Source organism: Sebastes umbrosus, chromosome 21, assembly GCF_015220745.1.
Source record: "Sebastes umbrosus isolate fSebUmb1 chromosome 21, fSebUmb1.pri, whole genome shotgun sequence".
NCBI lineage: Eukaryota > Metazoa > Chordata > Actinopteri > Perciformes > Sebastidae > Sebastes > Sebastes umbrosus.
The window spans coordinates 19,439,097-19,582,517 of record NC_051289.1 but is presented as its reverse complement, the minus strand read 5'-3'; the positions used below and the strand labels follow the sequence as shown (position 1 = coordinate 19,582,517).

Below are 143,421 nucleotides of genomic sequence, written 5' to 3'. Positions count from 1 at the left end.
TTTGGGCGAGGGGGGAGGAAACGCGCCGTGAGCGGTCCAACGAGGGCAAATTGTGCGCCCGCCGACCCTTTCCACTGAGAAGTGTAAAATCATTGTCGGTTCATCATGAAACTGTGGGGCATAATTAATAGGAAACACTGATCCATGTCCCTCCAGCTGATTGATGAGAGACGACGTTAGGCTACCTCCAGAGGGTCGGACTCATACACGGATTCAGATGCCCCCAAATTATAAAAAAATAAAATATGATGTGTATGATAAAGTATGATTACAGTGAAGTCCTTGGAGAAATGCAATGTTTTCTTCAAAACATGACCGTTCCTTATACTATAAATAATTGTTTATTTATTTTACATTTTAATTATCATGTTATAAGAACTCATGCAGTTGCTACTTGAATGTGAATTTATATACACTATATATATACAGTATACAGACAATAAAAACAACCTGTACTTTTAAAGAAGGACTTCCGCAGAAAATTGATACACACATGTAAAATGAACTCCATGTGAACTGTCCATTCAGCAGTAAAATATGCTGAAAATAAATATGTTAAAAAAGGGCAGATGTTCAGGGTTGTCATGACTGATTGGTCATTGCCCCTGCTGAAGGACGTACTGTAATTGTTAACATTTTCATCCTTGGTCTGCTTTTCAGCTGTACTGTTTAATGAATCATGAAGTGAAACCAATTAGCATGTTAAGGTCATGTAAACTGTCATCTGTCAATGAATGTTGCAGGTATATTTTATTGTGCTATGAATTCAGTTATATGTTGAGTTTTACCACTAGTAGCACTATGGAGCAATGTTTTTATGAATGGGTCCCCATTTTGTTTGTATCATGCCAACCCTGTCACCTACAAAAATTACGTTCCCGTACAACTAAACTGCATTCTCAGTTATGTTTAGAGGATAACTTACTTCCTACCAGATTATGGATGCACTTTAAAGCAATTTTAAATAGGTGGTTAAATTGAAACAAAAAACAAAAATGCAACAAAACTACTTGGTTAGGTTTAGTAAAAAAAAAAAAAAGAAAAAAATCAGGATTAGAATAAGTGAACGTTGACTTTTGGTTTCACACGTACAACAAACAACAGCGGACTCCTGGGCGAAAGTCGGGTGATTGTCTGACACATCAATCACCCCGGCCTCCTCCCTATGCGGACTCCCGCAGACAATTATACAAATATATTTGTGTTATATCAAAAACAAACGTAGCGCAACGTTTTGGAGTATATCAGACTACCCTGCACGTTAAAAAAATGAGGCTCAATGGGTACAAAGTTTGTTAAAAAGTGACGCCAAGGGGTCCTGACTGAGCGTCTGAATGTGACGAGTTGGGAGTGAGAACATGACCACGTTTAGTGTAACTTTTTTGTTGAAATATATTTTTTTTTATTGTTTATTACTACACACTAAAACTGCTACAAAATAAAAAAAACAAACAAACAAGTGTTTTCAGTTTCAAGAGTTCGTTAATCGAACTTCCATAATTAAGACAATATAAATCATTTTGATGTACATATATAATGTTTGTTTTGCACCTGTCATTTCCTCAGACTGGACTTGTGTCGATCATCATGAAGCTCTGCTAGTTCTGAGTAACTGGAGCTACTTCCACCTGACAAAAGAGAGTCTACTGCTCTTTATTTACAACATTATCTCCATGCATGCACATATCCTGCTTCCCTACACAGTATGAATAAAGGGTAACTTTGATATTTTTCAACCTGGAACCTATTGTTTTCATGTTTCTTTCCTGGTGACTAAAGTCTCGCTCAAGGAGAAGTCTCATTCTGACACTATTCACAATGATGGAATAGTGGATTACATCTTCGAGTTGCAGCCAGGCAGAGTTTGTTGTGTTGGAGTACAGAAAGCATGGCTTATTGTTATCTAAAATACTTTCAATGTCATGGCTGAATATTTAAATGATTTCCACAATGTGAATGAGGTCTTTGTATTTGATGGCCATTCATATTTGTTTGAGCCAGAGAATACGAATATTCAGATTTCACAATAATAATTCTCCTTGAGCGTGACTTGGACACGATAACAAACAGACCGGATCAAGACAAAGGTAAGAAAAAAGGTTTTATTTCTCTGTATGGTTCTTTTCATAATATTGTCAGACACTTACAATAACAATCTGAGCCTGTCAGTGGCAAAAACAAGCACTTTTCGTGAACGTAATGCTGCACAATTGCCCTTCGCTGCTCGTTTCACGGCTGCCGGTTACTTCCTCAATACTGGACCAATTTCAAAAATTGTTGTCCCCCATTAGTCACTTAGACATGAAAACATGGGGAATTAGGGTCCCGGTTGAAAAATGCCAACTTTTAAGTATTGATGCCATTTATTATTTTTTTTTTAACATAGAATGAACTCAGGAAGGTCATGTTGTGATATGACGATGTGCCGAGGGCGGCCCTGTTGGCGTATCCTTTGCTGCACTTTCCTGCAGGGCTTTTTCTCCTTTTAATGTTCTCCCTTTGAGCTCCACCTTTTCTCTGACTCTTGTTCTCGCTTTTATCTGCTGTCCAGTTTCTCTCCACACTGCTCGGCCACACGCACTCCACTCGCTGATGTGTACGTTGCATGCAACCGATCCCTTGTGATGACAGGCAGACATCATACCGTCAGGTTAAAAGCAGGCGGGGTAGCAATACATTTTTACCACTGGGCCTGACACTCTGGGCCATTCAGCTGGCCAGGCCACTGGAAAATCTTTCGGTGCTCCCTATGGGTTTACATTATAGTTAATGGAACATCTGGTGCGTTTGATACCGAAGCTAAAGGGTGTCGTGTGATACGGCAAAGAACACAGACGCCGGTATTTAATTCACTGGGAATGAGACGAGCTGGACAGAATTGTAAACTCTTTACATTGAAATGGGTGGATTCAAATGTCTGGACGCCACTTTTAAAACCAGTATGTTGGCATGGCTAGCATCAGTGCCGATTTAAAATGTCGTTAATGATTGGTTAGGAAAAATTCTATCCCCCTAACACCAAAGAAATCAACACACTTCCAACTCGTCAAAATAAGCAGCTTGGCCATCAGTGTCTGATACCGACTCCTGGAGATACCCTTTAACGTCTGTATGCTACGCCACGGGCTTTCAACTAACTCCAATGCAAATCCATCCACGTCATTATTAGATGTCAGAGCAACTGACGTAGTATAAAGAGCAACAAAAAAAAAGTCAGCTTAAGGCGGGTGGGAGATGGAGGTTGGATGGGTCAAACAAACATAGGACTTTCAACTGCTATTCATCAACATTGACTTATTTTGTCACGTGAGTTGCTAGTCAGTGAAGTTAACATCAACCACGATCTTTTCGTAACCCTACCTATGTGGTTTTGTCGCCTAAACCTAACTTCCTGTAAAAACGTAATTTTATTTTGAAAAGACACTATGCATGTAACAAGTGTATAATGTTCTATTCCAGCACCATATTGGTCCGGATTTGAAAAAACTTTGGTTAAACGTTGCTTGTAAAATTATAATCAGGAGGGATATATGTCACACTTGCCTCCTCACAGTTATTTCCCCCACTGCTTCTGTGTGTTTGAATTTGACACTTCTCATATTGAAATCCCAGTCATGTATATATTTTCGGTGTTGATGTTTACCTACTGATCTCAGTGAAACGTTCATCCAAAGGAGAGAGGAAAATAAACTACTGATACACTGAAGAAAGATAACCCCCCAGGACCTTAAATCCATCAGCTGAACCCTCACAACCAACTCATTTTACCTCAGAACTGTCTGCATATGTTCTGATGATATTCACCGCACATTTTGACAGAAATAAATACATAAGCTGACATCAGTGGCAAAGTTTATACCAAAGCTACCAGTTATATAAGCATGTTCACTCTCTCTCTCTCTCTCCCTCCCTATATATATATAGGGAGAAATACTTTTCGTCAGCTGTATCTTGTTTCTGTTTTCATCTTTCTTTTCATCTCACCATGTTTTATGTCTGTCTGGTAATTATTTGAAATTGATTAAATTGTTTATTTTTCTTCCTCTTATCCTCATGAGGAATTTCCCCGGTCATCATTAAAAATAACAAGTAATTAAGTGTTCTGCCCGGGTAAATAAAGACAGTAAATAAAAATAAACTTAGATCACCTGTGAAATCAAACTGTTATCTTTCCCTGCACATACAGACTAACAGCAACACTTTTGATTATTTCACTGTTATTTTATTCATGATTTTATTATTTCTTATTTGCAATACGATGTCAAAGACAGCGTGACATTTATGCAGATATTCAATTTTCCCACTCTATGGCATTTCACACTGCACAAATTAGCCTTGCGGCTAGCAGCCTTTTCCATAGCTTTTCTACTCTTACTTGGTTTAAGTCAATGCATCTACTGACAGAACACCACGGTTGATTTCAGCCTGCATACACATTGTTTTGCAGCCTGACGGCGTTTACACATCGGGTGGCGTGACGAATAAACAACACTAAAATGCAAAATTGGGCTTTTATTGTGCAAGGTAAAAACAGAAGGAGTGGATCTGGTCTGCGCTGTTTGTCCTGTTCCACACACATGATGGGTTGGAAAAGTTTAAAAACAGGATGGAAATGTAAAACTAAATCCAGTAATTTCACAACATACAGGGTAGGATAAAATTTGCTTTAGGAGGAAAAGACTTAAGTCTTTTGTTGTTAATTCAACAGACTGCTAATACACAATATGCAACGTGGCCAACCCTAGAGAAACGGGGTTTCACTATTCACAATGCGAAAGCTCAGAAAAATCCACCTCGTTCCCAAAAAGCAAAGGCCTTTACATTAATAAAACGGAGTCTGATATAATATTTCTATGAACAAAAGCCTGAATTGTATCAATGTTTTATCTGAAAACTTCCACTTCAAACAAGCCAAGCAATATTAGTCATCGTCACCCACTCCCACTGACTGCTGCATGCGATGTGACTTTTACCTATCTTTACTTCTATCACATGCATTGTGTATCAACAACGTTGTTTCAGAACCATGGACAGCGCTGTTTGTTGTGTGTAGAGGGTGTGTGTGTAGGTGCAGCCCTGTCTGTTGGACTGAGTGGACGATCAATAGACAGAACACGGTTTCTTAGTTTGGTTTCTCAGCCTTCTTGCTTGTTGTGGTTGTAAAGAGAGAAGCTCTGTTTTTACACGCCTTCCCCTGCTAATTTGACAGAAATTCATTCGTACATTCAAAATATAGCGCTCTGATAGTGCTACGTTCTTATGTAATTGCCAATAAATGTATTATTTGATTTTGAAACAGTAGCCTTATGGCTACTGGCCTGGGTGTCAGACTAAAAAAGTCTTCTGTAACATCTCAATACTCATACATCAGTAACTTACTAACTTAGTTCCGTAACAAACATACTTGTTTTGGGTATGTTGTGCAACAAAATATGTAATAGAAAACCTGTGACCGTCGTCGTTACTCTTTCCAACAATCACCAAGTGTGCTTTGGTCAAACTCAACTGTAATTTCACCAAGTTTAATGTGAAGAAACACCAATTCTACAGTTGTCTCCCACCCCCATCCCCCGCTCTCTCTCTCTGTCTCCCTCTCTCTGAAGGAAAGAGGCAGGGTCATGCGTCAACAACGCGTCATCAGTTACACTGCGCATGTGGTATACACAGAGGTCTTAATGTTCTGGCTGATCATAATCCGGATCGCCACCAAAATCGAATGGCTTGTTCATTGTGCCACACCCCACCCCTTTAAAAAAATGTATTCAAATTCATCGCAGACTTTTGTAGTAATCCTGCTAACAGACAAACAAACAAACAAACAAACCAACAAACCAATGCCGGTGAAAACAAAGGCCTTGGAAGGAGGATATAAGCTGCAAAAGCAATTCTAAGATGCTGCTTGAGGAAAGACACAAGTGTCATTTTGTGGTTTAAACACAATATTACACTGGTACTCTAAAGTCTTCTTGTCCGTAGCTGGCTCTCAACCTTTGCAAGCTGTAGCACTGGATCAATGAATCATCAAGATCCTGCTAATACTGCAACAGGATGCCAAGGAAGTTATGGATCATTTCCCACAGCCTCTGTGTGTTTTGTGCCTTCAGACAGGACAGTGAAATGTAGTGAAATCACCAGTGCCCCAGATGACAAGAGGAAGAGTTAAATCAGCACCTCGGAGAAGAAAATGGTTTAATTAACATGGACTTAGCATTATCAGGCACCTATGCCTAAACCTATAAATGACATCTTTAATTTACAAATGGCAGATTTATGCAGGATTACAATCACCAATGTTCTTTGTAAGTTATTAAAACTCACCAGCTGTCTGAAGGTAATATCGCTCTGTGCGAACAAGCCTTTCACTTCTCGTAATAGCACTCATTTGGAACCCGTATCTCTCCCGAGAAGCACCACACACAAACAACCATGACACGTGCTGCAGTTCTTTTGATAAACTTTTGCCCGCTGGAATGCTGAGGCCCGGTTCCCGCTCTCTTTCGGGATTTTTTTTTTTATAAAAGAATGATGAAAAGCCCACTTCACAGCTTATCCCGGCTACAAAAAAAAGAAGACTTATCTTTTCAGCGAGATTCCAAATTGTGAAAGGCAGAACCTCGCTGGCAGATGTGCTTTGCTTTCATTAAGCTGACTCCTATTTGCTTGGGTTTATCTGCCAGCAGATATCCACGATGTGACAGAAATACATTTTACAACTGTAATGACAAGCAGACCAAATCCTATGGCGGAGTAACATTCAGCAGTCCTTTGTAGATGGTGTGCAGACTGCAAAGTTGCATATTAGTCAGAGTGAGATAACACTGAGCCCCACTTTATTATGAAGTCAGAACAAACACCGTGCTGCTGTTAATGCTTACAGAAGACATCGGGAATTTCAAAATCACGCTCTCCTCGGGGCGGCTGACCCATCAAGCTTTCAGTTGATCTGTTTGTACCTTTCTCTTGATGAGTATTCAAGATGAGAACGTGGCTCATCTTGCATCGGAGACCAGATGACACCCAAACTGTAACTAATGTCTCTAAGCTCGCTGTGCTAGAAACTCATTCTGCTTGCCAAGCCGTACAAAATCAATGTCGGTGCAATCAGACAACCATGGATACGGCTGCGCTATACCGCTTTCTATTGCATGTTTGACTCATGCATGTTAATGGAAAATATATTTGTCTAGACCTTAAAGACCCAAAGGTGTACATTGTGATCAGCCAGTCAATCCACACATTCTATATGCTGGGATTTTGCTTTCATGGGAGACGTAAGGACTTTGGTTTAGCATTATAGATTGTTATTTTTTCTGTAAGTGTGTATGTGTGTCCTTCGTATATCTCGAGAACCGTTCATCCGAGCTACTTCACACTTGGCAGGTGTATTGCCGGGTACCCACGGGTGTGCAGTTTCAAAGTTGGTGCAATTTGGACACGCAACACGTTCAGTATTAATAAACTTTGAATAACCAAGCAATAGCAGTCTGTGCAGCAGCGGGGGCGGGGCTTCAGGGCACTGCTGCAGACCAAGCCTATACAGATATAGCAGGAAACGATCCGTCTTGTGTAAATATGATATCACGTTCTTGTTGTAATCGGAAAACAACTTGGAAGGGATCGGATGCTCTTCACGGGGGAGAGATGACTGTTTTATTAACGTTGTAAACAGACAAAATCATGCAGATTCACTAAAAAGTCCTTCAGCTTGCGACAAGCCCATCGCAGACAGACCCAGATCCGGCTTCCCAGCAGTCATACTCTCGGTGGGAGGTGGAGAGCTCGGCACCAGAGCTTTACCTCGCTGCCATAACCCCATTCAGCCCAGTCGCACAGCAGTTTGTGAAATAGTCACAACATTTTATGTATTTATTCTTGTACATAGACATGAATTTCACCTTTTTTTTTCGCGATAGTCAGCACAAAATCAATTTGTTGATTCATTTGTCACGGAACTTCTGTACATAAGTTACAGCACTTCCAGTGTTATTTTAACCCAAACCACACTCTTTTGCTAGACCTAACAAAGTATCTTGATGCTTAAGCATAACCAAGTTTATATTTTCCTAAGCCTTACTAAGTAGTTTTATTTAGAAAAGACTGGAGCGGAAATTGACACGCGCTTCACGTGTTGCAAAAACATACATTGGTTAAAGTTGTGCTGAGCGTCACAAAAAACAAAACGGAAATTTGTATCTATATATCAAATCGATCAAATCGATTAAATTTAGTGACTTCACAAAGTGCCCTGAGACTGTGTTGCCCCATTACAGGCTGCAGCTCATTGACTGCAGTTCACTTTTGATGCTGGATATACTAACATTAAATTAGAAACGGATACAAAAATAAATAAAAACAGACACAATTTCTGTGTAACAGATGTTTGTATTCTTTCTTATCCTTGTAATCGACCCCCTGTGTGGTGCACATAACCCAGATAATAAGCATTGATGCAGTGCATTTTGGACCCTTTCATGGGTCAACACTAGTTACTTTATATTTTGATATTTCTTCATGAACAAGACTTCTATGATTTATACTTTTCTATGTGGAGCACTGTCACCATTTATTCCACCCCCTAGTTTCTTTTCAGCAAGTAACAACCTTAGCTTCTCTGGTCACTAAAGATCCAAGCTTACCTCTCTTGACATCACGTCCAATTCCAACCCCTCTTGCTGTCAGTATTGTGGACATGTTAAACCACACCTGCAGTGGCCTCCTCTTCCTCAGAGCAGCTTTGTGGTTGTGTAACAATTCACAGCACTGCCATGGCTGGAATGTAAAGTGGCAGGAATTACTTTAATGTGTGACAGTGTGATGGTGGATGGTTTATACATTACACAGCTTGGTCCACTGGCACTTGCATATCATCACCTTATGAAGCTGTCATAAGGAACAAGGAACAATGACATTGTTCCATAATAGTAACATTTGGGGCTGTAAAAGCAAAACAATGAATTGAAAGACACTAAAATGTTCAACAGAGCTGAGGGGAACAGTAGAGTGAATAATTTGCTGTGGGTGCATCGCTAATGCCAGGATCAGACTACATGATATTTTTGACGGTTACGATGGTCACTATTTCAGATTAGACGATTGAGAGTCATAAATTCTTGTCATGACTTGGCCGCGACACATGACAGACTACACGTCAATCCCCTGTTCCCCATTCTTCCTGGCTTACTGGCTCAAGCCCCCGGTCCCGACCATGTAAAGGGGCCCACGAGGCTCCAGGGGAAAACAATGAAAATATAATTCACAGGGAGAAGCTTAAGCGGACACACAAAGGGATGCTCCATGCGCAAAGACTCAACGGCGTTGGTGTTTTTTACTCCGACACAACCTAGATTGAATATCCTACTCTGAGGTCCGGCAGCAATTGCACTGGGAAGGTCCGATGACATCATTCTGCATAATAAGTAGCCATGTGTTTCTGTTTACAGCTGTGTGCATCTGTGCTCAGCCGGTCAAATTCACAGCCATGACAGAACACGTCGTGGAAAGCAAAAAAAAAATCAAATACGCTAGACTTTCTGTCGGGACGTCGTGAGGTGTCCCAGACGCGTTGTCAGTTGTCGTGTACTATGACACACTACACAAGATAAAACGATCCATTGTCGCACACGACGCTCATTTATCATTCCCGATCTGAGTCGACACCCTACGACGGACGTGTCGGGCTGATATCGGTCTGTTATCGTGTAGTCTGAACCGGGCATAAGAGTGATACCTTTCACATTACACATAGTCATTTGAATATTGATTAGTGCAAGCTGCACTGAATTCCTGTAAATGGATTTTTCATTGTTTCATTTTGAAAAGGACGGTTCTCTATACGATATCCAGAGCATTAATATAGCAACAAATAACTATTGTCTATACAGGAGTAATGTCTTTTTTATTCTCTCCTCGCCTTGTTGACATAGCCATGCCCACGCATGCTTTTAGTGCATGTTAGTGTACCCCACTGGCTAGCTCACAGCCGCCGCTCTGCACTGCTCTCATACGGCGGTTACAGCTGATAACGCCGTCCTGACCGAAGCGTTGCACGCACCATCCGGATCCTCCCCCCCCTCCAGGTTAACACTGTTAGATCTGCCAGCAGTGTTGCTGTTGTTTTCACTGTTAGCACTGTTAGCATCATTAGCTGAGAGCCGCTGGCTCAACTGTCACCATGTTGAGAGCCATGCAGAGGCAATATATATGCTCCAAATGTCACATTTAGTAGCTTTAAATATTTCAAGAATTACATGCAGATCAAATTTACAGTATAGATAAATATAAAATAATACATTTAACATACATTTATCAAGTTTGATCAGTGAGAAAACTACACCTAGATATACATACGCCCACCTAGGCTTAACAGCAGATTATTATTATTTTTTTTTTATCCCATTGTGCTTTTCTTCCTCATGGTTGACGGATGAATACTGTATGTGTGTGCACATACACATGCAAATCCATATGCACACACTGATACACACAATATTACTGAGGCACTTTACATATTAAAGGTGCGGTGTGTAGGATGTATTTATTATTATTTGTTCTAGCGGTGAGGTTACGCTTTGTATGTAGGTAGAAACGGCTCATTCTAAGGTAACAAAAACACAATGCTTGCTATTTTCAGATGATGATACACTAAAGAAAATATACTTATTCATATTTTATTCTGTTAATAAATCCCCCTTCATGCTACACACTGGCCCTTTAAGAGAATATCAGGCCATCAGAACTATTCGCTCTGCCTCTTCTCTCTCTGATCTTCTCTTCAGACCTCCTGTCTCTTGATGGTTCACAAGTTCTCTCATGCCTGTCTGCTCTCCTTGTGACCTTTTCAAAGTTATACATACAAAATGAGATTCTTTCCCCTTCAGGAATGTACCATTTGAGAGCGATCCCATGACTTAGAAGACACTCTCCAGCGCTGCGAGGATTTTTCGAAATGCCCACTGAGACGTACTGTGAATGATTTCTTACCTTTTCTTCTTTTTCCCCCCTCGCCATTCTTCTGCCTCGCTGTTTTCTCATAGTCATTCCACACTTCGGCTCTAACTCTACATCTAATATTGGGCCAAGATTTCAATTTGTTGTTTGACCTTTTCTCAGCTACATTCTTTGGCAAAGTGCAAATAGCATTGTGCTCCCAGGACTTTAATTCTGGGCGCTGAAGGGAAAAGTCCATCTCAATTCTTCAGTCTAATATATCCTATCAATAGTGTCATATGTTTTGATGCCTTGGAAATATCGCTATTATTTACAGGTATTAGATACTCGCCTGCACGTCATTGCATTTTGAGCGATACAATGCGTCTCCGCCGCCGCCTCGCCCCGGATCTGTTAATGGCATTCTGACTGTTTTACATGACCAATGGCATTTTCATTGTGCAAATGCAACTCGGATCATAAATAAGCTTGTTAATTTTTGCCCTGCTGTTTGTGATGACAAATCACCCGCCGTGTAAACATTGTCAACAGATGGCAAAATTACTCAAGCGAGGGGTGTGCCTGATACTTCTGGGAGGTTGTAATGGCGGGGCTGTGTCTGGCAATGGGATGCTAAGTGATGCAGGGCTCCATTCTTCTTAGCTCAGCCTCGGCAAACAGCGACATTCATCACGTCGACGCACCTCCCTCAGACAGATGTGCGCGGAGGAAAAGACGGAACACATGCTACTATTACCTCAGACGGATCTCACCAAAACAAAGCGCACAATGGATGTGCCACAGTCCCAGAGCTTGACAGGCCTCTGCAATAACAGTGCCCCCCCCCATGAGTACAATGTGAGTGAGAGGGAGTGTGCGCCTCCCGACTTTGCCTTATGTGCTCAGATTTATCAAATTCCATTCATTTCCTGTGAATAAACCGTTAGATACATAAAGTCATCATTTGCAATTACCCACTTTTGTTATGAAATGGCAGTTACACAACACAGTCCAAATTGTCGACAGGGTCATGGTTGTTTGCACCAATTTCTTCCCATCCACTCTGCACTCCCCTTCCTCCTCCGCCTGGTTGAAAGAAAGAGATAAAAAGAGACAAACGAGCTGATACTCAGACCTTGTGAATATGGCTTTCAATGTGAATGGGCTCATTGTTAGTCGCCGAGAAGCAATTACACTGCCTTTCTCTCGCGCTCATGCCTCACCTTGTTTCCCCACCAGCTGAGCAGGGATGTTGTGGTAGCTGGAGGTTAAAGGTGAGAAGGGGAAGGCTGGGGTGGCTGAATGGCAACAGTGGAATGAGTAACACTGTTGCGTCGACGATGATGAAATTTGGAAATCCTCATATGCGAATGCAGTGACAAAATCCCCAAGAGGAGCACGGCTTTGGTCATTTCTAAAGCAGTGCTCGAAGTGGGCCGGTACTCACTAGTACACAGTAACGGCAGTACTTGGCGTACCGTGACTTTTTCTTGCCCACCGGCACTTCTATCAAGCTGCTGGTACTCTTTTCTGCCTTCTCCATATCAGGTTCTCTGGGAGATTCATGACGGCGCAGCGCCATCGTATTTGTGCCGCACCTCAAAGCTGTGTGAAGAGCATCCGGATGAAGCGACGCAGGGGATGGGGGAGTGAGAACAAGGGTGCTGTAATTCATCAACACAATGTTCTTGTCCTTTTTGTAAAAATAATTAGTGAACTGTTCGTCATAACCTTTTTTTTTTATTTGTGAACAAATATGATTACTGAAAACTAAAAGTTTTCTGAATCTGCTCTTTAAGGGCAAACATTTCCAGAAGAATTAAATGTTCGGTCGAAGGCTGTGATATGCGTAAATAATAAAAATAATAATTTAATTGGTAATAATAATGGTCCAAAATTATGTACAACTGCATAGTTTTAAGTCAAAAACCTTCAGCCACAAACCCAATGCCTCCAAGTATCTTTTATTCTTCAAGATACTTGAAGAAAGCACTTCAACTGGTAACGCTAGACATACCACCTTAACCCTAGAATGTTCCAGTTGGTCTAATATTATAGGCCTACTATAGAAGAGGCATAGCCCAAGTATAATAATTAGGGCTTTCAATCGATTAAAATATTTAATCGTGATTAATCGGAAATTATTCAGACATTTTTTATCCGTTCAAAATGTTCCTCAAAGGGAGATTTGTAACGTTCAGAACATCCTTGTTATTAATGACACTAGTGGCTGTTAAGTGAACTTCAGTCAGCAACCTGTTGCTTGTGTACGTGCTCGCACTACGTAGGTGCGAGCAATCATCCTGGGCATTGCCTAAAACAATAACGTGACATTACATTACAATCATATATCACCGTTACTATCTGTAATGTCCAATCTCCATGATACTAACTAGCTTGCCATTTGCAACGTTATGAAGCAAAAGTGTCCCGAGTCCTTTACATAGAAATCAGTCCACAGGCTGTTATAGGCAACAGAGAAAGTCGGGGAAGATCTCAGTTTTTAACTTACATTACAATCTGTTCGCACATTGGCGATACAAAGCAATTAATACATGTAAATTGTTACATATAGTACCTTTAATACTCTTAATACCCATAGAACCCATTTTCATTCACATATCTTGAGGTCAGCGGTCAAGGGACCACTTTGAAAATGGTCATGCCAGTTTTTCCCCCTCAAAATTTAGCGTAAGTTTGGTCCCTTATTTAACCTCCTTCGCAACAAGCTATTATGACATGGTTGGTACCAATGGATTCTTTAGGTTTTATTGTTTAATTTGCCAGCATATGTACTCTAGTTTTAAAACTGAGCCCATTACAACCCCCAAAAGATTGATTGTGTTAATGTGTTAAACAAATTAGTGGCGTTAAAACAAATTTGCATTATTATCACGTGAATTTTGACAGCCCTAATATTAATATTGCAATACAATCACAGCTGAGTATGACTGACACAGTATAACATGCTTAAAGAAATAATAAAGAAATAGGAATAAGTCGCAAGAGGTTGCTGATACCCGGCGACACACACGGCAACATTTGAATAAGAGAGTACTGGCACTGATTTCTTTCAAATTCAAGCATTTGTTGCATGTATCCACTATTTATACTGTGTCAAAATTACATAATTTCAGTAACCAAATGTAAATTTTTTTTTTTTTTACCTCAACCCCTTGCCATCTTTTCACCAGCAAATCCCCAAACTATGTTCACTATTTCTTCACCCCATTTCATTGGCATTTCATTTATTTTAACATGCTAAAATTCATCTAAATATTCTGATTTCTGGTTCAGTGGAAATGAGAAACACCCCACTGCACAGCAAGTCATCCAAATGAAATGACAAATACATTTGTCCATGCCTGCCTGAGCAACACATATAAGCAATTTCTGATGTGGGCGCCACAATGAGGGGGGAGATACTTCATTCTCTGCTCAGGTAGACATTACTCCCCTATATCTTTACATAGGCAATAGTTGTTTAATGGTATATTAATGTTCAAAATCTTGTATATATAACCTTTATGGTTAGGGAAGCATAGTAGTTTTACTTAAAATGACTACTTCGTTAAGTTCAGGGGACCTTCGTTGTCATGGTTACAATGATAAACATGTGGTAATTGTTATGGAATGATCGTGGTTATACTTCAGAGTGTCGGTTGGAAACAGGAAACAAACCTCCTGTGTTAAAGTCTGATGTTTTGTTGACCCATTAATCCATCCCGACCTCGTCCCGATGTGGACTCTGTCACTCTATAACAACGTCACCTGACTTCCTCCTTTGCTCCAGTCATAATTAATTACTACAGCTGCTAGAGGGCTTAGCCACTTGAGAGTAAACATATGTTATTTTACTTCTTGTGGGGAAGTGCACTAGTGTAGCTCCTCAGCTCCAGACTGTGGTTAAAATCTCATTTTCATGGCTCGTTACGTTATTGACTGTCTTAATACAAACGTACAAATTACATTCATAAATTTACACTGCAGCATATTTCATTTGTGTTCTTGCTCTTGCAATACCACATTGGCTTCTAGCAACTAAAGCATTATTATAGTTTTTTTTTTTTATAGTTATGTTTAGGTACTCACAGCCAATGGCGTGAATATTAACAGTGCAACCGGTGCAGCTGCACATTGGCCCAGAAGCAGTCAGGGGCCCATGTAGAAAGATGCTTTTCTTTTTTTGGAGTTCTATTATTGTAGCTGGGCCCTCTTGTGCATGAGCCATCTCAGAGAGTCGTCTGGCTTATTGACACACTGTGTACCTGTGTATCTGTCTAACTTTGTGTTGGTTTGTTAGTGTGGGCTGGCTAAAGCTATTTTGGATTTTTGATGGATGGATAAAACAGGCTGTGGTTTGAGTCCAGGGCAGTCTGTTAGATTAGATATATTTGGCACTTTGGCTGCTGTCCGTGGTGATGTTGCCTAAACCTAAACGCAGCCATTACCAAAGTCTTGTTGCCGAAACATAAAAGCAAAAGTTTCATGGCAACGATGTGGCATTAAATGACACGCAAAAAACTTGTTACAGAACGTTCATCAGGTGCCATGAGATGACACGCAAAAATGTGTCATCATGACACACGGAATGTCATTAAAATGGCGTGCTATTTATACGTCTTCCCATGAGATCAGGTTGGTTTACCATTATCACATTAACATATACCCTACTGTAGCCTATGGGAATATATGATTATGGTAGGCTACATTGGTTCAGACTGATTGCTACTGTCCAAAGCTTTCTACCCACATGCAGTGCAGATATTTTTTGCTGTCTATTTCATGTCTACCCATTAGGGCTGTCAATGTTAACATGATAATAACGCGATAACACAAATATTTTTTTACTGGCACTAATTGCTTTAATGCATTAATACAACTAAGTTTTAAAGCTAGAGTGATGATACTGGCATCATATGAAACTACAAAAAAAATAATCTATTGGTACCAACCATGTCATACTAGCTTGTCAGGAAGGAGGCTAAATAACACTCCAAACGTACGCTATATTTTTGCAAGGAAAATCTGTCATGGCCATTTTCAAAGGGGTCCCTTGACCTCTGACCTCCAGATATGTGAATGAAAATGGGTTCTATGGGTACCCACGAGTCTCCCCTTTACAGACATGCCCACTTTATGATAATCACATGCAGTTTGGGGCAAGTTATAGTCAAGTCAGCACACTGACACACTGACAGCTGTTGTTGCCGGTTGGGCTGCAGTTTTTATGATCTGGAGATTGTTTTTATGCTAAATGCAGTACCTGTGAGGGTTTAAGGACAATATTTGTCATAGTTGTGTGTTGTTAATTGATTTCCAATAATAATAATATAATAAATATAAACATACATTTGCATAAAGCAGCATATTTGTCCACTCCCATGTTGATAAGAGTATTAAACAATTGACAGATATCCCTTTAAGGCATATTTTGAACATATAAAAAAAAAAATTATTAATTTCCTACAGAATAATCATGCGATTAATCGCGATTAAATATTTTAATCCATTGACAGCCCTACTACCCTTATAATCCCATCTGGTGATGAAGGTATAAGCAGCAAACATCCCTTACTACTCTTCATTGAGATCAATAATATTCACCGGGCACATAAAGTCGGTTTCAATGCAGAAGAAGAAGAAGCGTAGGCGATTTTATCATCTCAGCAGAAATGCTAAACAAAGCTTTGATTAGAAATGAAGTGAAGGCAGGAGGTGGAGCACCGACACACACACACAGCCAGTGACTGAGCATCATATTAACAAACTATGCTAATCCTTTCAGCAACGCAGCTGGAGTCCAAGTTAGAAAGAGAACGAAAGCTTAGTTCTCAGGTTCAGGTTATTTTAAGACATAGGAGACTTCATTTCAAAGGAGCTATAGGATGAGAGGGAAAAGGTCGGGTCCTGAGCAGAAAGATAATTAGGTAACAGTAATTATCCTTGTTGTTGTTGTTGACGGCAGTGGAAGTGAGGTCTCTCGCTTTGCTTCCATCTTCTCGCAGATCTCTTCTCATCTTGTTCATGCGAACATTTGATTTTTCTGTCTCTTTCCGGTGGAGCCTTGCCACATTTCATTATTTCATCATTCTGTGGAAAGTGGTAAACACCACTGCATGAATGATGATCAAATATCTGCAAGAGGAGCTGCTGCGTCCTCTCAGTCATTTGCACATCAGATTATTAGGAATCGTACACTCCGAGAGGAAAACAGTTAAAAAAAAACCCAAAGGGTAAATAAATCTCTTTAGAATGCTTTTTAGACACCGGGTATACTGAAGATCAGTAACAATCACACAAGTTCCTCCTATAATTTAGCTCATTCGTCTCTCTGATTCGTCTTCACAGGTAATGATAAAAAGGTCTAGATGAAGGATGTCAGAAGCAGAAAGCAATTTTGAAGTTAGCTCTCGAGAGAACTTCAAAATTCTAGTCTGAGCCTGCCAGAGCCACCTATCAAATCTACGAGGATGACTGTGAATTGAAGCCATGACTGAGGTGTCTGGCAGTCCCAGTTTGAATACGTAGCAGTAAATATGGACTGCGCTGACTGATGGAGCGCGTTATTCGCTGAAGAAAACAGTACAGCATATAGGAAAACAGAACATTACACAAGCAGTATATGCGGCACTTTGTGGCCTAACGTTAGCTAAGTGGTGTTCATTTGTGAAGATTATCTTGCTTACATGTTTTACCCTAAATTAGTGTTTTGTTTATAAATAGCTAAAAGAGCTGATTTTAGAATAATTATTTTAATGTGGCAGTAGGCAGTATATTTTTGGCATCATTGGGCAAAAATTCCATAATAACCTTTCAGCATATTGTAATTCAAGTGTTCTAAGAGATAACTAGACTTCTGCACCTCCTCATGGCTCTGTTTTTAGGCTTTAGAAAATCTAGCCAATGACAAGAAACTTTGACCAATCACAGGTAATTTCATTGAGAGTGCGTTCCTATTGTCCGTGCTCCGGTCATGTGACCGGAATTTGGCGTTCCTTCACCAGATTTCACCATGGCGGCGGCGTCACAAACTTTCTCCTTTTACAGCTAAACACAGATCGATCAATGCCAGGCTATCCTACATTGTAGGTACTCCACCAACACTCAACATAACGTCATCTAGGCATAAATACGGCAGCGACGTTGTTGTAAACGGATCAAAAGTGTCCCGAAATAACTACATAATGATGCTGATTGGTAAAAGGTCTGAATTCATGCCTTGCCGGGTCCGTCCGCAAGACAAGCAAACAACTTTTAAAATGCTTGTTTTCTGAATGGAGTTCGGATCGATCAGTGCCAGGATATGCTTACATTGTAGCTGCCCCATTAACACTCCATCTAGGAATAAATACGGCAGCAACAACGTCAGTGATGACAGCGGGAATATCTCAAAGCTGATAAACTTTCGCGAAGTATGTATATATTGTAACACACCACTTATATGATGAATACTTTTGATAGACATGCTTTAATAAAAAAACTGAAATACTTTGAACCTTGCACACTGAATGTCATGCTAATACCTTTCACCTTGTAAAATGTATAATATACTGACTAGTAAATGTTACCATTTATTATTACTGAATGTCATTTGATTTATTATAAGTTGTCTTTCAATCAAACATTAAGATATAAGTGAAAAACTGTTTACAAAACATTATAGACATGACCACTGACTACTTGTGTAACAATTTAGTCACAAATTATACCATATACCATACATGGTCCAGACATATACACAGCTGTGACACATAGCTTGCTTCAATCTCGCCTATAGCTTTAAGGATCATTTGTCCTTTTTTATTTGCTTTCTGTGAAATGTTAGATTGGGCTACCTGCAGTGTGTGTGCGTGTGCGTGTGCGTGTACGTGTGCGTGTGTGTGTGTGTGCGCAGAAATGAACACACACGGTGGGTTGGCAGTAGCCATGTTGATTCTTTGAGGCCTCGATATCTCTGAAATGGGAACAAACACAGCAGCTCTTAGGCAGCCATGCCTTTTTCTGTCGAGATGATATTTTGTGGTCTTGTCTGTTTGAACACCTACTACATATTCTAAGAGGAAATACAAAAAAAAAAAAAAAAAAAAATCCACAGAGTCTCCCCGACTCTGAGTGCTTTCTTCCTTTTTATAACCGGAGCAGAGTACAGGACGCTTCCCCAGCGGCGTGGCTGCCTCCACCCCCCTGGGATCCCTGCACAAACGGATGGAGGCCTGGCTGAGGATTTTTTAATGTGGTCCTGAGTTTGTTCATGAACCCTCTTCTTTATTTCCTCCGAGACCTCAGCCATCTTCTTTTATATAACAAAATCTATTTGGTGTAGAGAAATAAAACCAAACCAAACCATGCAGACAGAAAAAAAATTAAATGAATATAAAAAACATAACATGCAGCGCTACCTTTTGTTGATTAGAAATCAGCCCAATCCCTTTTTTGTCTTTTTGTCTATAAACTACAGAAAAGTGCTGAATTCTCCAACAACTCAAGAGAATATGAGCCGTTACAATATGTGTTGAATGTGTACCACATTTTGCACATAATAGTAGCGGCAAAGCGTCCCTGACGTCGGTGCCTCAGGCGAGCGGTATGGGGAAACAACACCGGCTTGTTTTCAGCAGTTCTCATCCCGGTTTAAGTATGTAGGACAAAATGATAGAGAGGCACATGAAGAAGAGACAATAGCCTGTTGTCTCACTCTGCCAGTGTAAACACATCTTTATTGGGCGGATTACATTGTTTTTCCTCGGCGCGGGGAGGTGATCCGTTAGTCAGGAGGCGGCTGGAGTTGGAGCTGGTTTAGGAGCCGTATCATCATCACTTCTCGCTGTGGCCCCTTATATCCGAGTATCTGAATGTGACATTGCAAATAGCTTGTAGAGTGGAGCAAAAACAAATGACAATCTCGCACACAACAGTCTGTTTTTGAAATAATTACCCCACCAGAAGGCTGTTGGTGATTTTAGGACACTTTTCTTTTTTTCCCACACCAAAACTGTGACTTCAAACTGTGCAGTCATTTGCTGCGCGTTGCTTTTCATCTCCGTTAAAGCTCTCTTTTAAAAGACCACAGGGTGGGCATGCAATTCATTTCGTTTTTCAAGTGGCAATGAAAAATGCTTTCTAATAAACTCTGGAAGGCTTTGCGAGAAACACAACTCATGAGTGGTCAACACGTTTTCACTCCCAACTCGTCAAATACCGCCTCGTGGTCAGTGCCCCTCGGCATCGGAGAACAACGCCAAGGGTATATCCCCACTTGGGTAAGTTTTGGATGGACCAGGGATGGTGTGTCAATATACGCTTTCAAAATAGACTTCCGCTTTCAAAGGAAGTTAGTTCTCCTGCTCGTAGTGGATTCTCACGCTCTTTTTTACTACGTCGCTTGCCCCGATTTAGCTGAAAGGCGGGTTCATCTAGTACGGTCACTAAAGTGTGCCTCTGTGCATCAGTATCCGATGCTGATGGGCACTGACCAAGAGTTTTTTTTTGACGAATCAAGAATTACACACAAGTACATTTAACAGTCAGATTCAAGTTAAAATTAATTTAGATTTTATTTCATTTCAAATATGTAACTTACGGAGCCCCTAAGGGGACAGGGAAGAAAAAAAAAACTTTTATAAGAAAGAAGAGTGAATATGCTCTATAACGGACCTTCAGTTAACAGCTGTAGCAACAGCAACATAGTTTGTGATCCCGGACTGCTCCGACTCCCTTCTAGACCAGCAAACTTTCTGTTGCTGCGGGTTAGACCTAGCGCTGCTGCTGGTCACCAGCCTCCTGTGACCCCCAGTGCTGGGGTTAGAACTGGCTGAATTTGAGTTGCTATGGCTGCTAACTGAAGGTCATAAACCTTTGCGAAATCTCGCAAAACTTTTCATTCCCTGGCCACACTGGATGCTTGAGCAGTGCATGACGGCTACCTCACTTAACTACTGCGTCTCTAACAGCTTGGCCAGACCGTCAACGCGAGGAGAGCGTGGCGGCTGCATTCCCTGTTCTTTTTTTTATTTTGGCGTCCATGTTAACAGGTTTGCGCAGCCAAACAGCCCACGTGAGACACCCATCTCTTTTGACAGTATATTGACATCATACCAGCTACATTAATACAGTTTCAATGTCTGTAAAATATGTTACAGACATGAAAAAAAGTAAAGATTTATTTTTAAATCAACACGTCCTGCTTTCATTTAAAAATAAAAGCCCTCAAGTGTTTTTTTTTTATTTGGACAGAATTCCTTCATTTGTTAACACAAGACTTTTATTCTGAAATATTTGCAGGACAGTGTTGTCGAACATGCAGTGACTTGCAGGGCTCCATGAATGAATAACGTACTGGCTTTTGATGGTGGATTATTATTATTACTTACAAATTACCACACATTTCTTAACCTTTCTCTGTCTAAAATAAATATAAATGTAATTTATAATTAAATGAAATGGCCATTAAAGGCAAACTCTATGTAGAAAGAAAGGGGTGGCAGCAGCGTTAGCAACAGAAACACAGCTGGTGTGAACACCCCACGCGCTCCTGACAAAGCGTGTGTGGACAAAGCGTTAGGCATGTGGTGTCCACACCAACAGCATTGCTGCTGCAGCGCTGCTGCTGCTGCCAGCCCTTTTTTTAACATAGAGTTTGTCTTTCATAATGACCATTTTATTTCATTATAAATGTCATTTATATATATTTTTGAAGCGTGCGCTCATTTCTAATAATCCACAATTAAAAGGCAGTAGTCTAGTAATGTATGGAGCCGTATAACTCACAGATTGTCCACAAGACTCCTGCAAATATTTCAGAACACAAAAAAATTATAAGTATTATTATTATTTATTTTGAAACGGAAACAGGAAGTGTTGAGTTTAAAATATGAAAACATGAAAAAAGTATTATTTTGTGTCTGACATATTCTACAGATACAGACTAATGTTGCTGGTATAATGTCAATACACCGTTGAAAGATTATTCTGACTTTGCTGTGCCATGCAGAAAATAATTGGTGCGACTGGGACAGCGCTGTCAGTGCTGCTGCTCCTGTGGATGCTGAGTCCATTTCTGTTTTTAAATCTAGACTTCAGACCCATCTTTTTAACCAAGCCTTTTTCATTAACTTACATTTGTGCTTTTTATCTGTAAGTAAAGGGTCCTTGGGTTATGTGAAAGCCGTGTAAGCCACTTAAAATTCATTCTTCTTAATATTATTGTTGTTGAAAACAGGGCTACTTTTCTTAGCTAATGTGTTTAAAAGGATGGCAAAGAAACATAATTAGTAATCCCATTACAGTAGATCAGAAAAACAAGGGTGTTGCTCTGCGTGTTCCGCGTTGGTCGCTACAGTATTTACCGCTCTGGAACTCCTGCACTGATCTTATTTACTCCCTGGAATTGTTCTCCAGGTCTCTGACTGTATTTCTATTCTTTGCTCCATGTTATCTACTGGTGCTCTCATTGCCATGAACCTGCTCTCGGCTGTGCAGCCCGGGCAAGATTGACTGACCGTCGTTTGAACCAAAGCCAAGATCAGGAATTATTCATCCTCCAGCCGCCCCCCCCCCATGCTCCCTCAGACCAGCACTGTGCTGCCTGACTGCCGCTGCTGGGACACACGAGGGCTAATCTTTTCGACTCAAGTGTCCGGACTGACCTGGATAAACAGTGCTGGTGATGGCTAGTGACAACGTTTCCAACCATGGCAGTGACATTTCTACCACATTCTATATTCGCAGAAATGACATTTTTTCCACCAGTGGTGATGATGTTTCCATACATGACAGGGCTGTATTTACCCATAGGTGACGTTTCTTCCCAGCAGTGATAACATTTCTACTCATCTTTTTATTGTACTTTTTCTGTGTTTGGACACTGGCTGCTTATATTTAGTTTTTGTTCATTTAGGATTTTGTTTTTTTTCCTGAGTGATGATATTTCTGAGCAGGTGTTATAAAGTAAAAGCCAAACGTTCTTGATGAGGTTGAGCTTGATAAGAATAAATTTGAAAATGCGCGACTAAGTGTCTCGACAACTTGAAATGTGATGACGTACTATTTCATTTTTTTTTCATTTAATTTCAAAATGTATTTCGAACATGTAGAATACAAAGAAATTAATAATGAAATAAAGAAAAAGAATGATCATACCAACAAGTGGACAGTCAGAAACAAGTAGTATTTACATACAATGAAAAGCATAAGAAAAATAAATTGTCAAACACTTGATGTCTTGATTTACATATTCGAAAAGGAGTGAAAAGAAGTATAAACGTATTGCTATCCACTATTGCTGTCCTTGCGCTGCTGCAACAACTGAATTCCCCCTCTGGTCTCCTCTATTCTTATGACCTTCATATGTCTGTGTGGGTTTCCTCCCTCAGTATAAAGACATGCTGCTCAGGTGTATTGGAAACTGCCCGTAGGCGTATATGTGAGGGTGAATGCTTGTCTGTCTAAATGTGTTAGCCCAGTGGTGGACCGCTGACCTGTCCAGGGTCGGCCACGGGTATAAGAAGGTGTAGATGGATGGATTACCCATCCTTAACGCCGCAATGAATGATTTATAAACCATTAATGATAAAGTCATTAGCGATTATCTGCCTGCCTTTTTTGTAAAACACTACCCTGTTCTTCTAATTTTTACACCAAATGTTCATGTCGTGATTTCAGTGTATCAGGCTGAGCTCATGTCTCAAAGCCTCTGTAATCCACAGCATCGCTGTCTAGAAGGACGGATGGAGAGAAAATTAGTTTTATTGTGTTTATGGGTGAACTGTGCCTTTAATGATAATTACAGCAAATGTTAAGGATTTAAGGATTAAGCACCATATATCAAACAGTGATACATATGCTGCACACACTCAGCTTCTCTGCTACACGCCGCATTCCTAAAGCACATTTCTCTGCTGCAATCTTAAAGCAAATACTGGAATCAGTGCTTTTTAATGGAGGATGGAACCTGCCAAAATAAAAAAAATATATTTTTGAATAAATAAATACCCAAATATGTCATTAAATGTAGCAAAATATTATTAAATAATAAATGTAGCTATTAATTTATTCATAAATTGTGACATTAATTGTTTTAATTTGCTTATTTAATTATTTATCTTTGTATTATTTACCCCATGATGACACACGTTGAGTGACAGCCCCCCTCATTTGCAAAATGAGGCAGAAATGTATATAGAAAATAATACAGAAATAAGGGAGAATCATGCATAAATAAATAAAGATCTTTGATTATGGCAGGTTTGGTCCACCATATGCTTCAGCTACTGAATGCATTTTTTTTTTTTTTCTGAGGACAGAATCATGTTAGCTGTCTGTGGAGCCTGACACCCTCCTGACCTGCTGTCATTTTACGTTAATCTACATGTCAGCACGCACACACACGTATATACACACACACTCACACCCACGCATCACTTTGTTCTCTCACCCTATGGCAGAAATGTGTTAACTTGCCTGTACGCACTGTTCTTGTCATCCTCTTGTTGTTCTGTTAATGTATTGTCTTTTGTCTTGCAATAAAAGAAAAAACAAATCTACATGTCAGCCTGCTAAACATATGAATCATATGAACGCTCATATTCTGGATGACTGCGCTTGACAGTGCCATGTAGTTTATGTGTTCACTGTACGTGACTTAAATATATATGAATATATATTTTTTAAATAAAAATCCAACCTGTTTGAATATGGAAAAAAAAAAACTCTCTTGACTGTAACTGCCCAATATATTTCAGTTTAAAGCAGCAACGAATTTAATCATCATCACAATCTGTTCGTTCTTCTGGAGGATGACATTTGCGCAGGTAGCACGTCGGAGGGGAGCGGCAGAGAGGCTAACGCCAAATGTAATGAGTCTGTCCCAGACATGGCTCTGAGGATGGCCTCAAGTTTACAATATTTTGTCTTAATTAAAATGTTAATTAGACCATCCTCGTGGCCATGTCGGAGTTTTTTTTCAGGTCACTCCGTCTAACCTCCTTTGGACACTACAAATGTCATGAAGTAGGCAGTTGAACAGAAACAGTAAATGTACCATCCCTCCACATAATATGATGGAGGGGTGGAGCTATGTTTTCATGAAAAGAAATGTACATTTTGTCCGTTGTATTGTAAAACTGCTGCACCCACATCTTTATTGAACAGCCTGTGGTAGGTCATGGTTGCACCAGAAGAGGGTCTTTGCAATATAACTGAGAATTACAAATGCATAGAGCAATGTTCTGACCGTGTGTCCTTGGAATCATGTTCATACAGTATGCAACAAATATGAATAAGCATGTAGCATCATTGCGGGAAGTGGAGTGACATTCATAGCACAGGGACATGTCAAGGTGTGCGACATTGAATACACGTCATGAATATAGGCCTTTTCAGACTTGACAACATAAACATTCTGGGCCACTTTGTATTTACCTATTGCAATGGTTGTTAATGCGGTAGCTGACAGGAAGTAAACTTGGACCAAAGCTGTTGCCCCAGCAACAGAAGTTTCCAGAACAGTGATCGCCATCCAATCGCAGAAAAAAATTAAATTCTTGCAGAAATCTCCAAATGTCAAACGTTTTTGATACCAAATCACAGCATGGCTTTTACTATGGCGTTTCTCAAGGTCTTGGTGTCTTAATGTGGAATTTTTGGAGGGATTATTGATACATTTTATCAATTCTCGAGTGGTAAAAGAAATTGTTAAATTTAGCACCAAATCTGTGTAACAAATGGTATCAATCCAAAGATTGCTGCAACAACTTATGAGACATAATATAGCATGGGAATGGCCGTCAAATACTTCTATCATAATGTTCTAAACCCCTTATACACTTTCACAGTTTATTTTAATTAATTAAAATCTGTTTTATTGTTCAAAAGGGCATCAGACTGTTGATTTAAGACAGGATTGAAAAATTGTGAACCTATCCTTTAAGACCATTTACAGATGCACTCGTCATTTCTAAAACTAAATGGTTGTGAAAAGAAGACACTCTACCATCACAATTTAACATATTTTGTACTGTTTATAGTAGAATTGGTTAGTGAATACATAAGAAGAAAAAAAAAAAACAGCCAAACATGGTGTGTTTAATTACGACACACGCGGGAAACTGAATGGATGTCAAATAATCATAAAAAAAAAACATTCAAAAACTCAAATCACGCTGGCATTATCCTCAATTATGTTCCCATGGTATCAAACCTTCTGTTTTGCTAAATTGCCAGCCTGCCTCATGTCCCAGGCAATATCAACACGCTACATCAACACAGTCAATCACAGTTAGACACACACCCACTCACACAGATATGAATGCAAATACTCCTTAATCTGCTGGATGTGATGAAACAGTTACTTTTATCATTGAAACCGCTCCGTCGCAGTCATGTGTTCGGAGTGCTAATACGTGTCGCAGATGATGTTACGTGCAGTATTTCAACGTCAGAGATAATGGCTTCGTAATACACACTGCGGCTCAGCCCTCTTGCCACAGCTACAGAAACATATTACCGTTCTTTTTCAGCCGGAGCCATTCAGCCCCGTTCTCCATCCTGCCACATGACATCTATTACAATACTAGTCAATGAGATTCACAGAATGGCAATGGAAGGTTCTCCCAATGTCAGCTCTCCTGTCTTTGAAATGAAGTCAACGATTAAAAGGAGTAAAGACGGGGGAGCAATAGGCCGCATTCGAGGTGATAGACAGCCAAAGAGAGAGGAGTTCTTCAAGTGGCCATTTGCTGCGTGGCCACAAAATGACGGCCCCAATTATTTCTTCGCAGCGTGCTCGTGTGTGTGTGTGCGTGTGTGTGTGTGTGTGTGTGTGTGTGTGTGTGCAGAGGCAGCTGAGGAGAAAAATGAGCCCTATTCGCACTGTTGTAATGAAGTATTACAAACAAAGTAAGAGATCTTGAATGGCTCTCACATGCATTACCAGATCCATCTGCAACGGCTGCTTCACATCTGTGATCACTTTATAATAATGACACAGCCCTCATTTCCACTTGAAAATCTTCCACTTTTTTTTGTCTTTTCGAATCCACTCTATTCACAGCGGAGTCATCTTGTAAATGCTTAAAGAGGCAGGATTGTAGTTTGGAAATGTGAAGTCATCAGTATGCTTCAAATGAAGCGTGTGTTGATGTTTTTTTTTTCCAACCATTTCTTAAAGGGTAATTTTGGTATTTTTCAACCCTATTTCCCATGTTTTTGTGTCTAACTGACTAATGGGGACAACAGTCTCTGAAATGGTCCAGGGTGGGGAGACGAGGGTTCTGTAATTCATCAATACAACGTTCACGTCTTTTTTGTAAAAAAAAGTAGTGAGCTGATCATCATTACTTTTTTTTTGTTGTTGTTGTGAACAAATATCATTCATGAAACATTATTTAAACAGTGTCTGAATCTGCTCTTTTAGGGCAAACATTTTCAGAATAATTAAATGTTCAGACGAAGGCTGTGATGTGTAAATAATAAAATAATTATTCAACTATTGTAGGATTTGTCTTTAAACTTTTTGGGAGTTATCTATAGTAATAGCCTAATAATAATGGTCCAAAATGATGTGGAATTGCATAAGTCAAAAACCTTAAGATTCCTTTTAGGACGATCCCCAAACCCAATATCACCTAGTATGTTTTATTCACTATGGAAATTGAATTGTGTCTCTTCATCCTGCTGCATAATATGTAGGAGCATCCTGACTGGGACACTGCTCTAAAACCTGAATGATACCCGACTAAAGGCTACAAATAACACAATCCCTATTAATACTAAACACACCATCGTAACCAGGTAGTGTTCCAGTTGGATTATTATTGGAGTATTATAGGCCTACTATAAAAGAGGCATAGCCCAAGTATAATAATAATGAACTAGAATGGCACTCGGAGAGCGCACACCTCCACCAAGCTGCCCGAGTACGACGAACAAAGTATACTCACCCAAACCATCATCTTTACTCTTTCCAACAATCAAGTGTGCTTTGGTCGAACTCAACTTTAAGTTCATCAAGTTTAATGTGAAAAAACGCAGAATCTACAGTTGTCCCCACACCCCGCTCTCTCTCTGTCCCTCTCTCTGAAGGAAAGAGGTCATGCGTCATCAATGCGTCATCAGTTAATATGTGTTATACCTAGAGGTCTTAATGTTCTGGCTGATCGTAAGCCTTAAAAAAAATTCTGCATCCGTATGGCCACCAAAATCAAACGGATTGTTCATTGTGCCACACCCCACCCCTCCAAAAAATTTCAATCAAATACATTACAGACTTTTGGAGTAATCCTACAAACGGACAAACAAACAAACCAACAAACCAACGCCGGTGAAAACACAACCTCCTTCCTAGTCCTTCGGCCTTGGCGGAGATAATAAATGAATAAATAAGAGCAAGACATTGCTGATACCACCGATACACATACCAACATGTGAGTAAGAGAGTACTGGCACTTATTTTTGTCTTCAAGCACTGGCAATTGGGACAAACTGGCACCGTCATCTACGTCCACTAACAGTGCTTGTTTTTGCCATGACAGGCTCTGTTTGATATTATAAGTGTCTGACATAATGTAAAGAGTTTCGCTCAAGGAGAAGTCTCATGAAATCTGGCGAGGTGACGTTTTGCCGGAAGACAACGGTGGAATAGTGGAATACATCCATCCATGGTGGAAATGCAGAGTTTATAGAGTATATAGATATTCAGATTTCACAACCAGACTTCTCCTTGAGCGGGACTTGGACACAATAACAAACAGACCGGATAGAGTGAAAGGTAAGAAAAAGGTTTTATTTCTCTGTAGGTCCTTTCCATAATGTTGTCAGACACTTAAAATAACAATCTGAGCCTGTCAGTGGCAAAAACAAGCACTTTTAATGGACGTAGCGTTACACTGACGCTGCTCACTTGCCCTCCTAGCTCGTTACAGCGTTATCCCTCAATACTGGAGCAATTTCCGAGGGTTGAAAAATATCGAAGTTACCCTTAAAGGCAAAAGTGTTTCTACCTGTTCTGACTGGCCGGGGTAAAAAGCCTGCCATCATATTCTCATTCTTTTTGCATCCTTTGTAGCCTTTCCAAGAATCCTGGGTCTGATTTACTATAAGAAATCAGCACTGTGGGAGTACTTAGCTCCTGATTTACCAGGCATCACACAGTCAAGCTCCTGGACTGCAACGTCAGTGAGTGGGCAGGTCCAGCAGCTCAGAGGGCAGCAGGTAGAGGTGGAGATGGAGATAGTACAGCTGATATTTCACTAGAACACTGGTGCACATGCATTCAAATGCATTAAAGACTGTAAATGCCTTATGCCTTTGCAATACAACCGTCAAGTTCAAATTCAAATGTTATAGCTACAACTCTCCACATCCTGTCTGTTTGGTACAAAAGGAAATATCTTTATTCATGAGTATTGCTCTATTTTTTCTTTCTATGTGATACTGATATGGTGCAGGCTTTTCTCACCACAACCTTCCTTGTGGTTCCTGTAAATCCCGTCTGTGCTACAGAATTATCTGACCTTCACAAATTGTTTTATTTACATCCGGCGGAGTATATAATTGACCTCTGTTAAAAAATGTCCACATGTATTAGTTGCAATGTCCTCCCTTAAATGCTATATGCAATGATGAGAGAGGCGCACCTTGCAATTGCAGCCTGCAGTGAGATAAAGATGCCGAAATGCACATTCTGGGGCAGAATGCATCAAACCAGTTGTGTCTTTGTAGTCTTAAGGCAATGAATCGTATACAAATGGGGGATTTAGGGTGGAGTTTATTAAATGATGAGCTGCCTGTGTAACCTACTGTATATTAGCTAATGATATTGTGAAGTATTTACCGACAGACAACCACCCCAACTCGTCAAATACCGCCGTTTGGTCAGTGTCCCTCGGAACCCGATGCACGGAGGCACCCTATAGCCACAGTATGTGACGAACCGGGCTTTCAACTAACTCCCATGTAAACCCACTCGCGGTGTTAATGGACCGTTGGAGCAAGTGACGTAGTATTAATAGCGTGAATGTCTGTTTAGGGTGGGAGGGGTGTGGGAGGGGTGGTGGATGGATCAAACAAACACAAGACTTTCAACCGGGAGACAGCTGTTCGTGTCCCATGTGAAACTAAAAGTAACGTTCACTTATTTTGTCACTTGACTCGTTGGTATCGCCAGCTCCGTCAACCACGACTCTTTCCTAACTCTAACTAAGCGGTTGTGTTGCCTAAACCTAACTCCCTGTGGAAACGGAAGTTTATTTTGAAAGAACACTATGCATGTAACGAGTGTTCATTGACGCACCGTCCCCGGTCTGTCCAAAAGTAACGCAAGAGGGGTACGTGCATCGGTCTCTGATGCCGACGGGCCCTGACCAAGCAGCGGTATTTGATGAGTCGGGAGTGAGAATGTGTTGCGACAGAAGGAAAGAGCCCACAACTTCAATTAGGCTCATTCTTTTTAAACTGTCTTATTAAAGATGTCCATTTCAGGTGACCGGAGGTGCCAACATTTCTTTAAGATTATACATTACGTACAAGTGCCCTACATAACCACCCTTAGCAACAACAACTGGTTTGCATATTTATAATAGCAGCAATATTGTTTTATGTATATTTGTTTATTTCGTTTTTGTTTGTTATGCTTTGTTTTGTCTCTCATTTCATCTATATTCCTATTTCTGTCTATTCTCATGGATTGTGTCCATTTTGTATATCATACAAAATACATAAGTATGGAAGTTATAACAGATTATTATATAACAGTATTATATATTTGGGTCAACCAACTATTGGTAACCTGTGACCTTAAATGCTGACTTCATTTATCAATCTTGCATTATCATTCCAGCATGCAAGATTTTTTTGTCCTTTTTATTTTTTACAGAATAAGAAACAGATTTGATATTTTAATGCCTTTTTTATTTCACATTTAGCAAGTTTGACTTCTAATAAGTATAACAACACGGTGGTTCAGTCAAATACCTGCCTGGATAGACAGACAACAGCACCAACTCAGGTGTAACCATTCCAATTTTTTTTTTACGATGTTATTTGTTGTATTCTTCAACTAATTAAAATTATTGTATCTGTGCTAAATGCAGCTCTGAGTTATGGAACCATAAAACCTCTTTTCACACTCTTCTAATGTTTCTTCAGTAAAAAGGCTTCTTTTCATTCTCTTATCTCTTATTTCCCCCCTTCATCATGCGTCTTGGCTCACAGTCAGGTGCAGGAGCGGAATCTGTGATAAATTACTTTTAGCCCTGGGCGGAAGTTTAATTTCTATTTTAGGCTATATCTGTTTTGGCTGTTTATCATAATAGAAGCTCACCTGTATAAAAAAAAAATAGCCTGCAGACTATATTTAGAATATTATCTGTTCTCGTTGTTCAGTCATGTCTAGCCCTTTAGCAATAACCACGTTTGATTTTCTCTGTCATTTATATAGTCAGATGTGAACCAATTCATCACAGTGTGTGCGGGGCTGTAACAGCTGGGATGTAGTCTATAATTGCCACTTTTTTTGAAAATGGTCATTAAATGTTTTCTGCACATCAGGGCATCATGCTTTTGATTGGAAATTATAGATTTACAAGCTAGAGAAATAAATGTAGACCAAATAACTGCAAGGGAGATTACTTATAACATGTAATTCTTTAAATATACAACCCATCTTTTATAGTTCCATATATTTCTAAGAGAGCAATGATTTCTTTGTTTTTTTTTCTTTTTCGACAACAAATCTATTAGGCCCTGTCATCTAAAAGGAAAAGTCAATAACAATTTAATGTGCTCAAATTGGAAGTATGGAGGTATGTTGATGAATGGCTGGCGTCTGAACTGACACATCATAGATTAAACGTGCTGAATTTGATATCCAGAGCATTAACAATATAGCAGCAATCAACTATTGTCTATGTAAAGATATAGAGGAGTAATGTCTACCTGAGCAGAGAATGAAGTCTGTATCTCTCTCTCTCTGTGTATTGCAATCAGAGCTTCTCTTTTGTTTTTTATGTATAACGAATATGTTCCTAATGACAGACTGCAGAAATCCACGTTTGGAGAAAATTCAAGTTGTTAGATGGGTCAAACAGACACAAATCAACATTCACTTATTTTAATTTACGTCCGTAGCATAATAACCAGGGCTGTCAATCGATTAAGATATTTAACCTTGATTAATTGCAGGATTTTCCATAGTTAATCATGATGAATCGCAGATTAATCACAGATTTTCTGTTCAAAATGTACCTTAAAGGAGATTTGTCAAGTATTTAATACTCTTATCAACATGGGAGTGGACAAATATGTTGCTTTAGGCAAATATATGTAACTACAGGTATGTATTATTGGAAATCAATGAACAACACAAAACAATGACAGCCCTAATAATAATATTACAAACATAGTAATTTTGAGCAAAACCATGATGTTTGTTCTACTAAACCCAACCAAGTAGTTTTGTTGTATGTTTTCTTTAATTTTGTTTCAATTTACAACGTTAACTATGTCTTTAAAACTGTTTAAAACTGCTACCGTAATCCGGGAGAAAACACAATCGCCATGTTGAGAGCCGTTTGGAGGCAATCCTGGCAAGTCATGGTTTAATTTTTTTTTAAATTGTCTAATGATATGTGTGTTCATGTGAACCTCTAGGAAACTGCTCATCAAACAGGAACAATATGCAGAGACTAAACTTTAACGTTCTGTCGCCCTAACCGTCTGGGGTGTATATCACGTTATCTGTGCCGATACAGACTGAGAGGCAATAAGCTGCTTCAGAGCATTAAGGCCCATTGGCAGGTGATCCAGCTGTGCTGTCGTCATCAGTAACTGACGTTGCTTCAGATGACACTTGAGAGGGATTTATGTACCAAGAGACGAGGCTTACTGGCAGACGAAAGGGCAAACGTGGTGCTAATGGCTGAGAAATGTTTAGGTCTTGAGTAATAAATAGGCTGTGTGGTTCTCTTTAGCTTGTTAGATAATCCACTCTCCATCAGCGAGTGAGCTGCTGATTGGGTTGTTGATTGTCAGTGGGATCGGCACTACTGGCAATCCTTTCCCATTTCAGGGAGGTACTTGAACAGCAGTTGTTATTGCTTGATATTGAAACAAAGGAAGTGTAGTATTATGTGGTAACACAGGCAGGGATCATGTTCTAGACTAGTGAAATGGCCTTTAAACCTGATTCATTCTGTCATTCCCCATACAATATTTGGTATTTAATTCTTAACATTTCCATCTCAATTATTGTATATATTAAAAAATGTTGTCAGACAAAATTTTTTTTTTTTATAATAATATAATAATATAAGACATATTGAGGTGCTTGAATTTAGTCCACCCTGCTTCCACTCTTTGTGGCAGGCTAAACATATTTGTCTTGGGATTCTTTGTAGAGAAATTCAGTTTCAAAGATCAACTAATTGATTGGTATAGTAAGACTTTATTTGGTCGAGGACAGCTATATATTATTTAGATGTTTTATTACAGAAAGTGTGTTAAACCCATGACCAAAACAGTCATACATTCAGTCATTGTGTACTTATGGGTGTAATTATAGTGAAAGTAAATGATTCCCCTTTTTGCTGGGGACCCCCTCAAGGAACCCTGGGGGTCTCCCGGACCCCACTTTCAGAACCACTGTTCTAGAGCAGCGTTTGCCAATTTTTTTTTTTTTCCTGTGGACTCACTTTTTAAAAATAACAAACCATCACAACCCAATTCACAATGGGCTTTATCCGCATCACCTTATATTATCTTGAATAGGTAAACCAGCTATTTTGAAGAGATATATGTTTCATAAATCACAACTTTATTTTATGCATGTGTTATTGAAAACATATACACATTTTAAATTATTTATTACTATTATAATTACTATTATAACTATTATATATACAGTATTTTAGAGGTTTTAGACCTCTGCTAAGCGCCAAAATAAGGAGGTGTAAAGTGTTTAATCACACGGCAATGCACCAACCTCCCTCTCTGCTGTTCCAGTAAGACTGATCTGTTTTTGTGTGGAAAATAAACAGATTGAAAGGATTAAAGGTTGTGACTCTTTGACTCTTTGCTCGGGCGCGTCATACTCTAGCTCTTTTACCAATAAAAAAAAATCCTGACTGTTCTAGATGAATCTCTCTGCTTTATGTGATATAGCAGCCCGCAAATACTTTATTTTCCAAAGTGTCAGAGTGTACCTTTAATTGGGACATCTAGAGGGAAGATGTATGTTTGCATTCGTCATAAAATCTCAAAGCCCTGGTGGTCGTTTAAGTGTAACTTAAAAGTGTATTTAGGCTCGCTAGGCAACCGCATGGCACAAAGGTAAGGGACCTGTCTGTCACTGATTTATTGTCACTACCTGAGATGCCCCAAAACAACCTTGAATCGACTTGACAGCAGGGTGTCACTCTCACGTCCTCCTGTGTGTGCAGTTCACTCCCTTCTTTCGTGCCCCCATGGCAACCCGAGATGATTTGAAGGAGAAAGGAGGATTTTGCTGGAGGGTTGTTTCCATATTGGATGGCAGTTAGATTTGGAGCTGCGGCGGCAAGGCATCGCTTTTTTGCACGCTGGATATAAAGACCTAATAATGTACCGTGGACCCTGACGAGCACACGCACATCTTTCAACATCTATGATTAATAGTGATTGGAACTAATTTGTTTGTTTACATGTAAGGAAAGTGCTCAGGAGAACAGTACATGCACTGTCCCCGGCTCTATAGTTTAATGAGGCAGGCTTCACATTCTGTCAACGCACATTCAACACTCAATTCTCTTGGGCTCTCTTTTTTAATCAACACACCCACTCAGTGCAGCAACATTTCCATAACTGCAGTCATACTCTCATGTTGGGTTAAACTCAAAGCTTTGTATTCGCACACTTTAAAGGTGATATGGTCGTTATTCAGTCAGTGACAGACATCCTAAGCCCGCCTAGCGGTATACTTTTGGCTGATATGCCAATATGATTTTGTTCCAAGCCTTTCGGTGATCCTAAATCCTACAGCGGTGAGAGATGCTTAGCATTGATGGGTCCGCGCTAACACATTTCCATTCCTCTGGGTGTTTTGTGGAACAAAACAATCAAGCAGGGTTAGAAAGTCACACGGTACATTACAGTGACGGATTCCTGAAAGCCCAATAAAGACCCTTACATCAATGCCAGTTTCAATTGATTACTTTTAATGAGCGCAAATAAATAATGCAGGACTGTTCTCACACACACACACACACACACACACACTGGCAAGCAACAGAAACTTTAGTAAAGTTGAATGCCCTTCGATTGCTTTGCCTTTGTTAAAATGTCTCTGAGCAGAATTGCTTGTTAGCACTTTGCCAGCCACCAGATCCCAATCACAACAATAAGACGGTGTCAGAGGACCCTTCATCCTGTTAAGTCTGAGGCACCGGTCAGCATTTGTAAAAGCATGTGGGACATTTGTATTCATTTAAAGGCAGCCCCGTCTCCTAAGAAATACGTTCCCATACAACAAAACTGCATTGTTAATTATGTTTCGAAGGAAACGTATTTTGTCGTTTGTTTTTGACGTTTCACAAATACGTTTGTAATGACAGTCCACGTTAGCAGGAGTTCGGGGTGAAACAAGTTATCAAGCATTGGTTTTTATCTCATCTGGATTATTGCTCAGCAGTTTGGTCCAGTACTTCATTAGGTAATATAAGAAAATTGCAACTTGTCCAGAATAAAGTGGCACATCTTGTGGGTGGAGAACAAATGTTACCAAAAAGCATGAATGATGATCTCTCTTGGTTTGAAGTGAAACATAGATTGCTCTATTCATTGATGGTTTTCATTAAGAATGTTACAACAACAAAGACTCCACTGATTTTTTACAAAAAACTGTCCTTTAGTTCCACAATTATTCCACAAGATATGCTGCTGCAGGTTGTTTTACTTTACCAAGATCCAAAACCAAATCAAGTCAATGTACAGCAAAATACAGAGCAATGCAAAAATGGAATTCACTCCCAAATCATATTATACAACAAAATTATAAATATAGTTTAAAAAAAAAAACACTAAACGAGCATTACTTAAGAAGAAACTTTAGTAATTATTAAGTATTCGTTGGTGTGTAAAGGTATTATGGGATTATTATTAACATTTCATGTTAAATGATGATATTTATCTGTTAGATCATGATAGATTCAGTTGGATGCTTTCTGTTTTCTCTGTTTGTGTTATTTAAACTGTGTCAATTGTTATTGTTTTATTTACAGTAGACATGCATTACGATGTGTTATGTTAGTATATTATGAGTAGTGTGGATGTGTATTTTTGTATTGTCACCATGTAAACTGTGTGGACCCCAGGACGAATAGCTGCTCATATGCAAAAGCTAATAGAGATCTAAATAAACAAACAAACAAACAAACAAACAAACAAACATGGGACTTTTACCCAGGAAACAGCTGTTCATGTCCCGTGTGAAACTAAAAGTCAACATTCATTATTTTAATTAATGTCTAAATGACGTAGCAAACATAGTAATTTTAAGCCAAACCTTGCCAAACTGCGACCGTAATCCGAGAGAAAATCCTTTTCCCTCGAAATGTAATTAAGAATATGCCAGGTTTTGTTTTATGGGAATTTTGACAGAGTTGTTCTGGGAAACCCAATTTAGCCGGAGCAGTATAACTTTTTCTGGCATCGCTAAGGGCAGGTCATAGATTTTGTTTAACCCGTTTGTTCCGGGTAGAGTTTGCAGAGTAGGTTTGTTCTTGCTCTTGATTCTTCAGGAAAAAGTGCTACATAGTCATGAAGAAAGACACATTCACATCCAAACTGTTCTCATTCCCAACTCGTTGGTTAGGACACCATGGCGCCACCATGGAGGCAAAAATGTGTTCTCATAGCACACGGAATGTCCTTATAATGTCGTGCTATTTATACGCCTTCCCATGAGGGTTGGTTTGAAAGCTTCGTGAATAACAAGTGAGTTGGACCTCTTTTTCTGGATTTCCTGGAGATGTCTGGTTTGGAAGGCAATGTTTGTCCTTGCGGTTGGTAGACTCTTTGGCTGAATTTTTGTATCCAATAGTCCTTCCACCACTTATCGCTTGCAGTGAGGACATTTTAAATTGTAGCAGAATGATGCCTTGGCATTTGCCGATTACAATTATCGAGAACCCGTATGAATTCAGGAATTCCATTAACTGTTATAAAGTACCTCCCCTGAAAAGCCCAAATGGCACGATAAGCCCCTAGAGACTACTTGTGAGACTTTCAGGCAGATTTCTATTTTTCTTGCCAAGATAATTCATATCCACTTCTCTCACCTTTAGGCCGCTGCGTCCCCACGGTGTTGTTACGGTTAGATCTTCGTCATTTTATCTGATGTACAATGTCATCCTCGAGGTGTGGGGGAAGCGGTTGAGAACACATTGCCTGCACCGTGCGGTGCTACCAGTGGGGTGCTTTGCATTAAGGCTCGAATCACAGCGGCTCTCCCGCTCAGCATGGTTTCTGTCTACAATGTACGCATGTATATTTCATGAGCATATGAAAAATGTAAACTTCACTTATCTCACTGTATTGTTTTATTCCTCGACGGAAGAGTATAGAAAGACGGAACAGATCTTCCATCTGTATTTCATGGACATTGCCACAACATGACGTATTTGAATAGGCCAAATTTAGACTCGCAAAGTCGTACAATAATCTCCACCTTTCCTCTTTCTTTGTGCTGCAATCGGACCAGTGGGCTGATTAGAGAGCTAGAGGCAGGCTGGTGGTTTGCCCTCTCTTTGCCTCCACATAAATAACTGTGTCATTGCTTGCTGAATTAACAAACACGGGCAGGGGTTTAATTTCGCATTGTTCCTCGTCTATCTCTCTCGCCTTCGCTCTCTTTTGCTACTTTGCCTGCTTTGCATTCTGAATTCACTGATAAGTAAACCTGATTAGCTGAGCTGCCGCCGCCGCCGCTGCCAACTTCGCTCCTCAATTCCAAAGAGGATTTTATTTTTCCCTCCCTCTCTTCATTTTCCATTCCTCTATCTTGTCTTTCAAACAGATGAATGGGTGATAAGATTTGACAGGCCCATTTTTACCAACAGAGGGGTAGTTTCCTTTTTCCAAGGTTTCCACTGATGAAGGCTGACTGCCAAAACCAAGAGACCTGCAGTAAAACCAATTTGCAGTATCACCTGCAAAACGCTACTCTTTTTCCACCTCAAACATCACAGGGATCATTTAAGAGGCTGGTTTGTGCTTTGGAAATTATCTAAGTCAAAATGGTTTGCTCAGAAATGTGCAGTAGTTATTTTGTCTTGCTTACTTCTATAACTGTTTTTATTTATTTTACTTTTTTTTGGTCATATGTTTAGCTCAAAAAATGTTTATTCTACATATATTGCTCACACATTTTTTATATGTTCAAAATGTTCCTCACAGGGAGATTTGTCAAGTATTTAATACTCTTATTAACAGGTGAGTGGGGACATATGCTGCTTTATGCAAATGTATAAACTGTATATATATACATATATATATATTAGGGGTGTGATGAAATATCCTGTAACGAAATATCGCAATATAAAAACGTGACGATATGCATCGCCGAGACAAAAAACTGTATCGCAATATCTAGCTTAGCTCCGGAGCTAAAGCAAAGCTGCAGCCTCTTCCTGCTGCTGATCAAAGCCTATGGAAGGAGACTGAGTACAAGTCATATCTTTGGGGTACAACACTTGTGCAGTAAAATCTGGTCTGCCCTTGCCGAAATTGAACCAATCGCAAAACACAGCCGCAGCTTCAGTTACACTGGATGTGTCATACCCCAAGAGCCATGTCCGCCCGTGACCCAGCCTCCTTTCATAGGCCCACACACACACATATTATTGGAAATCAATTAACAACACAAAACAATGACAAATATTGTCCAGAAACCCTCACAGGTACTGCATTTAGCATAAAAAATATGCTCAGATTATAACATGGCAAACTGCAGCCCAACAGGAACAACAGCTGTCAGTGTGTCAGTGTGCTGACTTGACTATGACTTGCCCCAAACTGCATGTGATTATCATAAAGTGGGCATGTCCGTAAAGGGGAGACTGGTGGGTACCCATAGAAACCATTTTCATTCACATATCTTGAGGTCAGAGGTCAATGGCCATTCAGTCTAATTGTATAACGCAGTTCCATTGCGCTCACATTATTGCACAATCATTACCTGTACATCATTTCATTATGATGACATCTACAGTTTATCAATTATTATGTTACGTATTGTATCAAAGGCTATGGCGGCCCATTCAGCCCCACTGTATTATAACAAGAGATTGCATTCAAATTTTAATTAGGAAATTCTTGCACACTGTCACCATGGATTCCACCAACTCTTAGTTTGTTTTCATCTGGTTTGGCTTCATCGCTGACTCTCCTGTTGTTTCAAATCACGCTATGCAATCAACTCATTCCCCTAACCTGATCCTGATCTTCCCTGCCCATTTCATCACCTGCAGCTCGTTCTCTCATTAGTCCCTCAGTATTTATACCCCTCCACTTTCACCTGGTCCCTGCCAGAGTGTCTTGTGTGTTCCTGCTAAATTCTCCAGTATTTCCTTGTCTGTGTTTACCTGACTGATCTGCCTGTTTCTGACCTTGCTGGCCTGTTTTGTTTTTTGGACCTTGGGTATTCTGCCTGCCCATTTTAACTTTGTTAGCCTGAGTTATCGATTTCCCAGTTTTGACCTTGCCTGAATATTTGATAAGTGAATTTCCCTTGTAACTCTGACTGTCTCATTGTTGTGCTTTTGAGTTCATGTATGCCAGTACCAGTGGATGTTACAAACACTGACAACTGTCAGTAATAACCGAGTTGCGTAATGCATTAACGTCTGTTGAGGCCCATTCAATCCCATTGTATTTATAACTCAGCACCTGCATACACTACAAACTCTGTTGTGTTGATCAAGCGGACACATCATTATGATTACCTGAATCATTGTAAGTTACACTTCATTAAAGTCTGTGGAGGCCCATTCAGTCCCATTGTATTAGCATTAGAAATTCCATTCCAATTTTCTAATGATCAGTCTACTCTTGTACACTGACTTATTTAACTAAGCAATTTACTGTAATGTATCAACGCCTAACGCTGAAGCGTTTTAAAGTTCCCATTCCTTCCCAAAGCAGCTATACCTCAGGTTACAAAGTCATCTAAAATACCATTCAGCAGCTGTACACACAGCGAACACAAGCATTTTCTTTCTTCAGGAAATGCTTTTCTAGTTTTATAAAGAGTCCTACAAGAATGAGTCCTAAAACCCCGAAATGAGTTAGCATTTTAGCACTTCGGTTCCCTCGTCTGGAAGTCAATGGGTTTTTAGTTAGATGCCTGACATAAGGTCTGTGGTTAACACAAGCTGGGGAGATTTTAACGTTTTGTTCTACGAAACAAAATACATCAGTTAATATCTCACTCATGAATCTTTAAGCCTTTTTGTGTCTTAAAAAATGTGGTTGCTAACAAGCAGCTAAATGATACTACTAAACGTCATCATGCCGACTCGTCTGCCTTTACAGCCTCGCTGTGTCTGGTGGTGTAGTTTGTTTATAAACCTAATGTTATTATCTTGTTGAACAAAATGTGTAAGTATCATAAACGTTTGTTTGCCACAGAGATTATGTTCTGCAATAATCCAAAACCCAATGGAACACTCCCATTGGTTTGTCATCCCTGGAGCACTCTACTAGGCCTACTGTCATCCCATTCTGTTTTTATGCCTCCCCGCAGTGACAGTCGTGGCCTGAGGCATTATGTTTTCGGATTGTCCGTCCATCGATGCATCCGTCCATTCATCCGTCCATGCGTCTGTCCGTCCGTCCCATTCTTGGGAATGTGATATCTCAAGAACGCCCAGAGGGAATTTCTTCAAATTTGGCAAAAATCTTCCACTGAACCGATTAGATTTTGGTAGTCAACGTCACTGTGACCTCACAAAACACATTTTTGGCCATAACTCAGGAATGAATATGCTAATTATGCAAATTTTACACAAATGTCTAATAAGATAAAATGAAGTGATGACATTTTGGACAGACATGGATGTAAACTGGAACTTGACTGGTCGGCAGAGGCGTACAACCGCAAGGCGGTAATTCTCATATTTTGTCCATTTCTCTATCAGCTGCGTAAATGAAGGGCGGACTGATTGTGAGTAGCATTTAGCCGTACTATCAAATGAAAAAATTATTAAGCTCACACAAAAGAGAAAACTCTCCTCCGAGTTGGAAACTGGGCCACTTTTTGCCGTAGTCAGCACTCTCCCCCGTTCGCTCGCTATATGAAGCTCAGTGTGTTACCAACCAGACAGATGGAATCCCTCAGTGTTTGAATTTCATCTGTGAAAATGGTTTATTTAAATATTATTCTGATATCGTCATTATAATACAAACTGTTGCAATGTTCCAGTACAGAAGCCTCACACAATACCAAAGAAAAGAGAACTATAATTCATCAGAATTTTTGACAGCTCAACAAACAGACAGGACCGCATTGAAATGAAATACATTAGAAGAAACAAATACATCTAGAGTGGATGAGTAGCGTGGCATATAAAACAGAACAGAAGGATGGCTGTGGTTCTGAAATAGCGTCCCGGATGAAGGAACTGCTGCTCTTGCCGTCATTGTGGACTGTTCTCCTCTTTGGTAATAGAGACCCTGTTTTGCTTGTAAGCAATTCAGCCTCCATCACGACCCAAACTCATGGTAATTTTTTCATCAATCCAATCACAATATCAAATCAATCTTTGTTCCAATCTCTCCTTCTTTGTTATTCAGTATGTTGCAAGGACCCCACAGTGGAGCGAGTCCCCTAGATTAGGATGAAAGCTTTATAAAGGAGATGCTTCTAATATATAGATATATTTTTTTTTTACATATACATTTTATCCAAGTTCATTTTGAAGAGATGAAAACCCACGTTGGACTTGTTAACACTTGAATATGAGTACATGACACCATTGTCACAAGTACAGAACATCACTGGCCTCTGCCTTTTTAAATGGATTAAAAAAACAACAAAAAAAAACATGTTAACATGCTGATTATTTCATTTACAAGTTGTACAGATCTGTAACTTTTTACATGAGGGTTGGACAAACTGTCCACTCAAACTGTGCACACTTTCCGAAGTGCTCCAAAGAACACATTTCCAATAGAATCAGCATCCAAATCCCATTCTACCATTCAAAATAAACTGTATTTTTTTTCTGCAAACTAAACGTTCTGAATCATATTACATAACGTTTCAAAAAATCGATTTCCAGTCACAGCAGAGTGGCATATACTATATGACAGTGATGCTAGATTAACTGTCCAAATGCACCCTGGAGCTATTTGGAACTTGAGGGATTGGACAGGGTTGCCCTCTATCGCCCACACATCTCGTGCCCAGGCTGGAAGCTGCTGATCAGTAGATGTCTCGGGTCTGATCCCGAAGCATGACAAAGCACCGCCAGCCTTTCAGCCTCGGTGCTGAATCAACAAGTTTCCCTCCACAGTTCTTTGGGAATGCAGTACTATAACTATACAGGGAAGGGGAGGATTTTTTGCTTTGTCTGCAAAGCGGAATAAAAGCGTGAAGGGGAGGTGAGTTTTGCTTTTTGGAAACACATAGCACAGTAAACGTTGGCAATTACATGTGTATGTTGTGTATGAATGTTAGCTTATACCATACACCACATGAGAAACTACATAATCATGCGTCATGTTAGTGTAAAAAATAGCATGTGCTTTGGGATCAGTGTCTACCAAAACAAAATCTCATTGCAGGGATACTCATGGTGGATAACATTCACTTACAGTATGATCCTTGAGACACAAATCACTATTATTCATAAATATTTCAGATTGAATTGGAACATGTGCATTTCTGATGGACAGTGCTCAAGTTCCTTTTCAGCTCAAAAGTTAACAACAAAAGAATCCCATTTATTTTACTGTATCTGTTGTTGCACTATGAAACCAAAATACACCTTTGTTCGTGTCAGATTGTCAAAGCGTTTTGCTTATAAATGCTCCGCGTGGATAAAAATCTTTATGATATATCGTCTGAAAATAAAGCTAAAAATATATTACTGTAAGATATAAGAGAGAAGATTCCAACAAAACTATTTCTTCCGAAGATGGGTCATATACAATGCTGATGATGCGCTACTCTCTGTGTTGCACCATCTCATCTCATCCAGCCACTCAAATGTCTATCTGAAAATGTGTGTGTTTGTTTGCCGCCATCAAAATAATAAAAAGAAGCAATACTCGTGATCCAAAGTGGCAAAATGCTCATCCGTCCTCTGTAATAATGAGACATACCAGGGGGGTGCACAGCGACTGAAGCATGCCATTTTGAAAATGGTGCAGGTCAATTAAAATTAATCATCCAATGGTCACATATCAGGATTTTCAATGACGCATAAATTGTGACATCCTTTTTTATTCCTACTGAGGATGCAATACAAATTAAAATGACAAGGGACAATTATTATTTTTTTTCAACACCAAAGCTAGCACATTAAAATAAAGCTAAATTCAACATACTGTAACACTGAACTCCAATTGTTGAATTATGTAGCTCAAATAACTTATGTTCCCCTCTTTTAAGCCGTCAGACCGATAAGCATGCACACCTGTATATGTACCACTAACAAGATGTAAAATTATGCACATTAGATCATTTAGATGGCCAATACAGCTGAAGAAAAATGAGAAATTGAACCCATTTAACCCTATGGTTCATGTTAACAGTCTAAATTAGCATGTACTTGAATTCCTTTTATTTCTTTGAGAGGGCCTATTCACAATGAAGTTCCATGGCCAATATGGTGAGTTTCAGCTATCTATACAGCACATACAGTAAGTCTAGGTGTTTCAAATAAAACAGATATATATCAAGAATCATATATATATATTACACAAATATAGATTCTCCTTTTTTCTTGTTCACTTTTGAGCAATAAACACATGAACTGGAACAGCGAAACCATAGGAAAGTCATTCCTCCATGAGAGTTATCCAACAAGATACAGAGTCCGTTTTTTCACAGCAGAGCGTTGCACCTCGGATGGTGTCGAGTTGACGTCTGTACAAAAGGTAATCCAACCGCTTTTAAAGGTGACTGGTGTTTACAGTGGCTAATAACAATGTGCTGGGTGCAAGAGCAGTAGTGGCGGGGAAATGAGGGCCAACTGTGCTGTCCGCATGGTGGGGGAAGGGGGTGTGGGGTGGGGGGGATTTTCTCGTTCACTTTGAGAGCAAACGAAGATAGAGAGCAGGATCAGGGCGCAAACCATGTCAGTTCTTCAAATTATAACAAGGCATCCCTCACCAAACCACACGCCAGGAGGAGGACCGCCAGTCCACAGTTGGATGATATTCTTGTACCTGAGAAGAGAAGAGAAGAGAAGAAACAAAGGATTAAAGTATGTACAATTAACATTGCATTTTATGACATCTATTTGGTGAATAAATACACCAATGCAACTCTGTAAGAGAGAAATATATTTTTTAAATGAAATTATATATAGGGGGGTAGGCGATATGTCCATGTAGTCAGATGTTAGCACACACCATTCATTTTTAATCTTTTTTCAAGAGATACCTGAGAATGTCAGACAGCCCCACAACTAACACGCTGGAAACAATGCATACAGTATAAAACCAATGTAAACCCATCCAAGTCATTATTTGATGTCAGAGCAACTGACGTAGAATAAAGAGCAAGAAGGTCCGCATGGGGGGGAGGTTGGGGTAGATAGATGAATTAAACAAACACTTTCACCCAGAAGTGAAACCATGTCAACCTTGAATAATTTCACATTATTTTTGTTATGTAACTTACATACTTAAGTAACGCAAGTTGTGACAAACGTAACATACGTACATATTTTAACCCACAATCTTTTCCTAAACCTAACCAAGTAGTTTTGTTGCGTAAGAAAACCTAAAAAACTAAGTAAACCTCCGTTGGAAGTTTATTTTGAAAAGACACTATGCATGTAACGAGCAGAAACTGACACACTGTCCCTGACACGTCCAAAATTTAGCGTAGGGCCTTTCACATGCTGTACGTATCCCCCACCTTAACCCTCTGCACAAACGAGGGCATCAGTTCTTTAAGCAAAACATCAAACTTTCAACTTTCTTTTAATCATGACCACGGAAGACCAAGTCATTTTTCTGATTAAACTTAACCAATCTGATTTGTAACAGTTTTGAGAAAATGACAAAGACAAATGACGCTTAAAGATACCGATACCCAGCCCTAGCCATGCAATCATTCACATGCTGCAAACCCATCTACTACCCAACCTTTTGTCTGGCTGTCCTCTCAAGATAAATGAGGACATCAGTTCTTTCACAACAAAACTACTCGGGTTAGGTTTAGTAAAAGATCAGGGTTTGGGTTAAAATAAGTATATTACTTTTGGCCTCATACGGGACACGAACACCAGTATCCTGTTTGACCCATCCACCCACCCCAGCTTCCTCCCTATGCAGACTTTGACTTTATTTATGATGTATGTCAAAAACAAACGTAACCTGGAAGAAAATTGACAATGCAGTTTTGTTCTATGGGAACATAATTCGTAGGAGACCAGGCTGTTCCACCTCACATTATAAAATCCTCATCATATCAGGCATTAGTACAAAATGTGTCCCACGTTTTTTTTTTTGTGTTATCTAACATGTGGTTGCCTGCTTGAGTTTCACCCTCTTCTGCATTCCAAATGTTCCACCATATGGTTTCATTAAGTTCGGTCCATGAGGCTGCAGTCACCTGTAAAAGCCTGAGAACACTGCTCGGCTGTAGAGCGAGGATTCACACACGTTCGTAGCAAAAATACATCTTAATTCTTGGTGTGAGTCACCACATTGTTTTTCTGCCAACATTATTGGACCATTACATTTTCATCCCGATGACTTTTCTTTTTTTACTGTCACAACATGAGTTTTTCTTTTATTTGTAACAAAAGTGGTGCAAGAGCTTGAATCTCACTGTGGAGATGGTCATGCCTTGATTTACATATTCGTCTTCTCAAACACATACCGATGCTACTCAATGTAATAGAGTGCTCCAGGGATGACGTATTTTTGTAGGCCAACCAGGAAGTTAGCATCACCCTGGGTTCCTTTGACAGAAAGCCAATAGGATTATTCCATTGGGTTTTGGATTATTGCAGAAAATAAGCTCTCTGGCAAACAAACGTTTATGATATTTACACGTTTCGTTCGGCAAGATAATCTCCACAAATGAAAAGCACTATGATATTTTAAACTTGAATACAATCGCCAGAAGCAAAAAGCTAACGTTAGGCTGTAAGCGAACTATACCAAGGTCGCATGAGAGCAGTAACGATGCTGTAAAGGAGGACGAGTTGGCGTGATGACGTTTAATAGTCTCATTTAGCCACTTGTTAGCAATCGCCTTTTTTAAGACACATAAAAGCTTCAAAATTCACGAGTGGGATATTTACTGACGTATTTTATTTTGTAGAACCAAACGTTAAAATCTCTTCAGTTTGTGTTAACCACAGACCTCATTTCAGGCATCTAATTAAAAACCTGTTCAAATAACCCACTGATTCCCTGACAAGGGAACAGGAGGTAAAACTCATTTCAGGGTTTTAGGACTCATTCCTATAGCACTCTATTGCAGAAATGGAATTAAAAGAACCTGTCACATCAACCATACAAACCTGTCAAGGTTTGAAACCGGCTTGTGATGTGTGGACTTCAACTTAGTGCTCTTACATAAATTCCACTACCTTTACCAAACAATCACAGACAACTACAAATGTAACACCCCCCCCGCCCTCACTGTAAACAGCCTTTGAAGTGTTTTCTGAAAAGGATTTCCATGGGCAGCTACTGTTGCCTTGGCCCTGACAAACTGCTATCACCACTGCAGGCAGCTCTGACTGTTTACCGAGCATCTGACATGACTAACAACTGCAAACTAGAACACAGCCTCCTCAGCCTCCTCTTTGATCCGCCTGCATCTCGGGGACATTGAACCTGAACTGATGAGAGCAAAGTAAACCCGATGACAAGTATACAATGCTGCAGAATTCTGTGGACAAAAAAAAAAAAAGTTCATTTCCATCTGCATAAACAGAGAAAGAAAGAGAAGCTTGACAGGAGGTGGAAACAAGAGATGTGTGAGGTTGTAATCCTGTGAAACAAGGCAGGGCTTGGGAAAATAGGAAATGAAATATTCACTAAATCATATTGACATTGACTAGACTCCTGTGTCAGACCGGGCGATGGTTCTAAGAAGGAAATCGTCCAGGGGGACACTTTGTACCTTGCGGCCCAGCTCTGGATTGTCTGGGCTGCTGGGGATTGGGGGATGAAGGGAGGAATGGCAGGGGGGGGCAGAGATGGAGGGCTTTGACCCTTTCTTCCAACCCACCCACATCTCATTTGGCTTGAGGTGATCTAGAGAACAGGCGCGCCACAGAGGAGCAGCAATCACTCTGGGCCAAAACATCCTTCACACAGAGAATAATTAATCAGCCTCAAGCTACGAGACAGAGCAAGACACAGACGCAGAGAGGCTGTACATGGAAAAACATGCACCGATTCACTAATACACACGCATTTTACAATCATCTACTCAGTAACCATGTTAAGGATGTATAATTAAATTTTAAAAAACTGAAAATCTCTTAATTATCTCGGGATGGATGTGTCCAATTCCTTCTTTTTTTGGATACACCAGGCAGGTTTTTTTCATGGGGGCCATTAGGGAAGTGTGAGACCGGGGTTGGAAATTAGCACCAGCCACCAGCCAAACGCTGGTAAAATATGCCGCTACATTTGCTTCACTCACCAGCCAAAAAAGAAATCTATCGAGTGGCTGGTAGATTCTAGAACCCATCAGCCACAGTGGCAGCTGGACAAAAACGTTAATGTCCAACCCCATGTGAGACCCTAAGCAGTTGCCAAGCTGACCTGAACATCTTCTACCATTTTGAGGCACACACATGAGGTCACAAATCTCCATGTAGTTGGGTAGAAATGCAAAAATAAACTAGGGATGTGAAAAGAAATTCACTTATGTATTGCAATTTTTAATTTATTTTTATTTTTAAATAGATTATTTAATGCCAGAATCAATATATTTGCTTCATTTGAGTCTATGTGGAGGTAGAAGGAAGTTACCGCTTTTATTGTTGTACTCTGAGTAACGTGACGTCATATCCGTTCCGTATCCGTCAACCAAAACAAACCGCAGCCGGCCTCAGCGGGCCAAAATGAGAAAGTAGAAGACAGTGGAGGGTCGGCGTGGATATGACCTGCACCCTCACATTTTAAATCCAAAGTGGTAATCACCACACATAGAGTAAAGTATGGAAACACAGCAGAGTTAGACAAAATGGCTAAAGCTGCATGCTAACTCTGTCATAGACAGGGAACGTTGCCGTACTGCGGTAACGTGCGGTGAAGCCTCTAGAGCAGCCATATACTGACATTTATGTTAAATGAATTGAAACGGCCCCGATGGAGCTGACCATGAATGTATAAAGAGAACGGAGCTGATGGGAGAGATAGAGACGGACTTAGCGAAGTTAGCTGAAGTAAACATGTGTGACTACGTCCATTTTTCAAAATAAGGTGTTATCAAAGACAACTGTACAAAATAAATATATGGAAATAAGATAGATTGGGTTATATACACCAGAAGTATAAAATATTATATGTCCCTTTATGAAGTAAAAAAGTAAATACCACTAATTTGTGAGGGAAATGTCTTTATTCTTTGATTTTTGGGTTGCTGGTAAAATAAGCTGTTAGATTTGCTTCACTCACAAGCCAAAAATACAAGGGAAATCTATTGAGTGGCTGGTAGATTTTAGAATCCATCAGCCACAGTGGCAGGTGGACACAATTTTTTAATTTCCAACCCTGTGTGAGACCCGAAGCGGTTGCCAAGCTAACCTGAACATCTTGTACTATTTCGAGGCACAAGCACGAGGTCACATATCTCCATGTAGCAGGGTAGAAATGCTGTCTTTCATAAGAAACATCTACCAATTAAACATCAGAATTTGTAGGAAATCATCCAGACATGTTTATGTTGTTTACCACTGCCATTATTACTCCTGTACATGTATAGGTTTAACTTGCAGTCGTGTACAGTACTTGAATCACATAATAACAATGAACTGACAAGACCCACAAGCTTTTCAAAGCGCCAGGCTTCAATATCGGATTATGAGGTAAAAATAACACCTGTGCAACATCAGTCAAGCTTTACCCCGCACTGCATGACTAATCTGCTGAAGATGATGAAAAGTTTCTGAGGATGAACCTTGCTGAATGTCTGAGTCTTGAACTTACAAGTGTCTACACCTCCATGCTTTGAGCCTATTTCTTCATATTTTATCAAATCTTGGCAAACATGATGAAAAGTCCCGCTGCTTTGGTTACTCACAGCTCCTGTTGGCACTGTAGAGACAATAATCACCTGGCATACTTACTGAACAAGATATCTGAAGATAAAAGGAATTTTTTTTTATATATATATTTCTTAAAGAGTGTGATGCCTGTTGATATCTGAATATGAAAAAATAATGAACAGAAATTTGCATCTAGTTCCAAACTGTACAATAATTCAACTGTGCAATACTGCATTTATACTGCACATTTCAAGAAATACTCTTATTAAATTATTATTTATACTATTCTTGCATTTATATTAGGGCTGTCAAAGTTAACGTGATAATAACGTGTTATCACAAATTGGTTTTAATGCCACTATTGATGCAACTTGTGATTTTTAGGTTGTATTGGGCTCAGTTTTAAAGCTAGAGTGAAGATAATGGTATTCTATGAAACTAGAAAAAACCTAAGGAATCCATTGGTACCAATGTTACACTACATTTTGGTGAGGAAAAACTGGAAGGGACATTTTCAAAGGGGTCCCTTGATAATCACATGCAGTTTGGGGCAAGTCATAGTCAAATCAGCACACTGACACACTGACAGCTGTTGTTGCCTGTTGGGCTGCAGTTTGCCATGTTATAATGTGAGCATATTTTGTTATGCTAAATACAGTACCTATGAGGGTTTCTGGACAATATTTGTCATTGTTTTGTGTTGTTAATTGATTTCCATTAATCAATATATACATACATTTGTATAAAACAGCATATTTCCCCACTCCCATGCTGATAAGAGTATTAAATATTTGATCAATCTCCCTTTAAGGTACATTTTGAACAGATAAAACAAATATGTGATTAACTATTGACAACCCTGCGATTATTCGTGATTAATTGTTTTAATTTTGTCGGAGGGAATCCCGCTGGCCGCTATTATGATCTCTCCTCCCTTCCTTTCCCCTGGAGCTCTGGCTGGTTAAACGCATTACTTCTGGTGCCCCAACATGGGAAAGTTGCCACACACGCCATAACTCCGATATACTGTGAAATACAGCGAGCTTTCACTGGCAGGCTGAATCAGCATTGTGTGAACTTGTTTGGCAAGGGCTTGAATGTATTTATAAATAAAAGTCCATCGTTAAAATTGATTTAGAATTCATATCTTTTTTTTTTCCATGCAGCCAGGAGGACCAGCTGGACCGACACCTGCTGCAGCAGCGGAGCTTTGAATAGTGTAGGCTGCATGGACCTGGATATAAAGTCATAATTTCCTGAAACAAAAACAAATATATTTCTTCTCAAGAAACAACTACATACAGTAGCAATCCGGTGCCGGGTCATAATTACATCCTTCTGGGTATAACATGACGGGTCGCCCCACGCTGCACAGCTGTGCTGGGTCATTTCTTTGGTGTCAGTCCTGACATCCTCCAGATGTATTTTTAACTCCAAACAGAGCTACACCCACACTTGAATCTGGTGATGAAGCCACACTTGTACAGAACAGTCGGGGGGATTGTTATTCATACATTATTGATTTGATGTTGTAGTGGTTTCTATTGCTTTAGTTGCTATTTGCAACGTATTTTTTTCAGTTTGGTTGTCTGAGAAAACACAAAGAGTAAAAGAAGGTGCATGTAGATATGATTTTATCAGACGAGGATAAACTGGAGGAAGTGTGGCTGCAGCTGAGGCATCAAGTCAAAATGAGCATCAACACACTGCCTTCATTAATATGCAAATTAATATGGTGAGATGCTTCAAAATCCAGTCAGACACCCCACATCTATTCAGGGTGTCTCTGGCGTTCTTATCTTCATCATGCTCCTCAGTTTCAGAAGAATGTGTCGACATGCAGACAGCATGATGACAGCATTAATGTCATGTGACTTACAATAATTGCAGGTTGTTGGAGGAGAATTAAGGTCTTATTCCATAGTTTGACAATCATTCCTATCAGTTATGATAGCATTGTAATAGTTAATTTTGGGCCACATTTTCCCAATTATTTCACAAAACTTGAAGAAGCCATAATACCAGAGCCAGTACAGCAAAGTTGACTCTTTTCTGTTTGCTGGTGCAATGGAATGCAATAACCTGATTTATTTAACTTAATCTTCAAAGCAAAGGTTAAATGCTACTAGTTTTCAATATTTTCGATCTTTCGAGCATGGTTGGCTGTAAAAACACCAGTAATAATGATGAAAAAGTCCAAGACTTTATCCTTCTATCCCTGACAGTTTGATATGCTATTTCGGTAACACTTTCTATGACGCCCATGTCTATAATGCATTATAAACATAGCCCACCCCCCAAACACTATACAAGGTATTAGCATAGGTAAAGCTCCTCAAACACTAAATCAGGACAGGTGTTAGTTAAGGTAACGCCCCTCAAACACTATATAAGGGCATGCATTAGCATAGGAAACACACAAAACACTATATAAGATATTAGCATAGGTAACAACCCCTAAACAATATATAAGGTATTAGCATAGGTAACACCCTAAACACTAGTAGGCATTAGCATAGGAAAGACCCATAAATACTATAGAAGGGCAGGTATTAGCATAGGAAACACTCCCTAAACACTATATAAGGTATTAGCATAGGTAACACCCTAGACACTATTAGCATAGGATACACCCACTAAATACTATATAAGGGCAGGTATTAGAATAGGAATCACTCCCGAAACACTATATAAAGTATTATCATAGGTAACACCCCCTAAACACTATTTAAGGGCAGGTATTATCATCAGTAATGGTTTTCTTAAACACTATATAAGGGCAGGTATTAGCGTGAGTAACTCCCCTAAATACTATATATGACAGGAGTTAGCATAGGTAACGCCCTTCAAACAATATATAAGGGCAGGTATTAGAAAGGGTAATGCCCCCTAAACACTTTATAAAGACAGGTGTTGTGCTGTGTGCAAATACTTGGGTACATACCCAAGAATTGGAGAGATGCCACCAAAAAATGCTGAAGGAAGAAGAACTTAACTCAACTTAAATAAACTTAAACTTGTCCAGAGCACAGTACTGGCGTTACAGGAAAATCAAAAAGCCTCAAAGAGCAGTATGTAAGATATTCACATGCAATATCATCCAAGGGTTTTTATTTTAGCGATCAATGGACCAATAGTATTCCTTTTAATAATCCAATCAATCCAAATTTGATTATATGATACTCATGCGTTGCTCCTCAAACTTGAAATTTTTGTTGGACAATTGGTGGACTGTGAAAACAAACAATATGTTTTTTTCCTATCTTGGTAAGAGTGCTCTCGGCCACTCGTGAAATGCTTCTTACCTAAGAGAAGAGCAAAAAAGCATTGGTGAAACCCAGAAATGAATGGGTACCAACAAAATAAAAACTGCGGAAATTTGTTTGTATATTGCTTCATGCCTGAGGCCCATATTGTATTATAATTCTAATAGATGTAATACATTATAATCATATTATAATGCATCATAATTATGTATACAGTATAGTTATATAATGCATTATATGCATGCATTATTGCAAAAAAAATGTTTGTTCTATCCTCTGAAATGAAAATGCACATAAGCCATCCACAAACTGAAAAAGCAGCACTGTCTAAAGCCATTATTCTCATCTAAATCACACATTATGCTGTTTTCCACTTCAAAACTAACCTTGCCAGTGAGCATACTAAAGGTAAAACGTACCTTCTGTGTTCCTGTGCTATTATTAGAAAACAACAAAGGAGGAACATTTGTGAATTCTTGTTGTTTTTTTGTACACTATCATGCATTTTAATAGCTGAGTAAAGAAAAAACATACAAAAAAAAGAGTCCAATAATACAGCTGAATATACAAAAAAAAAAAAACTACCTTTTAATGCGGGCACTAGTTGTATTGTTTCACTTATCCGTCGCTGCGGCTAAAAGCCTCTACACCCACTTCCTGTCATAGTTTGCTTGACAAGGTCACCGTGTCTTTACAAGTCATTTCGGATTAATTTACAGCTGAATTCGTACATGGTTATTCAGCAGAAGGAGGGAAAAAGGGAATTCTGGTGGGAAAAGGTTTTGATAGACGTGTGACTTTTTCCACGATGTCTGAGGGTTTTTTGTGTTTTCCTCCACATTCTGAGGGCCTGTAAACTGACTTTCCTGTAGGCGTAATGAGTGAGAGTATATGTCTGAGCTGGTGTAGAAACCCCTGTCAGGCTATCTCGGTGCATGCTGGGATAGAATAGACCCGCACCGAACACTCTTCATTTTGTCCTACTTAACCTAACACAACACTCTACATTTTGCCAAAATGTTTTTGGCTCGGTGAGATGGTGATGTGGAATATCAATTCCGGGCCAGCGAGGCAGTCAGGTTCAGCGAGGCAGGGAGGTGAATCACCACGGCACCTCCACAGGGAGCTCAAACTGGCTTAGTGCCAGTCCCATCTATTCCTGCTGATCCCTGGACCGGCTGGCTGGCTGGCTAGCTGACTGTCTCTTTGACTCGCTTCCTTACTTGCCCGGTGGCTCTGTTATAAAAGCCTCCGTCTGATTGGCTTGTTGACTGATACACTCTCTCTCTCTCTCTCTCTATATATATATATATATATATCTGACTGTCTGAAGCCCTGACTGGATTTTTGGCTGACTGGCTGGTTAAATATAACTTGATGTCATTACCTTGCAGCTTGACTGTTCAACTGTGGGTGAGGGTAAATGTGATAACACAGTCTGGTGGGTAATGCAAAAAGCTCCAAAATGGCCATCCGCTACGTTATGAAAGGATCACAGCGGCAGTTCTGTGTGTTTTAGCTGACATTACTGCAGCCATTTTCCAAACCATCTAACCATAACTGATATGAGGAACAAGCAGCTGATTAGAGCTTAATGTGGAGCTCCACCAAGGGCCAGTTTCACTATCCGTCACTCTGTTTCAGCATCACCGTCTCCTTCCTAAAACCAAAACACGGATTCTATGAATGATTGAGCTTTTGTCAACATCCGGTTTGTACCTGTTGCTATATATACTTAGTTACATTACTATGGTCAAATAAGTGCATTTACTCAGATCTGACCACATGCTCCAAACAAAAACAAGCAACTAAAACACAGCTCATGACTTATTTTTATGATCCTGCTTTTAATTATTTGTTTTACCTTTTCTAACATCATTGTCTTTATGTATTTTAATGTTTTATAAATCTTATTTATTGGTACATTTTGCTCCTGATGACCTCTGTTTTTAACACCTGTGTTATTGTTTCTATTCATGTATCTTATTTTTATTGTAAGGCAGTTTGAGCTGCATTTTATGTATGAAAGGTGCTGTATAAATAAAGTTTTTTATAGTATTATTGCAAATAGGGGTCAGCATTTACAGTCAGCAGTTATTAAAAAGCCAACTACTAACTAACAGCAGGGCAAGAATACACAACATTCAACCAAACTGCTAAAACTCTGAGAGACAGTCAAACTAACACAGCTGTTTTATAATCTTCACATGTGGCATCAGCCTGTAGTTTACCATTTTCACCATTTTGTGCCACTAACCGGGGCTGTACGGTCCGTGTACATTTGATTATTGGATTAAATCCAAAGTGGCAGAAATGAGAAAACAACTCATAGTCACATTCCGTCCTTCAGTTAATGGTTATCTGTAGCAACTCGCATTCAGCCAGCACCAACCCCTGCACTGGGGGTCACCACAGCGGCTGGTGGAGCGCTGGGTCTGACCTGTGTAACGGCTGCAACAGGAAGTTCGCTGATCCGGCGAGGTGTTGGGGGTTTGTGCTGGCTGAATGCGGCAAGTTGCTAACTTTTAACTGAAGGTCTGTCTCCCGGAGCCACTGCCCGCCAGCCCTCCTCGCAAAGTAGTCTCCTGGCGGCGCAAAGGACGAAACGAAAATACGAGTCGTTTTCTTGTTTCTGCCACTTTGGATTTAATCCAATAAACAAACCATCGAAGCGTACACGGATCATGGATGTATCATTGACGAGCCCCTCGGGGCATCTCTACTTCTTGGTCCTCTCATGTTGGACTGAGGGCAGACTGGACATTACAGTGACTCACTATCGCCTCTCGAGGTACAAGTGGTAATACGAGACCGGGGCTAAAAGGTTAGCATGCTCATTTCACTAGACATCTCTGCAACATAATACACAGACATAACGTCAGCACTGTGACCTCTTCACACTCTGTTGATAACAAATTTGTCATCCATCAGAAACAGCTCTGCATTTACACGGATAAATATGCATTTACATCTCACGCCTGTCCTTCCCCCCTATATGCAAAGATAACACAAACAAAGTATGTTGTAAAACAGAACAATCTGTGTAAGGTAAATGACTCCGCTGCAGTGGCTGCTTTTTAATACAAGTTATTTCAGGTCCTCATGGTAAATCGTCCAACAAGGGAGGCCACATCCTAGTGAAGGACCTCTCAATTCCTTTACGAATGGCACTAATTCACTCATGACGGAGAACCGTGAAGGCTTATAGGTGTGTCTGTTGGACACAAACTGCCACCGTTGCAGACATTGTGAGGCTTCAGCGGATCTCAAAATCCGACTTTTTCCCCCACATCGTTTCCCCCCAAAAGACAAATGTGTGAGTTGAAGGAAGGACCCACATGTACTTGAAATGACACATTGACGTTGCGTGCGACTGCTTGAGCGATATGAATGCAGCCATGAGCAGCAGTCCGGCGGTTCCTAACCACCTACTGGAGGGATGACTCATTGGTGTTCTTTCCTTAGACATATGCAGTCGAGGCAGCATGAAGAAAAAAATATGGTGCTTCTTAAAAACAAGGTCAGTGATTTCTTTTTTTTTTGTTTGGATGAATGCTTATGCAGTAAGCTGAGTCCATATTAGTTTTTCTTTCATGCAGGAACCAGGCTGGCCTCAGGGTTGGGGGGGGGACAAGTCTGGCTTAGGGGACATTTTTCCCTCCTTTTTTTTCCTTCCCCGCATTCAGCTCTGGTCACCTCTGAGCTTTGAAAGAACAACACTGCCAGGACCGATGGAGGCCTGAGCTGTGATCTAACAACATGTGGCACACTGGTGGGGAGTAGCTGTGAACAAACCACTCCGCTGCTGCTGCTCCTCCTGATGCTGCTGCAGCCGCTCCACCAGCCACAGCCACAGTCCCTCCATCTGGAAAGTGCCTCATTGTTTACAGATGCAGCAATGCGGAAAAGGAAAAATATCTGCACTCTCCCAGGTTTAATTTCATCTCAGCCCCATTTACCTATTGTTGCTCATCTGCCTCAAAACCTGAGCGCGGGCAGCAATAGAACTCCGTCGCCCTCGGTAACACCTCAGAGAAGGTGGCTGAGGCTGCCTGAGCAGCCACGGAGAGGCATTTATCAGTGTCAGACACGCCGCGCACAGGACTCACCGCAACACAGTTGTCAGCATAATTTGGCTGCCTTCATAATCTCTGACTCTGCAGCCCCGGGGATTATTCAACTTTTTTACCTCTATTCAGTTGCAAGTAATATCTTTCTATGTTTCGCTTCAGGGTGCGGAGGGCTATCTGAGCCCAGAGCGGGGCCCACTTTGTGTCTGAACCGGTAGGTAGGAAATGATTAGCATATACAGATGAGGAGGAGCGGTGACGTAGTTTGATAGTCAGAAATTAAATAATGCAACGAGTTTATGAGAGAAAATTCACACTGAGCCACCTAATGGGGAAGAGTAGGCTGCTAGATAGGGACCTGATACTGTTAAAAGTTGAATACCATGAACATACAAGACTGGTTTTCCTCTCTCAACTGGAGGATGCTGATGCTGACCATGCAAGACGTCCTTACAGCTATTAATTCAACTCCATGCATATACAAAAACACAACATCACATACATGTAAATTATGTATTATAAGTGATGGGTAAATGATGGCTCATTGCTACAACACATCTCAGTTCAGTTATTTTGTCTCAGGTTAGTCCAAACTATTTTGGTTGAGATTAAGGTTTTTACTGATGGTTTGAGAACGTCCTCCTCAGAAAAAAATACTCACTCCCTACTCGTCAAATACTGCCACTTGGTCAGTGCATCTGATATCGACACACCGAGGCTTTCAACTAACTCCAATGTAAACCCATCCACATCATTATTAGATGCTCAGAGCAACTGACATAGTATTATATAGCAAGAAAGTCTGTGTAGGGTGGATGTGGAGTCAGGCTGGGTGATATGGAGAGAATCCAATATCACACTATTTTTCACCAGATACCTCAATATCGATATTGCAACGATATTGTAGGGTTGACTATTGGTGCTTTCTTAAAATATTTACACGAGTAATGTGGATATAATGACTAAGTTGGTCAAATCAAATAATAGAATAGCTAGAACAGTTTGGTAAGTTCAGAAAATGACATCCCTTTACTTTAATGCAGCCTGGAAATGGCGTATTATTATTATTTCTGAATAACAGTTGGCTGTTCACCATCAATTAGTGTTCTAATCATTTACTCTAGCAACAACTTGTACCAAAACAAACTCCATTTTTGGTTGCTGCTGTTTTAATTAAAAAAATAGACATATTTAAGATTGCTTTCATATTATCTTATCCTTAGATAGTATAGCTAATCAGCAGTCTCATTTCATTCGCACACATTTCTTTTCTTACAGACGTGTTAATTACTTCAGCTTACAAAAATAATTTGACGTTAAATTGTTGATGAGCGATAGCTTTGCCGGATAAATATTACAGTGTTTTACAAACTGGTTGCTGCGTATTATTATTATCCCTGATTTGAAAAGGAAGGGATTCTTTGAATCGGTGAAATGTGTTCATGCTTGTCAAAGAAATCCACCGGGAACACGGCTGACCTCCACAATAATGAAAGGGTTAAACTATCCTCCACTAGCTCGTTGTGCACGTTTTCCATTTCTTGCAAAGGCTGATGATGTTTGCACTCGCCGAGACGACTCAATAGGTATTCCACCGCACACATCTTTGAAAGGTTTTCAACCTCACTGGGCTCGATGAAAGACAAAGGTAACATTGGCATTCTTTGCAATTCCGCTGAATGTAATTACAGACTTGGTATTACATTCCCATGATGGAGATGTACTGTGGTTAATCTCATGAATTCCATTTGTTCAAGTTCAATGAAAACAATGATAACTTAAAGTCAGCAGCTTTTTTACGAGATTTCAATTGTTCTAAATTGACAAATTGTGTTGCTTTCAAACCCTTATTTTCAGTATACCATGTTCAAATTCTACCCACATCAAAGCAAAGGAGGATGATAATTAAGGTACAGTGAAACTCAAACCACATAAATGCGGGGAAATAACACAGAAATATGCTACTGATGTGGGCCAGCCGGCTCAGGTGGGGAGTCCCAGAGCTGAGGAGCCTGCAGCAAGAATCCCCTCAGTAATAAGGTGAGTATTAAGAAGCACCGTAGGAGGCCTGCCTGAGGGATGTCACACGCTGCTCACGGGGGGGATGAATGGTTCTGAAATATAGCTGGGAGCCTGGCCATGTAGTGCCTTAACATTAACAGTAAAGTCTGAAAATCAATTTCAAAACTTTGCGGCCTGCAAAGAGGCGCATGAAAGGGTGGAATGTGTTCTCATCTTCTAGAATTAGTTAAGAGCCGAAATAACTGCAACACTCCAAACAAGACCTCTTCAATATCTCTGGTGACTGTAAAAAGACTTTCTTCTATAATCCTCATCTGAGGGAAACAAGACTGCATCACTCTCACTTGGTTATCAATGGCTATTATTATCATTATTATGGAGGATATTCCTCTAAACAGAGTGTACATGTAAGTTAGTGAGAGGAACAAGCAGAGCTTAATAACAGGGTCTCCGATTTTGATTCATTGTTGGTGACACAGTGACGAGGCCTGCATGCATGCTTCTCAGACTGGGCTCCGCAAACATGCATGGCCATTATAACCTCTGCAATTACGTAATTGCAGCTATGAGACGGGACTCGAGACCTCGATTGTTTCCATGGAGATGAACTGGGACTCAGAGAAAAAAAGTTGCGATTACGAATCCGTCTACTGCTTCAGCACCACCGCAGAGAGGGCCATGGATTTAGCAATGCAACAGCATAGTGAGAGAACTGCGATCGACTTCAGCGGCCACGTTACAACCGGAAACCCGCTTGAGGCTACTAATATTTCAGAGCAATGGTCGGGGGCCACAGATTACAGACCGCAGGCAGATAAAGGATCAATGAGTCAGGCAGACTAGACTAACACATCAGGCTGTTGTCATGCACTGTTCAAATCTATACCTATGAAAAATAATGCACTATGTATTGCATATATCCCATGTAATCAATTCATATAAAATATAATTAAATAAGAACTAGGACAGGCGACATAGTATATAGAGTGATAAAGTCCCTACGCAGACTTTATCGCTCTTTATACTACTGTATGTGGCCTGGAGGTCGGAGTGGATGGGTGGGTCTCAAACTAGCACGACATTACATTGACATTCTGCGTGTCATGAGGACGCATTTTAGGCTTTTCGTTAGGTTCAACAGCAGTTAGGTTCAGGAAACAAAACCACTTAGTTAGGGTTAGGAAAAACGGGATGGTTGGGCTTAAAAATAAGTATATAAACTAAGTAAAATACGTACGTAAACAAAGTAACATAAGTACAGAAAACACGTACAAACATCACTAAAACACACGTGACAAACGTGACGTAACTTAACTAAAATCATGTGAAATCAGAAGTCAACGTTGACGTTTTGTCAAGTAACTTCCGGCAAATATGGAATATGATTAAAAAAAGTTATTTTTATAAAACGGTTGCCATATCGTGAAAGAAGTAAATGAAACAGGTAACCTAAAAAAAATCATGTTCCTCTGTGTCCTCTGGGGCTCCTAACGGCATCTGCAAGATTTAACAGACCGTAGGAAAACAAGCAGTAAGAGCTGACCTGAGGTCTGCTGTTCAGCTGCTGTCTATGAGAGCCGGCTGTCAATCACTCACGAACTCCGACCAATCGGTCAAACTAGGCAGCGCTGATCAAATATGAATCAATATTATGTTACGTTAATGCCTATTTCTCTCCTCAAATGTTTTCAGAATCATCTTGTAGTGCACGGTTTAGCTGTCAAATTAAAAAGTTTGTGACACCGCCGCCATTGTGAAATCTGGTCTCATGATCGGAGCACAGCCAATAGGAACGCTCTCTCAATGAAATGATAGATTTTTTAAAGCCTGAAAACAGAGCCATGATGAGGTGCAGAAGTCTAGTTATCTCTCAGAACACTTGAATTACAATATGCTGAAAGGTTTTTTGCCCAATGATGATGATGCCAAAAATATTCTGCCTACTGCCACTTTAAGTTACGCCACTTCTGTAGTTATTTTAACCCAAACCATGATCTTTCCCTAAACCTAACCAAGTAGTTTTGTTGCCCAAACACTGTGATGTGTTGCTCGTGTTGTTGGACATTTGTAGGAAAAAGCACAAAAAATAACAAACTTTTCTTAAGCTACTATATGAGCCATTTAGGATATATTTAATATACTCGACTAAACAATCCCTCTCCCCCTGCACTCTCTCTGCTACTAAGGGATGGAGAGAGGGGATGCAGGTTAACAAGCGGCATGCATTTTGGTAATTTTGCTAATTAGTGGGATGGCATCCTCCCTCCCCCTCATATCGCCTACTGATTATATTCATATTTATCCTGAGGATCCTCACATCATAGATGGACTAGCTTTGGATTAGCTTTGCAGAATATAACAAATCAATATTATTTAGCCTATGAATATTCTGTATGTATAATGTCTTCAAAAAACTTGGCACATACTATTTTTATTATTATTTACATTGTCAAGTGGATGGAATCAAACAGACAGTCGGCCCGAGGCCCCTTGCAGACTGCAGCTGAACTCAAAGTTTAATCCGATTCACCTTTGACCTTTGATGTTTGTCATGACCTGTTTTAATGTGCAACCAGTCAGATGACGGCTTAATGTGAAGTTGCCTGGAAGCCATGTGTGACAGAGGAAAAGCAGACAGCATTCTATGTTGCCGGAACCCTATACGCAGTCAGACGGGGCTACCGGCTTTGTGGAAAAAAAATGCAAGTTGTGACCAAAAATTTCTGCTAGACTTTGCCCCTCAGGGAGGCTGATAGGGATTTAAATCAATGCAAAATACTCATCAAGTACTTGGCCAGCTAATCTGAATTCTGGCTCTCAAATCACACATCCCTGCTGCTACTCTTGTTCTGCAACACCTGCACTATGTCTTAAAGGGTCAGTGAGACCGGATACTCTCGAAAAAAGTCTGTTTAGCTGTTCAGAGCTCACTTCATCCACAGGGTCAATCATAAGTGAATGACGCAGGTCTCTATCAGTCTGCCTTGAAAACACTTGTGAGGGAGGTCTGTTTTCGGAAATGGGCCATTTTGTACTTGACTGCTGTATAAACACATGCTGAAGTGTTGTTCTGTGTCTCAAACAAAAATAACCTTTTTTTTAGGTAGGTGACTCACAAATGCATCACGTCAGAAAGGTTGCAGACCAGACTATATATGCTGCTGTTAGTAAAAGCTCTGACTACACGAGTCTTTTTCTGTGTTCCACTGTGACCTGATTACGCAACCCTCTCCCCCGGGGCCTTACCTGAGCCGGGGTTGTGTTTAGCTGTGTTGGAGGATGTGTGAGAGGTGGAGGTGGAGTCCACCCTCTGGTCTGAACTCATGCTGTCCTGAGGTGAGGTGGACTTTCTCGGCTTCTTGTCCGTCAGGTGGAGCGGGGAGCTTTTCTTGGGAGGCAGCAGTGGCCGTCGTGGCCTGGCCGTAGCGTTGACCCTCAGCCAGGCTTGGGCTTTGTACTCCACAATCTCTCCGTAGTTGGCTCGTGTCACCCGGCACTCGTAGAGTCCTTCGTCGCTCTTGCCGACTCTGGAGATCTGCAGCTTGTGTGAGATGTCGTTGCCCTGGACCTTCACTGTCTGTTAGAGTGATTAAAAGAGACCGCAGAGTCATAACAGTGATGGAACACCACGAGGTCTCATGACACATCACGCCACGTTGTTCTACGACATGTTACATGACTGTTACACTGTGACATTTGGATGCAGAAACATTCAGAAGAAGTGGACTCATGCATATAAGCATATACAGAATGATAATTATAGGTTGAAATATATTGCTAGGTGCACAGGCTTCAAATAGTGGTGTGTGCCAAGAGCATATGCAGATTTTCTTTCACACAGTCTCACGGCAGTTTTCCTGAAATAGTCACGAGATTTAATTTATTTGACTTGTGTACATAGACACAAATATCCCTTTTTTTGTGATTCTCAGCATGTCGTTCGTATTTTTTGTGCGTTTTCTTACGAATGTCCAGCAATTGTGTGGCACGTGTCAATTTCCACTCCAGTCTTTTCAAAATAAAACTACATATTTAGGTTTAGGAATAGGGTTTTCAAAATGTCCATTGCCAGAGGACCCAAAGTAATATTAAGGATATTATATTATTAAGTAATATTGAGTATAACACTCACTAATACCACTGCTGCATGAAACGCTACACGATACCAACCAAGAAGGATTGTTAGGTTAAATATCCGACCGCGAGGTCCGACAGCGGTTGCACCGGGAAGCTCCGATGACTTCATTCTGCATAGTAAGTAGCCACATGCTTCCAACAGAGGTGAAACTCTGACATTTGTCTTCGACAGTAAAATTGCTTGTCATGTCATTTATTGACCCTGTGATTTTAATTTTAATTTTTTTCCCCCCGGATCAACGTGGGCCCTTTTACGTGGTCGAGCCCGAGAGCTTGAGCCCTGGTAAACTCGTGTATTAAGACGGCGGTGCAGGGAGAGTGTGTATTTTCGGAACAACGGGACTTCGGGACAATAGGTGTTTGTTTTCGGAATAACAGGCTGTCGGTCCAGTGGTGCATTTTTTGGTCTATTGGGTTGTCAAAATAATGGGCAGTCCCCTCCACCTCGCCGCTATTTATACTTCCTGGTTCACAAAAATGTGAATTACATAAGAAATGAACTACCTGTTGACCATCTTTACAAAAATGTGAAATTCGTGTCAATATACACGAATCAATATATCAAATGTCACTATTTCATGAACTGCTGTGCAACGGGGCTGTTTCTTTCCATCTTGTGGTGAACTTTTGAGGGATTCGGATCACCTTTTTTATACCCGGTGGCCTTTGAGCCAACATCTTTTGTTTACTGTCTTGTGCATAAAATCTAGTGGTATCTTAAGATGAGCTATCTAAATAAAATTCTCTATCAGAGTACATATACGTAATTGAGTAAAAGTTCCGGAAAGTCGGCTGAGAAACTGGTTACAGATAAAATAGCTAAATGGTAATGTATGTTTTTGGCAGACATTAAGGTATTTAATCAAAGAGATGCAGCAGTCTTGTAAAGCCAGTGTTACCATTAAGCAGTCCTGCTCATTGATTTGCAATGCTGCCTGCAATGGCTTTATACAACCCAAAGTATTTAAAAGGATATTAAATCTTGGCCTTTTTAGTGGTAAGTTTATATTTGGCTAGTAAATTGGTACAGACCATGAAAACCTGGCTTCACATTTTCAGTTTGTCTCCATAACTTTACATATTAATAACTAAAGGAATGATGGAAGTTAAAGTTCATGAAGGAAATTCCTTAGGTATTATATTAAATGTGTAACAAAAACTCATAAGACCCTAATCGCTAAATTCTGATCTGTGCGTTTATTAATAAGAGGTAAGGAAGTGACCCATGGTGGTCTGTACAGCTCTGAGAGCAGTGCAAAATACTCATTTGCACATGTTCGGGTTGTTTATACACAACTATTGACTTTTTTGAAATTCACGTAAGGTATACGCATGGTTCGGCATAAAATAGGTAAGTTTGTTAAACAAATATACTGTTTTTTAAGCCAGAACCATGATGTTTTACTAAACCTAACCAAGGAGTTTTGTTGCCTAAACACAATTTTGTACAGTTTTTCCAACGTTTTATAACGTTAATTACGTTCCTATAACCGCGACCGCAATTGAAAATGCAGTTTTTGACAGGTTAACAAAGCACAGCACTATGACACTAGAGACTAGGGTTTACATCCCGAGTCCTGCATGTGGTTAGATAAAGACAACAAGGTAAAAAGGTAGTGGTTTTGGGTCGATACTGAAATAGTGAACATGTCCTGTTTTGTCCTTTTTTATGTTCCTAGACCTATTCCATTACTTTACAATGTTATCATAACTCATGACTAACACAATTTGTAATGAACCATAATTCACCTTTAAAGGCCTTGACACACCTTGATGATCCGAAAATGCGAAATACTCAAATGCAAATATTAGATGTCTTGGTCTTTTATTGTGAAAGGTAAGAACAGAGGGAGTGGATCTGGTAGGCGCTGCCATTGTCAAGGTTGAAAGGAGGAATACGGTTCGCCGGCTTGGTTCAGACTACGGAGTCTCCGCTGTTGTTTCATAAATATAGGCACAACTCAAACTGTTTAGCATGTGATTGGCTGAGGCCTTTATTCCTGGTGCGGAAGCTCAGAAAAATCGCCCCCGTTCCAAAAAAAACAACAATTAAGTTGCTTTTTCTGCAGCATAATATTTGCGTTCTGTGTGAAAGTATTCATGACAAAAAACAACTTTTTGAAAAAATGTATTAAAAATGTCCCTGGGGTGTAAAGGCCTTAAACGTCATCTATAGGTCAGCTTGCTGTTATAGGTCAGCTTGATGTTAGACCTGTCACTTTACATTGCATGAGCCTCTTTGACTCTCTGAGGACTCCAGTTAGGTCATGGGGAGGAAGTGTAGGGTGTGTTGCACTGGGGCTCAGAATGCACATACAGAGTGACAGGGAAAAAAAGGGGGCAGAACAGTTGGCGGGGCATGAGCGCAGGAAGGGAACCACTCTGACAGTAATAACACACTGCCACTGATTTCACTGATTAGCTCCTTTCTCCGGTTGAAGGTGTATTATTCGGGGCAAATCAGCTGCTGTTGTGTTTGCTCGGAATGAAACGCTGCCAACTTGCGTCACGGCGGCACACATTAGAGAGGGTCGCAACCGGCGACACAGGACGTGCGACTCAACTTACACTTATTTTCGTCCCCTCGTCATCGGGATCGGGCTCCGGTATCATCTCCATCTGGGGAACACAGAAAGAAAGGGAATCATTAGCAGGGTATAAGTAGCCTGCTGCTGCAGTGGAGCTCTCCAAGAGCCACGCTGAGGACACATTCAAATATGTATGTCATGCAAGTCTAGTGTCAGACTCCCTTAAACCCAGCTACGAGATTACTACGACAACATTAAAAAAAAAAGGGGGCACCATCTATCCGCTGACGGTTATGAATCTTTCATTCCAACATCAACACACAGTTTACAGACTGAGGGGTTGCATTGCTACTGCTCTGCCTTTTAAAAATAAATGCACAAAGATGTTGCCACTGTTTTTTTGATTTATTTTTAGATTCTTTTGAGTGGTTGTGTCGAGAAATTAGACTGCAAGTGAATCAAGGGGGTCCGGACCAAGGATGCTGTGTGAACAGCGTCTCTGAGACAAATGATGCCTCAAAAACCCTCCATCAGTCTCCGCAGTAAAAGTTATAATATCCATGAAAACTTATGAGGAATAATAAAATGTCAGACGGACTGGAATAGTTTTTTTTCAGTGAAAGAAAATCTAAAAAGTAGTGAACAGCAGCGTGGCTCTGGGGCTCAAGAAATGCCCCCGTTTGAGCCCCGGCGGCATAATTCTAGCACGGTGGCAAGCACTAAGCCCACAGCCTACATCATGGACTGGGCATTGATTTTAGAGGCTATAATTTATTTATCTCACATCGGATGCCAAATGGATGTGTGCCCGGAAAAAAAAGAGCTGAAGAGGAGCAAGAGCAGTGCAGCAGAAAAAGGCTCGAGAGGAGGAGGAGGAAGTTTCTCCAGAGGATGTGGAAGCTCCATGGCTGAGACGGGGGAAAAAAAAAAAGAAAAAAAGGCAGTGTAGGAGAGGGATAAGATGGCTACTTATGAGCATTCGCAGCAGAGAGCGTTCCTTCAAGTGCTGTAATTACCTCGGAGGAACCGGGCGCTTTTCTCTGGAGGATGTTCGGCAGACAGGTGATTAATGAGCGGAATTAGGAGCCATAGCTTTCCCTGTCTGCATGTATGCATGACTCTTACATCTTGACTCCACAGATGGACCCGGCATCCTCTATTGTATCAAGGAGAGACGACTCTAACGGGCGAGGCAGGATTAATTGTCCTCAAGTCTTTGGCGTCGGACAGTTTCAAGTCATCAATTTCGGCCTCCTCTTTTTTTACAAACTTCACAGTGGTTATATGGGCTGGGTGGGCAGTCTATATCTGTCACCTGAGGAGGATAAAGTTCCACTCGAGGACAGATGCTCTACACACAGTGGCTGCCGCGTTCAGGAAAACATGGCGACTATTAAAGAAGATGGTGGATGAAACGGTTTAATTGCTTCTCAGACATTTCATTATGGAAAGTCCTATGGGGCTAATAAAATGGCTTTTTCAACACAACACAGCTGAACTCTATTCTTTTTCCAGTGTCCGGCGTTTAATCGATTGTAATATAAAATGAATAATTCAAATCCTTTTCTGGCATTTGTCCCAAGCGGTAATGAGCAACATGTCGTCATTGCTTCATTGATTATTAGAACATTCTGTTCTGACTGATCGAAGAATACATTCTTTAACTATTGGGTGACACTTTACAATAACTATCATTTATAAATGGCCAATCGATAGGTAATTCAACTTAGTTATTTTACTCTAAAGAAATTGTATCATTGTTTGTGTAATATGAAATAATTACTTTATAAATTATAAATTGTATCATAGCTGATAAGAGACAATAATAATTGCATTTTGATTAATTTAGTACATTTCTATTGTAGTCACATTTGATATACTATATTAATTATTTATTAACAATTACGTAATAAAAGAAAATTGTTTGAAAAGCATCTACAAACATTACATATTGTAGATATATACAAATTATTAACCATTGACAGTATTAACTATCTATTTAAATATTGTTTATAGATGCTTTATAAACTATTTATTAACCATTTAACAATGAATGACAATCATCAGTTGCAACTTTATAATAGCCATCCAAATAATGTTTATAGACGGTTTACAAACCAGTTATTAACCACTGATAACGTGTTAAAAATATCTATCTATGTAATGTTTGTAGATGTTTTATAAATATTTATTTAAGGTTTACAAATAATATCTTAATCATAAACAGATACTTATATATATATTATATCAAATGTTATAATGTATGCAACAATAAGCTGTTATAATAAATGATAGCATTACTAATAATTAGGGAATAGTATTAATAATCATTTAGTTGTTTTTTTAACAGTAAAATAACAATTACATAGTTTAATTAATTATCAATTTACCATTTATAAATCATGGTGATTATAAAGTGTTACCAACTAACTAACCAACCAAGTACTGGTTACCAATTCCGTCATTATCTTTATCATTGAAAACCATTTTGATGATAACTACGGAAGAGATAAGCTTGAAAGGTTATAATCCAAAGTAGCCTTTTTGCATTTTCCATGACATTATTTGTGCACATCTTCTCTCACTTACAGCTCCTCTCACTCTTTCTCTGTGTCATTGTAAAGTATGTTTGTGTAGGTCCTTCTGTTGACTGCAGAACTGCCTGAAACTCACCCGTTGATATTACTGCTTCATTTGCATGGCCTGCGGGCAATTAGCTACACTATCGCTGCTCAGGGTGTCGCAAACCGACTCAGTCACACTCTCTGGGCTCTATTCTGGTGTCGGCGCACAACGCAGCGCCGCATCGGTGAGCTTGTATTTTTCCTGCAGCGTACTGAGGTTTTTATCTCTCCGGCTGCACCGGTTTGGTGATTCGCCATGCACCCCAGTAGAAGGAGAGGAGCATGTAGAGGTTGGCGATGAATCCAGCAGTGCTCTGCAGGACGATAGCTCAGCTCACTTTTGTTCAATAATAGTTTGGTCCCTTTATTTAGTGAAGGCACAACCATATAAACCTCCCTTTAATCACACAAACATTATTCATTATTCTCACCAGCTCTGACTGTTAGTAGCCGGTACTGAAGGCCTTTCCTTCACTCTGCTGACTCTTTGCAGACATCTGAAGGCAGCATATCTGTTCTATCTGCAGTCTCTAACTGGAGTGATGATGTGCAATGTCAAGGTACAATTACACACTGCATGTTAAGTTTTTGTTGCAAAATACCAACCTTGTGATATTGATGAATTATTCTACAGGTTCTACTCAAGATCAACAGGCGTGTTGAAGACGGATGCGTTCACAGCCTCATTAAAAAATCGTAGATCAATTAAAACGTTTCTCTGCAAATTCTGTGCTAATAACTCCCTCAGGGTTGTCCGTTCCTGCCAGTCCTCTGTTCATCTCCATCCATATGTTGCAGTGAAAAGTTCGGTTTGAGATGGATGATGATGGATGGGTAAAAAAATCTGCTTCAATTCATGTCCTGTCTCTTTATTATTTAATAATAACATAGTTTCCTGAGGGTAATTAAGTGGTTTAAGTTGTTAACTTTAACCACGCTGTTGTTGTCATGTGCAGCTGTTATAGAAGTGACAAAGGTGAAGAGCTGAAACCTACTGGACAAATCACACAAAAAGATTGTTTCCACCTACTTGCACATATTGTTTTAGTCTTAGACAGTCAGGAAGGAGCATAAACCTTACGAATAAATACACCAGACAATACACTGAACCACTGGTCAGTAACCACTGGAGTTCTGGAGGTAGACAACCGTGAACATCCCTTGAGAACGCCAACTGTCATGTGTTCTCGTACCAAAACAAACACAACGGTAACTCAGCAGCTTGCACTGTTTATATGCAGTGGCTGAAAGAGGAGGAAAATGGATGGAGAGGCTATTGGGGAAAGTGGACTTGTACAGATGGAATTGGCAATCTTTTCTCACTTCCCAACTCGTCAAATGCCGTCGCTTGGTCAGTGCCCCTCGGTGTCTGATACCGATGTGTGTATGAGACACACCGGGCTTTCAACTAACTCCAAAGTAAACCCATCCGCGTCATTATTAGACGCCCAGAGCAGCTGACGTTGTATAATGTGCAAGAAAGTCCACTTAGGGATGAGGTCGGGGTGGACAGTCGGGTCAAACAAACACATACTTTCACCATGGAGACCACTGTGTCCTGTGTGAAACAAGTCTACATTGACTTATTTTACCTTTCTTCTTTTATGTAATTTAAGTACTTAACTAAAGGTGTGTGCATACATAAGTAATAATCTTACTTATTTCAACCCAAACTAAAGTAAACCAACATTGGGAGTTTATTTTGAAAAGACACTATATGCATGAAATAAGCAGAAACTCTACGTTTCCAGTGAACACTGACATTTTTTTTGAAAAGACACTATATGCATGAAACAAGCGGTCCAAAACTGACGCAAGAGGGGTGCATAGCATGTCATAGTTCGAAGTGTAGGGCCACTGACCAAGCGTCGGTATTTGAATAGAATAGAATAGAAAGCTTTATTGTCATTGTATTAAATACAACTAGATTCACATTTGACGAGCTGGGAGTGAGAATGTGTTGCAACTGGAGGAATCGCCATTCCCCTTCTTCTATTATTTACCGCTATGTCTCCCGCAGCGACACACAAGTGACGCCAACGGTCGCAGATGTCGGTCACAGATATCAAACATGTTTAAAATAATCTTTTTTATATGCCTACTGCCAACACCAATTGTCCCAGACTGGAACCGACCCCGTCTGGAACAGACCCGGTCCACCTTGGTCTCATCTGTCACAGCGCCCCGAATCATATTCAGAATCGGCTCAACAGTCCTGATATTGCGCCTTCAAGAGGGCATTGCTAAAGGAAGAGTTAGTTATATTATTAGAAACTAGCGTTTCCACCACTGTGGCTGTGAGCATGTAAACAGGAAGTTGATCAAACATTTGATGTTTATTTTTATTTGTTGAGAGCTAAATTACCAATTTTAGAAATATGTAAACTGCAACATGCACCCACTCCCCCAGACCTATTTTTAATGATGTATTTCTTTATCTTTGTCAACAACTCAAAAAAGAACTATGCCTCAAGGTTCATGAGAACATTTTCACGTTAGAGAACCGCATGCATGGTTGACATCATAAACACTGCGTAACATCCAGCAGCATCAAGACACAGACTAATCACACAAAGCAGTATTTTAAGGAACCCACAGCTATTATGTGTGTGGGAACAGCGGAGGAGGATAAAAGCAATGACTATCAATTATTTTTGTTGTTTCTGGACAATATCTCCCTGCTTGAATTCACATATGGAGAATAAATCCACGTCTGTTTTTTTTTTTTATATATTTCATCTAAATTGACTATTTGAATTTGCAGGCACTAAAAAAATAAATTCATTAAAAAAATTAGGCAGTATTTTATGAGTGTGAACCCATTAGTCACCCAACACTGTGCAAATGCAATTAAGGTAATTGTGACTTAATGAATGTCCAATATCAATTCAGAATCCTGGCATTTATCATCCACTGTAAAAAGGCATTTATCTGCCACTAAGATGTTGCTGCTGTGTGTCATTAAAAAGAACAGATTAAAAACACAACAGCGCTAAATCTTTTACAGAGGATAATCACTCTGTTGCATTTAACCGTTTCGACTCGTCTCTATCCAAATGTGTACCTGACAAATGTTCCCCACAAGTTAAGTTTGGAGCACGCGACAGCAATGCGAAAGTTTTCAATGACACTGTCGGAAGAAACCTCCATTATTTTCCCATTTATATTTCATTTCTATCGCATGAGTGCCTTCTGAGCCAAAGCCGCGGCCGCTCGCAAGTATCTCAATTTCAATCGCTTGTCTCTTTATTGCAAAACCCTTTCCACCATGACACGCTGCCATTCTTCATGCAAATCTCAAATTGACTTCTTGTAAAATGTGCTCCGCAATTATTGGGCATCAAAAAGGCTCCATTGAGTTGCTGCGACTAAATTAACGTCACATGAAGAAAAATTGTTATCATTTAAACTGAAATATAGATGAGACCACCCTGCGTTGCTGTGATTGTATTACGGCTCTTACTGTGACGGGACAGGCCCTGACCCCGGATGATAGACGTGCGCGACCAATGAAAAACACATTAAACGGACCAAATATTTAAATTACTTTATCGCTTTTTTACAAACACAAACACTCAGAGGAGGTTAAAGTCAGGTCATGGACTTCATATGACACATTAAACCCTGTAATCTTAAGCTATGGTGGGAGAGGAAATGTGTCATTATATACTGCAGTGAAAGGCTTATCATCACCAGTTTCCATCATGTGATGCCAGCTTAGTGTGGTATTGAAATACACATTAAAAAAGACCTCTAAATTGTCCTTTAAATATGATAAGAAGCAATAATATTTCACTTAAATGCCTCTGTGATGTGCTACCCTTCAAAATCCATCTCAAGACATGTGGATTTAAGGGTGCTTTCACACCTGTGATTGGGTTAATTTGGTCGGGACCAAGGGAACTAAAATGATACAGTGTTGCATTGTAGTTCTGGTCCGGTTTCTGTTCACACTGACTTTTTACAAATGTACCAAGAGGAGTAAACAGGAAGTTATACACACCGACAGGTAACTCATTGATTGTCATCTTGCATCATAAGGACCCTCGTGGGGAAATCAAATTCTGACGACTGGGAAAAAGGAGGCGTCTTGTACAGTAAAGATTCAGAACTTGTTACTGTGGGATCAGCGCGTTCCCACCAACAGGTGTATGAATACCATAATAATGCACAAGGCCTTTAGCGTGCAATAGATACGCCTTTTCTTGATTTCCTTTACCGTGAGACTGGGTTGTCGCTGTCACAGACTTCTTAATGGACTTATGAACTGACAAAGTACAGAGTCAGATACAAGCACAGCAGTTTTAACAGCTTTTGACCTGTTAATCAGGGAAAATCCCCGCGCTGATGTGCATACATGTTGATTTGCATAAAAGGGTTATATACATGGGGCACGGTGGTGCAGTTAGCACTGTTGCCTCACAGCAAGAAGGTTCAAACCCGGTTTGGCGCCCTTCTGTGTGGAAGGGCGCCAAGCCAAATGGTTGTCTGTCTCAATGTGTCAGCCCTGTGATAGGCTGACGACCTGTCCAGGGTGTATCCTGTCTTCGCCCAATGTCAGCTGGTATGGACTCAGCTTCTAAATAGTTTTTAATAATAGTGTTAATAGTCTTGCCATCAGCTCTTAGAAATGCCACAAATTGATGTACATGCTATTATTTAAACTTAATTTGAATCATGAATATGATGACTTCAGATTTGAGAAAATAAAAAAGGACTTCATCCAGTTTGACTTTAAACATTATGCATTATTAGCCTCATTTTTCTGGAATTAGTTTGAATCAATTTGACAGCAGCCGATCACATTGTGCAACCAAGAGGGAAAGGTGCAGAACAAACTTTGTCCCACCTCTTCAAGCATGGCACACAGCGTACAGTAAAGGCTACAGCGGAATCACTCAGCCTGGATCTATGTTTGAGCCAAATGGGCCCCTTCACGACCTGAAATCAAAATCTACAGATCAGTTTCACCATGTTTGTTTCAAGGCTGATAGATAATCAATAGGCTGTATCTGAGGGCTGGGATCGGGCTTACAGATTAATGTCATGTACTGCAAAACTCCAACAACAAAGAGAGAGCAGAAGGTGCAAGTCGTGTGGCTCATTGGTCGCCATAGGAATGTAGATTTTTGTTGTTCTTTGTGGCTTTTAAATCGAATGTGTTGATTGTTTTAAGCATATTTTTTATGTTTTTATGTAACGTTTAATGCTCTGCACATGACATCACATGCATTCAATATTTTAATAGGGAAAAAAAATCCTGTACCTAAATACTTAAACAGCTCTTGGCTGTGTTCCTTGCACATCTGGATCCATTTTGTTATTAGCTGGCGTCTCTCTTGTCGTATAATTGGCCAAATATGCACCCTGCGACACAATGTCGGGATATCTCCAGTGCAGCATCAACGGGGGTTTAATAGCACAAAATGTCTCAAAGATCTGAAACACCATGTCGTGGTGTCAGTCTCTCAGAATCAAAGAGCGAGGCTTTCTTTGTAGCGCCGCCATTTGCACTGATGCTCAATAATGATAAAAGGAGAAATCCATCATGGAAGAAGAGGTCGAGATAACAGTGTCTCCGGCCACAGCAGCAGAAAATAGACCAGCAAACTGATGTAGCAATATGATGGTGCGTTTTGCATAAGACAAATGTAACCCACGACTGAGTGTTCTCACTTGTGAGCTAATTATATGCCCGTACACCCACTTTGATTGAAAGCAATGAGTTCACGGCGCGTTGATGAGGAATGTAGGACATCACGAGCTGAAGTCGAGGTAGATGAGGCAACCCCTGACACATCGACCATCACAAATTGATGATGTTTAACAATGTAAGAGTATCTGCCCGGATTTTTGTTTTTTTTGAAAGAATATATCTGCAAAAGGCAGCACGGAAGCTAGAGTCAGAATAAAAGAGGTAGTTTGAATTGATTTGATGAATATCATAAAAAGACAGCTGGCATGATAAAAACACAGAGCAATCTTCTAAAGAGGTGGTGACTGACAGAAGACGAGCAGACTGACTTACTAAGCCAACAAGAGACACAAGTATTGACATGGATACTTGCATCAAATATACAATCTCCAACTTGAAATACAAGACATGCCATCATCAAGAGACTACCTGTCTGAAAGAACGATTGATCAACAGCATAGTGAATGCACTGTGCAATACATCCGATGCTTACTCAAACAGATTTCTTTGCCCACTGCCTTGAAGACGAGTTGAGGTCCGAGAGGTCCGTGGCACTCTGCCAGGGGGTCCGTGAAACGTTTTCAGATTCATTCATTTAAATTATCATGATCTACTGTATAATAGTTCATAGATTACTTTTTTAAAAGGCTGTCAATCAATTTAAATAATTAATTTTGATTATTCGCATATTTTGTATCTGTTCAAAATGTACCTTAAAGAGAGATTTGTCAAGTATTTAATACTCTTATTAACATGGGAGTGGACAAATATGCTTGCTTTATGCAAATGTATGTATATATTTATTATTTCAAATCAATTAACAACACAAAACAACGACAAATATTGTCCAGAAACCCTCACAGGTACTGCATTTAGCATAAAACATATGCTCAAATCATAACATGGCAAACTGCAGCCCAACAGGCAACAACAGCTGTCAGTGTGTCAGTGTGCTGACTTGACTATGACTTGCCCCAAACTGCATGTGATTATCGTAAAGTGGACATGTCTGTAAAGGGGAGACTCGTCGGTAACCAAAGAACCCATTTTCATTCATACTGTATATCTTGAGGTTAAAGGTCAAGGGATCCCTTTGAAAAAGGTTTAGGAAAAACCTTATGATTGGGCTTGACATAAGTACGCAAACAAAGTAAAATATGTACATAAACAATGGAAGCGGAAAACAAACGTAACTTCAAAATAACTCAGCTACACTTTGGGACATGAACAGTGGTCTCCTGGTTGAAAGTCCTGTGTTTGTTGGACCCATCCATCGTAAGCAGTGTCTCTCAATTTTATTCTACGTCATTAGCTGTGAACTTAGCATATCCAAGCTCCCATGAGGGAGTTCCAGGGGGTCCCAAGAAAAATGGGTAATAGTGTATCTGCACTATTTAATTCACTATAGAAGTGAGTCCAATGTGAATAAGAATCATAAGAGTGACACTTCTGATCACAGGTTTCACTTCATCCACGGTTATCTCCTAAGCTGTAGTTGACAACTACATAATTCTGGTCTTAATCATATCTAACAATCAATCAGTCTTTTCAGATGGAGGTCCCTAAAGCGTAAAAAATCTTATCAAATGGGGGTCCGTGACCTAATGTGTATTAATTTATGTGTCCATGACACGATAAAGGTTGAGAACCACTGGACTACATGGTGTACACATGACAATAAAGGTGTTGTTATTACATGAAAAATGACTTGCAAAATACTGTGTCATTCATACGCAATTTTGTGAGGCAGGGCTGGAGTTTGACGAGGCCGTCAGCCTTAATACAGTGCGTACTGTTTAATGTAATACTGTATTGGTTACTGTAATCCTGTCCATACTGGCCATGAAACAATTCCTTCCTAACGTGACTCCAATATCAGAATTAAGGAACAAATTCCCACTTGTCTTGTGGTCAATAAACCCCGCCGTCAAGAACATCCATATTGGACAATTATGCCAAATCTTGGATTATGTTCAAGATACCCACTTGATTGCTGAAGCTTCGTATTAACTTCCACTGAAGTTTAGAATACATTTTTGCACAGAATGAGGACTGTGGATTTTGTTCCTCCTTTTCTACAGTGTAGTCAAAGGGATCATTTTACAGGCAGTATAGACAAGAGGAATAATTACAGCCACCAATAACTCTTGCATGAAGATAGCCTTGAGCAATTCCAGACCCGTCCATGCAACAGGCTACTTCTTCCACGTCGTATAGCACCAGTGTACCTAAGAGAACCATACCAGTTCTGCTCCTAAATCTGTAAAGGTTTAGGTGTGCTCCACTTGTTCCACCATTGTGAGACTGAACTTCTCTTACCTTCTCAAAATAAGTGGTAAATCTTCCATGTAAAATCCTGTGAACTGTATAACGTTGGATTCGGTGTGCTCTTTCCTCAATTCAAACCCAGAGTATAGCTCTCTTTAAAAACTCTGCGATCCAGCACAAGCACAACTCTCACTATAGTTTGTTTACTTGGTTCAATGCGAGAGCATTCATCTTATGAATACATATCAACAAAACCCCAGGGCAATGCGATAGAGGAGTAAAACGCCACATGTGTAAGGCACCTACAAATTGACAGTGTATTGATACCCGGCGACACATCTCCAATTATGATGGATGTGTTTGGCGCCATCGACATTCATTACAGCCAGGACAACTTAATCACATCCGATAATGAGCTATGAATGCTGCGTGAATTTCAAATTCAATCTGTCGGGCTCTCGGTGGCGGTGTGCCCCCTCTCTTCAAGAACAAAAGGTGAGGCCATAGTGGGTGGAAAGTTAGAGTACATAAAGCACAGTAGTGTGCACTGCAAAGTGCTTCCTAATTACAATGCTCACTGACTCCCGCTAGAAGATGTTTTGGGTCTAAGCTTAGTTGTTAACCCTAATTACATCCCACAGCTGACAGGGGTCCCATTCACATGCAAACACTAATCCCCTTCACAGCCCATTGGTTTATGACAAGAGCTATGTTAATTACATGTAAAGCCTGCAATTGTGCGTGTAGAAAACATGAAAGTGCTTGAATTGTGTACAATTACTCCATTACTTTATTCAGTGAAGGGGAAATGATCCTTTGACAAGCCAATGTTACAGGAATTAAAGACCAAAGGAACGCTTGTATTGAACTGTGAGATGGTCTCAAAGCACAACTGAAACAGGGCGTATAAGACGGCGACACTAAAAATGCCATAACGCCACATGCACCGCATCACATCTCAGCTCTGTTCATGACACCCATGCACGCTTTGGCAGCGTTGGAAGGAGGACATATCAGGCCCAGTGTGCAACGCTGAGGTCAATATCAGAGGTTTGTCCTCTTTTCAGCCACTGCTCTCGCAAGTAGCCATGCAGACATCTTCAGACATGCACTTGACTCTCTTTGTGTCGCAGCATCAGGATCCTACAGCGCTCGCTTCCACAAATTACAATTAGTCGCCAGGCCCCCCCAAAGAGCCGCTAGAGTGCTTTCAAATCTTCCATCATCTCTTCAAGTTTCATCAAAATTGCTGCACTTGGACACTCTGTGTCTCATACATGTATCATTCCAGCTTATAACACGCAACAATGTCTGTAGACGCTTCTCTAAAAAGGAATCTTTTTTTTAGGTGATTTTGTTAAAATGAATCTGTGCAGTAGAAATTTTGCTACATTTGCTAGATGACTAAAACAAATCTTGTAGTTTCAAATAATATAAAATGAACAAAATGGCGGTGCTTTATCAGCCATCTTAATTTGTTAAACTCAAACACAAAAGAAGTTGATCTTACATGCCACAGCATTGCAAGATGCTGATCTCATGGAAGGCACATTTGTAGTGCGGGGACGATATGTATTACGATTTTTAAGTATTGCGATTCAATATTACGATTTATTATGCTTTTTGTTAACTTTTTTAACACTACACCATGGGAAAAAGTTGAATCATACACTTCTAGGGACTTTGACTTTGGAAAATCTCTAAATTGTTAAAGTAAAAATGTTTGATTTTCAGCATGTATGTAGTCAGAGATGTCCTGAAGTCAAATATATCAATAAATGCTTGACAATGAGTCAAGAAAAATAGTTTTTAGGCAACAAAACTAAGGTAATGGCCGTACTTAGATTTAGGCAACAAAAGCAATAACGGTGTTATTATTGCATGCAAAATAACTTCACAAATTGCTGTATAAACCCTTTGGTGAGAGCAGTCTGTTCAAATGCATACACTCACAAGAAAGCCAACAAAAGATGTACTGTTTAACCTTTAACTCCACACTGTTGTTCTTTAAGAACAAACGTGCTGAGCATGAGAATCCGCTCATTAAAACACCACTTAGTTTCTTTCTTCTGAAATATCTCGACCGGGGCCTGGTCACTCTATTGTTGCCTGCAGCTGTAATTACTCATTACTGTAATTAAGCAGCCAGTTTTGTGCATGTGTCTTTTGTCTTCGGTTTGAAATTTTAATCAGTATGCTGTGATAAGAGTTGCAATTTGCTTGAGCTTAATTTGCATTCTTCCAACATCCTTGAGTGACAGTGGTCAGATTCTGAGGACGTATCACGTGTTTAAATGGTGATGGAATCAGCCTTCAAGCATGTGTGTGAGATATATCAACTACAATGTGTTCATGCTTTAAGTAGTTTTGTATTGCAAAATATTCCTAACTATAACAAATCAAGCAGAAGATGACAATGTTGTTTTAGAGAAGGTGCAGGGAAGTTGCATCGTCTTGGTGGTTTACGACACATTACAATATAACCACATGTAATTACAACATCTGGATCCAGACACAGACCTTTGTTACATGTCATCCACCTCTCTTCTATCCCCCCCATGTTTCCCTTCACTGTCAAATACAAATAAATAATTCAATAATGCAGGGAAGCACAATAGTTTGGATCCAAAAAGAGAGAAGCCAAGTTGACAGCCCATAATAGTGTACAGTCGTAAAAGTGTCACGACTGGAAAAGTAATAAGTCTGACAGGAACACAGAACAATATTCCAAAGTCCTCCAAAACTAAATGACAAAATATGTCACTTGTCATCGCACATCACATCACATTAATGAATATCATTGAGTGTGCCAGCAGAGGGCACACTCTCAGCAATAGTGGATAACGACAGATCTCTTTAAGTCAGTGATGAAGCTAGTTAAATGTAAAACAGTCCAAACATGAAACTGTGCAAGAGAATGAGGAGCCCGGCTTGTCTGCTAACCCAAATCCCCCAATGCTATATTGCATCTGAGGAAGGATCCAGTTCAGGTTATAACTCTATAAGCAAGCACCTGCTGCTTAATGTGCTGGCCTGAAATAAGGTCATTCCATACACACTGATAAAGGCTATGGGAATGTTTCTGATTCAAATAGAAAGGTACATTTCCATGCAGTAACTTTACAGAAGCCCAGCGCACAATGTGTGGTTACAGGAGAAGAGACCCTGGACTGACTGTTTTTGTGCAGCAAGTGGAAGGAGGAGAATGGTAAATGGACCTGCACTTATATAGCTCCTTTCTAGTCTTCCAACCACTCGGAGCGCTTTACACGACATGTCACCATTCACCCATTCACACAACCATTCATACACTGATGGGCAGAGGCTGACATACAAGGTGCCAACCTGCCCATCAGGATCTAATCTAAATGTTCATTCACACACTGACGGCACAGCCTTCAGGAGACATTCGGGGTTAAGTCCACTTCGACATGTGACTGGAGGAGCCGGGGATCAAACCTCTGACCTTCCGATTGGCCGGCAACACGCACAACAGGGCATCTATGCTGACAAGTTGTCAGTTGTCAGCTGCTGACAAGAGGGATACAGAGATATAATACAACAATAACAATGTTAACATATGGATGCTAAGCAGGTGCAATGATCACGATCTTAGTTTAGTGTGTCAGCATGCTAATATTAGCACTAAACACAAAGAAGCCTAGATGTTAGGCTGATGGAAAAGCATGAATAACTGTAGCAAATTTCAATCCATCCAATAGTTCAAGACATTTCACTAAAAAGCGAAAACAGTCAACCTGCTGCTGGCGCTAGAGAAAAACTCAGAGGATTACCAAAGTCAGCAGACTTCATCCTCAGGGGATTTCATGTTGAGATATTTCAGTCGGGATCAAACTGGTGGACCGACCGACAGACAGACCAGCACTGCCATCCCTAGAGCCGGGATAACCCACACCAATGAAAAAGGAACTCTCTGCTGAGATCAACGATGCCTCCGAACAATGGTCTACGAGAAATGGTTCATGAGTTATGAAAGGTGCGGGGCTATAGTGTAGGGTGAGGGACTAACAGTCTTTAATGAAAAAGGATTTCTGCTGAGTCAGCCCGGTCTCACCAAATGGCATATGAATGACACAGTAATTTGTAATTAGTCATTTTGTGTGCAATAACAACGCCGTTGTTGCTCTTGCCGTGTTGTTTCACGCCATGTAGTCTGTACTGATTGGAATGCAAAGGCATCTGCGTGAATATGCTACACTCAGAGCTCGTGACATAGAAAAAAAGTGAGAAACACTCTTTACGGCGGATGGGTCCAACAAACACAGGACTTTCAACCAGGAGACCGGTGTTCATGTGTCAAAGTGTTGTTATTTAGGTTAGTGACGCTTGTGATGTACTTAGTTAAACACACACCTTCACACCCACACACTTGACATCTACGCACATTTCGGCATCCTATAGGATGGAAATTGTGCCGCCAAAGGTTGGGGAAATTTCTTAGGGACAGACTGAACAACAGAGTGAGATACTGTATAGAGCTGCTGGTCGCAGCAACACAAATATGTGAAACAATTTCTTCTTTTTACTGAATAAAAAAAAAAAGAGATTGTAAATTAGCTGATTTATCTTGTCCTAAATCAAAGTGTACTGCACCTTGAAAGCTGCTCTTTCTAAACCCTGCATGATCACTCTCTCCTTTTAAATGTCTACCTTTGTAGGTTGGCACCCAGCAAAAAGTGCATCCAATAATCCAAGGATGGGAACAGACAAGCGTAGAAAAGGGCGTGATGAACAAGCGTGAAAATAAATCTGCACCTTCTGAGAAGCCCTAATTGATTTGGCAGTTTAATTTTTGTCCTGGCTGGCTAATCCATTTCCAGGGAGACAAAAAGGTGAAATGGCCTGGCTGGAAATGAGGGGACAGAGGCAAAGGCGGTCTCCGAAGAATACTGAATGGAATGAGAGACACTGAGTGAAATGTCAATTCAAGTCGACGGCGGCTAGCAGAATGACAAAGTACTTACTACTCGCAACGGGAATGCCTAATGAGCGCCGAGAGGTGACATTTGAGGAGAACGCTGAATTGTGACAGCTTTAGTCCAGTTTTTAAAGCTCAACTAGGCTATTTTGTACATTGGCAGCTCAGACTGACGGCTGCATGAAAAAACCTGAACTGATATGCACAGATATCCTCAAAGGGCGTCATCTGCCGGTCTGTCCAGTTTTATCTGGAATGTGCATTGCTCACTGTTACATAGGAGAAACCTTTACTTAGATTTCTCTCTTCCTTTGGACAGACTTTCCATCAGTGACAACAAAGAGAATACCATTTAATTTGGACAAAGGGGGAAAAACTACAGCAGTTCAATTAACGCAAAGTCCTTTTTCTCTTCCAGCTCTACTTTGTGGTTTCGGTGGGTCACTTACATCAATGTTTTGCCTATTACAGCTTCTCATCGAGCCTTCCAACTTCCAAATGAACTCTCTGCTCTTTATGTGAGGAATCCAATCAGCTATTCTCTCCTCTTCCCCTTAGATACATTAGAATATGTCAGCCATCTTGGTTGGACAAAGAACTAATAATGAGATCACTTATATTTCAGACCCACTTACCAATGATCTTAGCACAGTATGGTCCAAACACACTGAGGTGTACGGGACAGATTCCTAATGAGTTCACGGAAAAACTTTCAAAGATTTGACTCGTACCCCACAGGAGAAGGAGAGTCTCTGTTCAAAGCGCTGGAGATGGCTGTAGTCTGCTTACAGTAATGGTGTGAGACTGTTAAAAAAGAGCCACAGGGGTGGTACAATAATAGGAGCAGCACATGAAAAAAAAGGTCTTTGAATTAACTAGATCACAATTACAAACGCAGCCACACAAGCGAGTCATATCAAGTTGAATGACAATTAGCAGTATATGTGTCAGCAGGGAAGAAGTGTAGAAGAAGTTTGGCAGACACTACAGAAAACGTTTTTACAGCCACATGAAGAACGTTGTAGTTACCTAGATTGCAAATTGCCCTGACTTGCAAGACAACTGGGCATACAAAGCGCAAATATATTTAACCCTTCAAACCCTTTTGGTTGTTTTTAATATGGATTAATGGATGTTAGGCTTAAATTTGGAGAAATGGCTCACTGTAAAGTTACACTGATTCCACCAAAATGCACATGACATGATGTATGCACATCCTGATTTGACTGATTTCTAAAACTATGTTGTTTGCCTCAATTGGACACTTGAGGTCTATTGTTTGTTGAAGACAAATTCTGGAAAACAATAAGCCAAACAATGACACGGATGAACAGCGATGGCGAATAGAAGTTCAAAACAGATTAACCTGTGACCTCACAAATTACGAGAGAAACACCTTGTGTAACAGTCTCAACCAAAAGCATCTTAATCTAGTGTAAGGAGGCTCATAGGCCATCTTCAGTGAGAAGAAAAGTAATCTACCCATCTATGATTTCAGTTATTTCGCCTTCCAGTCAGTTTAGGAAAACTCAATGAATTCTTCAACCCACAAACAGCTTCCAAACATGGTTTTGGATCCCTGTGTTCGGGCAGTATGAGGCCAGAAGCACAATGTGGTACATATGCTGCTCTTGACAAGTTCTCCATATTTCATCATTATGCTCAACGGCTCAATAATTAAAGACTTGTATCATCAACACTAAGACGAAGCCGATCCTCTATAATCGCCTCTCAAACCAGCAGATCTAAACAAGGAAGGCCCAACACCCTTGCAGGCTTTTCTCATTCAGAGTTCATACTGAGAGCTATGAAAAGTAATGCTGTACTGTAATTTGTATTTAACCCATGTAATTGGTTAAGTTTCAGGTTACTGAACACCTTGGCTATGTAGCTTGATACAGATACCATTTGCACCGTGTGGTTTGCATGTTCCCCACTGGCACTTCTTTAATGTCTTTTGTTGTCGTAGGTAACATTACATCCAGCATTGTCCACATGCAGAACCCTTTGAGAGGTATGGCATTCTGAGTGTCTACAGTATGTACAATATTGTTACACATCTTTTATCAGAACACCTACCTACTTCTACCAAGGTCATCACCATGGTGATGTAGAATCTGCCAGATGTGCCCATTGATTTATCTTGTGTAATGCTAAGAGGTGAATATACTGAGTTATTTCAGTAAGAAAACTACAGCATCTAACTATTAACAGAACAAAATATTATAATGTTTGGGTCTCAATAAAGGCGGCAAAAGAGATGGAAAAGATGAAATAAATAAGAAAATATAAAGATTTAAAGTTTCTTTGTTGGTTAGGTGTGGTTAATTTCACTATCAGATGTAGATCACAGCTGATTTAGTTCCATATCTAAACTGAAGTTGTTTTTAACTTCTATAAAATCTGCTTTGACGCATCACTAATTAGACAATTAAAGTTCAGTGAGGCTTTTCTGTTGTCTTCAAACTTAATATCCTGTTTTCTCTGTTACTTTTGAAAGGTATAACCAAACAATTTTGTTTCAGAAAACCAACGCCTCCAACACCCCCCTTCAAAGCGACAATTCATAAAGCAGTGTGCCTCCAGGGTCCTGTCGCATTACCTATAGCAACAGCCCTCATAAATGCTGTCTGGCAGTCACTGGAGAGGAGGAAGGATGAAACGCTTGGCACATTCGTATCTTAATATTTTTATCTCTTTAAAAAAGCAAACTGAACCAAGCTAACACGCTTTATTACCTTGCAGCTTTACAACTTAAGCTGCAAAATCTCCACACCCGAAAAGGGTAAATATGATTCATATCAAAAATATACCAACGGTAAAACAAACATTTGGAAATATCTGCCTCTGAGGTAGCTTTGTACGTCCATACATTTTTTTCTGTTCTGCTCGTAAAATGTGTTTGTTCAATACTTCCTGTTCTCTGAGGAGGTTTCCTGGCAGTTGTCATTTCCAACAAGGTGAGTTTGTACGGACAAAATGAGGTATATCTCTGCAGCTCAATACATAGACGTCTAATGTCAACACTGTAACCTCTTCACATTCTGTTAATGTCTGTTTATTTTTTGAATCATTAAAACTAAAATTCTGACCACATCTTACACATTGTCCTTTTAATGATGGAAACCATCCACTCAAGAGCTGATTCAGCCAGTTTTGTGTTAGAACAGTCAGTGAACTGTAGTGTGCTGATGCATCCCAATTCTCCTGATTAAGCAACTGCATGACCTATTTCTAGCCTCAAATTCATTTCGACACAGAAAAATTGACATTTTTAGCACAGCTGCTGTGTTTTTCCAATTTCAAAATCAGATGCAAACACCAGTGACGGCTCAGTGAGAGATGCATGCATACAATCAGATACGGGAAGGGCTGGTGCACAATCAACCGTTCATTACAGATAAGCCACGCTGCAGAGCGCTGCAATTCCTTTAAAGTCACTGTTACAAAATAGATCCACAGGCAGCCTTAGATCAAGAGTAAAACCTGGTGGGCTGTGTAGACTCTTGTCGACAGGCGATGTCCATCATTGATAATGTACTGCTGATGCACAATACATGACAAAACTGATGAAAAATAACTAGGTGGCACTACTGCAGCAAAACAAATCCAATTACATTTTGGCATAATTTGTTTCATCATTAGAATTGCAAAGAGGCAAAGGATCATAGTGCACATTAAAATGAGTCAAATTAGGAATTAGAAATCTTCTCCTGTGTTTGTTGGACCTATCTCCCACACCATAAACAGTCTTTCTCAGTTTTTATTCTATGTCAATAGCTCTGAGCATAGCATATTCATGTAGGTGCATTTACACTGCAGTCAGTGCAGACTACATGGCGTACACATGACTCCCCAAAAGCAAGAACGCTGTTGTTATTGCATGCACAATGATTTTCCTGTTCCATTCATAGACCGGGCTGAATATATATGAATGCATTTAAACATTTAAAAGGTACTACTTCATTTAGGTGGTCTTCTTCAGTTCTGTAAAACAAATCTATGATGTTTGCATCATTTGGGGGTCTTGTGGCCATTAACACGTTTTGTCACATCCATGTTGAATAATTGCTATAATTATGCGGCAGCTATTACTTATGCAGAGTATAATAACAGTGTAAGATATTATCTTATTCCGATGGAAAGTAATTGGCACATCAATCACACATTCAGGAGTTCCATTTATGTCGTTTTCATGTCAGTGAGTATTAATGGATATTATATTCAATCGCAGGTTTAATCACGATTCAAAACAGAGTGAGTTTTATCACAAGATTAACAGGTGGTGACAGGGGGTGTCACATATTAACGTCTTGAAAAGCTTGGAGTTATGGAGGTATGGATGTTGTGTCAGTGGTGCGGAAAAACAGAGCTGTTTTTGTCCGTCGCAGTGAAAATGAATGCAATAATATGACAGGCGCTTCAAATCAATGTTATTTAACAATTGCTCTGGGGTTTGAAGTAGAACCTTTTCACTTTTCCTGCAGTGAACCATAGCCAGGGAAGGTAGGTGTGCTGCATTATTGAAGGGGTGTGCTCCAGCGGTGCTTTGATTCTATAAGCAATAGACCTCTTTAAGCAGATAAAAAGTTTGCAGGAGAGAGAGAGAGAGTCTCTTCAGAATACTTTGCCATGAATCCATATCAGCTTTGAAGTTCAGATGCCTGACTTCAGAAGGTAATGAAATAGTTATCACAAAATTTCCCGAACTTAAAAGGGAGGAATGAAAGCATAGGAGGTGAGAAATTGCACTTAGAAGTCATATTCCTTTAAAAGAAAATGATGCCGCTAAAACTGAGCATGATTTATCATGGAAGAATTAACTCCCTGGATAAAGTATATCAGGCTTATATTACACCATTAAAACATTATTTGTTAAACATTTTCATAAATCAGAGCATGTTCTCTTATATTGCCTGTATTAAAGCATTCATTCCAGATATTACAAGGGATGAGCCTCTCCGGTCCAGACCCACAAATCCTGTGCCCATCAACCTGACAGCCATCTATCTGTAAGGTTTAATTGCATGTTGCTGGTGGGTAATGGATAGCGTTTCAATCTGAGGAGCAGCCTTGGACAACTTCTCCAACTCTCTCACGGGCAGGCATTAGTGTCTTAATCAATTTTATGAGGTAAACGATCGCAGCAGTCAGCGGAGACGTTGGAGGAGTGGGCGTTAGGAAGCAGATGGAGGGGAATAAATTGTGATAAAAATGAACTGTATTTCAGATGTTTGCAACTACAACAAAAAAGGTTTGAGTTGATGGTGGGAATATTGATTAATTGTAGTCACGGAGCAGTGGTGCTGCCAGAATGCTTCTCTTTGAATCTTAAATAAAGAAAGGTTTATATGACAAAACTCAGCTTGCCCAAAACTTTGGTGCAGAGCAACAACCACTGGACAGATCACCATTAGTTTTTGTAACCAAAGGGTGATTCGTAATGACTTTGGTCATTTCCTTTCCTGGGGTAAATCCTCCTCTTGAAAACTCTTTGGTCAGTGACAAGGTAACTAAAAAATCGCACCCGATTCGGCTGTTCAGGCCATAAAATAGGCTTTATCAGTCTCTATGAACACCATAGATGCTACATTGTAAAAGTGAAAGTTAAAGTTAAAAGCAACACGTTCTAACACGTTGTTAAACTGAATGAAAAGTTTAGTTTTGAACACAAACAAAAAGGCTTCTTAAGGTTTAAGCAAAAAAAATACAACTTATTTAGGTTTAGGCATAAAAAAAACTAGTTTAAAAATAAGTTTAGGGAAAAACATTGTGTTTTGCGTTAAATTAACTACAATCACAAAGACAACTACACATTGTTGGTTTCACACGGGATGCAAACTCCAGTCTCCTGGGTGAATAAACTACAGCACCTGACTTCGACTTCTGCTCCTGTCATAATTACTACGGTCGCTAGAGGTCGCTGTTCTGTTCTTTTATACCCTCTGTTGGTGATCTGCCATTTCAATAGATGATAAAACCTACTAGTGGGTGTAGTAGGCCCCTACTGACCCACATCTTTGGGGCTTTTCGCGACTGATAACACCTATTGAATAGTCTGACAACAGTCTAATCGGCTGAAAATCGAATGACTGATTTTCCACGTAATTCGCTGTGGATGTTCGTGGCCCCCAGGGGATCAATCTTAATGTTTCCTCTATAGTGCCATCACCAGGACAACACCTCCTCCTGTACACAAACAAAAATTAAATGGGAAGAATGCCATAAAAGTTATTGGAACATTTATGCCCCCTTGAGGATGAACCCCACTCCAATATTTTACCTCAAGCAGCACCCTCGGGCCAAAGCATCAACTTTGAACACATGCTATAAACATTCAGGCCCTCAATGGTATAATCGTGTTTAATTGTAATGCCCCCCGTGCCTTTCTTAACACACCACAATCAGCACAAATTAAAAATTTGTAGCCCCACTCAAATGAACATCTTATTCACACATACCGACTCAAACACAGAAGGCATGATATACCACCATCCACTATGACTCAAGACTAAAATTGGCCAGCCACTCAGCCTGTTGAAAAGTTGAGAAAGATTTAACTTAAAGCAAATGTTCTTTAGACATGCCACCTAGGAAAATGAACTACCACGCTGTACTGCACTGTGGTAACAGGAGAATTTAATTGGAGCTGAGTGTGTCAATTATGTGCTCAATGCAGACACACACACACACAAGCTTCCGGCTCATGAGAGGCGAGGACGAGTCTGAGTCCATACAGTATGTGTGAACAGGGAGTGAGGAGCCCATTTTAATGGCCCAGAAACCAGTGCAAAGTGGTCGATCATGGCTACACGGACTGTGTGGTCATCCAAGCACGACTGCTTGGTTAATCCGTGCTGTGTGCAAAAGGTGGATAAGGAATATAAATCATAGGTAGTAGTGACAGCCAGTCGGATGCGTCTCAAAGTGCTAAAACAACAACACATCACGGCAGTATGTGAAATAGTCACGTAATTGAATCTAGTTGATTCGTGTACATACACACAAATTTCCCTTTTCTTTCATGACGCTTAGCGCAACTTTCAACAACACATTTTTTGTGCGTTTTCCTACGGATGTCCAACAACACGTGATGAACATGTCAATTTCCACTCCAGTCTTTTCAAAATGAAACTACTTACTTAGGTTTAGGAAAAGATCACAGTTTGGGTTAAAATAACACCGGAAGTGCTGTAACTTAAAACAAACCTTTTTTTCGTTGATTTCCCAGCAACACATGTCAATCTCCGCTCGTTACATGCATACAGTCTTTTCAAAATAAACTTCTGTCTTCACAGGAAACAACTTTGTTAGGTTTAGGCAATAAAACCATTTAGTTAGGTTTAGGAAAAGATCATGGTTTGGCTTAAAAAAACTCCAGAAGTGGCGTATTAAAAAACAGAAGTTATGGGACAAACTTTGACTCTAATTTCACCAAATCCCAACATCTTTCTTTGCTCTGCCTAATTTGAATGAAACTCCGACTGGTTTCAACCTCTCCTCCCATGGGCAAGGCTAGTTTCAATTACAGAAAAATATCAAACTGTCAGAGTGCTGCTTGCAGTGGTTGTAAGAAACTAATTCCCCCTTTGGGGATAATAAAATCCATCTATCTATCTTGTAGTGTCACCATGCCTTTCACTCTTTCCATACTACTAAATTAACTAAGGTTAACATGGCAACAGAAGGGACTGCGTGTTAGAAAAAGGTGTTGCAATTCTGTTGTCGGAGGCAATAACAACAAAGCTCTGTTGAAATGTATTGTGGTTTTTGTTGCTGTTTTTGTCGGGCCTCCCGCACATTGTCCTGGGTAACAGCACAGTGATTTTGTCAGCAGCCATCAGATGCTCTGCTCTTATCTTAACAAAACTGAACCTTAATCTCCCAACTGTCCATCAACAGCAAACAGCCTGATTATCTAACACTCACTTCAATAGAATAAAAAAAAACTTTGCTGCAGTTTTGTATCCTTCAACTCTCCCTGCTTGTTTACTTTTTTTCAGAATACAAGTTTAAAACTTTGAATTTTTTTTATTTGAGTTTACCCTGCTGTACACCTTTCTTGCTGTGTCATATTTTGACGGTCTTCTGTCTTTTGGCTGTTCTTAGAAAATCTTATTCCTGAGTTTGAAAGGTATAAATAGAACTTGTCAATTAAAAATAGTTTTTAGTCTGAAAATAGAACCTTTGATGGGAACTTTTTTTTAATACAGAGCAACGTCTACTTTGTGCTGCAATATTAACATCTGGTTTGTAAAGGATTGCAACCAAATGTTACTGGCTAAGATGTTCTACATTGATTCCTTGGATATCATAAAATCCAACTTTCCATATAAATGGGAAACCATTACCATTTCATTGGACCATTGAAGAGCATGCACACATAATTACACACCTAATTGCAAGATGTCTACCCATACTTAAAGGCAGCGTCTGTTTGTTTATTTCGTGATTATTGGTGTGGTGTAGAACAAATGTAGGAAATAATGAGGTACATTTTGGGCTTTTGGAGCCATAGTGCTGGTTGAACTCTATACATGCTAGATTCCTAAATTTAAGCCTTAATAAACAGTTATTCAGTCATGAACAGAGAAATTAGCTATAGAGACCATTTGTTGTACCAGGCTGTAAACATGTTTATTTCGCCTGTGAAGTTGGGCATTTTAACATGGGGGTTTATGGGGATTGACTAACTTTTGGAGCCAGCCTCAAGTGACCATTCGATAAATTGCAGTTTTTGGCACTTCAGCCTTGGCTTTATTTTTCAACATTGGAGTTTGCCGCTTGGCTGAAATCAGTAAAGGCATCAAAACATGAGTCTTGAGGTAAAACATGCAGGCTTTAATGGTGTTGAGCCGTTGCAGGTGTACTAAACTGTAGTGTTATTGGGTAGAGGCAATAAATAACAGAATATTTTTTCATATTTCTAGGTAAAGTGTTTTGATGAGAATGCATGTTGAATATTTTGAAGGCTGAAAAATGATAGATACTAAGAAGCAGGGAACCACCTAACTAAATCAAATAAAGAGGCTGACTGCAGCTGGAGTGATTCTCAATTCCAGCGTGAACGGAGAGTGATTCCCAGTAACCAATCCTCAGTTTGGGTCTAATGTCACTGCTTTACCAGTATAAACCCCGCTGCACTCTGGGTGATTGATACCTCCATCTTCGAGTAGATGTCAGCGATTCTCTTTGATTGACAGCTTGAAATGACTTTCTTTACTCACCTAAAGTGCTTTCTGTCTGCTCCCCCACCTGAGGATATTGAATCAGTCATTCCTGTTGCTGCCCCCCCTCCCTCCACACACACACACACACACACACACACACACACACACACACACACAAACACACAAGCACAATCTTAGTGATGTAAATACCTTATTCCTTTCTTCATTCAACATTTATGCTGGCCTTCACGCAGTCATTGACCTGAGCCTGACAGAACCCTGTCAATAGAATGTCTGCTGTGTGGGAGTATTCAATTTCTATAAGCCAGTCTCGACTCATTCTCTGCAATTGTGGAATTTGAATAAACAATGTCTGGAGGACATGGCTGTATTATCTTATCTTTTTGTGTTGAATTATTCCTCCAATTTTCTCTCCGCAGACACAGAAAGCTAAGGCATGTGGTTTGTGTAATTCGCAGCCACATTTTCCGCCGCAGTATACAGCACAAATGTCAGTGTTGTCTCATCTGGAGTTATGTGAGTGGAGACCACAGATGATACTTAAATAAAGCATCGCTGGGAGTGTAATTTCAGGAACCTGTATGCGAAAGCGCTGCGGCTTCATCATCTCAAGCATGCTGTGGGAAATTGCCTAAATGTTAATCCAACTGCTACTCCTCTTCTTTTTGTCCTTTCCCTCTGTTTTCCTAGACAGTAACTCCGTTTGCCATGGTAACGTTCACGGTTCGTGGTTCCAGACAAAGAGGTTAGAAAGAAAGAAAGACGCTGAAAGTAATTCAAACAAAAAACCCACAGGATGAGTCAAGATGGCCATTTAAATTAGGTGTGAGGAGTTGGAGTGGAGACTCCAGGTGATGAGGCGGTGTCACAGGATGAGGTCGGTTTTAAATGAGCTCATCCCGGCTCTCCGGAATGGAAAAGCAAACATAATGACTAAAAAAACACAGAGAGCTCAGGCTGTGTTTGAGGTGACCTTGACCCATTGACTTGAGGTTCATTCCGTTTATATTAAAACTCCATTAAGGGCCATTTTTGATATTAACATTAAATCAAATGACTCCGTAATATAAAAGGGGGGCTGCTACTACTGCTGCTAAACCACTGGGAAATAACAGCCATCAGTGCAGCTCTATGCAGCTTTCAGCCAATTTAGGCTTATTGTTTGGGGTTTCTTGCCCACACACAGTGTTTGAAGGCTCAGGCAGAGACGTTTTGAGGGGAAGTGAGTCAGTTCTGGAAAAAAATAATTGCAAAAATACGTCAGGCAAATAATGGCTAAAGATTGTTTCAAATGAAGGCCAAGGTCTCATTTAGGTTGGTGCTCATCCCTCACAAACACTATGTGCTTTAGTATACAATCACTTCAAGGCATAGTTTGGGTGTTTTGAAGTGAGGTCCTTCTCCATAGTCAGCGTATTACCTACAGTAGATGGAGGTTTGGAGAAACATCCCAGCACAGGAGCAGAGCAATGTTCTTCTATGAACGGGGGAAGCAGCAAAACATATTTTAGCACAGCCCATTAAGGTGAAAAGGCGTATAAATGCCACGATAATGTGCAAGGTGATTAGCGTGCAATAAGTATGCCTTTCAGGATTTCCGCATGTCATTTGTACGCCATGTATTCTGTCCTGAATGCAATGTAAATGTATCTGCGTATAAATGCTATGGTAAGAATTAGTGACGTAGTCTAAAAGCGAGAAAGACCACTTATGGTGGGCGGGTCCAACAAACATAGGCACTTTTAACTAGGAGACTTGTGTTCCAGACCGCCGTTTAGTAAGTTACGTTAGTGACATTTGTGATGTGTTTTCTGTTCTTGTGTTACGTTGTTTCCGTACATGTTTTAATTAATTTACGTACTTATTCTAAGTCCAATCATGACGTTTTCCCTTACCCTAACTAAGTGGTTTTCTTTCCTAAACCTAACTGAAGACATTTGCGTTGCTAAAACACGTACTCATGACACGCGGAATGTCCATGTAATGTCGTGGTATTAATACGCCTTCCTGTAAGACCAGGTTGTTTAGCCACTTAAAATAACGGCCCACCTAAAAAAATCTATATTTGTTCAAATGTATGCTATATTTAGAATATGTTCACTGCTTTATCTTGCCGTCAGACTGTCCTTTCCTTCTCCTTTCCGACAGGGAACTGAACTGAAAGTGAAACGTATCTATGCTCTCTTCAAAGCCACGAGACTCCGTTGACAAAAACAATATAGATAAGTTTCACTTTCAGTTCACTTCCCCATCGAAAAATATTCTAAATATAGCGTACACTTAAACTGATATTGATTTTTTTAAGTGAGCCTTTCTTTTCTTTTGATTGTCTAAAGACATGCTGGGATGTTTCTCTAAACTGTGATCGTGCCGACCCTCATCTACTGTAGGTAATACACTGACTTTGGACAAGTACCTCATACAACCCCACTTTAAAACATCGAACCATCCCTTTGACAACAATGTCAATATGCAGCCCGTCAACAAGCTGATTGGTTAATCTGATTTCCTGTCTGGCGGCTGGACTGTCTGTATCTGTCTGGGTTTTACCCACAGTTGGATACCAAGGAAACACCTTCAAATGACGCAATCTCTTACTTACTAAAAGTATCTTCCACTCTCCAAGCTCATCCACAACTTGGTTTAATTTCTTACAGCTGTTTGTAGCTTCCTGATTCCTGTTGTGCATGGATGTCATGAGAACCGATACATCGCTACCAAGTCAATGCCAAAATTCTGAAAACATAACAGTACGTGAACATAACAGTACGTGTTTCTTTCTACAATACTGCAGGAACTGTTGGTACCTGGGGACTCGACGCTAACTGCGTCTAAAATCTGAGAGGACGCAATACACTCACTATCGACACGTCCAGGAGACGCACACTATTTTCACCCTGATAATGCTACATTGTGAACAACAAAAATTGGCAGGATTAAAGCTAGTTAACATTAGCTGCTAGCAGCCAGTGGGCAGCACAGTCCTGCTCGGCTAAATAATGCAGCTAACGGCTAACGTTAACCGAGGTTGCATTGACTTTCGTTATGGTGCGTTTCTCTATCCAGTAAAAATGGGTTTTAGGCGAAGGTAAATTATAACGTTATCATGACGTGTTCAAATCTAATCTTTGTCAAGAAACCTGAATGAATACAGGTTTTGATGGAGATATATTTTCACAGCAGTATAAAATGGATTATATGAAGTTGAACAGGTCATAATTCCCTCTCTAGCACAAGCTCAAAATGTTTCGTTTTGTTTTGGTTTCAAATTGGGTATCGAGAATCACTGAATTTTGCTAGTATTGGTATCGACTACTAAATGTCTTGTATGGCGACAGCCCTAGTTGTGCATTATGTATCAACACCAGCCTCAAAAATCAAGTATTTCTTAGTTTACTCAATCTTGTCTGTTTTCCAGTGTAAATACATACAACCAGGTCACAATTAGAGTAGTGTGAAATGTTTAATAGGCACAACTCAGTTTTGCAGTCAGTATGTCTTCCCTGCCTCCTCTCTTTAAAAGGCGCCATCACTATAAACAATGTGCAACAACCAATATGAAGCTCCATTTAGAAAGCTACATTAACCCAAGCTAACTACAGTCAACAATTAGCCTAAAACAGTGTAGAGCAATTATGAGCTCCAGATCCAATCCAGCATGATGAAAACAGTACTAAACAGTTTAGTATCGGAACGAGCAATTATAGATACATCATTAAAGCTTTTTAAGTTGTTTTATTTATATACTGTAAATGGTTGCAGGTGATTCAGAGGAGTTAGCTGTTTTACCACCATGTTGGATTTTTGTAAGAGAGCTTTATTTTTACTATTTTTTTGCTAAGCCCCTGTATCCTGCAAAAAGTCAAGTTGGCCTGGCAGAATTCCATCCTAGTAGACATTATGAGGGGTTCAAGGCTAGGAGTTTCCACGTATAATGAAACACAATTAAGCCACTAAGCAGAACACACCAGTCATACAGCCTAACCTTGGATCAGGCAAACAGCCATAACAGCTGACTGAATCAATACCATGATAAAGAACCGCTTACATCATGTTCATTCAAAGAAAGAAAGTGTGTGAGACAGAGTGCATAGGTCAACTAGGACTATTATCTCATTTCTCATTGAAGCTTTGTTTAAGTTGAAGTGAAGTCTTGACAATAACAAAGGTGAGACACTACAGGCAAAATATCGTCTTTCATGCACTGGTCAAATTTGATATGTTGGTCTATTTTGCTTCAATAACATGTCTTCTTTTCAGACCAGTGGAAAGAAAACATCCAACATACACATTTAGGTGTTTATTTTACTACTTTGTCTATTTGTGTATGTAAATTTCTCCTACATTCAACAAAAGTTAGCATTAGATAATGCCTCATTTGCATATTTAAACTAGGGCTGTCAAATTGAACGTTTTTTTTTTTTTTTTCTAACGCCACTTATTTCTTTAACTCATTAACGGAACTTGAGATTTTTAGGTTGTAGTGGGCTCAGTTTTAAAGCTAGATACTGGTGAGATACTGGCATCATATGAAACTAGAAAACCTAAGGAATCCATTGGTACCAACCATGTCATACTAGCTTGTTGTGAAGGAGGCTGAATAACACTCCAAACGTACGCAAAATTTTGGCGAGGAAAAACTGTCTTGGCCATTTTCAAATGGTCCCTTGACCTCTAACCTCAAGATATGTGAATACAAATGGGTTGGCTATGGTACCCACGAGGTTCCCCTCTACAGACATGCCCACTTTATGATAATCACATGCAGTTTGGGGCAAGTCATAGTCAAGTCAGCACACTGACACACTGACAGCTGTTGTTGCCTGTTGGGTTGCAGTTTGCCATGTTATCATATGAGCATATTTTTTATGCTAAATGCAGTACCTATATTTGTCCACTCCCATGTTGATAAGAGTATTGCGATTAACCGCGATTAAATATTTGAATCGATTAACAGCCCTGATTCAAACATAACATTTCAGAAAACCTGTAATAATAAAAAATAATGGTCTTGATGTAAGTAATCAACTGGGGATTCATGGTGAAACCTATTAGTTATTGTTTTTTAACCTGATTAACCTGTAGTATCTTGCAAAATGTTACAATACATGTCTTTGATATGAGTTCTTTTTCTCAGACTCTGAGCCAGAAATCTCCACCTCAGTACATCCACCAAACAACTCAGATTCATTCTTATCTATTTTTTCTGAGGGTTCATCCAGAGAGGTTTGTTCATATATCATTCATAGCCTGATTTATACAACATGTTATATCTAAAAATGGAGTGATAGTAAGAGAAATTCAAAACCCCCTTTGTAAAAAACCTTTGACTCTAATATGTCAACAAAATAAAAGAATAATTTTGAACCTGCTTTATCAAATATTCAGATTTCTGTTCTGGAAATGTATGCAAATTAGCACATATATACAATGTTGACTCATTTACATATTTAAACATCAAATTTCAGAAAATAATTGTCTTAATGCAAGTAATCAATGGGGGAAGGTTCTTGGTGTTATCTATTAGTTGACATGTTTACCCTATTCTCCTGGGATGTTAAGAATAGCAGCACAATCAACCAAAACAAAGGCATTCATAATTATAAGAATAACCTGTATCTATTTGATTTTGTCATTTAGGGCACCACAGCAAGAGAGAGCAAAGAACCAATGGCTTTAAAGCCTTAAGAATCTAATTGCAGCTCTTTGCTCTGGGTATTGGCTCTGGACACAATGTGAGAGGAGGACATGTCGGCTAATAATCTCACTCTTCTGGGTAATAAAATCAATCAAAAATTATAAAACACCAGCTGCTATCTCCTGCTGCCATTTAGGGCTGCTAAAGTGAGACATAGCCCAGCGCAACTTCAAATTAAACAGTCTGACATTTTGCGAAATCCACATTGATTTCCATCTTACCCAGAGTCAGATGAGAGGATCAATATAATTTCATCTCACATCTCACTACGCAGATGTTTAACTTAGCTTAGCACAAGGCCTGGAAGCATAGCTGCATCAGAAAGGGGGGAGAATATGCCCCCAAAACAACACCAAAGCTGTCCTTTTTTGCACCGTACATCTTTATTGATATGTGCAGAAACATAAATGTTAAATCGATACATTGTATTTCTAGCAGCTGAGTTGAGTAAAAGTGGAGCAGTAAAGGAGCTATTTATTGGCAATATCTCAAAAATCCTGTTCTCATTTTGAGGTTGCCAGGTTGAACTCAGATGACTGTTGGATACACAGCTATCTCAACAGTTTGTTTTAATAAAATATTCATAGTTCGTATAGTGACTTTTCCTAAAAGTGTGTTAGTAGCCCCTATTGTTAAAAACTGTCATGATAAAGCCAGATTTCGTCTTATTTTTTTTTTTTTAAATGCTATTTATACCTACAGTATAAGCACCAGCGGGTTAAATTGACCCCTACAGAGAATACACTCATTTCACGCAATTCATTTTACATGTTCAGATAAATATTCTATGTTGCTATGGCAATGCCTTTTGTCTACTACTGTGGGTAATAGAGTGCTCCAGGGATGACATGTTTTTGTAGGCCAACCAGGAAGTTAGCATCGCCCTGGGTTCCCTCGTTTAGTAGTTTCATTTAGCCACTTGTTAGCAACTGCCTTTTTTAAGACACATAAAGGCTTCAAAATTCACAAGTGGGATATTTATTGATGTATTTTATGTCATAGAACAAAACATTAACATCTCTTAAGCTTGTGTTAACCACAGACCTTATTTCAGGCATCTAACTAAAAACTAATCCAAAAAAAAACATTGACTTCCAGACGCATTCCTGTAACACTCTATTGAGCTGCATCATTGTTATACAACCGTGTGTCGTAGAATCACGAATACATTAACCTTGTACCTTGAAAATCAATGGTGGGTAAATTTTAACCGTTGGCATTATTAGGTATCCAGTGAACCCTGATGGTTCTAGTTTTGAATAAAAAAAAACAACATGGCTAAATAAGCTAATGCTACTTTCGCCTTTGCTCTTAACAAAAAACAGATTTATAATTCACAAGGCAGCTGTGCTATCTAGGTAGCATGCCAGCTAGTTGTTGAACTACAAATCCCAAAGAGTCCCAAAGACCACTGTCATAACATGGAGTGAGAATTGGAGTTTTATAGAAAATGATGAATGCAATTTTACATACTATACTTTTTTAATTAAATTTGGATCAATTCAGCATTCATAATTTGCTAAAACTCTGATTTCACTGCTCTGGCTAATATCTTCAATGACCACTGAGATAACCCAGTTGGCAGAAAAAAATGTTGGCATTTCTGCAAACCACGTGATATGTTGACGTTTCTTAACCAAAAATACGTTTCATAAATATGTTTGATATCAGCCTCATATCACGCTCGCAGAAATGCACAATGCCACGTGGTTAACATTATGAAATGATTGGTTAGGCTTAGGCAACAAAATTACTTGGTTAAGGTTAGAAAAAAGATCATGGTTTGTGTTCAAATAATAATGTAGCAGCATAAGGTAACAACCGTAACAACCGTAACAACCGTAACAACCGTAAGCGTTAGGTTTAGGGAAGAACTACATGGTTGGGCTTGCAACTGCTACGCTTGTACAATGAAAATTACAATGAACGTTGTGAACACAGGACACAAACGAACAGCTGATTGTAACATGATGCACGGGACACGAACAGCAGTCTCCTGGATGAAAGCCCTGTGTTTTTTGGACCCATCCACCTCCCCTCCCGCCCGCCGGCCTGGTCTGTCTCTTTTCGCTGGGTAAACTACATCACTTGCTCTAATCGAATGCAAAAACGGGGACTGGGGAATAGTCTTTTGGTCAAATGGGAAGGGTTCATCCACCACTAGAATTTGAGCCTGATTGTGAGATAAATGTTAGTCCTTTGGAAATCATTGTGGACAAAGCATCGTACTGAAAATAGAGGAGGGCATGGATGCAGGAAGTCATTAGTTTGACTCGATAAAATATCCATGTTGGATGGAAACGGAGAGCTGCTCCGTCTGAGTTATGCCCTAAACAATCGCCGTAATTGTTTGGAGGCGGCCCCAATCGATAAAAGGATTATTGGCACTGACAACACATGAGTACATATCAGTGCGTGATCAGTGTCATAACTGTTCTAGTGCAACAATACATTACATTTAATATCCTCGGACTGCTATCCAGCAAGCGGAGGCCTAAAGCAATTAAAGGCAGAATCAATGCCCTGAGTCAAAACAGTGTGACAGCTCTATTATCCCTGGATATAGGAGGCCTAGCGGAGTCCCATTTCTCTGCTTCGCTCTCTTCCTGTTGTCTGCTGCACACACACACACAGTGTCCCTCATCCGTCTTTAACTATCTGCAGTGGAGTAGATACACCGCAGCACTATCACACACATAATACACCGACCTTTCACATTTTCAGCCATTTTCCTTCCCCCCTTTTTTTTTTTCCAAGAACATTCTTACAATCTTTGAGCCTGAAATAATCCCTTCTGGTATTTTCTTACTTTTTCCCTTCATTACCTGTCTCTCCTCATTCTGTCTTCCCGTCTGTCAGCATCAGTCTTTCACCGTTGAAATCCACCCCATCAACGTCAGCCTCACATCAGCACTGACGGCGCTTTCATCTAATCACACTCTTTAATGTGCTCAGGCTCTTTTAGTCCTCTAAGGTACCACAGGTGAAAATGATTTTCGCCTGCATTTGTTCATTCTGACACATAATATTTTGCTTCATTGACCACTGTAGCTACAGTAGGCTTAACATTATCTGAAATAAATCTTTCCAAATTATACTCCCCCTACTCTTTTGCAGCTTAACACAGCGCAGACCGAGCTGACCAACCGAAGAAGTGAGGCTGTCATTTTGGGGCATTTAGCGACCTGGAAGAGTTTACATTCTTCTGTTTCAAACTGGCTGTGTCCAGTATTTTTAGAACTGATATTTTTCCACCAGGATTCAGTATTTCTTCACCTGAATTGTGAAACAGCATTTTAACCTTCATCCTGGGAAATAAAATAGCAACACTTTCTTTTAGAGGTCAATAATTCCCTACGTATTTATAAATATTGTAATATGGTGCTAATTATTATTGTACTAAGTTCAGATAAATTCAGAGGAATAACAAACATAAACAAGACTTGCCTAAACATGTCTTTTATTAAAAATATCTTTCTATGATGTCTATAATGTGTTATAAACATACTCGTAATGCATTGAAATCTGCTGATAGCACTGCATAATTATAGTTAAGCATACATATTCACAATGCTGTATAACAATAATCATAAAAAATTATAAAGCATTTTATTATTCCTCTATTATATGACTTGTAAGGTCAAGTATCATTATACTTCATCATTGCTGGTCACTCACTGACCTTTATTTTTTGCAAAGATTATGTTATAAATCATTATGAATATTTATGAGTGTTTATAATTATACAGTGATTATAAACATATTACAAGGTATTATAAGTATGTTTATAATACACGGGTGGGTGTCGTAGAAAGTGTTATCGAAAGTTGCAACTGGCACTGTAAAGTTCTTAGATTGAAGGCCCTTTTCTATGGAGTGCATAGAGGGAGATTAATTTGCATGTCATTTAAAATACAAATATAAAAATGTTTAAAGCCCATAAAGAACACTCTGGTACGTTGGGCCGACTGCCAGAGAACACACGTTCTAAATAAATAGCGCACGTAGCCTACATGCAGTGATAGCAAATAGTCGTAGTGCTCAAACTGGTGCAGCATCACAGTCCCTTGCAAAACGTTATGGATTTATTATTTCATACACATCGATTCCCTTTGTCCTCTATAGAGCCATCTGTATTCTTTGTTTCCGCTCTTATTTGTTAAGATTCCTCCTTCAATTTCTCACCGTCTGAGCAGCCAGTCAGACAGCTGTCTCTCACAGGCTGCCTTTGCAGTTGATTCAACACGATGGGATGCCTAAATAACCACTGATAAGAGCCGACTAACAGCCAAGTGACAATGCCAAACGCACTGCCAAAGCTGAAAGAGGCAATCAGCCACAGATGCTCAATGGTGGCCCAATAGTGCCTGGTTATCTTGTAGAAATGGCCAGATTTGACATGTCTTCGCATTTGTTCTATGCTGAGTCTTTGGTATCTTTTGTCACATCTATTTTATGAGGTATTGTACATGAATGGTGTAAGGAAATTCTCCGCCGTGTATCCATTCAAATGACAGGAAGATCCACTGCTAAGGATACAATTAAATTCATGTCTCTCAATGAAAAACTAGCTGTTTCAAATACGTACATGAGTCAAAATGAACAAGTCTATTTAATATGAAATGTCAAGTCTAAAAGAATAACCGGCTCGTCCTGTTCACCTGCGCTGCTTTGTCTAAACAGTCCGTCAGCATCATGGTGGTTCGTGAGCTTAATGCCAGCAGACAGACAGGGCTGAATGATGAGGCCGCTGCCTCAGGAAGTCACACTTCCTGTAGAGTCCTTCCATGTTTTTTGTCACTTCGCTGTGAGTAGGTTGCCTTAATGAGGTGTAGCAGCTCCTGCAGCCCTGCCGGCGTCATCACACATATGGGCATTGTTACAAGACAAGCATCTGATGTATGTATCTAATGATGGTGCTTCTTTTATCCTGGGACTGTAAAGTATGCTCAGTGCGGTTCGTCATTCACGTCCTGCTGGACATTGGTAGCATTCCATACAGTTGCATGATGATATGACGGCCGATGGTGTTGCTGCAAGACTACGACCCGATCCCAATGTCTCCCTTAAGGCCTGAAGGCAATCTTCTGCATGTGCCCTGAACCCTCAGGAACTAAACTGACGTCACCTGGTAAAGTGTGAGAGGCTGCAAGGGCTTTAAATGTTATAAATATGAATGGGACAGCATGCAGTGACATATCACGTTACCATGACAATGCCAAAAATATGTTATGCACAATTCTGGGTTTTTATTTGATGTTTTTCACTGCGTGATTTGAACATCTTCCAGGCTCTTGCGTTCCGAGACGAGGAAATTACCAAATAATCAATTTACTTGGTTTTAGTCAAAACAGCATCATTAAGCAAAGTGAAAAGAAATGGGTGATGAATAAACCAGGTGCGTAATAGACTATACTTGCATTCCTCTGATTTCACATGTTTTTTTATGTACCATCTTAAATCCTTAAAGGTATAATATGCAAGAATTAACTAAAAAAACAATATATAGACTGATACAAAAATAATCCCTCTCAATCATCACTTCTGCCCCACTGGAAGTGTCTGTTTCTGCAGAGACCCTGAAGCACTCTGCTTGGATTTTCTCTTATTATTTTGCTGGCCTTCTGTTAACCCTCTTTGGGCCCCACATTGGGGTGTAACAGCATGCAAGGTGTGCAGCCCGTTCAGTTGGTCAAATGCCGCCACTTTGTCACGCCCCCTCGGCTTCTGATACCGAAACACAAGCCCCCCTTTAGCTCTGTTAGATACAAAGCGGCTGCATTTCATGGATGAGAACGGTTTGTGTTATGTGCATGTGCTCCAGTGATCCTCCTGCTCCTGTCTGCGCTGTCAGTGCAGCTATGATCGCTGTGTGTCTGGCGTTTGACGAGAGCAGCGCTGAGAGACACAGCCAGCAGACAGGAAGCCTGCAGTCAATCAAAATCCGACGACCCGGCACGTTCCAGCAGGGTTGTGCATACGTAGTTAGTTGTATGTTTAAGAACATAACCGCCGGGAAACACTTAGAAAATTGTGTTTAGTTTCTCTGATTTGCTGCTTTGTTCTCACTAACACCGCTCCCTCTCTTCAGTCACTCTATAGCTCGCTCCAGCATCGCTGCTCTCTCTCCCTCTCAGCTCGTTAAACTGAAGAGGTGTGGCCAACTTTAAATGACATGTGTTTACAACCAACAACCGACAACAGTTACACATTATGCCTTTAATGTTAATGTTTCTGTGTACATTTAATATGCCTGGCTGAATACCCATGTGCCATCCTTTTCTTTTACCTTTTTTTTATGCCTCCAGGCTCCCAAAGGTAACTTTGTGTATAACATCACAAAGGTATGTATTGTGGGTAATTCCCTCAGGCATAAGTCTGCAGAAACGCGGACTTACTGAAAGTGTTCATAAAGGGCTCATCATGTCTGCGACAGAGCCCTCAAGGACTTGACGATTTAACAGTGGGACAGACCTAAACCCTCAAAGACTTTGCGGGAACACGCCAAACCCAAACATGTGAGTGTGGACATTGGGATACTAATTCTAGTATTTCTAACCTTACTCTCTGATGAAAGGTCCTGTAGAATGGGTCAGTTTATTCTCACTGAGCTGTTTTTAAAGGCATTTTTATTCTGACCTCTAGGCTACTGCTGTGGTCTACGATAATTAGCCAGTAAACTGCATCCACCACTAAAGCCCATTATCAACTGAAATAGGGGCCTAAAGGCAATACCTGCTTTAATACCTAATCTTGTGGATCCATTATATAGAGAGGTCCTGGGTTTACATCTAGTTTTAAGGCCTTTTTTTTATTGCACTCTACATTGTGCACACATGGCGCAATTCCTGAATACATGTGTGCTCATTCTAGGGGCGGAACTTGGTTGAAATAATAATGGAAATCGAATGGATGGTTCTAACCATGGATGAATAAGTCCAACAGATCATTGGACCTAATGATTTGGTGGCTGTACTGGGAGGAAAGTATGTGATATAATATAAGAAAGCTTTCGAAAGGAATATTTTAGTGAGTCATATTGCATATTCTAACAAATGGAGGTTGTGCATGAAAAGAAATGTGAAAGCTTACTAACAAAAATGTAAAAAGCTCTCTTGGCCATTTGGCCTTAAAGATTGGCCCTAAATTCAGCATGTCAGGCCACTAGGCTTCAGTATGGATCATGGGGTGAAAATAATACAACAGTCAAGTTGTATCCTCCACTGCACAACGAACCTGGTGAAAATGGGTGCAATGTTGTCAACATTGCATCCATTTTAAAGCAGCATATTTGCCCACTCCCATGTTGATAAGAGTATCAAATCCTTGACAAATCTCTACTCCCTTTAAGGAACATTTTGAACAGATGCAAAATGATACAAAATGTACATTTTGAATAGATATAAAATGTGTGATTAAATTGCGATTAATCATGATTAAATATTTGAATCCATCAACAGCCCTATAAATAACGTAACAAATGTGGTAATTTTAAGCCAAACCATGATGTTTTTACAAACCCTACCATGCATTGATATAAAGGCGCTGTGGACTACTGTCCAAGCGTTGGTATTTGTCATCCTGGGAGTGAGACTATAGGAAGTCTCATGCCAAATAATAAAACAGTACTGCATACATTAATGCCCTTCAGAGTGTATTATCTCTCCATATCTGAATAATGTATTTGTTTTTAGTTACGCCCCTAGAATGCACAGAGAGGAAGACACTGTATAGTCAATAGGGGCTGACAGCTCATGTTTTTCGCCCCTGCTTCCCTGGTGGGTTAATTCAGCCCTGCTACTGTTAATTATTTGTAATCACTTCATCTTGTCACATTGGGTTATACACTGTTGTTGTTGTTGTTTTTTTGTACCTCTTAAGGTTCCATTCAGTCACCCAGACATATTTGTGGAAAAAAAAAAGAGAACTTACTGGTACTTTCTACAAATTTGAGTCAGTCATTGTTGATATTTTGTCTGTGGCTCCACTGTGTCTCCAACTGGTCCAGACGAAGCCAAAGATAATGATGTAGACTTTTGTTTGGGTTAAAGAAACCTTTAACAGTGAGCTTCCTGCTGAGGCGTACACATCTACTCACTGTGATTCAGCAGCCACAGCCATTTTTATTTTAGGTATACCTTTATAAAATATGGATGGAAATAGTTAAAAGTAATTATTTCTACTAAATAAGAAACAATGCAGTGCATATTTAAAAACTGGAATCGGGCATGTAATTATCTATATCTCAGTGAGGATAGGTGAACAAGGGGACTGGAAGCAATTAGAGAAATGAATCATGGTGGCCAATAAAAGTCCTCTACATTAGATCTAAGCTCCTCGGGGAAAGGCATTATGGGCCATGAGTCCTGTGAGCTGAAACAAATCATCCTCCGCCCTTCCTCAGGCAATGGCCTGCTACCATTATGATCTAGACTAAAAACTAAAAGCAATGCTGTCTTCCTAATATATAGTAAGGTCATTCTGCCCTCCAACTTCCACCTGGAGTTTCACAACCTCAAGAGCAAACAATCTTTGGAGTTTCACACTCATCAAGTTATTCTTTTCATTTGCACATCATTCTCAGACAATTTGACTTTACACCGGTTTGTTTATTATTCATCTTTCATCATGGCAAAACAAAAGAGAGCCAACAAATATGGAACATATAGAACAGTGGCAGCTGGTGACAGGACGAAAACCAACCCACATGGCGTCATGTAATTTTATTAAGTTATTTCTCTTATTTTGCAATTGCACCTCCATTTTATGTATGGGCTCAGCGCTACTTGATACAGTATACTGTATGTGCTCTCATGTTCCTAATTGTTGTATATATTACATGGGATTCAGATTTGTCTTTATTTTTATTCTCTAAATCTTTTAAAATGGGAAGCACTTTGGGATTAAGTTTTACAAGTGCTATATAAATAAAATTATTAAAATTGAAAAACTAGTTGGCTGCTTACCTCTATACTTTCTTAAGTACAACGGAAAACTAATCATTAAAACAATGGCTTGACAGCTAAACAGGTGGCCCAACATGCTGCTGCACTATGGTTACAACAAGGTAACTGGCTAATAGAATATTATGATATCATTGTATAAATGATACTGAGATTTGGTAATGGTTTATTTGCACCAATTACTCTATTTTATATTGTGATCTCCCTCTCTGCCTCTCAAACATAGCCTCTGTGGACCGGCCTCCACTGATATAAAACTCTTTTCCTTCATGTTGTTTATTCATGTAGTTCACTGACATATGGGAATGGAGAGTTAAAAATTGATGGCATGCAGCCATGGACATGGAGTGGTTATAAGATGCTATGAAGGCATTTTGAAATGACATTTTATTTTTTTTATTTTTTTTACAATACAAGGTTGAAATAGTTTAATGTGCAAATTATGTTAACATATAATATTTTGCATTATATGATTAGCATTTATAAGCTCTATATAAAGATTTAATGTATGGTTTATAACACGACTATTTCTCCACATGTCAAGTGTCCATAACTGGATGAACTGATAATAAATGACAATATAGTACGTTATAATTGTTGTCAAAAACTGCACATTAATATACACTTTAAATGTCCTTATATAGTACTTAAAGAAACAAGACAGAGTCCTGTTTGTTTGGCCCATCCATCGGCCCCGACCGCCACCCATTTGTCGCTCTCCATAGTACGTGAACGGACTCTCCTTTGCTCCCGTCATAAATACCACGGCCGCTAGAGGTCGGCGTCATATTCTTGTATGTGTACCGTTGGTCTACCATGTGAATAAATGATAACGGCCTTCTGAACCTACTAGTAGGTGTGGCAGGCCGCTTCTAACTCATATCTATGAGGCTGATAACCACCAATGATGCCCATTCAATCGGCTGATAACATCCAAAGCGGGTGGTTGCATAGTTTCATGCTTCTGAATGAAAACTTCACCAGATAGCTTTGACTAAAACAATCATGTATACTTAACATTTTACCGACCATTTTCTAATGGATGCTATATAGTGTTATGTTTTGGATTTTTTTTTTCCTTCACCTAAAGACAGCCATTGATATCCATTAATTTAAGATCATTATAAAACTCAATTAGCAGACTGTTGAAACGTACTTAAGCTGTGTAATTTATCACCATGAACATCAAGTCTGCATTATTTTTGTCAATCTTGTATCGTCATTATGTTTGAAGCACAGATTGTGTGTCAAGTGTTAGGAGTCTGCTAATTGATCTTCACACCATAACAAAATAAATATCCATTTAACTCACTCAGTCACTATTTTTCTTCAAACTAACAAATTGAGACATTTCTTGTTTGTGCTGCGTTTCCATCATAAAGACAAAACAGCTCAAGACAAGCAATCAGAATGAGTATAAATTATCGTCAGAAGAGCAAGTATTTATTACAAATATCAATATACTTAATTAAGAGCATCGCCGCTCCAACGTGTACAGCTAAGATTAATGGTGCTCTTAATGAGTTCTCTGAAATTATTCAGGGAGACCAGAGTATCAAGCTGCAAGATCTGTTAGAAATGGTTCCATGAAGATGGAGCAGCACATCTGAAAGAAGACTTTCAGAGCTCAGAATGAATGAATGGAAACTAATGGATCCTTGAAACAATTTACAAAAATATCCTCAACTAAAGGACCTTCAATACTGTGTGATTTGGGGCTATTTCTTTTTCTGAATTCAAACATGGCAGCGACACAGATGGATGCTGGGATGTGATGACGTCTTTCTGCTTGCATTGTAGCGCTATGATTCATCAGGCATTTGTACAATCTGCTGTGCCTCAGAGTTGACCTTATTAGTTGCTTAAACACATGTAAATTGCAAATATTAGTTATGATGGTTAGTTACAATATAAAGCGCAGTGAAGTGAAGTGAATTGAAGTGCAAATTGCTTCAGAGATTTAACATGCAGGGACAATTGCAGCAGCATCCCCGACCCTATGTGATTCATTATTGATGCATCCTTTACCAAATAAGGTAACACTTACAACACTGTAATAACACTGTTCTGACCACCAATTTATAAAATATTATTGATAATTAATTAAAATTAGTATAGTTATAGTAAGTTTTTTTACTGTTAACAAACAATGACATACTAAATAATAATGTTTTGTTATTTGTTTATGATTACAAAATTATTTGTAAACCTTTAAGATCTTGAAAAACATCTATAAACCTTACATGGAAAGATGGGCCAGATATTTCTTTGTTAATGGTTAATAACTGGTTTGTAAACCATCTATAATCATTATTTGGATAGCTATTATAAAGTTGCAACTGATGATTATGATACATTGTTAAATGGTTAATAAATACTTTTAAAAGAGTAAAGTGTAAAGATTATTTAGAAATATTGTTATTACTTGTCAATGGTTAATAATTGGTTTCTGCTCTACCTATGTATGTAATGTTTGTAGATGTTTTACAAACAATGTTTTTAAGTGTTACAAATCATTTGGCAATCATTAAGAAATACTTAATATAGTATATGCAATGTTATAAAGTGTGCAACAATAAACTGATAAGGAATACTTTACTAATGTAATCAGAATGTATTTGTTATCAGCTATTATCACATAATACAATATATAATTTATAAATGAATTATGTTATGTTACACAAACTAATGCAAAATAACAGAAATTAAACAATTAGTATTAATAATTAGTAAATATTATTATTATCCTTCCATTGTTTGTTAACAGTAAAACAACTATTTAAGTTTAATTAACAATCAATTTACCATTATAAATGATGGTTATTATAAAGTGAAATACAATACCAAATGTGTGTGAATTTATATTTACTGCAGACAAAGCAGAAGATTCAGTCTCATGCTGATATGTTTTAACATAAGATCAAATGAAGCTGGGGAGTTTGGGGCAAAACATAATCAAGCATCGGTACATCACCGCATCAGATAGCACAACGTCGAGTAACAGAACAAGCAAAGGGCTGCAACTTGGCAAACGTGGCCAACAATGGAGGAGCACTCCAACAGAGCTGGCATCAAAGGCATCATCTGTAGGCATTTGGAGAAGCCTCTGATTCAATTTGAGAAGTACTTCTCCGAGTCTGACAACTGCTGTTGTGACACCAAATGCATTCAGTTTCCTTTCAGTGGCAGTGTAACAGAGGGGTCAAGAAGAAGAACAGTGACAGCAAAGGATCCGTTGATTGAATTATCTGCAGTGGCTGTTAGAAGAAGGCTGATATGAGATCCAGCGCCCCCCCCCCGCCATTCTTGTCTGGCGCTGGATCGGCTGCACGCCGGTTTCTTGGGCTGACATCAAAAGCAATAAAGTGACTTTGCGGTTTACGACCACGCATCTGTGACAGTGGATTCTCCACCCTTGTGTACACAGAGAACAAATATAATGCCACGCTTTGGCAAGAAAATAACAAGTCTGTGTCCAACAGAAGAAGAATAGGAGTGTGTGTACAGCTTCTCACTAGCAGGATAGAAAAAAGCATTTTCAAACTTTTTTTTCTATTAGTGAAAACGATGTAGGTTAATGGATTGCTTTGGAGTCAAGGTGGAGGTTGAAAACACCAGTGATAAACCATCACGACTGTAAAAGTGAGGCGCTCATATTTTGAATGAACACAAGCATCACATCAGGCAGCAGCAGGTCCTATTTTTAAACATAATCCTCACTGCAATATCAGCAATAAAAGATATAAAATAGAGGTTGTGCATTCAGATAGACATGAGGGAAATAGTCAGTGTATATAAGCTGATTTCCATGGTGTTAAAGTCACAGCCAACCTTAACACCTCCATCATTACGCTTGTATTATAATCTGCCTCTGCGATCAAACAGCAAGGATAAACCATCTCCCTAATCCATGTTTAATTTCCTGTCCCACTGTGGTGTCTATAAGCTCTTTTCCTGCCATCACTGGTCATTATCTGCTGCTGATTGAAGCACCAAAAGGAATATGGTGGATTATGGAAAAGCTGTTGGTAAATATATTGGTTGCAGAGAAAGTGTAGACACGTGAGAGCAGCGGTGATTGATGCATATTCTGTAGACTTTTGTATGATTTTTTTCAGAATCAGTAATGCATGTGGTAACCAATTCTTGTAAAGTGGGGTTGAGAGGTTGAGCTTTTGTGCGTTTAAAGTTCTTGACATTTTCGGCCCACATGAATGTTGGTTCATTTTGGCACATTTCCACATGTACTCATGAAAGATTTTTTACATTTGATGTGCTAAACTGGTGTCTGCAGGTCATTTCCAGGACGAAAAATAAAGAATAAAAAGCCCAGTTGCACAGCAGTTTGTGAAATAGTCACAGAATTGAATGTATCGATTTGTGTACATATACACATACACTTTGTACATAGTGATTTTCAGTTTTTTTTCATGATGGTCAAAATGAAATCAGTTCATATGTAATACACATAATTGTGAACCGGGAAGTATAAAGAGCGGCAAACGCCGCGTAGGGAGGAGGTTGGGGTTGATGGGTGGGTCAAATATACAGGACTTTTGCCCAGGAGACCGGTGTTGCTGTACCATGTAAAACCAGAGTTGAGTCAGAGTTGATTTATTTGTCACATAACTTCCGTACTTAAGTTACGGCACTTCTGGTGTTATAAAAAAACTCAAGCCGTGATCTTTTCCTAAAGCTAACTGAGTAGTTTTGTTGCCTAAGCCTAACCAAGTCGATCTATTCCTAAACCTAACTGAATAGTTATATTTTGAAAAGACTGGAGCGGAAATTGACACATGCATGACGTGTTGCTGGATATTCGTAGGAAAATGCACTAAAAATATGTTGTTGAGCATCACGAAATAAAGGGGAAATTTGTGTCTATGTACACAAATCAAATATATTTAATTTTGTGACTATTTCACGAACTTGTGTTGAAAATAAACATAAGAAGAACAGGGTTTAGTTAGTGCTTATAAGTAGATATGGAGACATCAATAATAAACTTAGAGATATTACGATCTCAGACTCAAATTCAAAGGGTTCATAGTAATTTTCATGTTGTCTTTTCTGATGATATTTAAAGCTGCACTAATTCATACTTTTATATTGACGATGGGTCAAATAGACTATGTGTAATGTGATGAACCGACACCATCACCAGCTCTACAGCTCCTCTCAGCTTTGACTGGACTAAATTAGGCTTCTTTTCATTCTTAGCTTCTTGTCAGGCTTAAATCAATTGTTGTGCTCCTTCTTTTTTTTTAGAACATTGCTAGTTTAATGAATCCACTTGAATGCATCTCCTTGGTTTCATAATGATCAGTCAGCCGTCTGTCTCCTACTTTGCAAGTCCAATGGGAGGAACTGCAGGTAGCACACCAAGTTGTGCAAGTCAATCCCATCTGGTCCTGTTTAAAAGACTTTGAAGAAACAGCACGTCACAACACCTTACTAGATTTTACCCGATGCTTCAGTGCCATTTTATAAACTGCCATGGTACAAATGTCTTATAACTTCCTGCAGTTAAATCACAACAAATCTCCTTTGCACCAGATCAGATCTTTGGTATTTTTCAACAGCACTGAGGTTATTTGGCTACTAACTCATAGTTGGTTTCCAGTAAGCTAGGGGTTATTGTAGACTTCCAGTTGAACTTCCTGATATTTACACTTAAGAAACACTGCCATACTGTGTCTCTTATCTTTCCAACAGCTCCAACAATGCACAATTCATTCTCTTTGTGTCTTGACTATTGCAATGCACTATCTGTTTATTATCTGCTGCTTATAAGGGGCCGGGTCGCAGGGGCAGCAGGCTAAGAAGACGTCCCTCTCCCCAGCAATGTTTTCCAGCTCTTCACGGTGGACCCCAAAGCGTTCCCAGGCCAGACGAGATATATAATCTGTCCAGTGTGCTCTGGGTCTACCCCGGGGCCTCTTCCCAGTTGGACGTGTCCAGAAAACCTCTCAAGGGAAGCGTCCAGGAGCCATCCTGATCAGATGCCAGAACCACCTCAGCTGGCCTGTATCGACGCAAAGGAGCAGCGGCTCTACTCCGGATGTCCGAGTGCCTCACCTTATCTCTAACGCTGAGCCCAGCCGCCCTACGAAGGTATCGCCCGATCTCATTAATTCGGTCGCTACCCAAAGCGATAGGTGAGGGTCGGACAGGTAAATTGAGAGCTTTGTCTTCTGGCTCAGCTCACAACGGTCCGGTACAACACCCGCATCACTCCTGATGTGGCAACGTACCGTCTGTCCATCTCACGCTCCATTTTACCCTCACTTGTGAACAAGACCCCGAGATACTTGACCTCCCTCGCTTGGGGCCGTGAGTCACACCCAACCCGGAGGGCTCAATCCACCATTTTGCGGCAGAGAACCATGGCCTCAGACTGTAATGCAATGTATTCTTCTTTAAGCCAAGAAGCCATAGCATGTCTACAGTCCTTGGAATTACTTGTAAAACACTACATACTTGGCACTTCCATATATCAGTGAGGTCTACTAGGCCTCTCAGGTCATTAGATCAAGGGCTCCCGGTTGTGTCCTGTTCTCAGTTCAAGACCCGTGGTGACCGAGCATTTACTGTCATGACTGCTAGACTATAGACCCTTCTGGGAGTCTCATCGGCACACTCTGTTAAACGCACATAATGTAATTTTCTTCCACTAGGGTTCTCTCAATCAAAACAATAACAAAAGATGGAGTTTGGAGACGTCGTGAAGTAGCGTGGGATCATGGGGTCTTCATTACAGTCAGCTTCACCCGGTTAGGATTCCTTCAGTGTTCATCGTTCAGGGTTTTTTAACCACAGAGGTCTCCTACTCTCCAAAACAAATGGACCTGGCGATTAAAACCGGTAAAAACACAATAAAGCAGCTTCCCGTTATAAAATCGGTGTTTCTCCGACGCTGTTCAGCGGATGCCAGACGAGCCGAGCTGGAGCTAACGTTTGCTCAGATTATTTCTCTGATGAATTAAGATCCAGACGTCCGATGACTACAATCCTACATCGGGTTAAAATATAAAGTTAAAAACCACCAAGATCTCAAAGGTCGTATTGATTTTTATGTAGACTAATCTTCCTGACTGACTGATGCCTTCTTGCCCTGATTTGTTCATATCTCTATTTATGCTCCGGTTTGTTGTATTTATCATCTCTCTGTAACTGTGAATCACCTTTCAACCCCGGTTTTGAGAAGTGCTATATAAATAAAGTTGAACTCACTTACTCACTAAGTGAGAATGTACTCCTGTGTATGAAGTCAACCTGTCCACAGACAGTGAATATATGAGACAAGAATCTGAAAGCTGCTGGATCATGACCTGTTCTGAACACTTGGAGACCAAAGGACCAATAATTGCCATCTCCATTCAAGGCATAACAACCTTAGAGTATAGTGCCTGTAAACCTACTTGTGTACATTCATGTGGGCTCCAAATACTTCTGAAACGAGTCACTAAGCTAACTAGCTACCGTAAGCTCTCTTCCCCTCATCATGGACAACAAGCACGGATAGCTTGCATCACTGAAACAGCAAGTCCCTGCTCGGTGAGTCTGCTGTTCATGTCCTGCACTCTCCAGTTTACAGTACAGAGCTGTGTGTTACACGTGGGACAGTAAACGAGGATTTGTTCTGCATGCATGTATGAATCTCTTCCAGATATTTCCCCAAAGGCATCCTGTATCCTTATTGCATCACACCTCCCATATGTTTTTTCCATCTGCTCGTCCCTTCATCCCTCCCTCCGCCATCTCGTTCCTGTGCAGCACATGAATGGGCTCAACATGGCTGAAACTGCCCTGTATCCGACAGCAGACAGGGTTTTTTCTGGCATGTTAGAAAGTATAATTCAGAGGAAAAGAGAGGTATGGTTTGCAGAAATAGAAAGAAAAACAAAACAATTGCAACAATAGCAGCCTTATCTATTAACATTTTCACTGATTTGAATGTGTGCACATGCTTTTCTAAACATGTTTTACTTATTTAACCTATTTAACAACACTGAAAATCATATATTTATGCAGGGTTCGAATTATCGGGGGATTGCGGGGTCTGACCCCTCTAATTAAGACTTGGAAAAGAGATAAAAACAACAGTTCAGGGGGTCAAAACATGTATATATCCTTCTTACCTTTAATCGTAATTAAATGTTCTATATACGGAATTCAGAGCACTTCTATTGCCTCCAACGGCTCTCAACATGGCCTAACGCCTAATGGTGCTAACAGTGCAAACAATGGCAACAGCACTAACAATGTTAACCTGAGGGGGAACCGGAGGCTGGGTACTACCACTAACTACTCACGAACGTTTCCTAAACCTAACTTCCTGTGAAAACAGAAGTTTATTTTGAAAGGACACTAAGCATGTAACGAGCGTATACTGACACGCTGTCCCTGGTCCGTCCAAAAGTAACGAAAGAGGGGTACCCTGTGCGTCGGTCTCCAATGCCAATGGGCATTGACCAAGCGGCTTGACGAGTTGAGAGAGAAAGTGTTGGTACTACGCTTCTGCTACGACACCATCGGTCGGGACGGCGTTATCAGCTGTAACCGCCATATGAGTGCAGTGGAGAGCGGCAGCCGTGAGCAAGCCAGTTTGGCACTCTCACATGCACCAAAAGCTTGTGGGCCGGCCCGTCTATGTCAACAAAGCATGGAGAAACTGAAATTACAGATTACGACACACACAGAGGGAGAGAGGCTTCATTCTCTGCTCAGGTGGACATTACTCTATATCTTTACATAGACAATAGTTGTTTGCTGCTATATTATTGCTCTGGATATTGTATAGAGCACCTTTGAATATTACAATATTTGTCCCATATTGCCTGAAAGAATCTTGTAATAGTCAACCCTAAAAGTGGACCGTACCATTTCTTAACCGTCCTTCCCCATGAGCTGGTGTAATGGATTTGATTTATCATCATCTTCAGACTGCAGACATTACGTCAGATATTGTAAGGATTGTAAGACTTTGGTTCACTGAAGCACGTGACTGTGCTTTACTGGGTTCCCTTAACGCCCTTTTCCTGGAGAAAAAGTTGACCCCCCCAGTTGTCATTGTGTAGCAGTCCCTCATTGTTGTACTTGCTGTCATTTCTCTTTTCCCTATTCATTTCAGCTGAATGTCACATCTCCCCAGAGTGGATTGAAGGGTTATTCAGATCACCTGTTGTGCAGGGTGTGGGGACTGATGGCTCCTAATTAACAATGGAGAGCAGCTTGGTGCATTTCCCCTGTTGGCCAATCAGGGTGTGACGACGCCTTTCCTCTAGGGCTTAAAAGAGGCATTTTTTCATTGCTAAGGCATTTTGTTTCTCCCAGTAAATATCTCTGTATCATGTGGTTGGGAACTGGTTCTCAGGCTTCTTCCAAATCAGCCGAAATCTGTGGAATCCGTCCTGCCATAATTGTATAATTAACAGGCTGTCTTCATGTGAGATCAGACCATGATGCAGCCCAAAAAGCATACAAATTAAAGAGTTGGAGGAGTGTCATAATAGCATAAAAGGCGGACCAAATTAAAATAGTGCAAATCCAAACAGAAATGAAATCCTTGAAAGAGTGCAAATCGTCTCTGTGACCTTCACATTTCAAAATGCATTATGTTGGTATGGCGTGACAGTCCAGTGAGTCATCCCGGCGCTTTGATTTTTCAAAGAAGAGAAAAGCAGACAGGCATCTGAATCAGATTTATCAATATGGAGAGTCTGGCTGTGGCTTTTTTCCCTGAGATATTGCAGAGTCGGCCCACAGAGCTCCGACTGTCATTCTCTCTGACACCGGAGCAGTCAATCATATTCCATAACTCTCCATTGTCATCATGAAGCTAGAAAACCTTGATATTTTTCATTTCATACATATAGTTTTATGCTTTCTTTTTGTCACTTATTGACCATGGAAAGACCCTAACCAACAATAAATGTATCCTATTAACAAGTATACAAAGTGTGTGTATCAAAGCCTGATAATATTCTTCCACTGTGCCATAGAGCTCCATCCAAAAACTATTAAAACACACCAATGAGCCTCACTGTTGCACTGGCTGACATGTTCCTTCATTACCATGAACACACACTCTGTAGGTTATTCTAGAGCAGCGTCCTGCTGCCCCAAATACTCACTAGAGCATCAAATATAGATTGATCCGCTGCTGAAAATAGTTCCGAACAAATGCACTATAGTTTGTTAAAAACCACAGTGGCCAGCTGTTTCAGTAAATTAGAGCTTTTTATAAAGTCAATATTTAAAGACATATTTAAAGTCCAACTGATTATTTTTTTTTTCTGTTACTTGTTTATTTTCTTTGCTACAACATACAGATGTGCTCTGAAAATTACATTTCCTGTGCTCACTACCCAAAAGGGATATGTGTATTTTATTTAATTATGTTTGTTTAGTTTTCATAACAACACCATCTCTGTTCATTACCCAGGGTGTTGCTGGGTCCTTATCTTCATACATAGCTTCTTTTCACGTAGCCAAGATTAAGTATTTAGTATTTGCATTAAACAGTAATGTCACCATTCTATTTTGGTCATGCTTGCAGCCAGACATCAGCTTGCTACTCGACACGAGCCACAGAGTTCAAACAAAAACTCATTCAATTCTCAACAAGTTTTTAGCTAATAATGCAAATTAGCATTAACATGTACACCAGCCCTTCCACTCAGAGGCTGAAGGAGCAGTATGAAAGGTCCCCAGCTGGAATTGAACTGAGAACGGCGTGTATATGTATTTGCGGTATGTGCCTTAACCATTAAGCCCCGTTTCCACCAGAGGAACTTTCCCCCGTAACTAAGAACCTTTTGAGGAACTCATTGCATTTCGACTGCTGGGGCAAGAGTCTAAATTAAGTTCATTTTATGGGGCCTTTTTAACCCCAAAAGGCCCTGATTGGTGGGTAGTACTTTCTGAAAGTACAAGAATTTGTGGGGTAGAGTTTGCAGGGATGACCATCGCTGATTGATGAAACGTTTTTCTTTTGGTCAGCATGTTTTTTTAGACAAAACAGGCGGCCATACTGACCAGCAGGCTGCAGAGTATGTTTACTGCTGTGACCACCAGCATCCCTCATCTCACGTCGTGTTGCTTTTTCATACGTCAGTGGACTAATTTGCCTAATCTTCACAGGTCTTTAGACCACGATGGAAACGCAGACAACAGTGGGCTAGTTCCAGGGACTAAAAGTACCAGGAACCTTTGGTGGAAACTCTGCATTAGGCTACTAGGGAATCCCTCAACCATCTCGTTCTTATCTGCCTTACAAACCGCTGCGTGCTGAATTGGAGCTATTAAAAAAATCAAAATTGTACTTCTAACCTCAGTTTACAGGCTAGATAGCTAATTAGGTAATCAGTTGCAACATTTTGAACAGCTCAAAAACAAATATCAATCAGTCAGTCTGTTTAGGTGAGTTTTTGCAAAGTGTTTGAGCCGTATATCCTTCAGAACCACTGTTATTAAATACCGTCTGTCCTTGGTTTGTAGCTACAGTTCCCAGCAGCAGCAGTTTGTCTTCATTGTATCATCATGTCCTTGTCAGCTGTCAGTAAAACACCAGCCTGCCGATGCCAGAATCGGAGGATAAAGGAATGTTCCTGTTTTTGTGATTTTTTTTTTTTTTTTTTTTTTCGTACTCAGACAGTAATTATACATTAGCTTTGCAAAGAGTTACATTGTAATTGTGATTCCATTATACAGTCAATGTCATGTCATCATACATTACATGGTCAGCTTACACAACTGTTCACATTCATTCGTAATTTTCTTTACCCCCCCAGCCCCATATAGTCCAGTGATCTCTGCCCAGATAGTCACTGTTTAAAAAAGATTTAACATTCATAAGATAATGATAAGTTCTATGAATGAAGTTAAATTGTGTTTGCAGATGATTTGAGTTCTTGGCTAAAGGAACATTTCTGATGAATCTCCCATGTCAGACCTTTTTTTATTTCCTTTCAACAATAACAAAAAAATGGTGAATAATTAGAAAATCATTTTGACATTATTTTTGACTGTGAGAAGGGAAGACTTATTGTTATAATTAGTTGGATGTTACAGTTTTGTTTTGACCCAATGAGTCTGAAACCAACCATTTGTAATTTTGCTCTTTTCATGCAATGTGGTAATCATATCAATCCTGATTTTACAATGTCAAACTATTTATTTATCATTAATTAGTTTTCTGAGAAATGCTTTCAACTAATTGGCTGGTCTGGTGGTGCTCTTCATACATAGCTTTTTTTTCATGTAGCCAAGAAAAATCATTTAATTTTAAACAGTATTTTCATAAAACAGTAATGTCACCATGCTATTCTGGTCATGCTTGCAGCGAGACATCAGCTTGCTACACAACACGAGCCACAGAGTTCTAAGAAAAAACGTATCCGATTCTTAACTAATTGTTATCTAATTATGCACATTAGCAAACATGTACGCTGGATGTTACAGTTTTGTTTTGACCCAATGAGTCTGAAACCAACCATTTGTAATGATGGTCTTTTCATGCAATGTGGTAATCATATGCTTTCATCAATCCCGATTTTACTGTCAAACTGTTTATTTATCATTAATTAGTTTTCTGAGAAATGCTTTCAACTAATTGGCTGGTCTGATGGTGTAGTCACTTGCTCGTATTTTAAGCCCTGTCCACACGTGTGCAGATATTTTTAAAAACAGATATTATCTTCTACATTTTGGCCTCTCTACCACACGCAAACTGAGTTTTGGGTCACAAAAAACAATATTTTTTAAATCACCTTCTAAGGTGCAGATTTATTACATTTCTACTACTTTAAATTAGAAAAATGTTCCAGTCACAGGAGGCCAAAGTAGGAACACATTAAACATTTCGAGACCGAATGGTGATTGAATGTGCTTTTTGGGCGATTGGAGGCGAGGTTTGGAGCACTCAGAAGGGCTGTGGACATAAACCTGAATGACCTCATTTATGCAGGTAAAGAGACAGCTGATGACAGCAGAGTAATGACAGGAATCCCACCCCCCTGCACCAACAATAACTATTATCACACTGACTGTAATGAAGGTCAGGGAGTGAGAAGGGTGGTAACAAAATTCCTTGACCATTAAATCTCACTTGTGGTGACATGTAATTATTACAGCGAGCGTTTGGAGTCTTTTTTGCGTTCGAGTGTTGACGGAGATATTTTGTAAAATGAAGATTTTTTTTAAACGTAGGGGAAAATATCCGCTTTTAAAAATATCTGTGTAGACAGGGTCTTTATAGAGTATGAGCATTACAGTTGACTTAGGAGTGATATGGTGAGAAAGTGACTCTGGTGCATTGCAACAGGAGGCCAGCGCTCCAGCAGCCCAATGCAGTATATGCAGCAGCTTCCGGTGATTTCAAGCAAGCCTTCCTTCCATGACTGATGACTGTAGTGGAGCCTGGCAGCGAGCGGTCCGCAGTCCACCGGTCTAAAAATGAAAGCAGCGGTCTCGTTCGTGTGTCGGCGCGCGCTCGCACACAAACAGCAAGCCTCCTGTGGAGAACTCATGTTCAACAGAAACCATTTGGAAAACCATTACAATCATTACAGACGCATGTGTGCTCATATGGGGATGGTGGTGGAGGGGGGGGGGTTGACGGGGGCTGATGAGAGCAGTTACCGGCACGACGCCTGGCGCATCGTATTGACTCCCGATGCAGTTATCTCAGCGAGAGTGTCGGAGGAGGCTGCAGTCAGGCCGTGATGGAGGGGCGGAGAGGCAGACAGTAAGGTCACTCAGAGAGCACGGCAGCCAATGGATTTTATGCTTCCTCGCTGTTACACCCTCTGGATTTATAAACTCACTTGTTAAGGGAGGTAAAGCTTGCAGTGGCTTGAGTGGATTTTTGGTCAAAGTGCGCCAGTGGGTGTTTTATGCAACGGTCATTTGTATTCTGACCGCAGGCCTCGGCTGATCCCTATTTTCGCTGCCGGGCTCGATCCGAGGGCAGCCTGCGCATCATGTCCGCTAACCTTTTTCTTAATTCACCTCACTTCTACAGACGCATCATGCCGTCTTTTAACATATCCCAGGTCAGGTAAATCCAGGTCTGAATCCGGCAGCCGAGCCATTTATGCACTCCGGGCGGTATTTTTTTGAGGAATAAAATGCAGTATGAATCTTTAAACAGCACACACACACACGAGTCTCCAGCAGCATCTCTTGATTCTTTGTGCCATTTTTTTTTTTCTTCCAAATTCATACTGTCAAGGTGTAGCTTTTTCTGATATCCCAGATATGCAAAGATTTTTCCCCCACTCACAGAAAGCATTAAATTGATTCAAAGCTGTTTTTTTTATACTTTGTATGTATTTATTCTCGACCTAGGCAGGAATATAAATACTGCAAACTCGCCGAGCACTGGCTGAGAGGATCAGAACAGTTACCTCCACAGATCTAGCCTGGCTTTTCTCCGTTGTTTCCTTATATCCAAATCTAATCCCACACCAAATAGAATTACCAGTGGACAGGGTTGTAAAGATTTACTCAATACATTGATCTTATGGCAAACAATAGTGGACGGATTAGCCGGGAGATCAAACCCCGGCAAGAATTGAATCCACCTCTTCAGAATGAGAGGGATTTGGGGTTTGAAACCAAAAGGGGAACTGGCTAATGTATTTTTCAAATTGAAAAACATGGAAATGAGGCTCTTTGTCCACCGTGTGTGACATAGCCTTCAGCTGTTATAATTACCTAGGAGGCTGTGTTGTGTTCTTTCTATGCTTTCTGATTCTATGATGGAGGTCAAAGCAGCAAGGCAGAAACCCACAGCCGGGGGGTATGTTTATTAGTGTTGCTGCATGCTTCCACCAGTTATGTTTTCACCTCTGACTTGTACATACAAGAGTAACTACATATTGGATTGATATGTGGTTAGATCAGGAGGTCAGCATTAGTCATTTACATCATCAGAGCTATTCACTTCATCATCGCAGGCTTCAAGTCAGCTGTTAAGCTGTATAACACTCGCATGGTAGTTTGACAGAAAATCAAACACAGAAGACAAACTAGAGTGCAGATTTCCTCCGGGTGTGTTTCACTCAGTTGTCGCTTCCGGCTCCCTTACAGACAAGATGGCGGTGGAGACAACAAAAACGTGAATTTACTCATCTCGTATCGTGCCTAACTTCAGTTGATCATAACAATATCAGGTATGGAATTAATCTGCAGATGCTCCGGTTCAAAATTAGACCGATCTTTTCTATGGATGTCAGTTTTTTGAGCCACAACAAAGGCCAAAATTTGGCCTGCAACAGAAAAGGTACTGTAAGGTTTGCAGCCCAATACTGGTCGGTTAAAGCTTCAGTAGGCAGAAAGTTATTGGCATCATTGGGCAAAAATCCCATAATAACCTTTCAGCATATTGTAATTCAAGTGTTCTGAGAGAAAACTAGACTTCTGCACCTCGTCATGGCTCTGTTTTCAGGCTTTAGAAAATCTAGCCCGTGACTGGAGACTTAGGGCAATTACAGGTCATTTCAGAGAGAGATCTTGTTCCTATTGTGGTGGGCGGTGCTTGGTATTTCTTCGACTGATCTCAACATGGCTGCTCGGTCACAAATGTGTTACGGCGTGTTTGTTGTTGAGTCGTTTTTGCGTTCGAGTGTGGACAGAGATATTTTGTAAAACGAAGGTTGTGTGGACAGAATATATATTTTGTAAAACAGAGGGGAGAATATACATTTTTAAAAATATCTGTATACGTGTAGACAGGGTCTAAAACAGTCAGTAAAATATTTTTTACTTTAAAAAAAAGAGGTCCTTTAGCATAGTTATAAATAAGCACAAAAATATTAGACGGGTCCAATAGTATGCGAGATTAGCTGCGGACAGACAGACAGATACACACACATGACTGAACACATGATCTCCCCCAGGCTTACGCTTGGCAGAGAGATAATGATAACCAATATAATACCAATTTGTTTGTGCCTTCAAGTCAGTCAGTTATAGATTTAAATTTATATTGATTTTGCATCTCAGAAATGGATTTTGCCTTTTTTACATCACAATGAATAAAATGCATAAATGAAATGAAGCCTGGGAGCTAGTTCAGGCAGCTGCTACTTTTCACTCACATAGCACATTGTTCTTACAGCATATAATGGCGGTGTACCTGTAATTTGTTGACTTTGGCTTTACTTCCTTATTTTTTGACCAGACCCTAGTGCTCTACATTATGCATGTCTTGTTTGTTTTTTTCTTCTTATTATTAAAACAAAAACCCAACTGTAGACAAAATATGTAAATAATCATGAAGTATTATTGTACCAAATGAGGGAACATTTTGTGTTTTATATGTGCTATGAATGAACAACTGTAGGTATATTCCTTTAGAATCTGTCATTACAGCTAATTCTGCTACTGATCTCTGTCTGTAGTCACCACTCTAGTCTAGTCTTGCTCAATGTCCCTCCCACATCACAATCCGATTGGTATTGCTATACGTCACGAGTAACAGCCTATCAACACTCAAGGCTGCCTTGCCTCTATCGTCAAAGCTGCATGTGTTAAATGTAAGACAGCTGATATTGGTGAAGTTGCAATAAACATCACAGAATGTCACAGAAGTATACACAGGAACAGTAATACAAAGACCCAGTGTTTCTGCTAGTACCATTTTGCCATCACAGCAACAAAAAAAATCACAAAAAAATAAATAGAAAGCTAGTTACTCGATGTCGAGTTCTATGAGTAGGCCTGCAAGAAGAGGAAGAGAGAATGAGACGGAGCATGGACGCGGCCGAGAGATTAGACCCATGACCAGATTATCGTATTACCTCCGCCAAGGCCAAAGGCCGGCGTTGGTTTGTTTGTTGGTTTGTCTGTCTGTCTGTCTGTTACTCCAAAAGTTCGAGATGGATCTGAAGGAAATATTTTGGAGGGGTGGAGTGTGGCACAATAAACAATCCATCATATTTTAGTGGCAATCTGGATCATGATCCGGATTCAGGAATTTTTTTTAAGGATTCCGATCAACCTGAGCATTAAGACCACAGGGTAAAACACATGCGCAGTGTAACTGATGACGCGTTGATGACGCATGACCCTGCCTTCTTCCATCTTCGAGCAGAGACATACGTGTGTGGATGTGTGGCGTGACATCGAGGTGCAGGAGCTGCTGGCCATCCGCGGTGAGAAAGAAAAAAGCGGTAGATGACGGGATGACAGACAACGAAGTGTAACATTATACAGACATAACAAGGTTGCTGAATGAGAGAGGCATCCGCCGATACGTTACACGGAAACACACCGTGTTAATAATAACCCGACCACCTCACCGTACCGCCGGCTGTGAGCTGTGATCTGTTTTTAAAGTCAGGCACCTTGGCGGAGGTCTGCGCTCTCCGAGTGCCATTCCAGTGTTTCTAATGCAGCGCAGTGAGGATACATACATTTCATACATCAGATGTATTGAACGTGAACCCGACTTGCTGATGCGCATTCAACCTGCGTTGGACCCGTTCAGAGACTCCAGTCTGCAGTGTTGTTCATACGCTTCCCTGATAAACCAGAGAATTGTAGATTGACATTTGGCTTCATAATCAAAGAAAGTTTTGTATCATGTCTACACTTCAGTACTCGCACTATCCCACACTCTCCCTCTCTTTCTCTCTCTCTCTCTCTCTCTCTCTCTCTCTCTCTCTCTCTCTCTCTCTCTTTCTCTCACTCACCCCCCCGGCCGTTAATATACCCGGGCATCTGTGTGGGAACCAGTGATAATGCATACGGTCAACATCACCGCTATGGCCATTCAAGGTATAAATACTCATAAATATATATTTTTTTTAACAAAAATAAGAATGTAAAAATAAAATATAGACAAATTTAGGAAAAGTCAAGGTCCTATAGTTGTAGTTGGTAGTTGTAGTGCTAGAACATCCGAAAGAAGTGGACTGAATACTGGATGCGCAGAGACAGGACTCTAGTGGATCAGTATGGCACACTGCACCTCTAATTGTAGACCTCATCCAACTCATTACTGTCATATTGGATAGTTTATTTAAAAAATGTGGCTTGCATTTAAAATGAAAGAAGAATGGCTTTGCTGGGACAATTTAATGAAACAAGCTTCAAAGATGCTTTTTAAATGACACAATTGCTACAGCACATAAACCCTCCAATAAACTACTGCCCCTGCTCGCAACTTTCAACCTCACCCCCAAAATGATCTTCTTCTGTCTCTTTTGAGAGCTACTTTTTTGAGCCTTTTGTGGATTATAATTCAAAAACAGAGCGTGGACATGTAATAGAATATGAGATAACACTACATAATGATGTGTAATCACGCCCCACGCTGCCTCATTCTGCACTTCCACCATAACGGCGTATAGAGTGATGAGCCGTCGCTTCCGCAGCAATCTGCTCATGTTCTGTAACAGTAAATGTTTAGCCCACGCTCCCCCTCCTCTCTGCGCCAGCCCTTTACTCTACGACTCGAATCAACAACATCGACATCAAGTGTAACAAATCCCGTCGGCGACATGAATCCTCTTTGTCATGGAGAGGTGTGAATATTTAGTTTCTGTGTTTGTGCATAATTATGAGCTGGCAGCGTGTCATTTATAATCTGAGAGGAGAATCGTTCACCACTTGTTGTGGACGCCGGAGCCAAACAGCAGCTTCCTCTATTGACGGGGTTTGTTTGTTTGTTTGTTTGTTTTCCTTCTTTGTCTAATCCAGACGTCACAACATGAAAATGATTTTCCTTCCGATACTAATTAGATTTTGTGAAAACATCACAAATTGATGGTGCAATTTTTATCTTCTTCAGCATGTAAATATTTGCAAGTAGCTAACTGTACATTACTGTCAACTAAGAATTATCATTCATCCATTGAATTCTTTATTATACATGCAATACTGTTTGGGCTGCTACACATCCATCATATCTTATTAAGCGCCTTGTGATTCAGAAGAGGTTTTACAGACCTATTTCACATTCTAAGAGACGAGATCCGTCTCTACCTCTGGTTAGAACAAATATATTGTTGTCTGTAGATAAAGTAAACGTTTTTCAAGCGTGTTTGTTTGTGCCAACGAAATCTAATGGATTTATCAGTGTGCCACACCCCACCCCATCAAAAAATGTCATCCAAATCCATCTCGGACTTTTGGAGTAATCCTGCTAACGGACAAACAAACAAACCAACAAACCAACAAACCAACGCCGGTGAAAACATAACCTCCTTCCTAGGCCCAGTGTGTATGATTTGGCAGCAACTAGTGGTGTGGTTGCAGATTGCAACCAACTGAGTACCCCTCACTCCTCCCTTTCCAAGACTGCTGTAACGTGAGCCGCTGAGTGCAAGACCGCGGTAACGCCGGCCATCCATACTATAATAAGACTACTTTAGCAACAACGGAAGTGACCGGTGGTTTCACAATCACATCGGAGAACTACGGTGGCCTTCATGTAACGTAAAAACGCGAAAATCTCTCTCTAGAGCCAGTGTTTGGTTTGTCCATTCTGGGCTACTTTAGAAACATGGCGGAGCAACATGGAGGACTCCGTGAAGAGGACCTGCTCCCTATGTACTGTAGAAATGAAGGGCTCATTCTAAGGTATCAAAAACACAACCACTCTTAGTTTCAGGTGATTATTTGTGCTAATTTATCACATGAAATGCTATACACCCTAAGTTAGGCCCTTGAACCTCATGGCCAGATGCTTCTGGTGGTTGTGCATATCTACTTATTCTAGGTTTATTTTTCTGTTTTCTTTCTTAATTTTCTACTACTCTTTAGGCTAGCTTGTGTTTTGTGTATATAGATATTATTTCTGCTGCGTGGTCTTTGTTGTATGTAACAAAGACCACATGTGTATGTATTTTGTATCTCCATAATAAAAAAATACAGCGCCTTTTAGAACTACAGTTACAAGATGCTTCACAAAAAAAAAAAAAAAAATGAAAAGAAATAATAATAACAAGAAAAGAACATCATACACAGACAATTCAGTCAAAACAGGTTTAGATTATTGTGCAAATAAACTAAAATAAAAACTAAACCCCAATCCGTCACCCCAGATCCAACAAACGTTGTTGAGGCGATGTTTGTTACATGCTTTTTATTGACATTTGTGACGTGTTACTGTGGCATGTTACCCTAACTAAGTGGTTTTCTTGCTTAAACCTAACTATGGACATTTACATGGCGTACAAATGACACACGAAAATGCCAAAATGCATACTCATGACACGTGGAATGTCCGTTTAATGTCGCGGGGTTGGTTTCTACTCCATGGAACACTGCAGGGATACCCATGGATTATACTTGAAATAAAACAGTGAGATGCAATTTGGTAACTTATAACTAACTTTGTGTATTGCACATTTCTGTTCCAGGTGTGGATGTAGCGAGCTATAGGTAGATACTTTTGTTGTGTTTTTGATATTTCTCTTTGTGATACGACTGAAAAGCCTTGAATAAAAATATTCCAAAAATAAAAGTAGAGTAAGAAGGATTCTAAGTACAAAAATAGCGTTATTTCACAGCCTATTCATTTGTGAAGTCGAGAACTGATCCTGGGTCGTCGAGAGTTGAAGACAAAGTATCCACCCACTCATCCGCCCAGCAGTTACGTTCCCTCTGCTGCGCCGTTTTAATGTGAAACCAACCGCTGTCTGTTTCTCGACGTTTCTCTTTTCATGCCATCTTTTTTTTCAAACATCCAACAACTCTTAACTTTTTTACAGCTTATATTTGCATTCGAAGACTCATTTCCTTCTTAAATTTCCAGGAGACCAGCTGCTTCCCGAGCAGCATCTCTGACACAGCCTTGACTCTGTTCCCATTCAGACTGCAACACTGCAGGACAAACACACACACACACACACACAGCGGCTTTCATTTCAATCAGCCTCCCATGATAAGAAATGTGGGTAACAATGAGACGTCTGCATCAATAGCCCCACTTCAGCCCCAACATCCAAGAGTCACGTGGGATCAAACCCACATCAAAGGCTGGCCGGCGCCACGATGAGAGCCACGGCAACAATGGCACAATAATTAAAGCCACATGGATATCGAACCACCACCCCCCCTCCAGTCACACACATACACACATCTCTCCTCCTCATTGTCACAGCAGCGTTTGATGTCTGTCACGACAATACACCAGCCCTTCCAAATCCTGACATGCAGCTACCTGCCGCACAATGTGTAAGCAAAGTCATTTCCATCCATTTCAATGGGGTAAACACATTTAGGCGCTCTCATCCGCCGAGCACAGCCCGTCATTATTTGGGGTGCGAGGGGGAAGCTGTCAGTGATGCAGCAGCAATACATAACAGAATGCCAAAGAGCTTCCAATGCACTGTTTAATGAGGCAATATACAAGAATATGCTTTGGCTGTATTGATTCAGCCACAGTTTTTTTTTAAGTTTTTTTTATATCCATTCATGAATAGTCGGGCTCATTTACTTCATTTATCATGTAATTAATATCCAGAACGAGCTCGTTTCTTTTTCCACAGTAGTCCTTGATTAATGTTCTTATTTTTTTTTTCTCTCTCTTGATGGGACTGCTCCCTGCTCTGTGTGTGTGGAGGGATTATTTTAACCGTTTGAGGGAAAGAAGCCAAAAATATCAAATACAATATGAAAAGTTGCACATCCATATTTTAGGGAGAGTTGATGGGATATTTAAAAGCCTTAATGGTGATGTCTTATGTAACAGTGGTTTCCCAAACGTAAGAGGGGATTTTAACATTTAAAATAAAGAAGTTTAAAGCAACTATATAATGAAGAAGCCTTAACATATTTATAGGCAGACACTACAGGCAATTTTGAGATTTTGGTCTATTTTGCTTCCATTACATGTCTTCTTTCATACTAGAGGAAGGAAAACGTCCAAAATACACATTTAAGCGTTTATTTTACTACACTTTGTCTATTTATGTCTGTAGATTTCTCCTAAATTCACCAAGAATAGCATTAGATAATGCCTCATTTATGTATTTAAACTAGGGCTGTCAAAGTTAACGCTATAATAACGTGTTAACATAATTTGTTTGAATGCCACCAATTTCTTTATTGCAAAATTTGCAATTTTTTAAGGTTGTAGCAGCTCAGTTATAAATTTAGAGTGAAGATACTGGTATCATATGAAACAAGAAAACCAAATGGATCCATTGGTATCAACCATGTCATACTAGCTTGTCGTGAAGGAGGTTAAATAACACTCCAAACATATGTTAAACCTTGGCGACGAAAAATTGGCATGGCTATTTTCAAAGGGGTCCTTTGACCTCTGACCTCTAGATATGTGAATGAAAATGGGTTCTATGGGTACCCACGAGTCTCCCCTTTACAGACATGCCCACTTTATGATAATCACATGCAGTTTGGGGCAAGTCATAGTCAAGTCAGCGCACTGACACACTGACAGCTGTTGTTGTCTGTTGGGCTGCAGTTTGCCATCTTATGATTTGAGCATATTTGTTATGCTAAATGCAGTACCTGTGAGGGTTTCTGGACAATATTTGTCATTGTTTTGTGTTGTGAATTAATTTCCAATAATAAATATATACATACATTTGCATAAAGTAGCATATTTTTCCACTCCATGTTGATAAGAGTATTAAATACTTGACAAATCTCCCTTTAAGGTACAATTTGAACAGATAAAAAAATGCGTAATTAATTTGCGATTGATTGTGATTGACAGCCCTAATCTAAACATAACATTTCAGAAAACGTGTCATTTAAAAAATATTGTCTTAATGTAAATAATCAACATGGGGACTTTTCATGGTGATATCGATTACTTGTTTTTTTCACCTGTAGTGTCTTGTAAAATGTATGGATTTTTACAATCCATATCTCCACTTCAGCCGCACTTACATCCACCAAACTTTCCAGTTTCATTCCTATCTATATTCTGAAGGTTGTTTTACAGAGGGGTTTGTTCATATATCATTCGTGGTCTTTGGTCTTCGTTTTAATGTCTGTTGACAGTATTTTCTGATTTATGGAGTGATGAAAAGAGATATCCAAAATCCTCTTTGTAAAAAACTTTGATTCTAATATGTCAATAAAATTAAATAAGAATTTTGAACCTGGCTTTATCCAGTGTTCAGATATCTGTTTTGGAAATGTATGAAAATTAGCACACATTTCTTGGTGATATCTATTAGTTATTTTTTTACCCTGTTCCCCTGTAGTGTCTTAACGTATGGAATTTTACAATCAACATCTTTAAAGACCATTTTCTCTCAAATTCTGAGCCAACACTAACTGTACATCCACCAAACTTTACAGTTCCATTCCTATCTATATCTTGAAGGTTTTTACAGAGGGATTTTTTCATATATCATTCATAGCCTGATTTATAGAAGTTATATTCCGAAAAACATGACAAAAATTGATTTTTTTTTATTGTTGTTGACAGTATTTTCTGATTTATGGAGTGATACAAAGACTTATCCAAAATCCCCTCTGTAAAAACCGTTGACTCTAATATGTCAACAAAATGAAAAAAAAATAATTGAACCTGGCTTAATCCAATGTTGACCTTTCTGTTTTGGAAATGTATGCAAATTAGCACATATTTGATAAGATAATGCCTCATTTGTATCTTTAAACATAATATTTCATAAAACTTGTAATACAAAAACAATAATAGTCCTAAGTAAGTAATGAACTGGGGAAGTTTCACGTGATATCTATTAGTTACATGTTTACCCCATTCACCTGTAGTGTCTTCAAAATGTATGAAATGTTATTATACATATCTTTGAAGGCCGTTTTCTCTAAATCATTTTTTTCTCAGACTATGAGCCACAAACCTCCACTTCAGCAGCACTTACTGTACATCCACCAAACTTCCCAGTAACATTCCTATCTATATTCTGAAGGTTTTTACAGAGAAAGGTTGTTCATATATCATTCATAGCCTGATTTATACAACATTTTTATCCTAAAAACATGCTGGAAATGGAGTTTTTTATGGATGTTGACAGTATTTTTCTGATTTAAAGAGGGATAAAAAAGAGATCTAAAAATGTAACGGTATTTTCTTTTCTTTCTTGACTCTAATATGTCAACAAAATAATCTTGAATCTAGCTTCATCCAATGTCCAGATTTATGTTCTGGAAATGTATGCAAATTAGCACACATTTGATAAGATAACTCATAATTTGCATATTTAAACATAAAATTTCAGAAAACTTGTCATACAAAAAAAGAATAGTCTTAATATAAGTAAGTTTTATGGTGATATTTATATTCACCTGGGGTGTCTCAGTACACGTTGTGCCCTTGTAAGAAAAACAGCTAAATAAAAAGTTCCACCATGACTTCCTGACATGGTCTTCAGGGCTGCTACACGCGCGCCACGCTGATGACATATAAGGCGCGTAATAGCGCGCGGATACTTGTTGGATGCCCTTATTCCCTTTTAAGAGTGGGTGTGCTTAGAGAACACAACTCGCACAGCTCATGATGGGTGAACGGAGGAGGGGGGTTGGTGGATAAGAGAGGAATAAAAGAAGAGCCCTTGTACCTCTTCAGCATCGACCTCCTCTTCGCTGTCGGTGGGTTCCGGCGTCCTCACGAACCACCACTGGATCTCCAAATACACCGACGTGGTTCCGCTCTGGAAAGCACACGCCATTTCTATGTTTTGTCCCTCTTTAACCGTCATGTTGGAGGGCATATCCGTGAAGCGACCTGCACATGAGAGGAGGAAGGATGGGAGGAAGAGGGGTGATATGATGGGGAGACAGTTGTGTGATTTATGCCCATGAATTAATCACTTAAATGCTTTCTGCTTGTGGATTGACAGCAGCTGTGGTGTTGATAAAGGTTCTTGTTTTAATTGAAGGAGATGCCCCCCAAATACCACCACCACCCACCACATCCTCCCATCCTCACAGATACCAAAGCGTCTCCATCGTGAATTTACATAACGCACAGTCGCACCATGCATGGCTACATTATTCACACACTTAATTCCGAGCAGGTGGACACATTTTTAAGGCAGATTTTTTTTATGTCATTCTGTAGCCCTCTGTCGAGCTCCAATATGATTAAACACGACAAAAAAACTTGACTGTAACATAATTAGGGCAAACACAAGAAAGCATAAAGGGAAAATAACACAGGAGTTTGGTTTGAAGGAGGCTATGAAAAGGTTGGATATAGCCTAAAGGCGACAGGGGGAGAAAAAAAAAAAGGAGTGCGTGCAAACTTCCATACCAAACCATCATTCAGACTATCTGTAGGTTTGTGCGCACTTATGAGAGATGCAGCTATACGGAGGAGGAAGAAGAAGAGGCAGTTTGAAAGTGGTCATCTCAGTCGGATTTCAGCACCATGGACAGCTCCTGCAGCAGAAGCTGTCCGCGGTGCTGAAATCACCGGCTGATCGCTCACTTTTCATGCCATGGAGCCTCTTAGAATAAGTTCTAATTATGGGACAGTAAATCAATTTTGTGGCGTGCATGAAATGCGGGTAAAAAAAACCCCTCCGCAGCTCTCCGGAACACCGTGTGAAATGACTTGATTTCAAACAATCACCAGTTGCATTTTTTTTTTCTCCATCATCACGAGCTAAAAAAAAAACGCAACCATCTTCATCTCTCATCGTCAGCTTGCTTTTTTTCCATCTTTTAGGTTTATTATAATCATAATATAATCAGTCTGACTTCAAATATGTCCCCTCCAAACAGCCTAGTCTAGAAAGACTGCGCACTTTTAACACTTTCTACCTCCTCCGAGCAGCCTCCACCACCATGGCATGGGCAGCAAAGCTTCGACACGATGATGACACTGACAAAATATGCACTGCTTACCTTCAAAGGAGAATCCGAATTGCACGCAAAATCCGGCTAAGAAAACAAATCCAACAGTATCATGAGAGGTCCACATCATTCCAGTGTAGAAGGGGGTTGCTTTTTTTTACATCAGCCGAAAAGGGAAGCGAAAAAAAGGCGAATGTTTCCTTCCCACCAGATGATAAAAAAACGTCCAACACGCCAGAGGAAAAATCAAACTGGGCGAATGTGTTTAAACGGAGATTGCCGAAGGTGGAACATGCTGCAAAAACTACAGCTCTGTCGTTGATGAAGTTCTCTCTCTTTTCTGTGTGTGTGTGTGTGTGTGTGTGTCTCTCTGCAGGAGAGACTGGCGACTGCGCGGCTGTGCTGAAGTCTGGTGAATAACCAGGGCTGCGGTCTTCGTCTGCGCTGCCGTGAGAGACGTCAGTCTAGTGGATCACTGTGGCATCCACACAACGCTCCGCGCACCTTCTGCGAATCTAGTCCTCATCCGGCTCCTCGCTGTCACCTTGACCGCCTCATTCTTTTTTTTTGCAAAACTGCTGCTGCGTCAAAACAAACCAAATAATCGCATCTTTATGGGGGGATCTTTTTATTTTGAATTATGATGTGGGAAGTTTGTTTGTACTGTACTTTTGTGAATGCCAGATGTTTTAAAGGCCCTCTACTTATTAACAAAACGGAGCAGAATGGAACAGTTCCCCTCTCAAAGCCATAATATTGCATATCATAATAAAAAAAAAATGTGTGCGTATTTAGTGTGGGTGTGTCCAACTCTTTATGCAGGCAGGAGACAGCCCGTCTAAAGAGGCTATAAAACACTACTGTAGCATTAGGAGCAAACTGGGAGGGGTGTGGTGGTGGTGGTGGTGGTGATGGTGGTGGGGTTGGTGGTGGTGGTGTTGGTGGGGTTGGTGGTGGTGGGGTTGGTGGTGGTGGTGGTGTTGGTGGTTTTGGTGGTGGTGGTGGTGGTGTTGATGGTGTTGGTGGGGTTGGTGGTGGTGGTGGTGGTGTTGGTGGTTTTGGTGGTGGTGGTGTTGATGGTGGTGGTGTTGGTGGGGTTGGTGGTGGTGGTGGTGGTGTTGGTGCGGTTGGTGGTGGTGGTGTTTGTGGGGTTGGTGGTGGTGGTGTTGGTGGTGGTGGTGTTTGTGGGGTTGGTGGTGGTGTTGGTGGTGTTGGTGGTTTTGGTGGTGGTGGTGTTGATGGTGGTGGTGTTGGTGGGGTTGGTGGTGGTGGTGGTGGTGTTGGTGCGGTTGGTGGTGGTGGTGTTTGTGGGGTTGGTGGTGGTGGTGTTGGTGGTGGTGGTGTTTGTGGGGTTGGTGGTGGTGTTGGTGGTAGTGGTGGTGTTATTGGTGGGGTTGGTGTTGTTGGTGGTGTCGGTGGTGTTGTTGGTGGTGTTGGTGTTGTTGGTGGGGTTGGTGGTGGTGGTGTTGGTGGTGTTGGGGGGTGGAGCAGCGATCCGCCAAGTGCAGGGTCTAGTATAGCATTCATGTCCCGAGTCATTAAGATGGAGAAGAGATCCTGCATGGATGATATTAGTCCTCTGGGCAGACTGGGAGGGAACACGTCGCCCTTTGTTGCAATGGGCACAACATGTCCTATAATATCTGCTCTTAATTGATTCAGAGACCAATCGGGGGATCATCCTTTCGGGACGAGCACTTTTCTCTTCCATCAACACGAGCGTCTGTGGGCAGAGCTATTAAAAGTGACTGCATGGTCTACAATCAGCTGGATAATCGCTGGTCCCTGCTGTCATCTGCTTCGCAGCACATTTACTGCTAACTGTACTTTAAAGTTAAACACATTTAAAGCTAGGGTTGGTAATATTCTTCAAAAACACTAAGCAAATAGAAGTTTATCCAAGTGTGCTATTAGTTTACTTATTTTTAAACTTGAAATAAATGAGTATACTTTCAGTTTACTTTGTATGTACTTATCAGAGATATACTTAAGTATACTGAAAAGTCTAATAATACTTTGCTTATACTTTTATATACTTATATTTTGATCGAGATATACGTATGATTAAGTATTCTTGCCTTAAATGCCTTCAAACAGGTATACTTGGCTTATAGTTGTGCTTACCTTTTGATAGAGTAGCCTATTAAAGTGTGTGATAGTTTGTAAAGGTATGTTTTGATATGAATTTACTTCAATTCACCAAGAATTGTCTGCTTTTGGATTTTCCGTTCACCATGGAGGCATTTGATAAAAATTAATTATTTTTTTTATCATCACAACACATCAAGTCAAATAGCAAAAAGAGCAAATCTCTTTATGTAATACACAAATCATTGGCTTAGTACTTTAAGTTAAAGTATAACTTTCATAAACTAAAAAGTGGGCTACAAATATATACAAGTATACTTTCAGTTTAATAGTATAGATTATATACTGTGAGTACTTTAAAGTGTACTTTCATGAACTAAATTAGTGGGCTACAAGTATATAACTATTAAACTCACAGTATACCTATTCAGTTGTAGTATAGTTCATAGTATAGTTGCAGTACAAAATACAACTTGGATGTAAAAGTAGTTGTATACTCAAAGTTTACTGTTCTTACACTTAAAGTACACTGAAAAGTATACCTTTCCAAAGTGGGTCAACTTAGTCCCAAAAAGTATTTAATTAGTACACTTACAAGTATACTACTAGTACATTGATATTAGTATACTTACTACATAAAGTATACTTTGGGGAAATATACTTGAACTCTACTTAGGTATACTTCATAAAACAAAACTTGAAGTATACTACTTTTTTGTAAAGGTACCCCAACCTTCATCCCTTCATCCTCCTGCACCCCTCTTCATCATCCCTGAACACACAATTCAACACCTGTATGGTGTAGAAAGAAATTAGAAACACTTTACATCATGTATAACAAATTATGTATTTAAATGGCGAAGGTAAATGTTGACAAAACCTTTCAAGTGTTGAGGTGTTGTTCCGACTTAAGTAAATAATACATACAATAAATACTGCCAAATCCTACACACTGCACCTTTAAGTATTTTTAGGGAGGGTATTTATTTTGACAGGGGACAGTTGAGAAGTGACAGGAAATGAGTAATGAGGCATGCAAGAAAGATTCCCAGCTCGACTCCAACCCAGGGCGTGAAGACAACATGATCAGCGTATTAAAGAAAAGGTTTACATTCTTTCAAGTCTATCTTAAAGTACATCCCCGTATATGCATTGAAAAAGTTTTTGTTCGCTAAAATGTGTTCCTTCTGTTCATACTGGCTGCAAATAAATCCCTTTCTGAAGAGATTTTATGTAAGTGACAAAATCCACAGTCCTGTGGATTTAAATGTTAATTAATTATACATTTATGAAAAATGTGTTATTACGGAATTAAGCCGAATAGCATAAGCAACCTCTGAATTGTCACCATAACTGAAAAATGAAAGCCCTTTAAAGGTATGAATTATTTGTATTAGGTCAGTTTTAAGGGGTTTTGAGTCGTGAAACCCCCTTAAACTTTACAGATAATCAATTAAATCAATTTAATTGGTGGTGGGGGGGGGGCTGTAGCCGATCCCAGCTGAAATTGGGCGAAGGCGGGGTACACCCTGGACAGGTCGCCAGACTATCACAGGGCTGACACATAAAGACAGACAACCATTCACACTCACATTCACACCTACAGGCAATTTAGAGTCTCAATTAAAACTACCTTAATATAGTTATCAATTGTCCCCTATAAATCTTTGTCAGGTTGTGAGTTGTGTGTGTGTGTGTGAGGAGCCTGTGGTCTGCTTCTGCTTCTTGTCATGTCAAAGTCATCTGAGCAGAGAAGTCAGACGTTGACATGTGATAGCCGGTGGTTCCTGGTGCTCAGAGGCCCGACACGACACAATGGAGCGAGGGGCACCTTAAGAGTCACCTTGGACCTCCTCAACATATAGGCAGAACGTGCACAGATACTGACATTTTGAAGAAGAGGTCCACAATATTAATCTAAAATTGGGCTGTGGATTTGGATTGTACAACTATTTAATATGGTGGTATGACTGCATGGTGTGAGTCAAACCTTTAATTACAAACCTAAACAAACCAAAATGCACACAAAAGAAAATCAAGCATCCATGTGATCACACTCCTGAAGACAAAATATGTAACAACAAAGCATAAAAGAAGTATTTGCGATCTAGACTGCAATCATCCGACTCATCAATAGTGTAGCTGATTTTGTTTTTCACATTTTTTTTTTTTATATTATAAGATATAGAATCCTCAGACTATTTGTTTTTTTTCCTGGAGAAATATCATTAATATCAGTTCTATACAAGTCTCTCTGTGCAGAGAAGAATAATAAAAGAGAGAGAATAATAATAGGCATTCTAATTGAAGATGTATTATATCTCTGCTTTTCTTGTTAATAAACATCATTGATTTGTAGTCGTTTCCAGTTTCAACACAAAACAGGCTATAAAGTTACAACGCAGTCTCACAGCAGTTTGTGAAATAGTCACAAATTTAATCTATTTGATTCGTTTACATAGACATGAATTTAACCTTTTTTTTCGTGACGCTCAGCATGACTTTCAACAATGTATTTTTTGTGTATTTTCCTACAAAATGTCCAGCAACACGTGATGCATGTGTCATTTTCCGATCCAGTCTTTTCAAAATAAAACTACTCAGTTAGGTTTAGGAAAAGGAACTTGTTTAGACTTAGGCAACAAATTACTTTTCAATCACGGCGTTCTGCAGTCTGTAATTTTTGTATAACCGACCGTTGCTATGTATAACAGACTGTTACTATGGGCACATTTCAGATGTCGGACTCTGGCGGACCGTTTTAGTGTCAAAACATCGATTTCTTAAGTAAGTAGCCGTGTAATAAGTGGGATAATGTACAGCTAGCGGGTCATTGTTGTGAAACAAATCCCCTTCAGGGCGATGAGAGACCCCTTCGCTTCATCGCCCTGTCGGGATTCTTTCACAACACTTGCTGTACATTATCCCTTACATAACACCAGATATGCCGTAACTTAAATACGGAAATTAGTTGACATAAAAATCAACTTTGACTTCTGGTTTCACACGGGACACAAACAGCTATCTCCTGGGTGAAAGTCCTGTGTTTTTTGACACACCCGTTGACCCCAACCTACTCCCCACGTGGCCTTCGCCGCTCTTTATACATCCCGGTTCACAATTACGTGGATTATAAAGAAATTGATTTTGTGCTGACCATCACAGAAAAAAAATTAAAATTTGTGTCTATGTACACAAATCAATACATTCATTTTTTGTGACAATTTCACAAACTGCTGTGCGATTGGTACAACTCCTGCATATCGCCGAAAACAAATCTTCTCCTGAAAGTGCCCAAATGTTGTATAAAATGAAAGGAAACCAACATCTCACAGTATTCATCAGTAAATGGAGTTTGAACAGCATGGCTGTACAGATATCTGAGGATTATCTGTTATTACTTACAGACCAAAATAAATTCCAATAAAAAATAATCTTTTTTTAACCAGTCGTTGCAGGTCTCATTAGCAGTAACTCTCCTCTCAGAGAATCATTAACTATCATGCCAAATAAAAATATCTCATGATGTAAAACAGATCCAACTAACTTCTTGGACAGATCTGGGAGCCCTGCTGTGAAACCAAGAGAGCCTCTCCTGGACGTAACATGTTAATCTGATTTAGTATCTCGGTACTCTGATACAGCGTGTCATACTTGTTTGATTAAAGCGTTGACTCAATGTTGGGTTGTGAGCAAACAACCCATTACACCCCGAGTAGAGCCACCATGTGTCAGACAGCGGCTCAGAGGCATGATGTTGTTACTGATCCCTGTTTGAACCCTTCTGTTTCACTTCACTCTGTCTGTTTTTCTAACTAAAGAAGAAAAATAACGGCATCTGTTGTTTGTTTAAATGTCTAAATATGACATATATTGATGTTTAGCTGTCAAGGACCTCTAGCAGCTGGTGTGAATTATGACTCGTTTGTCACGAGCAAAGGCGCAAGTAGCAACACGTAATGCAGCCACAAAACCCAGGGCTCATGTTTATTATGTTATTTATATTTAACCTAGTTTATTGGATATTTATTTATAGTCAAACCTCACCTATATCATTTTATTTCATTATTATTATTTGTATTTTTTTATTTATATCATTCATTCATTTATTATTTTATTTTCATTTGTCTTTCTTCTGTCTAGCTTGATGTTTAGGGGTTGTGTTGTTGGTTTCTTTATGATGGTTTTGTGTTGTTGAAAACTTGAAATTCAATTAACTTTAAGTCATAAAAAAAACATTTAAATATTTTTTTTATGAAAAACATCCTGATTGGGCTTTGTATAGGTACGTACACAAAGTAGAATAAGTAGCATGAACAGAAATGCTAAAGCCGGTTACTTACCCCTGAATTTTCTTGCCTCTTCTTCATTCATTTTTATTCCAGATTCAATTATTTTCCTAATAAGTTCATCTGTGGGCAAGCAATAACAATATATATTATGACAACCATAGTAAGATCCTGCAACATTATTTTTTAAACTGTGCAATTATTATTTGCATAATAACAATGTGATGTAAACACTAGCTGAAATCACTAAAATGCACACCCAGAAATCAATGAAACTCATGAAATTATCCCTACACAACTTAACAACACAAAACAATGAGGTCAGAGGTCAAGGGACCCCTTTGAAAATGGCCATGCCAGTTCTTCCTCACCAAAATTTAGCACAAGTTTGGAGCGTTATTTAGCCTCCTTTGCGACAAGTTAGTATGACATGGTTGATACCAATGGATTCATTAGATTTTCTAGTTTCATATGATGCCAGCATCTTCACTTTAAAACTGAAAAATGGCAAGATTCAACGTCTCCGTGGTTTGCAGAAACGTACAATGCCAACATTTAATTCTGGCGACTGGGTTGTTGTAACAGTGTCATGTTTAAAGGGAATAAAGACTGACATACTTTGTGATTTAGTTTGGAGGAATAAAGGATACAGGAATTCAGCATTTCCCCACCAGATGTTGTTTTCCCGTCATTGTCAGCTTCTCGTCGACCTCCACGGCGCAAAATAAAATTCACAGACAATATAACCAATTACCAGAATAAATAAAGCGCTTTAACACAATTTCTGTGCCTTCCTGGAAGTAGAGGGAACTTGGACATACAGTGTCTGTAAAATCCTGGCTACTGTCTTGTTTAGAGGACTTCTTGTTTTGGATCAGCTTTTAATCTGAACATCCATATCTGTAGTGTTATTTGCCCTGTTCAGCTGCTGCAGACATTGATCATTAGGGGAGAAAAAAAACAACAACCTTAAAACGAAGCAGTGTCACCTCTGCTGCAGCAGACCTCAGTGCATCTCCACTGTCAAGAAATACCATCTGCCCTGCCAGTACAATAGCCATTAGGCAGTGAAACCACAGTTTAGCTGGTTCCCTGCCAGCATCCATTTTGTCAGCCTGAGCACACTCCACGAGGCTCACTGAGTGCAACAGAGTGCATCAAAAAATAATTAAACACTTTTTCCAGGGTGATGATGCAAGCAGTAATTAATTGCCTGTGCATTCAGTAATGTTCATTAATGTGACTGCCACAATAATAATGCTTTCTACCAAACTGTTTCATCTCTCGTTATCTTGCTTCCCAAGGTTTCATGGTTATAGGATCTGGTTGTGGGGGGGGAGAGCTAGCATACCAATAAGCCACCAATACAGCGAGCGATATCTCCAACACTAGTGTGTATGGTGCATGCAAGGAAAGTATTAACATACAATTAAAGTTTAAAAAATGCAAACATAGTTCGTATGAATTTACCTGAACTGCTAAATTTGTGCTTCACTGCTCCAATCTTTTTTTTTTTATTAAGTGGATGGCTCTGAGTTGTTCTTACAGTATCATCATCAACATCCGAGCGAAGTGTCACATCCTTCCTGAGGCAGCCCGATGTCGGAACGATGAAGCTCTGGTGTTTGAGACGTGTGAGAGGTCTGTTAGACAAGCCTGTAGTGTCTTTTTACCTTTGACGCAGGAAGAATGTCATCTAGTAAATCACTAGTTGAGCTGAGTCAGTGTATGTAGTACCTGATACAAGCCAATGAACTCTTAATGGAATGTTTTACTTTATTGGTCCCTGAGGGGAAATCATCGACCGCATACAAGAAGTGGACGTAGTCACTGTGACCTCACCCATTGGTTTGTGGACTGCCATTTTGAGGCCTCGAGTTCGTCTGTCGCCAACTTGGTTTTTGGCCGTCGCCATCTTGGTATTAAGCCGTCGCCATCTTGGTTTTTGTCCGTCGCCATCTTGTTTTTTTGCAACCAGAAATGACAAGAAGATGGAGCTACGCACAACCGAACGATGAATAAGACATTTTTAGGCGTGCAAAATGTTACAATTAACTTTAATCAACTAAAAAAACACTGTGAAAGGGTTAAAGTTCTAAGACGAAAACACGGACATCTCCCAGACCGGACAACGCCCGTGGTAGCGGCCTGTCAATCACAAGATAGCCACGCCCTAAAGCATACCCTGCTTTATGGTCTATTTGACTCTAAATGGGACCATCATTTACTCAATGAACATCATGCTGTATTGAAGAAGACTTGAAACTAGCGATTGAGACCATAAACTCATGTTTACCATGTTTACTGAGGTAATAAATCAAGTGAGAAGTAGGCTCATTTTCGCATAGACTTCTATACAATCAGATTTCTGTTTGCAACCAGAGGAGACACCCCCTGCTGGCTATTAGAAAGGATGCAAATTTAAGGCACTTCAGCATTGGCTTCACTTTACAGAACCGGAGGTAGCCCTCTGGGGGAAATACTCTTTTTTTTATGTTGACCTGTTTTACAGGCAGTTCAAAAGTCAGGGTCAGCTACGAAACACCACCACTGAGGCACAAGGGATATGACTTGTGGTTAGACATGCCTATGTTTCCACAGGATGTCACCCACAGGTTTGTCGAGGGAAGAAGTCTGGGTGGGTTGAACTACCATCAGGGCTGACAGCAACAGGCTGACACCTGTCAATCAAACAACAAAGGAGATTTTAAACCATGCAAAAGATGTAAATATTTAAAAACACAAGTCACAAATATATAGTTTAATTTGAAAACAAAATCACATTTGGTGCTCTAGTGAGTATATTTCAAACCTGTCTCACTCCCAACTCGTCAAATACCCAAATACCACCGTTTGGTAAGTGCCCTTCGGCATCAGAACAACAATTGAGTTGTATGACACAGAGGAGGAAGATATTTCAGGATTTGATACACAGACAACACTTGTTAGCAGGATACTTTCATTTTTGGTTTGGGTCTGCACATGGGATTTGTTGGCAATAAGAAAAATATAGACTATCTCCAGACTCATCCTTTAGACCAGAGCTATTCAGCTATATTGTTCAGGGGGCCACCTGAGTTGAATAGCTCTAACCTACAGTATCCTCAAAGTGAGTTCATGTTTTCACCATAGGAGTTAGATTTTGGCCGTCAATAATGTGTTAGGGCTAGTTAAGATGCAGAACTGTATTTTGCTCACAGAGATAGATGGCTTAATTGAGCAATTGTAAATGTAATTGCAAGACCACATCCATCCAGTCTTAACTTACAATTAAAACTGTTGGGGATCATTGTGGCCCTGGTTGTAGGCATTGTTGAAGCCTTGCTATAGGGTCAATGAAGACATGATGGTATGGCATGGCAATGCACAGTGCTACAAGCCTTTCAGGCCTACAGGGAGTGAGCGTTTTATAATCAATACGTTTTCAGTTACCTTGCACGGCAGCTGGATTCTCGCCATCACACGAAAATCCATCTCATCAGGCTTCAAGTAATGCGTTCCACCGACCACAGTGGTCCGGACCAATCATTGTCCTGTGAGGAGCTACTGGCAGCTATGTGTGTGGTGTAGTTGTGTGTGACCCAACACAGAGAGGCGACTGTTCGTTCTAAACAACAATGTAGACGCTGCAATTGCATCAGTTATATCCAACCCGGTCTCACGGGGAAGGCTTGTAAATACCATTACATTACTCGGACATTCCGCGTGTCATGAGCACCTATTTTAGTGTTTTCATGCATCATTTGTACACCACGCAAATGTCCACTTTGTTAGGGTATGGGAAAACGTCATGGTTGGGCTTAAAATAAGTAAGTGAACTAATTTAAACGGGCGGCAAAAACTACGGAAAACCCATCACAAACGTCAACAAAGAACACGTGCCAAGCCAATGAGCTCTTAATGGACTGTTGGAAATCATAGACTGTATATAATAAGTGAACATAGTCACTGTGATGTCACCCATTGCTTTGTGGATTGCCGTTCTTCACGTGACAACCGTCACTAATGTAACTTAAAAAACAAAACACCGGTCAACAACGGTCTTAAACACGGGGTCTCTAAATGTCTGGTGTTTGTTTGACCCATCCACCTCCCCACCCGCCTACCATAAGTGGTCTTTCTAGCTTTTTATACTATGTCATTAAGTCTTACCGTAGCATTTATATGGAGAAGCATTTACATTGGATACATGGCGTAAAAAAGACAAGCTGAAATCAAAAAAGGCATACTTATTGCACACTAAACGCATTGTGCATTATCAGGACATTTGTACACCTTTATGTGCGAACGGGCTGGTTATATCAGAACTGGAGAGCATTTCTTCATTGAAAGAAGAGTAAAGAAGTGCACTGAAGGCATTTCTCCATGGAAAAGATTATTTTGCTCTTCTCCTGACTGGCTTCGGCAAGAGTTTGATTGATGATTCATCTAATCACCTGCCAAGTATTTATTTTAAAAGTGCCAGCCCTTTTCCAAACAGTTTCCAGTGAGGGCTTCTCAGATGGTTCTGTGTAACCATCTGGCCCGTCAGGTTATGTTTCTTTTAGACTGTTAAAACCACTGTCAGTCTCTTGTGTAAACTTTGACAGACAGTGCTTGTAGGCAGCATAGAACTCCATCAGTTTGATTGCTCTACTCACTACACAACCCTTCTGCCCTGAGTCGGTATGATGGCAATCAAACTAAACAGCTGTCACAACTCCGGCCAGCTCCTAGTTATTCAGTCTGTTGTTTACCCTGTTACTCTCTGCCATGTACTAACTCTCCATGTCATTCCAGATCTAGCCACTCCCTCCTGTCCTGCAGTAACCCCCATCACCTGACCTTCCCCACCCACATACCCACCTGCTTCCCATTCCCCAATTAGTCCTGCAGCATATATACCAGCCCACATCCATTCACTTTTAGCCAGATTGTCTAGTTTGCATCTGCTCTAGCTTTCCAGCCTGTTTGGCTGATCCTGCCTCAACCCTTGCCTGTTTCCTGGACTGATGAGTCTTTGTTTGCTCCCTCTGTCTGTTCTGACTGATCCCCTTGTTTTGACATGTGGGAACATGAATATTTAAAAGTACTATGTCTGTGGTTAGAAATGTCATAACTTTGGGGTAAGACGTGCAGAATGTAGAAAACTGTAGCCAGAGCAATAGTTAAAGCAAAATTCATTGATTTCTTCACTTTTTGTTTGAATATTTGGCCACCTGAGGGCAGCAGAACAAGCTGAAATCACAACATTATCAGTTTATAGAGTGAAGCAGGAATGAGTCCTAAAACCCAAAAATGAGTTAGCATTTTAGGACTTTCGGTTCCCTCGTTTGGAAGTCAATTGGATTTTAGTTAGATGCTTGAAATAAGGTCTGTGTTTAACACAAATTGAAGAGATTTTAACATTGTGTTCTAAGACGGATTAATAAGAGACAAACAGATACTTAAACTGCTTGCAGAGACGACCTATACGACCGTTTGGATAATTCCCTGTGTGTTCATCACTACTAGTGACACTTCACTTAGCCTAATCATAGTCTTTTGACCCATTCTTAATCTAAAAATAAGGATTAGTGCAGCTTTAATTGTGGTCCAGCAATAATGTCTTTTGAAGACCAACCCAGAGATCACAAAGCTTCATTTGGGATTCCAACAGCAAATTCACAATTTCATTTTTGCATTTTGTTTAAATAAATAAAAGACATTGTAATGAAATAATTCTACAGAATATACAGCTTCAGAATTCATGGTTGCAATGGTAACCAGTGTTTGTTATCAGAGAAAAAGAAAAATAACTGGAACCCAAACAGTTCTGATTTAAATTCTACCACATTCACCACATTCACGGATAGAATGTTGGATTAGCTAACCCATATTTAACTGAAGTACTCCAAACCTGTCATTTCAGCTGACAAGGGCACTGACTTACATTTGTTTTTCTAACTCTAAATACAAACTGCTTGTACGTATCTATTTCTGTCAAGTGCATACCTTCTCAGCATGCTTGCTGTGGCAACTCGGATCACTTAAGCAATCAGTGTGGCAGCAAAGTGGGATGACCTTAACAACAAGAGGTTTTTATTGCATGTAGAGTGTTTCCTCAGATCTATGGCTAAGCTGCAAAGCAGTCACTGATAAATTATCATGTGGGCCATCATCATTATCAAGGGAGTAAGGCATGTCTGCTTTGAGCAATGTGTTTAGGTATAAAAGGACCCCAAAACGTTGCATGAAAAATTCATGGGCCTTCTCAGGCCCCGATCAAACAGAGCACTTTCTGCTAGTTGAAACTGCACTGCCTATTTTGTTGAAGTCTACATTTTTAAAATAGAGCAGTTTGCTGTCTTTTTTTTGTTGTTTTTTGCTAGGTAACAACCAAATCACCTGAACCTTTAAATTCATCCGATTGGGCAATGGGGAAAAAAAACGTTTTCTTTTCTAGTTTTTCAACTCAAGGCGTTCAGGGCGCTCCTGCAAAAACGCGAGGTGATCAGCGTCGCCAAGGCAGCGAGCAA

The 143,421-nt window shown here is 39.9% G+C and overlaps 1 protein-coding gene across 1 annotated transcript; it reads right to left on the bottom strand.

Moving 5' to 3' along the window:
* Positions 1-41,295: 41,295 nt before the first annotated feature.
* Positions 41,296-131,041, bottom strand: vstm2a (V-set and transmembrane domain containing 2A). Its single transcript, XM_037756915.1, has 5 exons — positions 130,599-131,041; positions 129,308-129,474; positions 65,434-65,484; positions 61,975-62,305; positions 41,296-44,349 (listed from the first exon to the last, which is right to left on the bottom strand). Exons 1-5 carry the CDS (start codon positions 130,675-130,677, stop codon positions 44,273-44,275), a joined length of 705 nt encoding a protein of 234 aa, XP_037612843.1. The 5' UTR covers positions 130,678-131,041; the 3' UTR covers positions 41,296-44,272.
* Between the last annotated feature and the right edge of the window lie 12,380 nt (positions 131,042-143,421).

Coding starts and splice junctions, on each gene's coding strand:
- vstm2a (XM_037756915.1), bottom strand. CDS start 130,677: ATGATGTGGACCTCTCATGATACTGTTGGATTTGTTTTCTTAGCCGGA. Junction 129,475..130,598: donor ATTCGGATTCTCCTTTGAAG/GTAAGCAGTGCA, acceptor TCTCATGTGCAG/GTCGCTTCACGGATATGCCC. Junction 62,306..65,433: donor ACGAGGGGACGAAAATAAGT/GTAAGTTGAGTC, acceptor TCACTCTAACAG/ACAGTGAAGGTCCAGGGCAA.